This window comes from Leopardus geoffroyi, chromosome A3 (assembly GCF_018350155.1).
Source record: "Leopardus geoffroyi isolate Oge1 chromosome A3, O.geoffroyi_Oge1_pat1.0, whole genome shotgun sequence".
In the NCBI taxonomy this organism is placed as follows: Eukaryota; Metazoa; Chordata; class Mammalia; order Carnivora; family Felidae; genus Leopardus; species Leopardus geoffroyi.
This window is the reverse complement of record NC_059336.1, coordinates 106035441-106179619: the sequence shown is the minus strand read 5'-3', so window position 1 is coordinate 106179619 and position 144179 is coordinate 106035441. Positions and strand designations below refer to the sequence as shown.

At 45.3% G+C, this 144179-nt stretch overlaps 1 long non-coding RNA gene and 1 other non-coding gene across 2 annotated transcripts; one reads left to right on the top strand and one right to left on the bottom strand.

Moving 5' to 3' along the window:
- Nucleotides 1-24284: 24284 nt before the first annotated feature.
- LOC123581825 lies at nucleotides 24285-24391 on the top strand. Its single transcript, XR_006704037.1, has one exon. It is a non-coding gene; the product is annotated as a U6 spliceosomal RNA (small nuclear RNA).
- Nucleotides 24392-33123: 8732 nt separating this feature from the next.
- On the bottom strand, nucleotides 33124-127908 carry LOC123581189. The gene is made up of 4 exons (XR_006703652.1): nucleotides 127593-127908; nucleotides 123535-123574; nucleotides 120622-120737; nucleotides 33124-33714 (listed from the first exon to the last, which is right to left on the bottom strand). It is a non-coding gene; the product is annotated as an uncharacterized LOC123581189 (long non-coding RNA).
- Between the last annotated feature and the right edge of the window lie 16271 nt (nucleotides 127909-144179).

The window sequence follows — 144179 nt, the reverse complement described above, 5'->3', positions numbered from 1 at the left end:
TGAGCTTGTTATAGTAATTCAACCAGAACTGTTCAGATCCTCTTGGGGTTACTGAAAATCACCTGTCTTTTTCCTGGTACTAATTATTTTATAAGTAAATATAAACAATGACTACAGTAGAGACATTTGACACAACACAAAAGATCTCAACTTTTTCCTCTGCAGCCCTGAAATATGTAACTAAAAGCAAGTACCTTCCGCAGGATCATAAATGAGGAGCAGAGCTGGAGCCAGAGGGCACTAGAGTCCGGCGATCATTCAGTGAGGAAGAGGGTCCCACATTCAGAACAAGAAAGGAATGTGGGTGATTCAGGGTGGAAGAAGAGAGCACTGGACAGAGAGTATTGTTCTAGAAAGGCACAACAGGATAGTGATTCTGCACAAACCCCTTTGGAGCTCCATTTACCTGGCTTCAAGTCCTGGCTCTGCCTGCCACTCACGCATTTCATAATCAACTTGCTTAATCTTCCTGAGCTTTTGTTTCCTCGACTGCAAAATAATGATACTTGTGAAGGGATAAGGATTAAAAGAGAGGTTTATAAAGTGTTTCGCTCAGCTCTTAACATGAAATAATGTTGGAAAAATTCTAGGTGCTCCTTTTGTTGTTTTATTGTCATCACTATTTTCCCATTTCACTGTTTCACTCAGATCCAGTCTTGATGACAATGTGCCCAGAAATGTAACTCAGTGGGGGCACCCTCCACTGCCCCCATCCTGGAGCAGCGACAGAGCGACCAGAGCACCTCAATGACATAAAGGTTCTGCCTCGGCTTGTCCCGACTCGTCCTTCTCTCTGGACATCTCACCTCAGGGCTCTGACATGGCAGCTTCCCGGGGACAGCCACACCTTCTGGGCATCTGGTCGAGCATGGTCAAAAGGCCCTTCCAAAACATCTCCTGCCATCATGTTGTGATAGAGTGGAGAGAGCATAAGATCTAGAATCAGGAATATTTGAATACCACTTGCTGAGTTTGGCAAATTAGTTTTCCAAATTCATCTTAAACTGGGTTTACTGCCATCCACCCCTCAGATTCGTTGCAAATGTAAAGTAATCATCACAATGCCCGGCACAAGGTAGGTGATTCAGCAAATGCTCACTACCACTATTATTTCATTTGTGAGAGTTGGTTTAATTCTCCCTCAGGTTCTGAGAAATACTGAAGATTAGAACTGGAATTGAGTTCAAAGTCCATTTCTCCAACCACATCCTCTTACTTGGAAGCTGAATATTTCAATCTACCTAAATCTCAAAGGCTCTAAGCCTTTATCTTTCTGTTGGCAGAAAGTCTTATCTTTTACGTGTTACCATTCTCTGCTTTCCTTGTAGCCCTGGGGATGCTTATATGTATTCATGACTTGGATTTATGGTCATGGCCACTGCCATGGTTCCCATCCCATGATGGTGTCATGGAGGTAAAAGTTGGCCCTGCCCATAAGAACAAGCCCTTCTTTCAAAATGAGAAGGGCACTGTTCCTTCTACATCATCAGCAGCAATGGGAGGAAGGATCCTCAGCAAGTTTATTGATACAGCACCTTAAATTCTCAAACAAAACCTTTGTCCTAGGATAACTATATGAGTTCAAGATTCTGCCACTACATTGCACCCAGACACTTATGCCTTTTTTTTTAATTCATTTAATGTTTATTTATTTATTTTGAGAGAGGGATTGCGAGCAGGGGAGGGGAAGAGAGAAAGAATCCCAAGCAGGTTCTGCACTATCAGCACAGAGACTGACGTGGGGCTCGAACTCACAAACCATTAGATCATTACCTGAGCTGAAACCAAGAGTTAGGCACTTAGCCAACTGAGCCACCCGGGTGCCCCATATGTCTTATTTTTAAATCAGGTTCTCCCTGCCCAACTCCTTCTTCCTTCTGTTGAGTTCTCTCTCCGTGGCTTCTATCACTCCCCTAGAATAGGACTTTAGTCAGAGACATTACACATGCACCAACCCATCAGATATGTCTATAAATGTTTGAAACCCAATGGTGGACAGTGATGAAGTCCTTTTCTCCTGGGCAAATAAGTGATTGTAAACAGTTACTTGGGTTTAGCGAGTAACTCTATTCACCAAGAGTCCCCGCTTAGTCCCACCAAGACCCACTCTGTTGTACCAGGTGAGGAAAACTCAAGGTTAAAGTAATTGGGCCAGGATACACAAGCAGCTGGTGGCAGGGTGGGAAGCAGAACCCCAGCTCAGGACTCATTCTCCCATACTGCATGCCCCCCACCCCCCCACTGCACAAGCTCCCTCTTCTACGCTGATGCCTTTGATGTAGCCAGATGGTTGACATAGTTTTTTTGTTTTTTGCCAAAAGTATGATTTGCGTTCCAAAACATCTCAAATTAAGCAGCTCATGACTGCTTCTTAAGATAAAGAGAACTGAGTTCTAACAAGGCCTTGTGGAAAGCTACTTGACAGGACCATGTTGCTTCTGTTTCCTATCTCTGGATGCCAGATGCCTGCTTTCTCCTGTCCACCCACAGGGGATTTGTGACTGGGTTTGAATTCTCCACCACTGTTTCCTGGAAAAGGCCCCAGAGCGACTGGTGTGTCTGCAAGAAAGGAGAAACATTTTGCCAACCCAGCATTGGCATGCCCTAAGGCACTTTAGAGTCCCAAACTCGGCTTTGGGTGCTAAAAAAATATTTTGGCAATTGCTGAGTTTCAGAAGCAAATGAGAACTAAGACTTGAGGGTCTGTCTTCTTAGCAAAAAAAAAAAAAAGAAAGAAAGAAAAAAGGCAGCCCAGGCTCCATGATGACTGTGCTAACCACAGCACCACCTTTCAAATAAAAACTTAAAACTGAGCCATCTAGGTATGTATTGGTAGCTAGGTATTTGATACAGTTTAGGGAAATCAGCTTTTGATTAATATTTAGCTAGAATTTTTATCTTCCACGTGTTAAAGCCTTTTGCAGGAATCTTCCATTCACACAGTGTAACTTAAGATAAACCAGTGGAGGGGCGCCTGGGTGGCTCGGTCGGTTAAGCGTCCAACTTCAGCTCAGGTCATGATCTCGTGGTCCGTGAGTTCGAGCCCCGCGTCGGGCTCTGTGCTGACGGCTCAGAGCCTGGAGCCTGTTTCAGATTCTGTGTCTCCCTCTCTCTCTGCCCCTCCCCTGTTCACGCTCTGTCTCTCTCTGTCTCAAAAATAAATAAACGTTAAAAAAAAATTAAAAAAAAAAAAAAAAAAGATAAACCGGTGGAAAGAAACACAAATAGAGACAAGCACCAATTTACCTAATCACCACTTAGGGGTGCTCACTGTGAGCTGACAGTGCAGATTCACTATTCAGGAGAACACCTCACAGAGTACACCCTGGGCACCCATTCGCCCTCAGTTATTAGCCTTTTCCACTAACCTGTGATTCCTTGACAGTCAGGACTCCTTGCTCCCAACCGTTCTCATAGCCCCCTCTCATACCTAAAAATACTGATCCATATACAAAATGGGAGAACACGTGTATTCATCTGCTCAGACTGCCATAACCAAAGCACAACAGTCTGAGTAACAAAATGTAATTTCTCACAGGTCTGCAGGCCAGAAGTCCAAGATGGAGGGGGTGGCAAGTTGGGTTTCTTCTGAGGCCTCTCCTTCTTGGCTTGCAGGCGGCTGGCCTCTTGCTGTGTCCTCACATGGTCATGCCTCTGTGCACATGCCGTGTGTGTCCTAATCTCCTCTTTTTTGAGGCCACCAGTCTGATTGAATTAGGGCCAACATGAATGGCCTCATTTTAACTCAGTCACCTCTTTAAAGGCCCTATCTCTAAATATAGCCACATTCTGAGGCACTGGAGGTTAGGGCCTCAACAGAAGAATTTTAGGGGGACACAATTTAGCCCATAAAAGCCTGTCTTTATGGAAAGTTTCCAAATTATGTGAAACAATAAAGAAATCCATTCTTAAGAGCCCTGTGGTTGTTTGGGGCTGTGTAGAAAGACAGAGCCAGATCTAACATGTGGTTTAATTTTAGGGACTGCATGCTTCTTGTTCCATCCAAATACTTTGCATGCTTTCAAATTCTCTTATTAGAGCTTCATATTTTTTTATTTATATCAAATGAGGTTTTCTTCTGTTAAAATGCAAGCAGCCCTAGATTGAGCCTCGTTTGTCACTGAGACTTCAATACAGCCATGGCTTCCTTCCTGAGAGCAGTTTCTGATGAAGGACAGATGACTGGGTACCTCTAGGGTGAGGGAGGAGGTGAAGGGTGGGTCATGGAGCAGGGCAAAAGAAAAAGAAACAAGAAGCTGGGGGCATGAGAATTCAGACCTCACTGGCTTCACCATTTAGCCCGAACAGCGACAGAGATTGAACATTCCTGCTCCAGTCCACGGTGCTACATCTGTTGCTAGGAAGCAGCCACTCAGGCAAAGACCATATTCTCTAGCTAGCTTCCCTTTGTCTCTAGTTGTGGCCACACGATAGCCTCTTGGACAGTGGATTGTAGGCCATGATGTACTCCAGTTCAAGTCTAGCCTATAAAAATCTTCTACACACTTTTTGTCTTCTCTCTTTTCTATCTACCATCTACCATCTGGAGCAAAGGATTCTGAAGCCCTTAGAAATGGGAGAGCCACAAAATGGAAGAAGCCTGGGTCTCTGAATCACTACACGGAAGGCCTCCCACTAAACACCTAATCACTGAGATTAGCCACTGGGTGGCTCAATCAGTTAAGCGTCCAACTTCAGCTCAGGTTATGATCTCACAGTTTGTGAATTCGAACCCCATGTCAGGTTCTGTGCTGACAGTTCAGAGCCTGGAGCCTGCTTCAGATTGTGTCTGCCCCTCTCCCACTCACGCTCTGTCTCTGTCTCTCTGTCTCTCTCTCTCTCTAAGATAAATAAACATTAAAAAACAAGCACCCACTCTCAAATGTTATTATATGAATAATTCCTATTGGTTCAACCACAGAAATTTCAGAGATTGTCCCTTTTAGCAATGAGTAATTTCATAATTAATAAGCTAACACAGTCAATGTGTGGATAAGTTTGGCAGGAAATTAATAATCCCTTCAAAACTGGATGGTTTATGCTAGTTTATGCCAAGAGGAAATACAGATAAGAAGAAGGGTATCATTTTAATTTTAATGTAAAATGACTTTTATTCAAATATTACTATTCAGTTCAGGTTGACCTGTAGCAATAATAATCACAGAAAGCTGCAGTTTGTAAGTATCATCGCATTTGAAAATAACTGGTAGAGTGAGAAGTACACAATGAAATGACGAAACATTAGAAAGGTGAAAAGAAATTTTGGACTGGAAGTCAAGTGTCCTGAATTCTAGTTCCACCTCAACACTATCAGCTATGACCATGAGCCTTCATCCTTCTAGTCACTACCAGCTCTACATGCAAGACTGGAGATGTTCACTTAGGGAAGATGGTGCCCCCTAGGAGAAAAAAAGCACACCTAAGGAGAACTGGTCACACTGCTTTATGCAAAGAAGGTGCTCAATAAATACGTATTTAATAAATTAATGTTTCAAAAGGGACTCCCTACCTTATAAAGCAATTCAAACTAAAACCAAGATGGCAGAGGGTGAACACAGGTGGAACTTTCACCCCAACCCCCTCCTACACTGGAAGAAATGTCTCTATGTGTTCAGGTATATAAAGGATTCAGCTCCCTTTCTGAATCATGAGAAAAGGGCAGAAGTATGAATAAATCTGGGGATGATGTACAATCAAAAGTATAATCATCTGTTTAAGTCCTGCATTTAAGTTTCAAAAGTAAAAGAAGAAGATGAAGACAAAGACAAAGAAGAAGAAGAAGAAAAACCATCTATCTTGCAACACTGAAATAAAACCCAAGTCTATATAATTGAAATAATAATGTAATACAGTCTTTTGTTTAGTCACAAGCAGAAAGCTTTGCCTAGGTAGCTATATTAAGGGCCTAGACCAGTTCTTGGAACACCTAAGTGCTGAATGACAGCATTAATAAGTGAGCATTTGTGGAGTGTAAAGCACTGTGGTAGGCATAGCGAGTGAAGCCTCTCCAGAGGCTGGAAGGCTAGTAAAAGAGATCCACATGCCATCAATCCACTCAAACCCAAGGCAGAACGAAATACATGGTGAACAGAGGTATAAAATCATGCTACGGGGAAAAAGGAAGTTAATCCCAATGGGGAGGAAGAAGAGGTAAGGTATTAATTAATATGTGGAATTTAGGCTGAGCCCAAAGTGGAAGAATGGCTGAGGGAACAGCAGGTTGAAACAGAAGAGCCTGGCTGGCCTGGGAAGGCTGGGCACACACATGGCACTTGAGGAGATGGCCTTGGAAAAGAGGGGTAGAGCCACATATCGGGGTCTGATTGTGACTAGGGAGCAAAATCTTCACCTCAAAATTTGACCCTCATGAAAAGAAGTGGATTTCCTTTCTTTGTCTTCTTCCAAATTTTATAAAGCATTTACTTCCTTTAAACAGTATGAAACAGCATATTAATAAATCATTTCAATCTAAGACGAATGTCGTGCCCAAATCATTTAATGCAATAGAAGTTAAAATAACGTGAAGAAAATATGTTATATAATAAAACATAGAAATACCTTAGTTCTATCTTTTTGAATCATATTAACTTTTGGATAACAAAACCCCATTTTGTTTCAGTTCTTACCACTAGAAGGGACCTTCTTAAGGTCTGTGTTAGCCATTCAGCTGCCTCCCCTGGTAACTGCTTCAGAAAAGGAACTGAATTCAGTCTTTATTTATATGGCTGAGTCTAAAGAGAGGATCTGCTAAGAGCTCCTCATAGGTCAACACAATTCAGTTGGTAATCCATGGTTACTCAAATCATTTTAAGGGGTATAGAAATAGGAAGATATGAGCAGACAGAAGTCGTAGCTTCAACAGAAGTTCAGAAAAATGCCAAAGCCTTTATTCTGTTCATTCAACAAATATTAATGAATTAATCATTATAAGTTGTTTAATTAACAAACATTTACTTTGTACAAGCACTGTTTTAAGTCCCAGAAATTCATAAATAAACAAGATCATCAAGATCTTTACTCACATGGAGATTATGTTCTGGGAGGAAAAGAGGTCATACACAAGATGTGGTGGAGGAGGAACATTCTGAAACCTTCACTGAGGCTTCCATTTCCACAGCCAACCTCATTCCGCCCTCACATTCCCTATACCCTTTAAGAAGCAAGGGTCCCTTTCCATTGGCACAACTCTTGGTGCCTTTGAGTGCATACACAGATTTTTTTTTTTTTTAATTCATAGAAGAAACAACAGTATTGCAAATTGAGATGTTTGGAGAGGAAATGTTTTGCTTTATTTTTGCCTTGTTTTGTTAAATTTCAAAAACAAAAACAAAAAAAAAAAACTTGGCTTTGAATAAGTTTTGTCAAGAAGACAAAGCCCGGAAGAGGACACAGAGTTTATCCATAAACACAGCTTGCAAAAGAGAATAGATGAGATGACAGTTTCCTCACCACATAAAGAGGAGATCAAAGATCTTTCTGAGTTGAAGGAAAGAGCTTCAAAACTGGGAGATAAAAGCAAGAGAGAAAATTATTGGTGGTGGTTCCTTAAATAGAGTCCCTTCCTCCTGGCCCACCTCAGGAAAGAAACTCGAGTTGGGTGAAGATACAGCCCCCAAATAGGTTCAGGAATCTGACAGCAGAGAATTTCTTACAACCTCACATTATGTCCCACATGGCAGGGAGTGTTCCCAGCAGAGCAGAATGGAGGCTGGCATGTTCCAGCAGAAGGAAAACCCAGCATAGCTGTCCTACAACACCCTACCGAGTATCCATCAGCACAGAATGGTAGAGGAGAGTGTCAAAAAGCTTCCCCTAATCCCGATTAGGGCATAGAGTTGTCTGAGACAATACCGGTGGAACAGGTGAGGCAACTTGCCTTAGACAAAAAGGATGCTGGATGACTGGCAAAGACCCAAATAGAAGGGAGGACAGCATGAGGTGACCGACGGCAGCAGAGGCAAAAGTCTTCAACCACCCAAAAGAGATCAGAGTGGACAAGGAGTCGAAATAGGTCAGACCCTCCTTCTCTAGCCCTTATTCCTGTAATCTCCTATCCCACTCTGACATGTATAAGAGACCAACTTTATTGTGCCAAGCCAATGAAATCTGAGGCTGTTTGTGACAGTGGTTTAGCTTACTGTGATTATTATTAAAAACAAGGAAATTTCCATTTCTTTTTTTTTAATGTTTATTTATTTGAGAGAGGCAGAAAGAGACAGAGAGACAGAGCGTGAGTTGGGGAGGGGCAGAGAGAGAGGGAGTCACAGAATGAAAGCAGGCTCCAGGCTCTGAGCTGTCAGCCCAAAGACCAGCATGGGGCTCGAACTCATGAACCGCAAGATCATGACCTGCATCGAAGTCAGACACTTCACCAACTGAGCCACTCAGGCACCCCTCCATTTCTTTTTTTTTAATGTTTATTTATTTTTGAAAGAGAGAGAGAATGTGCAAGTGGGGGAGGGGGTACAAAGGGGGAAGAGGATCCAAACAGGGCTCTGCACTGGCAGCAATGAGCCCAATGTGGGGCTTAAACTCACAAACCATGAGATCATGACCTGAGCCAAAGTTGGACGCTCAACCGACTAAGCCACGCAGGTGCCCCAAAACTTCCAGTTCTTTTGTTTGTTTGAATATGTGACATATAAAATTTGTACCCAGTAAGTGATAAATACAAAGAAAACAAAGCAAGGTGACACAGGAAATAGAGACTAACAGAGAAATAAATGAATGATTTCTCTGTCAGGAATAAATTATCTCTATGAAAATAATCTTTGAGCTGAAACCTAAATATTGAGAAGAAGCTGGCCACATGAAGTTCTTCAATATGAAAGTTCCAGGCAGAAGGGAAAGTGCAAAAGCTCTGGGGATAAACTCAGTGTGTTTATGGAACTCAAGGAAGGCCAATGTGTTGAGAACACAGAAAGCAAGAGAGCAGGAGGTGAGTCAGAGAAATGAGCATGACCATATCATTTAGGGTTTAAAAGTCATAAAAAGATAATCTGGGGATGCCTGGCTGGCTCATTCAGAAGAACATGGGACTACTGACGTCAAAGTCATGACTTTGAGCCCCATACTGAGTATAGAGATCACATACATATATACATAGAAAGTAGACTGAATTTTACACTAAATTCCACAAGAAACCATTGGTAAGGGTTAAGAAGGGAGATTATATTTATTTTGGCTTATAATTATAATTATAATTATTATAATTATTTTGGCTGCTATTTGGAGAAAGGATTAGAGCAGGACAAAAATGGAAGCTGAGAGAAGACTTAAGAGACCATTAAAATAGTCCAGATGAGAGCATTTGATTGTTTAACCAAAAGTGATGGTTGTAGAAATGGAAAGAAGTGAATATATTGGAGATATATTTCAGAGATGGAAATGATTAGCTGGATGTGACACCCAATGAAAAGAATAGAATATTCCCAAGCTTTTATATTAAGAAACTGGGAAAAGGTGATGCCATTGAGGAGAGACTGGGAGAAGAACAGTTTGGGGAGAGGGGACAGTAGAGAACAGAGCTCTGTTTGGGGTCCGTTACAAAGAAGATGCCTATTAGACATTCAAGTCAGGGAGGCAGTTTGACATCAGGTAGGCAGTTTGATTTATGAGCCTGCAGCACAAGGACAAGTCAAGACTGGAGTCTTACATTCAGGAGTCATCTGCATATAGATGGTATTAACATTACAGGACTAAATGAAATCCACGAGGGAGAGAGTGTAGCTAGAGAAGAGAACCCTGGAAAGAGTCTGGAGGTCAAGCAAAAATGGAGCAAGTCAAGAGACTGACAGGGAACATCCAGTGAAATTGGAGGTGGGAAGTCAAATAGGAGAAGCTGGCATCACAGAAGCCAAGAAAAGAAACTACCTGGGTCATCTATACTCTGAAGTTAGCACAGATAGTTCAAAAGGTTTGCCAAGTTGCTTAGCACCTTGAGTCAATAATTTCTATCTCACCATTCCTCACAGAAAGAAAAATGTCAGGGTCATGGATACAAACTGCCTCCCAAATGCATGCCCTTAGCCTCTTGGGGAGGATGAACATATTAATAGCTCTGATCCCTCCTCTCTACCACTGGCGTAGCTCCTCTTGTTTGTACTGACTCAAGAAAGTCTTCTCCATAGTCAAAAACAACACCTTTCAAGACAGATAATTCAAATCCACTAGGCCTGTGAGAATGACTTTCTTTTTACATATATTATGTATATGAGAATGTCAAGCTACAGATTATCATCAGACAGACTACATATAATGATTATAGGATGGTTTGCTTACTATTAATTGGTTTGCCTTTGGGACTGTATTTTAAATAAAATATTGTTAATAGCCATCACTTTGTCTATAGGAATAGTTTGACCTGCTGCAAATATTAGCTAACCCAACACTCCATAACCACTGACTTCTCTTTGGTTAGACTATCAAAGATAACATTTAAAGATGAAATGATATATGAAAGAAAATGCCTTAATCACCCTAATAAGCTCATTTCCCACATTAATGGTGACTTATGATAAGACGGTTTCCAGATTAGCCAACATGAGATATATCCAATTCTGTACCAACTTTAAGGAACCTACATCACAACACTTGAGATTTCTTCAAGTTACAGCTTAAGATGTCAGAGTATTCAACTCTGCTTGTTTGCTTGTTTTTATTGATGTTGTCCTAGTTGAAGTGATGCTGATAGTTATTAGGTACTTAAATACCAAGGAGAAATTTAAATAAAACTCTCTAGTCTCCCACACAAATCTTAAAAGGTCTATCAACATATGTAAATTGTACAGAAAAGTATACAAATTAATTGATCCAGAAAATTTCCATCCTCAAATAGAGAAAAAGCTAACCTCCCCATCCACCAAAATATAAGTATATAATCTACCTCACAACTTTGCACACAAGTTCAAGAGGGTCTCAAATCCTCTGAAGACTACCTGTTCCCCCACTGCCCCAGAGTTTCCAAATATTCTGGACTTATTTTCTCTTACAGCGTATACCTTCTCCTTTGTCATCAGAAACCAGAAATTTGAGTTTCCCAAAGTGTGGTCTTAACAGATGTTGGGGTTTGTTGTTGTTTTTTTTTTTTTATTCTCTAGGGAAATGGGCAAGACCCTTTGACGGTTTCCCACAGTTAAGAGGCTAGAGATGCTGGGAGCTATCCTGTGTCCTGAAAATCTTGGTACCAGGAGCTGTCCAAGGTACCTAATGTCTTAGATGAGAACTTCTCAAAAGTATGGTCTACAGACTACCTGTATCAAAAATCAACTGGGTATGAGTATTAAAACACAGATTCCTAGCCCATCCCAGAACCACCAAGTCAGAATCTTTATAGGTAAGCATCACAAATCTACATTTTGACAAGTTTCTCAGGAGTTCTTACGTCTGTAACAAATGTCTCCCAAACACTAGTACCACTTTGTTAGGACTGGAGACTGTTTATTTTGATCTGACTTCACTGACCACTATAAATACACCTTTAATATTATCTGTATTAGCAGTTACGATGAGTTATTTTATTCCTGAAAAGTACATTAACCAAATTTCTTCCAGATAGTTTCTGTCACAATTTGTTGCCAGAGACCAAAATTCAACCCCATCAAGAAATCTCAAGAAAGGCAAAGCCTTTTGAAAATCAACTTCGTTGGCATTTTAGCAAGTCTTTCCTGCCCATACAATATAGTAATAAAAATAATTCTTAATTACAACCAATATTCACTGATCAGTCACTTGATGCCATCTGTCAAATCTATGATAATGATAATGCAGGGGAACCTGGGTGATTCAGTCAGTTGAGCGTCTGACTTTGGCTCAGGTCATGATCTTGTAGTTCATGAGTCTGAGCCTCACGTCAAGCTCTGTGCTGACAGCTCAGAGCCTGGAGCCTGCTTCAGATTCTGTGTCTCCTTCTCTCTCTGCCCCTCCACTGCTTGCTCTCTCTCTCTCTCTCTCTCTCAAATAAATATTAAATAAATAAATAAATAAATAAATAAATAAATAAATAAATAATGATAATACAGACAGTCCCCAACTTACGATAGGTCAACTTACAATTTTTTGACTTTACAATGGTGCAAGAGCAATCTGCATCTGGTAGAAACCTCACTTCAAATTCTGAATTTTTATCTTTTCTTTGCCTAGTGATAGGCTGTATGGTTCTCAAAGATGCTGGGCAACGTCAGCAAGCTTCAGCTTCCAGTCACCCATACAATCATGAGGCAAACAACCGATACACTTACAACTATTGTGTTTTTCACTTTTAGTAGAGTATTCAATAAATTAAATAAGATACTCAATACTTTATTATACAATGGCTTTGTGTTAGATGATTTTGTCCAACTTCAGGCAACTGTATGTGTTCTGAACACATATGAGGTAGGGCAGGCTAAATTATGACTTTAAGTAGGTCAGATAAATTAAATATGTGCTTGACCTATGATATTTTCAACTTATGACGGTTTTATCAGCATGTCTTCCCATCATAAGTCAAGGAAGATCTGTAGTTATCAAAACAACAAAAATATTGTGTTCACTACATGCCTAGCACTACTGAAAGTTCCTCACATGATTGTCTCATTTAAATCTTATAATATGTGTACCTATGATCCCAAAGAAAGCAGGAAAAATTGTACCCTGTGTTACCCATGTAAAGTGTCCGTACCCACTTACATGCCTTGTCATATAAATGTATGAAAATAAAGCTAATGCTTTGCTACTATTTTTTAAAATATATGCAAGTGGGGGAGAATAGAAATGCCCTTTATTGCTTGCTGTTACTGTTCTGGTCACTTTAACATGTTTTTCTTCATTACAAAAATTACAACTATTTAAGAAAAAGGTTTTATTATCCCTGTTTTAACAGGTTTATTGTGGCACTGACATACAATTATCTGCACGTATTTAAAGTGTGCAACTTAATAGGTTTTGATATATGAATACACTTGTGAAACCATCACTCCCAAAAGTTTCCTTGTGTCCTCCCTTCTAACCTTCTCCAGTTGCTTATTCCCAAATAACCACTGGTCTGCTTACTGATGCTATAGACTAGTGTGTATTTTCTAGAATTTTATATAAATGAAATCATGCAGTATGTACTCTTTTTTTTCTGCCATATTACATTCAGCATGATTATTTTAAAATTCATCCACATTGTTGCATTTATCAGTAATTCATTCTTTTTTACTGCTGATAAGTATTCCATTTATTGCCATTTTATAGATAAGAAAACAAAATAAGCAACTTGTCTAAGACCATGGTAAAGGACTAGATTCAAATGTAAGTCTGTCCAACATGAAAGCCCCAGATTTTCTCACTAAAAATTCTGTCTCTATTTCTTTTTTTCTTTTTAGAGAGATAGAGAACAAGCAAGGTAGTAGAGGGTCAGAGGGAGAGAGAGAGAATCTTAAGAGAGAGAATCGACACGGGGTTCAATCCCAAACCCTGGGATCATGAACTGAGCCAAAATCAAGAGTAGGACACTCAACCAAATGAGTCACCCAGGTGCCTCATGTGTCTATTTTTTTTTAATGAGAAACAGCTCTATATACATCTTGAGAATGGAACACATATAACCCCAAGAGTGGGCAGAATATAGTAATCATGCAAAAAAAAATAGCTGTTGAATGACTGGAGAGGATGTCAACTACCCTCCCCATCCCCACTATACTGCTTAATCAGTACCACCTCAACCCTTGGGCTTTCCATTACTAAGTCAGTCACCCTGAGAAGAATGCCAAAATCCTGGGGCTGCCAAGGTACATGGAGATCACTGTGCACAGGGCCTAAGCTGTAGCTAGAATCCCATCTCATAGGCCAAAAAGGAAGGAAGAATGTGGGGCAAATGATCGGAGGTGAGCAGATTTATATCAGGGTAGGGAAGAATCCAAGGAATTATAAAGACCTCATTAAACTAGGTCACTTGTGTGACTTCCCCTAATGGATAGACCAGGGACAGAAGAGGAAATAACAAGTATAAAGTGGAAAAGAAAGGAAATGTGGACTACCCTCACCAAACTCCCAACTGCTTATTTGGTGATCTCAAGCACCCACAACTCTTGGAGTATAAAAACTTAAAAGACTGCATTTGCTCCCTCCCCAGTGCTCAACATATTTTAAGGGAGGAACTAAAAACAATAATAGTAACAATAACTAGTATTTATAGAGTGCCCTTTATGAGCCAGACACCATATAAGAGAATCTTATTCCATTTCCATTTTACTAACAAGGAAACTAATTCTCAGAAAATACAAGTGACTGGTCCAAAGTCATATATCCAGAATTCCAATCTGAGTTTTAGTCCAGACTCTTCCCATGCCTCACAAGGATTCCCAGCTGCCTGGCACCCAACCACCCCCACATGCTTCACCATGACTGGTCCCACCCCAGACTCACTTCAGAGTATATGTATACTTAGGTCCTTCACTTTCAAATCCCAGACACCTTATCTTACCCTATCACAACATATCATTCTGTGTGCCCTGTCCTCGCAATACTGAAACACTACACTCAAATATAAAAGATACTCTGATAGGGGCACCTGGGTGGCTCAATCAGTTAAGGGTCCAACTTCGACTCAGGTCATGATCTCACAGTTCATGAGTTCCAGATCTGCATCGAGCCCTGCATCAGGCTCTACGCTGACATCCTCTGCTTAGGATTCTCTCTCCCTCTCTCTCTGCCCCTCCCCTGCACGCACACGCACTCTTCCTCTCTCTTTCTCAAAATAAGTAAATTTTCCAAAAAAAAAAAAAAAAAGGTACTCTGATAAACTGTGCATCAAAATGTTAATGATTATGTTATGCTCTTCTCAGGCACCCACTGGGGCTTAAGAAGACAGTCCATAAAAGAATAATGGAAATGGCGGGCAGGACCGTGATACAGAGATTTTCCAAGACTGGTCTTCACACAAGTGAATGGTCATTGATTTACAGACTGTAATTCCAGGCAAAGTAAACTACTATTCCTCTTTTGGAGGCGCCCACTTGGGCTGAAGTGGCCTTTTGCCTGGAGGAAGAAGAATGGAAATAGTAATCGTACCAGTTAACAGTGATAGGAGCCACCATTTACCGATTGCTATGTATTGGGTATGTTTTACCAATAGTATTTCAATTAATCCCCAATTCCACGAAGTAGGTGCTATTGTTAGTCTCACATACAGGCGAGGAAACAGGAAGAGGCTAAGAAACCTGGGAATCAATGGCTGGTCATGCATTCTTAACCAGTTTACAGATCTCCACCAGTTATCATTTATTATGCACCTGTCATGTGCCTGACACTGTGAGAACCTTAAGCATATTAATTAATTGAAACTTCATAGGGACCCTCTGAGGTAGACATTATTATCCCCATTGTACAGATAGGGCTCAGCCAGGAAATAAAGGAGACGGAGTTAATGGAAAAGCTGGAATCGACCAAGGGCCGTCAAAAGGCTTTCGGTCCCGGAAGCCAAGTACACCAAGCGCCGACTGCGCGGGACAACAGCGCCAGGCGTTAGTCACTCCTGCAAACCACCAGGGGGCGCCGCCCGCCCAAGGCTGGAGAAACAGCGGGGAGCCGGGCTCCCTCCCCGGGCGGCGCGAGCTCCCCTCTAGCCCGCCCCATCCACAGCAGCCAATCAAAAACTTCGCTGACGGCGCCGCGCTCCCCGCGGGAACAGCCGTAGAGGATGACTAGATAATTCTCTTATTGGATACTTGGTTTTTTACAAAAAAGATGTAAAGTGATGCACCTATGACGGAAAGTCCCCACAAGAGTCTGTAGCGGGAAGACAGGGCTTATTTTTTACCTGAAAAATTCTCTGGGTGAGGCGTCTCCGCCCGGCCCTCCTACGGCGGTGAAGGCGGCAACCAATCCCGATAGTCCCTTTACGCGTCTATCGCTTCCACCAATCCTCGCTCAGCCTTCAGGGGCGGTCCCTTACCATCTCAGCCTATCAGGAGCGCAGTTTGCCCCTTGCTGGTCACGCACGGCGAGACTGGGCTCCTCCCGGCGGGAGCCGAGCGCGGGCCCCGCCCCTCGAGGATGTAAGGGTTGTGGAGGTGCGGGGTCTGCAGAGGGCTTGCACCTCAGACAGCGGCCGCCACCTCTCTTTGGCTGGCGCTGCGGTTGGCATGGGGCTTTGTTGTGACCCGCAAGCTCAGGTTGGGGCCGCACTCCTTCATCCCAGGCCTTGCACGTGCAATGCCCCCTGACTTAATCGCGCGCACCGCCGCTTCACAGGACCCCACACAAAATGTCAACCAGCCCCTTCCCTTGCAGGTCTTCTCTGAGCACCTTGGAAACTTTGTAAATATGACACTGCAGCAGTTACTGCATTATTTTATTTATTACTCTGTTACATGCTTAACTGAGGGCGGAGACCACATCTTAAATATCTTTGCATTGGGCATGCGACTTTGACATTGCATGTAAACTCCGCACAGCACTTTTCTCAACTGCAAAGAGGGGATAATGGCTAACCCCTGCGCAAAAGGTGTGCATTAAATCAATGCTTGTAAAGCAGTCAGAAGAGTGTCTTGGACACAGCAAGCTCTCCAAAATATGTTAACCCACTGTTATTCCTGTGCCTGGCAGAAGTGTACAGTGTTTAGAATCGGTTTCACATACTCATTTTCAGATGAAAGGCTTTATTCATACGTAAGACTATGAATGTGTCCAGGGTGCTGCAACGTGTTCCTGCAATTGAGAGCAGCACTCTGGGTTCAAGTTCTAACTGCAGCTTGCCAGCTGAATGACCATAGCAATTACCTTGAAAGTGCTTTAGTTCCTCAACTGTGAAATGGAGATGATGATGATAATACCTACTTCACAGGGTTGTGGCATATGCAAGTAATGCATGAGAAGTGCTTAGAACAGTGTCTGTCCTACAATCAGCTCTCCATTTTTTCCTTCCTTTCTTATCCCAGTTTCACCTTGAGAGCAAGGACAAGAATGTAATGGCACAGGATAGTTTCATAGCCTCTACCTTACACTTGTCTTCCACTTTTAACTTTTGCAAAGCATATTCATATATTCTCTCATTTAAGATTCACAGCATGGGGCGCCTGGGTGGCTCAGTTGGTTGCACGTCTGACTGTATCTCAGGTCGAATCTCGCGGTCTGTGAGTTCAAGCCCCACGTCAGGCTCCATGCCCGTAGCTCGGAGCCTGTTTCGGATTCTGTGCCTGCCGCTCTGTGTGACTCTCTCCCGTCCGTTGCCTGTGCCAAAGAAATAAATAAAGGCTAAAAAAAAAATTTTTTTTTTTAATTAAAAAAAAAAAAAAAAAGATTCACAGCAACCAAGTGAGGCTCAGAGAAGCTACTGTTTTGCTGGAATCCTAAAACATCTTTTTGGTACAGTTTCATACATGTGCATTTGGAAGACAGTTGGTATTTTTATTTTTATTGTATTCTATTTTTATTTTTTTATTTTTTTATTTTTATTTTTATTTTTTATTTTTATTTTATTGTATTTTTAAATTTGTTCTACAAGCTGCTTCCTTCACTTAACAATACATCTCAGAGAGCTTTTTATGCCTATTCCCTATTACTTTTTAATTACGGCACAGTCTTTCATACCTGAACTTATTTAACCATTCCCCTATTGTTATACATTCAAATGTTTAAAGCCAAATTCTGTTGAGTCTCCCTCAGGGCCCACAGCTTTGATTACTCAGACTCTGAGCAGTCTCAGGCCTATCAAGTCACCGGGAAATGAAGTCCCGATGGTCAAGAGTTTCCACTTGGCTCCAAGTTTCTCCAAACCACAAGCCCAAGGCTCCAGCAAGCTGTGGAGGGTCCCCTACCGCTGTGAGCAAAGGGCTGGGAGAATGTCCACATAGGGCTGGAAGGGGCTGCTGATGACTTTACCCTTCAGTGCTATTGGAGTCAGAGGGCCTCTCTCAGACAGCATCTCCCCAAAACTGGGAGTTTCTCAGCACCTCTGTCCTTGTATCTACCCCATCCAGGTCCCTCACACACTCTGCCCCCTAAGAACTTATTTAACTGTAACCTCTCCCCTCCACAAATAGGCACACTTCCCTGTTGTCAAATGCACCCCTATTTCATTAAAACACCCAAGAAACCCTAGCAGAGTTCCCAGCCCATCCCTCTCAGTCTCAGCTAGGAGATACAAGGAGTGCAAGGAGGTCATGGGCACCCATCATGACATAGAGGACCCTCAGACATCCGATTCCAAAATGTAGCTCTGCAACCAGAAAGTTGCTTACCTCTCCTGAGCCTCAGTTTCTCCATTTTCCAAATGAAAATGGAGGAACTGGAGTGAGAATCCAGGAGACATAAATGGAGGAAGGGGGAACACATTATGGGCACAGCTATCAGAGAATGAGGAGAGGAAGCAGGGAACCAGGAGAAAGCCCTGAATTCTCCTCCTTGGGATGGATGGAGCTGCTCCTGGAGCAAGGCTCAGCATGAGACCTCCCTATATCTGCTGGGAAAAGCAGAGAAACAAGGTTGTGTCTCAGGACATCATCTCGACGCTTTTGCTTGAGGCTGTCACCACATCTCAGCCCTTACAAAGTGCTCTTTCCCCAGTCCCTTGAAGATGCTGTACATCCCCAGAATCGGTCTCACATAGGACACGGGTTATTATCTGCTTACCCCCACTATCCAGCCCTCTTTCTTCCTTGGTAACAGAACCCTGATTTTCAGCTGGGATCATTGCCTTTCAGGATGGGACTACATTTCCCAGACTCCTTTGCGGCCAGTTTTCTGGCCAAAAAACAGTTCTGTACCAGGCTTCCCAGGGAGGCATGGTGAAAGCAGCCCCAGCCTTTTTCCTTCCTGTCTCCCTCTTCCTTCTCTTCCCTTATCCCCTTCTTCAGCCCTGCTTTCTGGAAATGAGGTGACCTTCACTGAGGATGGCAGTTACAAGCTAGGACAATGCGACGGAAATATAAAAGGAGCCTGAATCTTGGTAACCATTGTCCATGAACTGCCTAACTGCAGACTTCTTTGCTGTGAAAAAATAAAACTCTTATTTTATTCACATGTGTAAGTCACTGCTATTTTCGGTTTCCTGTTATATGTAACCTGGCCTAATCCTTAACTAACCAGTCTCTTCTCCCCAAGGTTTAGAAATCAGTGGAAGGAAAGCTGCTTAAATTCCACTGTTTTCTTTTTCTTTTAAGAACCAAGCTGGGGCGCCTGGGTGGCGCAGTCGGTTAAGCGTCCGACTTCAGCCAGGTCACGATCTCGCGGTCCGTGAGTTCGAGCCCCGCGTCGGGCTCTGGGCTGATGACTCGGAGCCTGGAGCCTGTTTCCGATTCTGTGTCTCCCTCTCTCTCTGCCCCTCCCCCGTTCATGCTCTGTCTCTCTCTGTCCCAAAAATAAATAAAATGTTGAAAAAAAAAAAAAAAAAGAACCAAGCAGAGGATGGGGCACCTGGGTGGCTTAGTCAGTTGAGCGTCTGACTTTGGCTCAGGTCATGATCTCACAGTTTCTCAGTTGGAGCCCCATATCGGGCTCTGTGCTGATAGCTCAGAGCCTGAAGCCTGCTTCGGATTATGTGTCTCCCTCTCTCCGCTTGCTCGCTCTCTCCCTCTCTCTCTCAAAAAATAAAAGCACATTAAAAATTTAAAAAGAAAAAGAACCAATCAGAGGAATTAAAGTCTATCATCGGCTCAACTACCTTCACTTTAGAATGATACATTTGTAAATTACCAGAACATTCTTCGGACTGGATCAGGTTGACCAGCACAAAATTAACCTTGGACTCATGAGACGTTTCGGGCCAAAACATACAATGTACTCTCTAACTAAGCCACACGTTGGCATGACCTTGACCTTCAGAAAACATAATGCTCTGGGGAGGAAGTCCCTCAGCACACAGGCAAACTCCTATATGTTTTTGTTGGTGGTTGGGTTCAGTTGAGGCTTCAAACTGACCTCTAAGTAACAGTTTCTTTGGAGCAGAATCCAGCTACATTAAAGGTCTCTAAGAAATGTTCAGGCATTCACAGTTGACTTCTGGTCCAAAACCTTCTAAATTTCCAACCCCTGCTTCTCCTTAGGAGAGGATTCAGCTGGCCCCTCTCTTAGCAAAACTTTTGCCATCCTGCCCGCCACAGGACATCATGAGAGGGAATACTTGTCCGTGAACAGTGGTTTTCAAGTGCAAAAGTACCTCAGAATCATCTGGAGAGCTCGTAAAAATACAATTCACTGGGCTCCAGCCCCAGAGTTTCTGATTCAGAAGATCTGGAGTGAGGCCCAAATAAATTGCAGTTTTAATAAATTCTCAAGTGGTGCTGATGCTGCTGGTCCAGAGACCACATTTTGCCAATCACTGTCCTAGAGGAAGATAAAGAAAGGACTTCAGGCTACTGTTCTCAGACCTCTGGGGAATTTCCCCCACCGTGTTCCAAGGTAGCTAGACCCTGTGATGGCCTTTGCGTAGCTGCCCTGAGAACTGTCCTTGAAGGACCTCTGTCTGCTTCCCCAGCCCCAGGGCTCCCATAAGGCCCCTCAGAGACAGCTCCCTCTCACTAGGCCAGCAAGCCAGGCACCTTAGCAGGTTTTTCATTCCTCTGGGGTCTCCCTTACAACATTGAGGATTGGGTCTAGAGAGGAAGAAAGGGTAGGGTTAGATAACTTCTTTTTCTTTAATGTCCAGTATATTAAAGCATGTATGTGTTGTTCTTACAACAAAATAATAAAAGAAAAGTGTTAAGAAATACAGACTATCTTGGAAATGTTTATGAATCACTAACATTTATTGAGCAGTTACTATGTTCCAGGCACTGTAGTAATTGCTCATTTAATTACTGTCACCATATCACCATATGTCAGCCTAAAACAGGCTTAGAGAGGTGAAATAACTTTCCAGTGTGACACAGAGAGCGAGTGACAGAGCAGGGACTCCATCCCAGGACTGCCCAGTTCCAAAGCTGGATCCTTTAATGCTTAGGCAATGCTGTGGTTTGAAAATGCTAATTTTCTAATACCACTAGACACACATTCTCAGCGAGGTTGATATGGCCCTGAAGAGGAAAATTAATTCTCGGGGTAGGGGGATAAATAATCTTTACTCTTTTTGTGAATAAATCACCGATATATGTATAGTACATAAGAGGTAGATCTGTATTAAATTTTACAAGGGGAGAGGAATTAGGAAAATATAGCTAAAAAGTCTCTTTATAGGGACATAACAAAAACAAGATTGAGAAACAATATGCTAGGATATTTTGGCAAAGAGCCTGTTTGCTGAAAAAGTGGTGCCGTCTTACACAACTTCCAAGGTTTTCTCATGAAGCAGAGGAGAAACAAAACATTTGACGTTTATTGTTTAAAGCTTTTAGTTGTTAAGCCATATGGTCCTCCTAAGAACCTGCCGATGAAGTCACCAAGGACGATATTTAATATCCATATCTAATAGATGAAGAACTTGAACTTTAGAGATAATTACCATCCACCTAGATTTAATGCCAAACAAAACTGTTCTTCAAGAATAAAGTGATATAAAGATATAAAGTGGATATAAAGTGATATAAAGATATAAAGTGATATAAAGAACCAATAGACAAAGCAAAGCAGAGCTTCCTATACACAGATCCTCAGTGAGAAAACTAATGTCTGAATTGCAAGAAGGAATGAAGAAAGCAAGCAAGATTGTTAACATGCAAACGATCTATACAAACACTGATGTATAAAATAATAGTCATCATGTCTAATTTGGGGGCTTCCAGACATAAGACAGAACTAAAATCTTGGACAACAATGACACATAAGTCAGTAGGGGATAGTTAGAGTTAAAGCATGCTTACATCTGAGTTGGTTTGGGAGAAGAGCAAAGATTCTGACTTGTCAATTTAAGTTAAATATGCATGTTAAATGTCCAAGTTAACATATAAAATAATAGACATCAAGCCTATAACTGCCCAATGAAAAGAATGAAAAGTGGAAAGAGCAAATCTCATGCTGTCTCACCACCACCATGATGAATCATTTAAAAAACATCAAATTGAGTCTTTAAATTTACTTAAAATCAACACCTTTGAATATAGTTTTTTTAATGTTGCTTAAAATCAATTGCATGAATAAAGTTTTTCGTACTAAAAATAAGTCTTTTTTTCTTTATGACTTAACAAATGTTTAGAACTTAAACATTGTTTCTGAAAGGGTGGTCCGTACAAGTTTGGCTTCCCAAGATGCTAAGTACCAAGGAAAAGGATCCACGACCTAGTGGTTTGAGAAACACTGCACACCACAGTCTCGCCTGGAGACTCACAAAGCTCTAAGGCCCTAAGACGTATACGTAGTAAAGGAACTTCCTTGACTTGGTCAACCCCAGTCTTTTCCAAACATTTTCCCACTCTGAAATATAGTAACACTCCATGGAACTCACTCTGCACAACTTTAGATTAAGCCTTCTTATTTAAGCTTGGTGGCTCAGATTGAAAAGACACCAAAACTCGAAATGTGGACTTGGGACACCTGGGTGGCTCAGTTGGTTAAGCACCTGACTCTTGATTTCAACTCAGGTCTTGATCTCATGTTTCATGGGTTCGATCCCCGCATCAGACTCTGTGCTGACAGTGCAGAGCCTACTTGGGATTCTCTCTTTCCCTCTCCCACTAATGCTCTCTCTCTTTCTCTCTCTCTCTCTCTCTCTCTCTCTCTCTCTCAAGAATAAATAAATAAATAAATGTGGACTCAATTCTTCTGAGGAGTTGACAAAACCATTTTAAAAGTCTGGAACCGTGACCTCAAACAATTTGAAACACAGCAATATCAGCCACTCGCACAACCTCACAACTCCACTCCTTGTTGCCCACGCATGATGAACACATGTCCCGACACAGACATGCTCATAGAGTTTCTCCCTATAGTCTCCTACCACACAGATGCCTGCCCACACTCAGCCCAGCCCCAAAATGACCACTGTTGGTTTTCTCACCTCACGTGTTCTCATTCGCACATTGCTTCCTCACCATCTTCTTCCCCTTCAGTTTGGTTTTGGAGGTCTGAAAAGGGATGCAACTAAGAAAGATTTCTGAGGAGACAGTCTCCTGGCTCCGTGTGGGAGACCCCATGAATAAAAGTGTCCCAGGACAAGTCCCTCCCAAACTTGCAGGATTTAATTTCAACCTTCCTCTGCTTTCATCCCCTCGGCAGCTCCTCTCTAGCCATTCCACTCAGCACTTCCTGAGCCAGCCTCTCTCCTCTCACGGTCCAGGAGAACACGGTTCCCTCCGTGGCTGTTCCTGCAAGTCTTCCTGCTTTGATTGACTCTCCACACCTCCTGATCACCTTTTTTAAACTGCCTTGCACTGACTCCTAGTCACCAGCTCAAAAGATCACACGGATCCGACTCCTCTTTCCATTTTCCATCTATGCTGACCTTCGCATCTCTAAAGCCCACTTACACTTCCATTGTCTTCGCCACTGAAGTAGAGAGTGAAGTTCATATATGCCTTAAATGCACTGTGGGGGATGTCTGGGGGCCCGATAGAAAGAGAGAGAACACAAATGTTGGGAATCGTCACTAGCTGATCTGTTGCAATATGAAGAGGGAATGTTGAATATCTTCAAATTCTTGTTTTCTTTTTTTAAAATTAATTTATTTATTTTGAGAGAAAGAGAGAGAGAGAGAGAGAGAGAGAGAGAGAGAGAGAAAGAACCCCAGGCAGGCTCTGCACCAATGCAGGGCTCAAACTCACGAATCATAAGTCTGACGCTTAACCAACTGAACCACCAAGGCGCTCCTCAAATTCTTATTTTCAAAGTCAGTCTGATCTTTCCAGAAATGTCACTCCCAGCCATGGGAAGAAAGTTCAGGGGCACAGGTCACATTAGCTCCTTTCCCATCACCTCAGTGGATAGATTGTGCCTGTTGCACCTCCCCTCCCCGGGAAGACTTCCTTCTAGGCTCCTTAGCACCAGCACCATGCCCATAATCAGAACTGCCACCATCCAAACCCCAGCAGAAGGTCCAACTTAGCCCCTGAGTCTGTGGCCCAAGGCAAAGAGGCTGGAGTGAGTCATCTCCCAGGATCCTGTGGGAGGTGGGAGGTGATTTGGTTGAGGAGGTTCTTTGGGGGACTCAGTAGCACTGCTCTGAGTCTGTTGGTTTGGAAGAGAGGCTTTACAACATATGGATGGAGAGTGCAAATTCACAAAGGAGAGAGACTGGAGGGCTGTGCTCCCATGGGCTTCAACCCCGGCCACCCCCCAACTGACTCCATGAGAAACTTGTAAATAATTTAAATGTGCTGAGTGCACCCCAGACCAATGAAATTGAAACTCCAGATGTGAAGCCCAAGAATCTGTATTGAGAAAAAAGCTCTGTGCTCGCTTCAGCAGCACATATACTAAAATTGGAACGATACAGAGAAGATTAGCATGGCCCCTACGCAAGGATGACACGCAAATTCGTGAAGCGTTCCATATTTTTACAGACTCTTAAAAACTGAGAACAAACTGAGGGTTGATGGGGGGTGGGAGGGAGGGGAGGGTGGGTGATGGGTATTGAGGAGGGCACCTTTTGGGATGAGCACTGGGTGTTGTATGAAAACCAATTTGACAATAAATTTCATATATTAAAAAAAAAGAGAGAAAAAAGCTCTTCAGGTGACTCAGATGCACAGGACCATTAAAAGGCAGTGATATAATCTGACATCAGTAGCATCCTGATGTGATACAACAAGAAGCATACGATGTCACCGATGAAGGATTCCCGCCACAAATGTCGAACCTGAATCCAGACGTGAGTAAACAATCTGATAAATCCAGTTGTGGGACATTCTATAACACAACAGCCCCAGACTCTTGAAAAAATCCACTATGAAAAAAAATTGAAGGCAATGAAGGTGGGCTATTCTACACTAAAAACACTATAAAGACATAACAACCAATACAAACCTTGATTAGCACTCAAATTTAAAACACACACACACACACACACACACACACACAAGACATTTTGGGGACAATTGGAGAAACTTGAAACTTGGAATATAGAATATAAGTTAGGTGTAGTATGAAATTGTTAAATTTTTTTATTGTGATGAGAATGTCACGACTGTGTAAGAGATTCCTCACTTCTACAAAATGCCTGCTAAATATTTGAGAGTAAAGTGCTATGATTTCTGCAGCTTTCTTTCAAATGGCTCAGCACACAAAAAACATTGGAGCAGGATTTGAAGAAAGTGTGGCAAAACGGTAACAACTGGCAAATCTAGTGACGAATACATGGGTATTCATTCATTCTATCATTCTTTCAAACTTTCCACAGTTAACATATTTAAAAGAAAACAAAAGATTTTTAATGTTGATATTGATTATCTATGAGATTACAGTTGGTTTTGAGTTTCTTGTCCCCACCTTCCACTCTTAGCTTTTCCAAAATTTTGGCAATTAAATATAAGGTCCTTGTAATTGGGCAAGGACTAGCAGATGTTCGTCCGTGGGATGAAAAATAAATTACACAGTGGCAGAAAGGCTGAATGTATCCCCTCCCGGCCTACAAGGAGCTCAATAACGTAGGAGCTCCTGGATCCCAAAACAGCACCTACCAGATGTCTCTTCTTCCAGCAGAAAAATGCCATAGCCGTGAGATGTTTGGAGGGCGGCAGCTGGACCCTCCAGGACCCTTTCAGCTGCAGGTGGCATGGCAGTGTGGCCACAAGACTCCCAGCCACCTGACAAGCGGCAAGCTCCTCTTCAAGGGTAGAAGTTCGTCTCCTCCTTGCCCCAAATGTGCTGAGGCTCCAGCCCCAAAAGCGGCTGCGCAATTTCAGATATCAGGGGCAGGAGTGAGTTGTTTTGGTAGATGTCCCCAGCCAAAACACCTCATCTTTTCCAGGAAAATTTGTTGCAATGTGGCGATGACACCCACCAGGGGGCAGCAGACTCTCATGAAAAGCAACTTTCCTTCAAGGGAAGGAATGGACTGAACCCTCAGAGCCCCTTGTGGGTCTCAGACATCCTGCAGAGGATTTAGGTGGTTGAGGAAACATGGGTCAGAGTATAATAATTCTTTTTTTTTTCAGAGTATAATAATTCTTCATATCTGTTAGGGCTTCATGAATGTCGAACTTTCCCATACATCACTTTCTCGGAACCATACAGCAGTCCAGAGGCAACGGAGCTTTAACATCTCTATGTAACAGATGAGAAAACAAAGCTCAGAAAGTTAAGTTTAGATGACCAGTCCAAGATCAGAGAGCTGGTAATTTATCAGATCGGGGACTTGGGGGCGGACCACCCGACTCCACCTTCAATGCTGTTTCTCTCACGTCTACCTACAATCATCACTGTGGTGATTTCTCGATTGCTCACCACACATGCATTTCCTCCCTTAATCTCCACAACAAACAAGGCATGCTGTCTAACTGGAACAAGGAAAGTGAGATGGAGGAAATGAAGGGACTCACGCAATTAACAAAGAGGGAGGCTAGGATTTGAACTTGGGTTTGGCTGACGCACTAACACCTACCGCTTCCCTCCGGCCACTTACAGTCCACAACCATTTGTTGAGCAGCAGCGTGGTAAGTGCAATTCTATGCTAGTCACTGGTGATGCAAGGTCCTGGCCCTCAAGCAGCATCCCATCTAGGAAAACCTAAGATGAAGGTGCCAATACTGGGTTCCACAGGAAACCCACCAAAGTGAGTGCTACTACGCCCATTTTACAGTTGAGGCATCAGGGCCTGGAGAGAGTAATGAGTTTGCCTGAGGCTACAAGAGTAGGCAACGGATCAGGGATTTGCGCTCTGACCATTTGCTACACCTGCAACTTTCTTATACCTCTCAGCACCGAGTTTTCTGAGCCAAAATATCAGAAGTAGGAAATGTCCCAAAACATGTAGGAAATTCAGTTGCATCCCTTCTGATCTCTGTGGCTCAGGCAGCAGCCCAGATTCCCGCCAGGCAAGGCCCTTCTCACCCACAGAGCCCCTTCCCCTTCCCATCACCAAATCAGGCTTTTCTCCTTCCAAGATGGACATGGACGAGAAAAATAAAGGCAGACTTTTTGCATAGGGAGGATCCTTGATGAACAGCTGCTGTGGGGAATCAAATGGGCTTCTCCATGACTCTCTCCTGTCAGCACGCCTACCATCAAGAGGCACAGAGGAAGGGCAGCACCTGGCATCAGATTATGGGGCCAAGGGCATACAGGTGTTTTCTTACGTGTGCCTGGGAGTTCCCTTACCCAAGTAGGGCCCTCTCTCTAGGTATCCCTTTTGTTCTTCCAGCAGATTCCAGTCATCAGTCTGCTGGGAAACTCCCCCATCCTCATGGCTGCCATTTCCTACTGAGTATACCTGGAGAGTCTCTATGTATGTCCCCTCAAGGCTCTCACTAGAATATGTCCCCTGGCGTCCTGCCCCCTAAAGCAAGCTCATATGCCTGCTACAAGAACAAAGGTGTAGTGTTTGAAAAGAATCTTGGATTTGAAAATCTGAGTTTAAAGATACGGATATAAAACTGAGTTTTAGCGCTCGCTAATGGAGGACGAGGACAAATCCCATGACTTCTCTAGGCTGGGCATCATTTTTCTGTCCTTACCATAGGAATGATGGCTTTAGGGGTACAGTGGCGTTAAACAAATTAATGTATAATAGAAGGCACTTTGCAAACTGTTAGTTGTCGCACAAACATTAGCTTGGCTTACTGCTTAATATAAAGAGGGAAAGAGAAAGATTTAAAGTGTAAATAAAGTACAAATATTCGGGAAATCACCAAGGATGCACTCCTGACATCAAAAGAAATAATAATGCAGCTAAATTGAGCCTGTACCCTCACATTCTTCCTCTCTCTTCCATTGAAGTTGACTTATCATTCCCCCTGTGTCCCTTCCCACCCTAAGTATTTGCAAACAATGCAACTGATACATAGTAATTCATGGGTTAAAGTGAACTTAAGGATAATTAGGAAATATCTTGAATGGAGTGAAAATAAAAAGCTAGCTTCTCAGAATTTGCAGGTTGCAGCTAAGGTAATGCTTAGAGGGAAATTTAAAGCATTTAAAACATATTAGAAAAGGGGTGCCTGAGTGGCTCAGTCAGTCAAGCAACCGACCTCGGCTCAGGTCATGATCTCATAGTTTGTGAGTTCGAGTACTGCATCTGCTCTGTGCTGACAGCTCAGAGCCTGGAGCCTGCTTCGGATTCTGTTTCCCTCTCTCTCTGCCCATCCCCAGCTCACACTCTGTCTCTCTCTTTCAAAATAAACATTAAAAAAAAAAAAAAAAAAAAAAAGGCTGCTCTTTAAAAAAGAAAGAAAAAAAGAAAATAGGAGTCTCAAATCAATTATCTAAGCTTCCACCTTACGAAACTAGTAAATAAAGAGAATATTGAAACCCAAAGCAAGAAGGAAGTAGCAAAAATAAGAACAGAATCTAAAGAGACTGAAAATAGACAAATAGAAAAAAAAATTGATAAACAAAAGCTGATTCTTTGAGAACATCAACAAAATCGAAAAATGGCTAGCCACACTGATCAAGATAGATGAAAAGGACCATTGTCAAAAATGAAAGAGGAAATGTCATTGCAGCACTACAACATTAAAAGGATCATAAGGAAATACTCTGAATAATTTTATGCCCATAAATTCAACAACTTAGATGAAATGGACCAATTCCTTGAAAAACATAAACTACTTACACTTAATAAAAAAATAATGGATGGCCTGAATAATCCTATTTCTAGTAAAGAAATTGAATTTTTAGTTTAAAAGCTTCTATCAAAGCACTCTCTGGGATCAAATAGTTTGACTGATTGATGACACCAAACATTTAAGGAAAAAAATAATGCCAATTCTACACAAGCTCTTTAAGAGAAAATAAGAAAATGGAACAATTGCCAACTCATCTTGTGGGTCTCCAATACCCAAATCACACAAAGATGGTAAGTACAAAAAAGAAAGCTACAGATCAATATTTCTTATAAATGTATACATAAAAATTCTCCAAAAATTTTAGAAGGGGAATAATACATCATGACCAAGAGAGGTTTATCCCAGGAGTGTGGGGCTGGTTCAACATTCAAAAATCTATCCACATAGTTCACCACATCAACAGATTAAAGAAGAAAAATATCATCAGAAAAGTCATTGGACAAAACTCAACATTCATTCTGATAAAACCTCTCAGCAGAGTAGGAATAGAATGGGACTTTCATTTTTTTTTTTTTAATTTTTTGTAATGTTTATTTATTTTGAGAGAGAGAGAGAGAGAGACAGAGCGTGAGTGGGGAGGGACAGAGAGAGAGAGGGAGACACAGAAGCTGAAGCAGGCTTTAAGCTCTGCACTGTCAGCACAGAGCCTGATCTGGGGTTGGAACTTATGGACCGTGAGATCATGACCCAAGCCGAAGTCGGTTGCTCAACTGACTGAGCCACCCAGGTGCCCCAGAATGGAATTTTCTTTCTTTTTTTTTTTTTTTAACATTTATTTATTATTGAGAGACAGAGCATGAGCATGGGAGGGGCAGAGAGAAGGGGAAACACAGAATCCGAAGCAGGCTCCAGGCTCTGAGCTGTCAGCACAGAGCCCAATGCGGGGCTCCAACTCACAAACCATGAGACCATGACCTGAACCGAAGTCAGATGCCAAACCGACTGAGCTACCCAGGCACCCCAGAATGGAACTTTCTTAACCGGCTAAAGGGCATTCACAAAAAATCCTACACCTAGTGTCATACTTAATCATACTGAAGGTGAATGCTGTCTCCTTAAGATCAGGAGAGTATGACGGGGATGACCACTCTCAACACTCCTATTCAGTGCTCTATCAGAAGTCCTTGTTTCTACAATAGGGCAAGTAAAAGAAATAAAAGGCATACAGATTAGAAAGATGAAAATACAAGTCCTTCTATTCACAGATGACACGATCATCTACATAGAAAATTCCACACAATCTACTAAAATACTCCTAGAGCTGGTAAATGAGTTTAGCTAGGTCCCAGGTTACACAATCAATATGCTTCCATATATCAGCAATGAACACTTAAACATTAAAATTTTTTAAAATACCATTTCCGATAACAGAATACGTGGGTACAAGTCTAACAAAATGTGTGCCATCCCCATATCCTGAAAACAATAAAAGACAAGGGGTATCAAGTAAGACCCGGTATACATGAAGACACAAGAGGTATACAGTGTTCACGAGTTGGAAGACAACATTCTTAAGATGTTAATTCTTCTCACGTTGATCTACGGAGTCAACACAATCCCACGCAAAGGATCTATGTCCAGGATACGTTAAAAAAAACAAACTCTTAAAACTCAGCAATAAAAAACCAAACAACCCAATTAAAAATTGGGCCAGGCCTTGAACAGACATTTCGCTAAAAATACGTGGGTGTCAAGTAATCACACAAAAAGATCCTCAACAAGTAAATGCAAATTAAAACCACAATGACATGCTACTAGAGACTTACCAGAATTAAAATTGAAAAAAGAAAAAAACACATTGCTGGTGGGAATGCAAAATAGTACAGCCACTTTGGAAAGCAATTTGGTAGTTTCTGAAATACATGTTTTTCATATAAAGCAACAATCCTCTTCTTAGTATTCAACCAAGAGGAATGAAAAACTATGTCTACAGAGGCTAACTCTTAACAATCCAAACTGAGAACAACCCTGATGTTCTGTAGCGAGTGGATCAGCAAACTGTGGCACATCGTATGATCAAATACACCTTGGTAATACAAAGAAATGAATAATTAGTACACACTACAGCATGATGAATCCCCAGCGCACTGTGTTAAATGAAAGAAGTCAGACATGAAAGGACACGTACTGTACGAGCCCATTTGTATGACATTCTGGAAAAGGCAAAACTATAGTGACTTGCAACAGATCAGTAGTTGTGGGGGGGGTGGGGAGAGGGGGGAGGAGTTTAGCAGAAGGGTTATCTACAGATGGGCAAAGGAAGGAAAGGGGAGGCAGTGATGGGGCACGCTCTGTATTTTTATTGTGGTGGGGATTGCATGACTCTATGCATTTAACAAAACTCTTAAAACCGCACACTAAAATAATTAATTTTACTCTGTACAATTATAAAATAATTTTTAATTACATTAGCAACCTAGTGTTTAACAGACAAATTTTTTGTCATTCTTTTTTCTGCTTGAACTTGTATTTCCATTACTTCTCCCACAGGATTTTGCCCCTAATGGAATATTTTTATAGTTGAAAGTCTTACTCATCACCATTTCATACTTCTCACACCAAATATGCAACTTAAATTTAATTCTTTAAAAAAATTTCTTGGGGTGCCTGGGTGGCTCAGTCAGTTAAGCATCCAGCTTCGACTCAGGTCATGATATCACGGTTCATGAGTTCAAGCCCCACATCAGTCTCTCTGATGTCAGCACAAGAGCCCGCTTCAGATCTTCTGTCCCTCTCTCTTTGGCCCTCCCCTGCTGGTTCTCTTTCTCTCTCTCTCTCTCTCTCTCTCTCTAAAAAATAAATCAATAAACTTAAAAAAAAATTCTTGTGACCCTAAGTAAGGCTAAATGGTAAAAATATTTCTCAAGTGAACTGTCACTGTATTATTATTTAGTACACAATTGATCAAAACATTAAACATAAAAACATTTACGTAAACATAAACACATTCACATAAAAAGTAAAATGTCATTAGAAATGCATTTCTTTTTTTTTAAGTTTATTTCAGCAATCTCTATGCCCAAAGTGGGGCTCGAACTCACAACCCTGAGATCAAGAGTCACATGCTCTTTTGACTGAGCCAGCCAGGCCCTTGCCCCCAAATAAAAAGAAATGCATGTCTTAAGAACTAGTCTTAATTTTCCAATTAATTCATGTGCCCATTGCCAGAAAGATAGAATTTTGGAACAATTCTGTTCTGTTTTTCATTGTAATAGTAGTAAGCATTAAGAAACTTGTCTGTAGGAGGGGTGGCTAGAAGTAGGAATTTTGTTATTAGGAATGTTACTTCTTCCAACTACTCCTGAGTTACATGCCAAGGATCACAGTGGTATTCTTCCAAAGCATTTTTTTAAGTTTATTTATTTATTTTTGATAGAGAGACAGAGATAGCAAATGGGGGAGGGCCAGAGAGAGAGAATTCCAAGCTGGCTCTGCACTGTCAGCACAGAGCCTGATGCGGGGCTCAATCTCACAAACCGTGAGATCACGACCTGAGCCAAAACCAAGAGTCAGAGACTCAGCCGACTGAGCCACCCAGGCACCCCATCTTCCAAAGCATTTTTAATGAGCAATAGGTGACAGACAACTCAAACGTTTTCTTCAAAGTAGTTGAAAGTAACGAATTAGAAAGCTGCCATCTTGCAATAGCATTTGTTTGTTTTTTTCTGAAAAGTATAGCAAAAATGCTTTTCCAAGACTTGTCAAGTGACTAACAAGTATACCTTTTACTCAGTCACTTAGAACCACCTGTTTAAACCAATATACTAAAAAAGGTTTAGGAAAAATGGAACTCGTGATAATCTGAATATATTTTTACCCATGCAATAGTTTCTGATAAAAGAATTTAATATCATTGTGTTTCTTTTATGTTTATGCTAAAACTTTGGACCCTAGATGAGCTCATTCTATTTATGGGAAATAACAACCAAATCAATATTAAAGTGATATAAACCTGTATAATTAATTATCCCTGGCTTTAAAAGTTATAAAATAACAGGGCGCCTGGCTGGCTCAGTTGGAAGAGCATGTGACTCCTGACCTCAGGGTTGTGATTTCAAGCCCCACGTTGGGTATAGATATTACTTTAATAAATATGTAAAAACTTGTTTAAAATTTTTAAAAATGAAAGTTGGAGAACAAGATGATTAATCAATGTACTGTTTCTGTTTCCTTAATTTGTTTTTTTTTAAACTTTTTTTTAATGTTTATTTATTTTTGAGACAGAGAGACAGAGCATGAACGGGGGAGGTCAGAGAGAGAGGGAGACACAGAATCCGAAGCAGGCTCCAGGCTCCAAGCTGTCAGCACAGAGCCCGACGCGGGGCTCGAACTCACGGACGTGAGATCATGCCCTGAGCCGAAATCGGCCGCTTAACCGACTGAGCCACCCAGGTGCCCCTCTGTTTCCTTAATTTGTAATAGCAGAAAGTAATGAGTAGCAAAAATTGCAAGTTTTTTTACGAAGCAAGAAGTATGATCAAAATAATAATATTCTTTCAGTGTGTGCATGCGTTCTCAAACTCTGGTGTTCAGGTTTTGGGAAAAAATAAATAAAATTCCACATTTAAAAAGCAGAAATAACTTATTAAACATTGTAATCAAACTTTTCCTATCTATTCAGTGACAGAGAAAGATATATACTACTAAAGAAAACAAACTAATCAGTTCATCATATAACTTTGTATTTTTATTAGTAGGTAACAGAAAATATTAAATATTTAATAAGATGAAGTAAGATAAGCAATAGATTTAATCAATCCATGATTTGATTTGATTTGATAATATGCATTTAAGTCTTTTATTGACCCAGAGCAATTGAAAATAAATCACACATGTTTTATCCATATATTTGTTAAATGTATCTTGAATAACTTGGTAATCTCAAAAAAGATGAAAAGAATCAGCATCACTAATTGGTTCCACTAGTTAAATGTGCATTTTTTGTAGCTAATGAGGCACCCTAGAATGAGTGTGAGAATAGTTGAAAGGAACTGCTTATGTTAAACCTTCGAAAATAGCCATTTTAGAATTCAGGATTTCTTTCATGCTCTCTTTGCTTCTTTCTTCTGGAATTTTCCTCCAAGAGGGATTCATTAGTCTGGGGACAGAAGAAGCAAGATCGATGATTAAAGTAATGTTGCCTTCACTCCAACTTCCTCACTGTGCAATATATTAGGATTCAAAACATCACCAAATGGGCCAAAAATACCCTTGTCTAACACTGTGTTTTACCTTTAAGAGAAATGTGTTTAAGATACAAAACCAGAAGGCAGGTTTATGGTTCTTTGATTAATCATTAAAGGAGCTCCCTGGAACTGATGTTTCAAAGAATCCCTTTATTTGGTGCCTCTGAGGTTACATCACAGGGAGATTTGAAAGAGCAAGGAGTCACCATTTGCCTGTGGAAAGCATGGAAGGTGATTGTGGGAGAGGAGAAACAGCTTGAAGCTACTGGGAGAATGGTTCAATCACCTGCTTTTTAGCAGGGAAGCCAGGAAAAATACATATGGAAGTTAAGGATCTGGAACTGGATTCCTTTCCCATTCCATTGGAGCTCTTGGAAAGCGCTCCTAAAACCCCAATTTGAACATGCTTTAAGATATTGCTCAGAAAATGCATCCAGGCTCTGTTAAAAAGTGGTTCCAGAACAAAAAGCAGTCAGCCGGTCATCCTCTCAAAGCCTCCATTCCTGTTTCTCCCACTTGGCTGTGCCCAGAGGTCTGTTCCTGCTCTCAATACACCTGGGGTTCCCATCCTGCCCAATTCAAGAAGTTTGTAGGGATACAAACTCCTGGTCATCAACTGCAACAGCCCGGTGATGACCCCATGTCTTTCAAGACTCAGTTAAGACCCTTGTCATCTATCCTTCCTTCGTATATGGAAGTGTATCCTTCCTGTACTCCATATACACTTTTACTATAATATTTGTAACACTGTATTGATTTTGTTTACATATCTGTTCCCCTTATTCCTTTATCCTTATTCCCTAAACTTAGTTCCTAAAATATTATAGAAACAAAATAAATACCCGTCGAATGAATGAACCTGAGGCTCATTTGCTGGTTCTCCATTAATGACAGTCTCTTGTTCCAGCCCTGTCCAACCTGAGTATGACTCAGGCCTGACATAATGTAACCAAAATGTGGCCATAGTATATAACCTGGCTGCAAAGCTCATTCAACCTGTCAGGATGTTGTTTGCTAGCTAAGCTACTGATAACTCTTCTCAGCCCGGACTGCACATTAGAATCACCTGGAGAGCTTTTTTAAGAAATGTTGATGCTTATAAATAAACATTAAAAAAAATATTTTTTAAGGGGCGCCTGAGTGGCTCAGTCGCTTAAGCATCTGACTTCAGCTCAGGTCATGATCTCGTGGTTCATGAATTTGAGCCCCACATTGGGCTCTGTGCTGACAGCTCAAAGCCTGGAGCCTGCTTCATGGATTCTGTGTGTGTCTCTCTCTCTCCCCCTCCCCTGCTCTCTCTTTCTCTCTCTCAAAAATAAATAAATATTTTTTAAAATTTTAAATGCTGATGCCTAGGTCTCAACCAAGACCGCTAAATCAGAAGCTCTTGACAGTGGGGCCTGGGCATAGGCATTTTTAATGCTTCCCAGATTATTTTCATAGGCAACCAAGTTTGAGAACTGCTAACCTAGCAGACAGGAGTGCTGGGTTGACACTACCTTCAGATGTGAAGAATTCTCAGTTTAACCCCAAATTCATTTCCTAATCTTCCCTCCAGGTGTGGGCTCCCAAGCCTTTTCCTCCAAGCCACGTGCCCATTCATCTGGAAGTCAGCCCAGCATTCAAGCCCACCCAAGATACCATATGTCTAAATATTTAAAAGTTATAAATCAAGCTAAAAACTAATAAATATAGCATGTCCTATCCTCCTTTCTTGACAAATAAGACATTTGTAGCATCAAAATTGAAAAATGTGCTCAAAGCTCTGGTTTTTAATGACTAAAAGTTGGCAAAACATCACAGACAACTGATGGTACATGTCTGGCTGCATATCTTGATGAACTGATCACATTCAGGTGGATAATACAGTAAAGACACCTCATAATTATTTATCATAAATTTAATCCATAAAAATCTATATTTCTTGTCCTTCATTTCAACAAATAGTTAATTATGTAACTATAATCAAAATTGTTCACGGTGATGCCAAATTTGGCTATTTCAATTTAGGGAAACATCCTGTTAAGGTAGTAACCATCGAAATCACCAGTGAAATTCTTTTTTTTTTTTTTAATTTTTTTTTAATGTTTATTTTTGAGACAGAGAGAGACAGAGCATGAATGGGGGAGGGGCAGAGAGAGAGGGAGACACAATCGGAAGCAGGCTCCAGGCTCTGAGCCATCAGCCCAGAGCCTGACGTGGGGCTCGAACTCACGAACCGTGAGATCGTGACCTGAGCTGAAGTCGGACGCTCAACCGACTGAGCCACCCAGGCGCCCCCCCGGTGAAATTCTTAAGGCAATACTTGGCTTGGAAACAAACCATGGATTTTACATACCAAGCTGAAAATTGTAATGAGGTCACATATAGTAAATTAGTGTTGTCATATATGGTAAATTAGCTGGAAACACAAAATATTTTAATTATATAACTTGCTATCACTTATATAGTGACTTTTAGTTTCCCTTAAAACAATATCTGGATCTATGCACTATTTCATAAATTCATCGTCTTGAAAATTTTTCTGGAATGGTTTATTATAAAGAAAACTGAGAAAAGAGAAATATTTTGATATCTTTGTTCAAATTTGCCTCTAAACAAGATGATACATTAGTATAGAGTGGCCAGAAAACAGTCTATAGAAACCAGGTTTCAGATTATACATATGCAAATCTTCATAGTGATGCAAACATTTTTGTTCCATTATTCAAATTTCCTTGTATTTTACTGGAATTATACTTTTGCTGGATATTTATCACACAGTTTTTTTTTCTATTTCACCATAAAAATTTTCTCTAAATTTTTAAATACGTTTTTAGAATCCCTTTCAGGGGTGCCTGGGTGGCGCAGTCGGTTAAGCGTCCGACTTCAGCCAGGTCACGATCTCGCGGTCCGGGAGTTCGAGCCCCGCGTCGGGCTCTGGGCTGATGGCTCAGAGCCTGGAGCCTGTTTCCGATTCTGTGTCTCCCTCTCTCTCTGCCCCTCCCCCGTTCATGCTCTGTCTCTCTCTGTCCCAAAAATAAATAAACGTTGAAAAAAAAAAAAAATAGAATCCCTTTCAAAGTGAAATAACCACTGAAAAGAGTTCAGGGACTTGGTCATTTTGTTTCCGTTTTTGTAAACCTTTGCTAACATCATTTATAGTAAGCAACAAAGATCAAGATTTGCTCTTTATGGGGCGCCTGGGTGGCTCAGTCGGTTAAGCGTCCGACTTCAGCTCAGGTCACGATCTCACAGTCCGTGAGTTCGAGCCCCGCGTCGGGCTCTGGGCTGATGGCTCAGAGCCTGGAGCCTGCTTCCAGTTCTGTGTCTCCCTCTCTCTCTGCCCCTCCCCCGTTCATGCTCTGTCTCTCTCTGTCTCAAAAATAAATAAACATTAAAAAAATTAAAAAAAAAAAGATTTGCTCTTTATTTGAGGATCTCTGGTTTTTTTCTTACCTGTATTAATATTTCATAACTTGCCAAAATTAAATCTAATTGCCTTAACAGCATTTCATTGCAATTCCCATGCTCTAGCTGAGGGTTTGTAAAATCAGATTTGGTATGTTTTTCATCAAGACGTCCCACCTTCAGGCAGTAATAATACAATATATTTAAAACAATGCATATAATCTTTGGGTTGTTCCAAAGATTATAGCATATAGCTATATGCTATATAGCATATAGCTTCACCATGACTGAAGCTATATGTGTCCTTGTTAAAATTAAAACTACTGTTCACAAAATGCACCTATATTTTCAGCTAAATTTCTGAATTGTACACCTTTTTATTTTTTTTTAATGTTTATTTTATATTTGAAAGAGAGAGAGACAGAGACAGAGACAGAGTGAGAGCAAGGGTGGGGCAGAGAGAGGGAGACACAGAATCCACAGCAGGCTCCAGGCTCTGAGCTGTCAACACAGAGCCCGACTCAGGGCTTGAACTCATGAACCGTGAGATCATAACCTGAGCTGAAGTTGGACGCTTAACCAACTGAGCCACCCAGGCACCCCTACACCTTTTGCTTCAACATCATGTTAGCATTATGATCATAGGCTTACCCTTAACAGTCTTTTAAATCAGTAGCAGAGAGAGAGAGAGAGAAAGAGAATACCAAGCAGGCTTCCAGTGCAGAGTCCGAGTTGGGGCTCAAAACTATAAACCGTGAGATAATGACCTAAGCCAAAACCAAGAATTGGACACTTAACTGACTGAGCCACCCAGGCACCCTGAAAAACTATATAAAATTTTAAATAATGGTAACATTTTAATTTGATTTTCTGAAAAAGTAATTTGATCCTATTTAGCATATTTACAAAAATAAAGCATCCTTTAGATTTAAATTACAGGAAAGCATTGCAATTCTAGCATTCAAAGTCTGCTTGAGGGGCGCCTGGGTGGCTCAGTCAGTTGAGTGTCCGACTTCGGCTCAGGTCATGATCTCACGGTTTGTGAGTTCGAGCCCCGCGTCGGGCTCTGGGCTGACAGCTCAGAGCCTGGAGCCTGCTTCGGATTCTGTGTCTCCCTCTCTCTCTGCACCTCCCCTGCTCGTGCTCTGTCTCTCTCTGTCTCTCAAAAAATAAATAAATGTTAAAAAAAAGAAAAAGTCTGCTTGCTAATGTAAAGAATGGGCCACCTGAAAACCCTACCTATTTCCAGCCTGATGCTCTCTACCCTTTGGAGAATATTCACTCTTCGGTATTGGTCAAGATAGTGTCATTGCACCAAGGATTTCCTTAGGCATTCCTACCTGATGGCACCAGCCCAAGCAACACACACAGACTGACACCGGACAAGATAACAATGTGGAAGCTCCTCAAGCCAGAAGCGGTATAGCAGAGGGGTTAATTGCTGGAAATCTGTAGCGATATAACCTGGGTTGACATTTCAGCTCTGACACTTACAAGCTGTGTGACCTGAAGTCAGGTTACTTATCCTTTCTGAAATTTCATATTCCCTTCTGTAGTATGGGAATAATAATACCTACATCACAGCATTCTCATAGGCCATATATGCAATGACATATGCAAAGTACCTGCCACACAGTAAACGCTCCATAGCTATTCTTTTCATTATGTGTTTAGCATTTGGTTACATGTTTAGGAAGAACCATATTTTACATTAATAAAAAGATAACTCCTTTCTTTAGCCTTAAGATATGATGTATATCAATAACAGGTAATTCCAAACCAAAGAATTTATTGGGGGAGCATAATAAAGCATTTGAAATTTGCACAATAAAGTCAATCATGTATACCTAGCAAATGTATTGGGCCAACTTGTCTCAGAATTAGAGCAACTGTAAAAGTCAGCATCGGAGCACCTGGGTGGCTCAGTTGATTGAGTGTCTGACTCTTGGTTTCAGTTCAGGTCATGATCCCAGGGTCTTGGGATCAAGACCTGCCTTGGGCTTGTCACTGAGCATCGAGCCTGCTTAAGATTCTCTCTCTCTCTCTCTCTCTCTCTCTCCCTCTGTCCCTCTCTCCTATGCACACACACTCTCTTGCTCTCTAAAATAATAGTAATAATAAAGTCAGCATCAAGCAGCTGTTCATGCTAGACTCAGGGTTAAAAGTACCATGCAAATAGGGGCTCCTGGGTGGCTCAATTGGTTGGGCATCTGACCGGACTTCGGCTCAGATCATGATCTTACGGTTCATGAGTTCAAGTCCCATGTTGGGCTCTGTGCTGGCAGCTCAGAGCCTGGAGCCTGCTTCGGATTCTGGGACTCCCTCTCAATCTCTGCCTCTCCCCTGCTCACACTCTGTCTCTCAAAAGATAAATATTTTTAAAAAAAACTTTTTAAGTACCATGCAAATAAAATATTACATTTGCATGTATAGGAGCCTAAGTGTGATACTGTGATTTATAATAAGAACTATATATTTGCTCTTTGTCCCAGTTCCTGGCACAGAGATCTTAAAACCCTTGGAATTTCCTAAGTGATAAGGGCAATAAAAGTGTGTTGATATTAATATAACAAACCCCTTTCAGTCACACCAGAGTTTATATTAATGAAGTGACTTTTAAAAAGCACCTAAAGGGGGCACTTGGATGGCTCAGTCGGTTGAGCATCCGACCTGACTTCGGCTCAGGTCATGATCTCATGGTTCCTGGGTTCAAGCCCTTTATTGGGCTCTGTGCTGACAGCTCAGAGCCTGGAGCCTGCTTCTGATTCTGTGTCTCCCTCTCTCTCTGCCCCTCCCCCACTCACACTCTATCTCTCTCTCAAAAATAAATACACATTAAAAAACATAAAAATAAAATAAAAAATAAATAAAAAGCACTGAAGGGAACCAACCATGTGATTGGACCTTTCAGTCCCACCTCCTAACTTCTGGGGAGGAGGAAAGGGGCTAGAGATTGAGTTCAATCACCAATGGCTAATCGTTCCATCAACCTCACCTGTGTAATGAGGCCCCCCCCCCCCATAAAAACTCAAAAGGACAGGATTTGGAGGGCTTCCGGGTTGGTGACCATGTGGTAGTTCTGGCATTCTGGCCCAGAGGGTGTAGAAGCTCTGGGCCCCCTCCCACATACCTCGCCCTGTGCATCTCTTCCAACTGGCTGTTCCCGAGTTATATCCTTCTATAATAAGCCACAGCTCTAGGAAGTAAAATGCTTCTCTGGGCTCTATGAGCCACTCCAGGGAATTCATCAAACCCAAGGAAAGGTCATTGGAATCTATATCTATAGCCAGTAGGTCAGAAGCAGAGATGACAACCTGTCACAACCTGCAACTGTTGTCAAGTGGGAGAGGGGAATAGTCCGTAGGACTGAGCCCTTAACTTGTGGGATCTCCCACTGTCTCCAGGTAGATAGGGTCAGAATTGAGTTGAATGGTAGAATACCCAACTGGCCTTGGAGAATTGGTGGTGTGGGTGAAAAAATCCACACATTGGAGTTGGGAACAGAATTATACTGGGGAAAGTGGCACCATATTTCTGATGTGGTCCACCAATGTCTGGATGCCCACTATGGACTGGCACTCAACCTAGCCCAGATGCCAGACCCTTACCCCGCCCTTGCACCTGGTTTGTCTTATGGTCCCTACCATCTGTAGCCACTGTCCACAACCCTGTTGTTGGCATGGATTACGTCAGCATCCTCCAACAGGCCATGCCCTTCTGGGACCCATCACTAAACCACTGTTTCTAGTGCCTCCCATCTGGGTGTGGTGTGGTTGGTTGTTGGTTTTTCCAGACCCACTCTGAAACCACTGAGAACATATCCTTACGGCTCTGCCATATCAAAATACCTCAAACTTGCCTCCATGAAAAGGGAGCCTTGTTCCCTCAGCAAGTCATGTGTCCCAGAGCTGAGATCTGCCTCCACAAGGCACCAAATAGATTAGTCTCATCCATTCAGTGAAACAAAAACCAGTCAAACCAGTTGTTAGGCATCATGTGGGCCAAGTACAAATAAACTAGAAAACAGATGGTGAGCAGAAGAAAGGGAATCTGCACATTTGCGTAAGCCATGGGTCCTGGTCTATGCCTATCATCTGTGAGAGGCCCCAGGGCAGGTTAAAGGTTGTGGGCAGTCTGACCAGTTTCCCCCCTCAAGGTTGTCATGGTTTTCAGCTGAAGAACTCCTTCAATGGGGCACCTGGGTGGCTCAGTTGGTTACGCATCTGATTTCGGCTCAGATCATGATCTTGAGGTTCATGAGTTCGAGCCCTGCGTCGGGCTCTGTGCTGACAGCTCAGAGACTAGAGCTGCTTCAGATTCTGTGTCTCCCTTTTGCTCTCTGCCCCTCCCCCACTCACACTCTGTCTCTCTCTCTCTCAAAAATAAATAAATAAATAAATAAACAAACAAACAAACATTTAAAGAAAAAAGAAGCCCTTCAAAATCATGACAATGCTCATAGGGTAAGAAAAGATTCTCTCTGTGTGATCACGTAAGAAACAATGGTCAAGTTCTCCATTTTTGTCTGAGATTTAACTGTAAGGATATTTTTGTTTGATATTTTATGATAAAAGGATACTAGATTAAAAAAAACAACAAAAAGCATGTTTTCTGATATGCTAATATGCAAACCCTGAGCAGCCAGGAGCATTATCTCAGACAAACTTTCCCCCCACCTTTTAACTACTGAAAAGGAGTCCTAATTCCTATGGTCTTATCATCCATCAGTGGCCTTTGACCTTTGTCTCCTTTCTCCTTCTTTCTGCTTCTGCCACTTGGTACCAGACATCGCTCCTCCAAATGATAGATGTGGTTGATAAATTTTCATGTTGTTTCTTTGAAAAATAATTATGTTTCCCTTTAGTGTGTGTGTGTGTGTGTGTGTGTGTGAAGATTTGAGTACAACTTATCAATATTTCCTACTGAATGGCCATTCCTGTGTACTGTTTTTTTAATAGTTATCTTATTCCAAGAGTAAATACTATCCCTAATCATAAACTTACCTTACACTCAATTTATTCCTCCCATTTTTATATTACAGGATTTTGAACAAGTGACTAGTAATTTTCCTCCTCAAAAAAATTGAGTATTGGGGCGCCTGGGTGGCTCAGTCGGTTAAGCGTCCAACTTCAGCTCAGGTCACGATCTCGCAGTCCGTGAGTTCGAGCCCTGCATCGGGCTCTGGGCTGATGGCTCAGAGCCTGGAGCCTGCTTCCAACTGTGTGTCTCCCTCTCTTTCTGCCCCTCCCCCATTCATGCTCTGTCTCTGTCTCAAAAATAAATAAACGTTAAAAAAAATTGAGTATTGTCTTCTAAATCTCTATATTCTAAACCTGCATCCAAATACCCGCAATGAACATTATATATATTCCCTCTCTCATTTCTGAGTGTCTCTTTCATAAAGAAAATCTTGCCAGAAATACAAAGTAATATGACCACAATGTTTAAATCTACTGATTTTAAACTAGCATGAAATTCAAGCAGACTGTGCAGATTGGGCCTCAATCTTCTCATACTTACAGTGGTCAGATTCATTACAATCTAGAGATAGTCTCTAAGGTCCTTTCCCAATCAAACTTTCATTTCTTCTTAGTCACTCTCGCCGGACAAAGGCAGCAGGAATCTGCCTACCAGTGGGAAGAACTGGAGATCAGAGAGGTCACTGAACTAAGTGAGGGAAATAGAAATGTTCCAGAAAGGAAGCTGTCTGGCCCAGGGTGATAACCTGCTAGAGAAAGGAGCTGACCTCTGTCCGTCCACTCTTCACAGCCAGAAATACCACCACATGTGTACAAACCGCACACACACACACACACACACACACACACACACACACACACTAAGTACCCACACAGAGTTGGCTGTGACCCTTCCCCCTTAGTTTCCATTCTCGAGCCTGGATTTGGAACTTGCTGAATGAATAAGAAAACAGAAATGGGCTTTGTATGGGAGTCCCACAGGATCTCACCAGATGTCTTTTTTAGGCCCAGACCGGTTTTCCGCTGTGTGTGGGGTGGGAGAGCTGGGTGGCACCTAGGGATGGAGGCCTCAAAGAGGAAGGGACTAAGGAGGACAGAAACCAAGGAGGGGGAGTCAAGGTGGGGAGGACAGCACAGGGCAGAGAGCCAGAGATTACACCCAGGACCCCAGGGGCAGGAAGATCTGCTGGGTTTTGCTCTCGACTGGAGCGCCCTTTACCTAAATTCAGAGAGCCACCCTGAACCCAAAGGGAAGTCACTGCCTGGACTGGCCGAAGCTGACCGTGGCTGTGAAGGTGAGTAAGGGCTCTGTGTGCAGGGATAGAAGGAGCTAGTTGAGCCCCAGTCCGGCAGCCACAGCCACAGACATCCCACAAATGACCGTTTCAATGAGAGCTTTTTAACACTTGGGCTCTCAAACCTTAAGAAATCCTCCACCCTGCAATTTCTAAAAGTAGATCTCATTCGGGCATTTTATAGAAGGTCAAGAAGTTCTGCCACCTACCTCAGAGACATTCAGCTTTTCTTCTCTCCTCTTCCTTTTGAAATGATATCCAAACCCCAGTGGTTTCATCGCCTGGGAGAATGCTCTGCCACACGCAACATCTGTAAGCAGTTAATTTTCCGAATGGGAGACGGTCACCACAGATGCAGACCTTTTAAAAATAAACACCAGAAAAATATGACTCTGGCAAAAATGAAAGCCCAGAATCCATGTGAGTGGGTGGGAGGTAGCCGATGCCAGGACAGGATCCAGTCTGTATAGATCAAAGCCACATCCTAGCCTGCCTGGCTGCACAAAAGCAGAAGAATTGGAAGGAGAGAACTGCAGGGCAGAGAGGGGACTTTGGGGGGGTATTCCGGCCCTTGTGCAGATCAGGAAATTAAAGCCTGAGGCAGGAGGCAAGTGCTTATCTGCGTCAGGACTGGAACCCAGGCCAGGAGCTTTCTCTCTATTATAAGCCTCATTTAAAAAGAATTTTTTTTTTGGCGTTTATTTATTATTGAGAGGCAGAGAGAGACAGAGCCTGAGCATGGGCGGGGCATAGAGAGGAGGAGACACAGAATTCGAAGGAGGCTCCAGGCTCCGAGCTATCAGCACAGAGCCCAATGCAGGGCTCGAACTCACAACCCGTGAGATCATGACCTGAGCCAAAGTCAGACGGTTCACCGACTGAGCCACCCAGGCGCCCCTATAAGCCTCATTTTTATCTGAATATTTCAGCATTTTCTTTTTTTGGGAAAATAAAAGGTCTCTAACTTTGAACAACTGCCTTTAACCCCTACTTGGGGCCCATGTGAGATGTTGGAAAACTCTCGTTCTGGACTCCTAAGAGTGGGTGCTTTTGAATCTGGTGGTACCAAGGTAAAAAAAAAAAAAAAAAAAAAAAAAAAAGCCAGGTTGTTGTGACCAGTAACTGGTCAGGAGGAATTTGGGGCAGGGCAGGCTGGAGATCCAACTGTACGCACATCCTACCCCTCATCTTCCCCAACAGGAAGATCATGCCCCTGACCAAAGTAAAAGGTGGCACAGAGTAGATTCCCAACACGGAGACTGGCACAGGCGAGGCATCAGGACATCGCAGTTGTTTACGACTGGAGTTGAATGTAGGAAGTTTGAGAGACAAATGGCGCATTGAAAGAGATGTATTTGCCCCAGCCCCAGTAACGGCCGGCACAGTGCTAACTTGTCACGCTTTATCAGTGGCTAAAGCCATATTACTAGTTTATCCATCCATCTTGTCCCTACAGGATGGTTTTTGGCAGCAATGTTTCAAAAGACAAAAGTTGAGGGGCGCCTGGGTGGCTCAGTCGGTTAAGCGGCTGACTTCGGCTCAGGTCATGATCTCGCGGTCCGTGAGTTCGAGCCCCGCCTTGGGCTCTGTGCTGACAGCTCAGAGCCTGGAGCCTGTTTCAGATTCTGTGTCTCTCTCTCTCTGACCCTCCCCCGTTCATGCTCTGTCTCTCTCTGTCTCAAAAATAAATAAACGTTAAAAAAAAAAAAAGACAAAAGTTGAGTTCAAAAGAAAAAGTGGAGGGAATAGGTAAAAGAAAAGGATAGAAGGAAAGAATCATGGGCAGTGGTGGCCCTGGGAGAAGAGTTCCCCACCAGGGGAAAAAATCAGAAGCCATTGAAGTGGGGACAGTGGAGGGGAGGCCAGACATGGTGGCCACCAGGAGGCGCTGCTGCCCCATCAAAGGCAGAGGGGTGGGTGAGAGCCGGCAGAGACTCTAGGGGAGGTTTTTCAGAACCTAAAGTGGGCTTCACTCCCTCTCCAACTCCACTCTAACCCCCAGATCCTTCCTTAAGGATTTGAGTCTCCCCTCTTGGTCCCCTGAGAGTTGTCTCAGAGGACTCGGGAGGGACCCCTCCCTGTGAGCATTTCCAGGGGAACAACAATAGCCTGGCCAGGTAGCCATGGGACTGATGGAAGAAGCACTTGAGAGTGAAGAGACCTCCCGGATTTGCACCCCAATTTTGTTCCCCATATTTGAGGCCAGGCTCCCATACGAGGGGAGATCAGGAAGGTACCCCTGCCCACAGGTGCTGACGGGCTTAGCACAGGCGGAAGACCTGGCTGGCAGCTGAGATCCTCCTTGCATGCTCTGGACCTCTGTTCTCCCAGCATATCCAGGAAGGAAGTGCTCACCTGGGCTCTGCTTGTCAAACAGCAAGTTCAGAGAAGACTGAAAGAAGCCAGAGTGTCAGGCATTCACCTACAGTAAACCCTGGCGGAGAGGCTGAAGGGACACCTTGTGGCCAGCAGTGGCTGGATTCACTACGGAGCACAGAATCAAGCCTGGGCATTGCATGGCCCTAGGGCCATTCGCAGCAACCCCTGTTCCCCTCTGTCTGAGGCCCAACACCTGTTGTCTAGAATCAGCACTTACTTGCCTCTGGGCAGACACCCTGACGAATTCTATAGCCCCCCTTGGCTTCTCCATTTTCAGTTCTGCTCCTTAAACACCAAAAACTTCCATCACTACAACCTTCCTCAAGTTACCTTTTCCAGGATTATGGCTTAGTAGATATTAGTTACAGCTCAGGCCCAACGATGTCTCTCAAGATTTTAGGGAGACCTGTGTCTTCCAAGCCTAAATTGCATCCCAGAATGCTTTCTCCCCAAACTCGGACAATCTTTCAATTTATTGGTCTGCTCTTGCTATTCTAGGGACGTGTGAAACGCAGACTTAAGGAACCGAGTGTGTTGAGACCCTGAGCTGCTCGTCCCAGCCTTGGAGGACAACTCTAGTGAGGGCACTAAGCCATGCAAGTCAAGCTCAGGTATGATTCTTGAAGGTGACAGCAGAGGGTCTGGCCCTACTGAGATAAGAGAAGACACTAGCAGAGTCCAGGCACCGGTGGGACCCTGGGCTGTCCATCCCCAGCAGGACCCTGCCCAGCAGGGTGCTGAGCCCTGGGGAGGCCCCAAGCACAAGGAAGAGGGGGCAGGGTCTAGAACACTAGACAAGAGTCTGATCATATTGTGGATTTGGGAGTCTGCTGCTGACGCCACTGGGGGATGGGGATGCCTAGGAAATTCTGGAAGCTGCGGGCTGCCCGGCTGACTCTGACACACCCAATCCTCATTTGGATTTGAGCAAAGGAGACTAAGAGCAGGAGGAAGGCACCCAGGAGCCTGCAAGTCGTGCCTAAGCCTCCGGATCCCACATCTGAAGAACACCACTTACTATCAGCTTTGAGTAGTGGTAACACCGTCGCCTCTGAGGTTTAACGGAGGCACGATTATTACTGATTGAAACCATGAGACCAAATTCCAACCCTCTCATCCCTCCAGTGGCAGGCTGAGGCTCCACATCCATTTCCTGCCTTGGTCAGAATTGGCTACAGAATGGGCCATGCCTGCCGGTGGCTCCTGCAGGGAGAGGCTGAGGAGGATAAAGGCAGAGAAAGAAAGGGATGCCAAGGGGAACAGAGCAAGGACTTGAGGAGCCCATCCAGGCCCTCCTAGAACCCGAGGCGAGGGAGGCCTAGGAGCTCACTGGCATAAGCCCACCTTGTGGCCGTGATGCTCTGGGGATACCCCAGCTACTCAGCCACTCCCCACAGGAAGACGGGCTGTCCTTGTACAGCCATTCCCCTGGCTCCTGAAGAGGGTTGGCTCTGAAGCCCACAGAAAATCAAAGACACGCAAGGTACAATTAGAGGGATCCTAGCAAATGTCGGGTTCAACCAAGGCCCTCATATTATGTAATCCAGGCTCAGAGAGGTTAAGCAACCTCACAGAGCTAGATCTAGACCGCAACTCTTGACCCCTGACTCCTAGTCAAGTGCTCCTTTTCTGACGCCAGAATCTCCCAGAAGGTCTCTCAAAGAGGTCAAGAAACAAGTAGTTCTGATCAAAGTATTAAAAACTCAGCTTCAAAATGATGACAGGTGAGCAGTCAATGCGGCCGTTTGCAAATAAACACACCATCGTACCATTGCATTCAGCGTGGTCCTGACAGCCATGCCCTATGGAAAGCCATTACTCCCACTTTTCTGTTTCCTCCTCAGTCGTCTCCTCTGGGAAATAAAGCCACATCCCTGCTTCAGAGGGATGCCATGAGGCTGGAGCAATGTCTCACCGAATCTGTACAGCTTATAATCAAGAACAAAGAAGCAGAGTAGACCCCCAAACAGCCAGTATAGACCCCACAAAGTCCAGCTTCCAAAGTGCACGTGCTCACTGAAAGTCCCCTCAGACTCATTCTGATCCTATTAACTCTTGCTTTTTAAATTGTCCTAACAGGCGTACCTTCCAGGATTTTGTTCGTTTGGGTTTGGTTTTGTCATTATTACTTTTGGGTTTTTTTCTTAATCCATGAGATATTGGAAACAGCCAACAAATTAGAAGGAAGGTGCTGAACTGCTAGCAATAAGCACGCTGAGGGTTGCAGAAGTGGTTATCTGTGAGACAGAAAGAAGGCACAGAAAGCACACAATTAGGAGTCCCAAAAGCATAAGTCATTTTAGCGTGGGACTACATAGCCACAAATATTCCAGAAGATTGAAGGTATTACTGTCTGCCTGAATCATTAAAAAAAAAAAAGAAGAGGAATTTCTTGCACCCATCTTCTGATTCTAAGAATAATGGCCCAGCCTCACCAGCTCAAGGGATTTTTACTCCTCTCAGTCCATACATCATCTCAATGTCAAGAACGAGACCCCATTCCTCAGGAGCAAGGCACCCCCACCGGTGTGAGCGTTTCCTCTTCAGACGCACTCCCACACACCCAACAGATGCACTCAGCATTTCCACTAATGACTGCGAATTAGCACAAGGATTCTTCGGAGATGGTACACAGAAACAGGACATGCAGGATATTGGAGGAGTGTCTAAAACACTTGAGAACAAACCGTTTCCAAGCTCCCAAGAGCAGTTTGGAAGCCTCTATTTATCTACAAATAACTGACATGCTCCAGATAATCTTCCTTCCCTGTTTATTAAAAGAGGCCCTAAGAGCCCCTCTAGGCCACTGTTGAATGATTGAATGAATGGATGGATGGGTGGCGAATAAATAAACCTGGTGACACAGCTGAAGTTATTTGAAAATAACAAATCCCCTTTCTTTAAATACAGCCCAATGCAGACTCCCACTGGTTCACACATTTCTCCCAAAGAATCTGCATCCATAAGACCTGAGTGCATTCATATTTTTATGTTTTAGATCATTTTTGCTGCTTATATTCTGGAATAACATCCAACAAGCAGATGAAAAGTCAAGCATCCATCCATTTAGGTTTCTAAGTATCCAGATGGCTGGCATCAGTAGATGTAAGCATTGTGTATCCATTCATTCAACAAATATTTATTAAGTGTCTGCTCCATGCCTGGCTTTCTGCTAGGCCCTGAAAACCTCAAACTGAGCAAGATTGATTATTCACCCAACTTCACAAAACCACATCATCTTGAAGCAGAGGGAAGAAAGCAACCATGCGTATAAGCTGCTCCGTGCCCGGCACTGTTTTAGGCGCCTTCATATGATACCAACTTTTGTTTTAGGACAACCCTCGAAAGTAGGTATAACCATAAACAGGTGAAGAGAGATCAGGTAACTTGTTCAAGCCACACAGCGACCAAGAGTCAGAGCATGAACTGTAGCCCGTTGCTCCGCACGGCACGGAGTGCGGGCCTGTGATGGGAGGCAGAAAGCAGAGTAGACGGACTCTGCCTCCCTTTGCTGCACCCCCCACCCCCAGGAAAGCGGCAAGCTCTTCTAAGCCTTAGTTTCCTCGTCTGTCTAATGGGACCACATTGCCTCTCTCAGAACTCAGCTGTGGGAATCAAAGGAAATAATACATGTTGGGGTCTCCTGGCTTTGGAACCAACACACGTAGGTAGTCGGCAAATGTTTATCACGTCAGTGGGTCCAGCCTCCAAACCCTCTTGCACTCTCACCTCCCACCCCAGGAGGCCCTCTATGCCGGTGTCCACTGAGAGCAAGCACCCCCAAACACTTCTGGGAGCAGGCCGCTCATGACTTCCTGAAACAGTCTGTTCTGGACTTGGAAGGCCTCCCTCACCTGGCATTCCCATGTGCCTTTTCCTGGGAAAGACAGGAGAAGCCACAGGCCTCCCCCAACAGGTGACAGTTTGGCTTTGAGATGAGGTCCGTGTACAGGAAGCCTTAGAGAAGGCTCAACATGCATCCTATTCAGGAACAGAAATGGGAGGTGATGGAGGTGAAGCAGGCTCTCTCTTCCCTCCTAGCCTCCACTCTGTCCATCCCAAGGAGATGCTGAGCTGATGCCCAGGGCAAACATCCTGGATGAGGATGGCCAGGCTTCCCCATCCCCCTCGGTCCTGATGCTCCCAGAATCTCCTCTTTGTTTTCTGCATCTCCCTCCCCTACCTGTCCTCTTTTGAGCTGTTTTCCCACATGACTCCTAAGCCAGCCAGGTTATCTCCCAGCCTTGTGAGAGACCAGCCTTGCTCTAATGTTTTGAATCTAAACCACCATGAAAAAAAATAATAATAATTAAAAAGACAATTTTGTGACCATGTTAAATCAGAGTTAGAGAGACCAAAGTACCACATAGACCACCACTCCAATTATTCCTTCTGGAAGTGTTAGGTGTTAAAGTTCAAGCTCTGGAATCTGGCCTTTTGGGTTATATTCGGGCTCAACTGCTTGTAACTGGTAAATTTGGACCAGTTAGCTAACCTCTTTAAGACGTTTTCTCATCTGTAAAATAGTCCTCCCCCTCCCTTAAAGCATTGTAGTAAAGAACAGAGATCAGTAAAGTATGGCCCATAGGCCAAATCTGGCTCACTGCCTGTTTTTGTGAAGGCCTACGAGCTAAGAATGGTTTTTACATTTTAAATGGTTGGGAAAAAATCAAAAGAAGAATATTTTGTGATACGTGAAAATTACATGAGGTTCACATTTCGGGGTCCACAAATAAAGTTTTATTGGAACATAGCCACAAACATTTGTTTACATGTTGCCTATGGTTGCTTTTCTGCTGTAACAGCAAAGTTGAATCGTTTCAAAGGAGAGGTGATAGCCCATAAGCCTAAAATATTTACTCTCTGGTTCTTACAGAAAACGTCTATCAGTCCCTAGTAAAGAGAAAATGAAGGAACCCCTGGAAATGCCTGCAATAGTAAATACCCAAAAAAATGTCAGCTATCTTTTTCTCTTATTACCTTTGAGCTCCCACTTCCCTTTGGTAATACATTCCCAAGTGATTCCAAAGGTTTTCTACATTATTTTTTTAAATCGCTGCATAATATACATTCCCCTATGGAACATATATGGTGGTATCCAGCATTGTCAACACAGAAGACATTGTCCTGACCTCACACAGAGACAATGGGAGAGAGGTCCCACCCATCCTCCCAAATGTCATCCTCTGGACTTACTCTTATTGGAACACACAGCGAAAGGGCTTGGAATAGAAGCAAAATAACAACAAAGTCTCCGTATTTCCATATATCAGAGAACATTGAATGGAGAAAGTGCATTAGAAATTCTCTGATCCAATTGCCCCTGTTTTGTAAATAAGAATCTGAACCCAAATGAAATTCAGGGACTTAGCCTAGCGCAATCAATTTTCTTTGACCACCCCCACGCCAATCTCGGTGCTTTTCCTGCGTATGCTGTTCTCTGCCCTTGTTCCTGATGTGTGTGCTTCCTTTCCCTTTGACTTTATTTATTCGCGGCTCAGACGACACGTCCTGACTGTCATGTGATGCAACCTTGAAAAACAGTTCATGTGTAAGTCCTAGTTTATTGGATGTTAATAATCTTAAAAGCAAATCAAATCCATTTTTAAATCTTTTTATTTTTTTAATTGAAATATAATTGCTATATGACATTATATAGTTTCAGGTGTACAACATAATGATTTGAAATTTGTATGTATTGCGAAATGACCATCGCAATAAGTCGGGTTAACACCCATCACTCTATGTAGTTACAATTTTTTTTTTATTGTGAGAACTTTGAGGATTTACTTTCTTAGCAAATTTCAAACATGCGATACAGTATTATTAACAGTATTATAACTGCTGTTATAGCAGTTAACAGTATTAGTCACCATGCTGTACATTACATCGCAGGATTTATTTATTTTATAACAGGAAGTCTGTACCTTTTGAACCTCATCACCCATTTTGTCCACCCCAGAATCCCCCGCAAATCCGTTTTTAAAACAAAGGCTCTTCTACCCAGCCCAGGCTTGACATTCGTTCCCAAGCTAATATAACTCCTTAATGACCCTAATCAAGATTTGTCCATGTTTAGCCAACCTCATCACAGGGTCTTGGCATCAGCTGCCCATCCAGTTTCCAGAACAGGTGAGAAAAATGAGAAGGCACTTCCCGGAGCGGCAGATTTGGCCCTCACAGGCTGCCATTCACACAGCAGGACAGAAAAGGCATTCACTTTCCTCCTCCATGTCATGATACCAACCGAAATTACCTTTAAATGAGGAAGAAAGTCATTATTTAATCAATAGGATTGCGTCAATTGAGGAAAATTTGTCTCCAGTGTAAACAAGCGGAACGTCTTTGCGCTCTGTGAAAACAAGGTTAAATTACTTGCAGATCCGGCGACGAAAGACACGTAGGAAGTGAACCTGAAGCCGGACACATTCAGGGTCTGGGAACCGAAAATAATAGGAATTGTTCTGATTTTTCCAATGGAATCGAGCAAGAGACAGGGCCCGACTCTTTGCAGAACCAAGGATTCCTATGCTTTACCCTTTCTTATGAGAAGGGCGAGAAGAGGAAAAATAATGACAAAGAGAGATGAGGACAAACAAAGGTTAAATGAACGGTGGGCAGCTGATCCCTCCGGAGCTGGCCAATGTCACCGACCGGTGTTGGGAAAAGAGTGGCATTAAAATGAAGCATGATCATGGGGCGCCTGGGTGGCGCAGTTGGTTGGGCGTCCGACTTCAGCCAGGTCACGATCTCGCGGTCCGTGAGTTCGAGCCCCGCGTCAGGCTCTGGGCTGATGGCTCAGAGCCTGGAGCCTGCTTCCGATTCTGTGTCTCCCTCTCTCTCTGCCCCTCCCCCGTTCATGCTCTGTCTCTGTCTGTCCCAAAAATAAATAAACGTTGAAAAAAAAATTTTTTTTTAAATAAATAAATAAAATAAAATGAAGCATGATCACACCCGACCAGTGCTTCCTGTTCACAGCCTTTCCTTTGCTCCATCAATATCATTCAGCAGATCATATTGAGAATAAATTATTATAATGGTGGCTAATGTATATTGAGTGTCCATGCCAAGTACGCTGATCCCTCGATGTGCACTGTGTTATTCAATATTCACAATAGCCTTAGAAAGTAGCTATCGTGATCATGCCCATTTCACAGATGAGCAAAGTCACTGAGTGAAAGTCACTGACATTCTTCCTTCAGAACACAGTGAACCCTAACCAAATATATGTCAGCTCTGGGGGGCGCCTGGGTGGCGCAGTCGGTTAAGCGTCCGACTTCAGCCAGGTCACGATCTCGCGGTCCGTGAGTTCGAGCCCCGTGTCAGGCTCTGGGCTGATGGCTCAGAGCCTGGAGCCTGTTTCTGATTCTGTGTCTCCCTCTCTCTCTGCCCCTCCCCCGTTCATGCTCTGTCTCTCTCTCTGTCCCAAAAATAAATAAAACGTTGAAAAAAAAAAAAATGTCAGCTCTGGGCTTTTCGAAGGCCAGACTCCATCACTTTTGTGATAAATTCTGGCTCGTGTTTATTCCCCATGTCTCCTCCCATCCTCCTACCCACCCCTCACTCAGCTCCAATTCTGAAGTGTCCCAATATGTGGTTCATAACTGACCTTCCCTCCATAACTATATCCCTTACACGTCCATCAGGAAAATACAGTCACCGCACACCTAGGCCCTGGGTCACCCTAACAGGGATCTGACATGGCTGAGGCCAAGGGGCCCTCTTGGCCTCCTCTGGTGAGACTGTGGCATGCTGGCCTGGCTGCGTGACATGGTATCCTAGCCAAGAGAGCAAGAGGCTGGCCTGCTGAGAAGGGGTTCACATTAGGAACCATTTATTAAAAAAAAAAAAAAAAAAGTGAAATGAAACATATTTGACCTGGGAAGAAATAGAAGACCTCTCAAGTTGCCAAAGTGACGAATTAGACAGGGAGGCAGAGCAAATGTGAACTCCTGGGGAGTCCGTCAGAGGAGCCCAGATGGAATAGACCAGGCCGACGTGGTGGGAGGAACGGAGGCAGGATGATTTATCCAGGTTGGATTGGGAGACCCGTCAGAGCACTCTCCACAGAGCTAGACACAGTCCACCCTTTGTATCCTATTTCTCTAACTTGTCAATTTTATAGCCACATTACCTTCCGAGTGGGCAGGAAAGCAGATATTGGTGCCATCACAGGCCTGGCTGTGGTTTGCACAGCATAATGACAGATGCCAAAAACAAAGGGGAGGGGAGAGGGCACTTGAGAGACCACAAAAGAGCCTTTATAATTATGCCTCTTCCTCCTTCGGGAGCCTGCCTCTCTCTCGCTCTCTCTCTCCCTCTCCCTCCCCGCGGAGGTGCCAGGCTGGCTGCAGCGGTGCTGTCCTCCCGGATGCGGATGCGTGCTGGGCAGCTGCCTAGCACGCGTCTATTAATAACCGTGCATGGACTTGAAGGCAGCTATTCCGTCCCGCCTCTCTTCTCCAGGCTAAAGAGCGGCAATCCCTTTAACCTTTCTTCATGGGCCCGATTTTCCATCCCTTTAATCATCCCTGTCACTTTCTGCTGGATGGCCTCCACTCTCACCACATCCCTCCCCCGGGGTGGAGACTCCGAGCCAGCTGGGATAATGGGCCTCCCGCCTCAAGAGCTGTTCCTTTCCCACCGCACTGCAGCCCCCCAGGCTGAGTTACTGCCCTTCAGGACACAACTGGAGCGCGGCCCGCCCCGTGTGGATGTTCCCCTCGGCCAGAAAGTCACTAACATCCAACCGTCTGCTCGGAGGGGATTCCCACTGTTCACTGCCCCACCCCGCCGCCTATCCTGTGGACCCTGAGAACAGCCCCCCAGCCAGATTCCCTGTGGCCACTTGCACCCCCACCCCACCCCGCCAAAACAGTAAAAAAACAGCGTTAGAAACAACTTTTAAAATCAAATGTCATTTTTATCACGTCCCTCCTCTACCCAAGAGCCCTTAGTAGCTAGCTCACTGTTGCTTTCTGATTCAGTGAATGGAAACATTTGCCAGATTCTGGGTCCAGATTCCTCTCCCCACCCCCACCACCCCCCCTGCCTATATCCAGATCCTCATTCAAAAAGATTTCCCTAGTTAATTTTCTCATTCTGGCTACACCTTTACCAGCCACCCCCATCCCCACAATGTCTTGTTAGATACTGTTTTGGGTGGGCTAAATTATATGTATATATATACAAATTTACATACATGCATATTCACATGCATACATACTTACATACACACACATATATGTATATAGAATATATGTAATTTTATTTATTATTATTATCTATAATATATATGGATTAGGCTTCTTTGACAGGAAACAAACTCTTACAGGTTTAAGGAACAGAAAGGGCTAGATTGGTAATTAAAGGCATAGTTCACAGAATTAAAGATGGGGTTGAACCACAGGCCTAGGAAAGGGCAGAACAGGGCAGCTCTGAGGTCTTTCTAGAAGACCGTCATCAGGTAATCAGCTCCAACTCTCTTCCATCCTTACTTAACTTTGCTTAACATTCAGAGTTTCAGGACCTAGAATCTACAAATCTACAAAAGATTGTGAGGGGGTGGGGAATCCTGTGATTGGCCACACACCCCCTCCCCCCTCCCCAAACACACAGGGTGGGGGAGAGTTGCCAGGTTTAGCAAGTAGAAATGTAAAATGCCCAGCTCAGGGCTCCTGGGTGGCTTGGCTGGTTAAGCTTCTGGACTTCGGCTCAGATCCTGATCTCATGGGTCTGTGAGTTCGAGCCCTGCATGGGCTCTGGGCTGACAGCTCAGAGCCTGGAGCCTGCTTCGGATTCTGTGTCTCCCTCTCTCTCTGCTCCTCCCCTGCTCGCGCTCTCTCTCTCTCTCTCTCTCTCAAAAAAATGAAATAAACATTAAAAAAATTAAAATGCCCAGCTTGATTTGAATTCCAGATAAACAAGGCCTAATTGTTATAAATCTATGCCAAGCAGTACTTCCTGAGTTTGTCTTCCCATTCTTGCCCTCCCCCAGTCCTACTCCACAGCCCCTAGGTGGGCATTCCCTCAGACCAGGGCCTGCATCCCCTCTAACTGCCACAATACCTGGCGGTACCTCACACCTAACAAATTTCTTTCGTCCATCCTCAAGGTGACTGTGGCTGTTAGTTCTTTCTCTTTAATTTTAATAACCCAGCTTACCTCACCTCAAAACTATATATTAACTGACACAGATAAAAAGGCTAATGTGCCCTTGGCAATCATTATTATTTATTTCCTCTTTACCTTTCTTGAGGAAAACCCAACTTCCTTTGCCTTCTCTCTTTTGCCGAATACTTTGAAAATAGCCCTGGCGACATTGAGCATCTGTATAACTTTTTACAGCTTAACGTGCATTTACACATTCATCATTTTATTCAGCGTCATAAATTAGCATAATTAGTGACTTAAGTGGTCAGTTGGCACGGGTAATACGGTCTCCCATTTCATGGATGAGAAATTAAAACTTTGAAAGGGAGATTATAAAAACTAGTGTGGATACAAAGTTGTTTGTTCCAAAGCTTAGAACAATGTGGATGTGTTCTTTCCTCTACATCGGGGGTTAGCAAACTTTGTCTGTAAAGGAGACACAGTAAATATGTCAAGCTTTGTACACCATATGAACTCTGTCACAACTACTCAAGTCTGCCACTGTAACACGAATGCAGCCATAGTTAATACGTAAATGAATGGATGTATGTTCCAATAAACTGTATTCACAGAAAAGGTCACCGGCCATATGTAGCCCACAAGCTGTATTTGCTAACTATCCTCTCCTCTGCACAGCACAGTAAGTAAGCACTCTTTAATCTTTATGAATCTATCAAAGTTTGCCTCCCGTTGGGATGCCATGATTTTGATCTGTTCAATATTAGATCATTCTACTACTTTTCTCTCTCCTTACTTCTTATGTGTCAGTATCTTTTGGACAATAATTGACTTGACTTCCCACAACCCCCTGATCTCTCTCCTCCACCGTGGCAAAGTTTTCTCTTGCACTATGAACATGCCCCGTTAAGCTCATCCTTCCTCCCCTGGATCCTTCTTTACCTGCGTGTGAGATCAGTTCTGACAGGCCTTGTGAGGAGGCACCTTTCTGAGACAGAGCTTCCCCCGAGGCCCCCAGGACCAACCAGGATAAATCTGCCACCCTGCTTCCCCTCACTCTGGGTTTCGTGGGCCTCATCCTTAGGGCCTTTTCCAAGTTTGTCCCCAGAAAACTCATGTACTGGAAAGGTAAGTGCACTGTCAGGTTTGCCTACAGCCCTCTTCAGCTCTGGTCCATGGAAGACAGAGACTATTCAGTCCATCTTCTGCCAGCAGAGTGGGAAGACTGGCTTAAATGCTCCTTCCAGGGAGAGCAGGAACTCCCTACAACACACTAGCTAGTTTGGTTTATACTCTTCACTGTTGATAGATCTGGGACAGTGAGGGGTGGGAACTGTGTGTAAACAGCATTCTCCTGGGCTTAGGTGACTGGGGTTGCAAATCCTCAGGCATGGTGATTGACCACCTGGACCAGATTCTACATTGTAGGAACCAGTGGGAAGTGACTGGTACCTCACTAAGGTCGTCCAGGTCTTTAAGTGGGTTTCTAGATGCATGTGTGTATACATACAGGGCATAAAGTCAAAAAAGATTCTAGAGATCATGTTACTCAAACCCCTCATTTACGAATAAGGAAGCTAAAATCCCTGAGAAATCACCTCAGTCTATCATGATGGCAAGAGATAAGGATCCACATCGTCTTTACAAATCATAGCCATAAAGATGGTGATGAACTCGATCAATGAAACTAAAATTTATAACCATAAAGCTTTCCTTGAAGGTCAGTACATTTTATTTTAAATGTGAAGCAGAGAACATGCTCAGCCAAGCACACCCAAAAAAACTATGATGACAGCAACTTTTTCAGAAGTAATTGAGATTTGGCCTCTCAAAGCTTCCGTGCATTCCGAAGGTGGGGTTCCCTGGGAACACCAACAATCCCGTCTAACTTTCTTCATAAAATCTCCAAAAGGGTCAAGAGAGGCCACAAAGAGTAGAGTACAAGTAACGCTTGGGATCTGAATGCCCTGATTCCACCATTTAGAAGCTGTGTAACCTTGAGCAGATAACTTATTTTTCTAAACCTGGTTTCTCATCTGTAAAAGAAGGGTAATATTAGTACTTATCTTGAAGAGGTGACGTAATAATCAAATGAGATAATGTATACAGAGTGTCTGATATAGGCTGACTTAATAGTAACCATTCAACATTCACTATTGTTCTAAGATTGACACTTTTAGGCTTTTTGCTTAAAGCCCAACTCTAATTTTGAGTTGACCACTCTGTCTACTTTTTACACCGTGAAACAGGGATAGTAATTTAGCAGGAGAGTGGGATAATTACAAGTTAGTTATGACCTGGGGAAACAGATCTGGCTCCTTGCCCAGACTATAATCTGGCCTGAATGACCTCCAGGCTAAGAGACGAGGTACTGTTCTGAGCTGAGTCCCCTCGGAGGGCGTGGCCTCCAAGCCAGGACTCAGGACCCCTGGAAGAAGTAACGCAGAAGTTCAGAGAATTAGGGACATGTGAAAAAGGCTAATGCACAGTTTTCTTGGCGGATTATCTTTCTGGCATTACGATTTTTGAGTTAAATTTTGTCCGCCTTTGAAAGTCCTGCAAGGTGAGGGCAAGGGAATTCCTTGGAATTCCAGGGAATTCCTATAACAAAAAGACAAAGGAGTCAAGATAGCTCCTTGATAAGGGTCATACCTCAGGGATACCTCAGGAGACCAGACTGTAGTATTTGCAGCTTCTCCAAACCATTAAAAAGAAATAAAGAAAGACAAAGAAAAAAAAAAAAAAAAAACAGACTGCCTACAGCTTCATCTTCTGGTGATGGAAGAAATGTGCTAGACAAAACAACTCTTTCTCCTTTTCCCTGGGTTACTTGGTAGCAGCAGAAAACACTTGACCAAAAGTTCCAGGAGGGCTTGATATCGGCTTTGAAAAGTACAAATTCCCACAACAATCAGGGACTAAAGTAGCAATATTTTAGCCTTTCACAGGAATCTGGTTATTATTACCATTAATGCCAAGTATCTTGTTTCTATTCTTTTTGATTTAAGGTAATTTTCTTTGTAAAAGGCCCGCTTTGTTAAGCTCTCCACGATTATGTTAGCTTTGGGAGAAAAAGAACTAGGCATGGGAGGAAAGTATCGTGTTGTACCGAAACTTTAGAGGACCTGGTTGTGAAGAGCCCCTCTGTTTTTGCTCTGAAACTGATGCGGTTCTCCAGTCTTCGTTTTCTAATTCAGGGCACTAATTTAAGCATCGTCCACTCTGATGGTGGTGTCTTTACTTGGACATGACAGTTTCCAAGGAAGGTCTCCAGAAGACTGCACCTACCTGGTCAGGCCTGGCGATGATGCCAGATGAGACCCAAGTCAATGTTCACATCTAGAAAGAGACCCCATGACTCAAGGTCCATCTTGTAGACAATGAAGAAGGACAGATATTAAAAAGTGAAATATTGGGGCCCCTGGGTGGCTCAGTCAGTTAAGCGTCTGACTCTTGATTTCAGCTCAGGTCATGAGCTCACGGTTCGTGAGTCCGAGCCCCATGTCTGCACTCTTAGTGCAGAGCCTGCTTCGGGTTCTCTCTCTCCCTCTCTCTCTGTGCTCCGCCCCCCCCCAACCAAACATTTGCATGCTTGCTCTCTCTCTCTCTCAAAATAAATAAATAAAGTTGTTGGGGTTTTTTTTGTTTGTTTTTTTTTTTTTTAAGTGAAATATCTAGCTCAGTGGTTTTCAACTGGGGGCAATTTTGCCCCCCCAGGGGACATTCAACAATGTATGAAGACATTTATGGTTATCAAAACTTTGGGGGATGGGTGGGTCCTACTGGCATCTAGTGGGTAGAAGCCAGAGACGCTGCTAAACATCTTACGAAACACAGGATGGGACCGCTGGTAAAGACTTCTCCAGCCCCAAATGTCAATAGTGCTGAGGCTGAGGAATGCTAAGACAGAGACACAGAGAGCCCTGCATGGGCTGGGCCCTGCCCACCTCCCTCTCCATATTTTGCCCCATTCCCACCCACTCCCTTAACTCCAGCCACACAAACAAACTTCCAGTTCTTGACTGCACTGTGTTCCCTCAGCACATTCTGATCCCTCTGCCTGCCAGGACCTACCCTCTCATCCCCCAGATTTCACTCAATAGATACCTTCTTGGGAAGCCCTGCGAGCAAGACTAAGTCAAGTTCCCCATTCCTTGCTCTCTCCTCTTTATTCTTTTTTTTTTTTCCAAGGGTTTTCAAAGCATCTTCATGGCTTTTTCAGAACTCTCCAAGCTCCCTGCCTCTTGGCTGCTAAGCTCATAGGTTACCACACCAACTGCAGCAGAATAGCTAGTGTTGGAGTCCCCACTAGGGCATATTCTGGTTGTGGGACCTTGGACAAATCATCTGACTTCTCTGTGTCAGTTTTCTCACCTCCAACATGAAGGTAATAACTGTAGCTAGCCTCTAGGGAAGCCGTGAGGATTCAATGAGAGATTAGAACAGTCAGGCCCATCGTGAGTATCACATAGAAGTTCACTATAATTATTATTTCAGGAATTAAAACTGCTCTTCTGAGATGTTGAGCTCCAAGATAAGAAAGATACACAGTATTTTCTCTTCCCAGCAGCATGGCCCTCATGCTGTCTTTTCTCTACCAGAGAAATCAAAGCTCAAATCATTTAAGGCAGGGAAGTCAAAATCAATGCCTCATGTTTACAGATAAAGAAATGGAGACCCAGAGAGGTTAAGGGACTTGGAAAAATCACATGGCAGGTTCCTTTCTACCTGATATCTCTCTCTCTCTCTCTCTCTCTCTCTGTCTCCCCACCCTCAGTCTTTCCCTCCCTACCTCCCACAACCATCTCTCCTCTCCAGCCCCCTTTTGAGGTGATAACTGGTACAATTCCTGATCTACACTAAATGAATATCCCATAGCAACTATCTCCGTCTGAATACAGGTCCCTGCTCCCCAGCCTTTCTACAAAAGACCTGGGGGTTATAAAAATCCAAGCTTATCAGAACAAAGCACACCAAACAGAACACAGTAAGGTTTCCAACTAGAGATTTAAGGTGCTTATACAACAACCTAAAAGAGAAAATCTAGACCTGACAAAAAAAAAAAAAAAAAGTAGACCAAAGGCAAATAATAACCTAAATAAATTAAGAAAACACTGAGGCAGTCTCCAGAAGTTTTTTTGCCATTACGTCACTGATCCTGAGACAGGGCTGTGGAATGTCTCCCCAGGCTTTCACGGGCAGGGCCACATCTCATCTGTTTTAACTCCCTCAAAGCCTATTTGACTCTTTGACACCCTCCCAGCCTCTGGTGACTGTTCTTATTCTTTTTCCAGTCCCTGCAGCTTTCTGTAAGCTCGCTTTTTGCCAACACCGGGGTGTTTTAGCCCAAATTGATGCTGAGGTCTTAGATCTCATGGAGAGGAGTGTGGTGTCCACACTGTGGAATGACAATGGCCTCTGACCTCTTGGTCTGGCCACACCTGAGGAACCCAGCTCTGTCAGGGGTCCTACTCTTTCAGAAAGACATGAACAAACTGGAACAGCATGAAAGAAAAGCAATTAAGATAAAGACACTTCATCATGTGAGGGACAAGAGGGCAGAGAAGACTTAGGAACGGGCATAAGAGCTTAGGCAAACTGAAGGGCATTTCAGAATGAGCTAATGTGAACTTCTGATTCCTCTACCAATCCATAAAAATACTAGTAAAATATAGCAAAAAAATTTTATAAATATAGCTAAGCTCATAAATATAAAGTAAAATCTCTAGGTACCAGGAAAGGCAAAAAGACAAATAGAGGAAGGGAAGGGAAGGGAAGGAAAGGGGAGGGAAGGGAAGGAGGGGGGAGGGCAGGAGGGGGGAGGGGAGGGGGGAAGCAAGAGAGAGGAGAGGAGGGGAGGGGAGGGGAGGAGAGAGGGGGGGAAAGGAGGGCAAGGAGGAACTTACAGTCAGAGTGGCAAGCGTCAGCTGATGCCTCAGTGGTCCAGGAAGATATTGGCCCAAATATAGGCCCCATATGGCTAGAGGTTGAGGTTTTAGCGTACACAAAAGAACAAAATCTTCTAGGTTTTGAGAATCTAGAAGAATGAAGTAGAGCCCCAGGAGGATAGTTGCTTCCTTGAAGCATTACTGCCAGGCCCAGAGAAACCCCAGTGATGTGTGCCTCTTTCCAGAGTTGCAAGTAGAGAAACAAAATTACCCCCAAGAAACAAATCTTCAAATCAGCACCAAACACAAGCGTGTTCTCTAAATTGATACTCTTTACTGGTAGATTAGTCAAGGTTCTCCAGAGAAACAAAAATAATAGGATGTGTATATCCAGAGAGATTGGTTTATTTTAAGGAATTCGCTCAGGGAACTGTAAGGATGCGCAAATCTGAAATTTGCAGGGCAGGCCAACAGGCTAGAGGCCCAGGGAAATGTTTACAGAGCAGCTTGAGGCTAAGGCAGTCTGGAAGCAGAATTTCTTCTTCCTCAGAGGACTTCAGTTTTTGTTTGTTTGTTTGTTTGTTTGTTTGTTTTTTCTCTTAAGGCCTTCAACTGATTGGGTGAGGCCCACTCACATTATGGAGAGTAATCTGCTTAACTCAAAGTCTACTTTATTTTAATGTTAATCTCACTTAAAAATCACCGCAACATTTAGACTGCTATTTGAGGAAAAACTGGGTACTATGGCCTAGCCAAGTTGGCACGTAAAATTTGGTATGTGAATTGCAAACCAAAAAGTTTATAAAAGAAATTGGTCCTGGACTGCTCCCTGGAGTAGAACAATGGAAAACTCTGCAGAGACTCCTCCTTATTCCAAAGGGAAAACAACAGCTAAAGATGTACTCACAACCAAAAATTATAAACCACCATAAGGAAGACTGGATTATCACCTCAAGAATTTAAAAGAAAAGAACAGGGGTGTTTGGGTGGCTCAGTCAGTTAAGCATCCGACTTCAGCTCAGGTCATGATCTCATAGCTTGAGCCCTGTGTTGAGCTCTGTGCTGACAGCTCAGCCTGGAGCCTGCTTCAAATTCTGTGTCTTCCTCTCTCTGCCCCTCCCCCACTCGTTCCCTCCCTCTCTCTCTCTCTCTCAAATAAAAAAAATTAAAAAATTTTTAAAAATAAAATAACAATTGGAAAGAAACCATAACATGTTTAAAATGTTAAATAAAAGAATGACTAGAAACCATAAGGAACATTAAACACTGTTTTTAAAAAAAGGAACTAGAAACAAGAACTTCTAGAAATAAAAGGTAAGGAAGGATTGAGTAAACCACGTATTAGACAAAAGGGAAGAGAGGCTCAATCAAGAAAGAGATCTTAGAAAATTATCCATATCGCCTCATTAACATAACAAAAGACCGTTTCCCTGCTCTCATTACTTAGGAAAGTCCATAGGTTTTAGGAGCTCTGTGCCAAAAATGGGGACAAAAACCAAATATATACTTCTTATTATAAATCCCATATCACAGCAGCCAAATGCAATCCTAAATTACACACATGTTAAAAGTTTAAGGATAACCACTAAAAGAAAAGAATCTGAATGTATATAATTTTTAAAACAGCAAAAGAGGAAAAGGGAAAGTAAGAAAACTCAGTCAATATAATCGAAGGCAGAAAAGAAGTGTTAAAAACAGGACAACAGGCCCAAAATGGAGATGCTTATGCCAAGCCCCACATCACCAAACCAAGACTCAATTACAGTTTCAGCTCTCCCAGAAACAGAATCTTAAACTGCTCAATGAGGAATCATCTGATCAGCACTAATTAAGTAATCTGCCTGATAGATCCCTGCCATCCACTAAAAGAAAGTAACTTGGCAATAAGTAACCAACCCACTTTCTTGCCTAGTATAACTTCCTTATCCCCATTCCCTCTGACTACAGTTCCTCAGAGCTTCTTTGTATGTGCTAGGTTGGATGCTGCCTGGCTTGTATAGGTTTTGCTCAAATAAATTCATAAAATTGTTAATATGCTTCAGCTTATCTTTTAACTTAAATAGACAAAGAAACTAATTGATTATATATCAATATATAATACCAGTAATAAGTGGATTCCAATAATGAACATAAGTGACAAGGATTCAAACCACTGATTAAGATATAGAAATGCTAAGATTAAATATGAAATTCAGCTTTTTGCTTTTTCTGGTAGACACACAGCTTTTTGCTTTTTCTGTGTTTCTTCTAGAACACAGAAAGATTGAAAGCAATGAGATTGGGAGAAAAAATCCACCTAGGAATCATTCTCCAAAAGAATGAGTGATGAAGCAATATTAAAGTCAGAAAACATAAAGGAGATGATTACAAAATAAGAAAGGAAAGTTCTGGGGTGGTTGGGTGGCTTAGTCGGTTAAACATTGGACTTCAGGTCAGGTCATGATCTTGCAATTCGTGAGTTGGAGCCCCACGTCAGGCTCTCTGCTGTTGGCACAGATCCCTTGCCTCCCTCTTTCTCTGTCCCTCCCCCTATTGTTCTCTCTCTTTCTTTCCCTCTCTCTCTTAAAATAAATAAATAAACTTAAAAAAAAAAAAAAGGAAAAATTCTCCAGGAAAATACAACAGTTTTAAACTTGGATATACCCAATCACATAGCCTAAAAATGGAAGGAAGGAAGGAATGAAGGAACCAACGAAGGAAGGGAGGGAAAGAGGAAAGAAGGGAGGGAGGGAGGGAAGAAGGAAGGAGGGGAGAAAGAAAGAAAGAGTTGCCAAATCCACCGTCATGGTGAGACATTTTATCCAAAAACAGGCTGAGACAAATGAGTGAAAGTTACAGAAAGGAAGGACATTGACTCAACCTACACAGGAGTTTTTTTTTTTTTTATTTTCAGAGATGTTCAAAATTGAAATGGGCTGCCTTGGGAGGGAGAGCTCCAAAAACATGGAGGTTTGGCAGAATCTGCATGACAGTGAATGAAGCTATTGGTGGAATTTGCCAGCGTCAGTTGCTTCATGAGGGTAGAAACCGGGTCTGTTTTGTTCACTGCTATATACCCAATGACTACAGCAAATCTTGGCAGAGAACAGGCACCAGTAGAGGTCTACTAAACGAATGAATGATCTAGATAAGACAATGGATCAAATAACCTCTAGAGTGGTTTCCAATGCTAAGATTCAGTGATTCTTACATACCCATTTCTCTGTTCTTTGCCCCAACTGCACTCTGAGGCCCAGGGTCACCCCAACCCAGAAGACTTGAGGCTGGCACTGAGAGGCAAGGGCGGGTGAGGAATGGACAGAAGAGTAACACAGAAGCCCAGAGAATGGAAGCCAGCTCTGCAAAGAGCTTCCAAGAGTCTTCCTGCCACAGAAATTCCACTTGGCCACAGTAATTGCCCTGGCCCTGGGCCTGGAGGAAGGCGGCGGCTGGCCTGCCCAGGGCAGGGCCTTCCAGTCAGCACATCTTGTCTGTGCTGCTGACAAGGGTGAAAAAGCAAGACAGTGAGTACGTCACTGGGTCGGTCAGTTCCATAAAGCAAACCTCTCCCGCACACTACGTTCTGGGACACACAGAAGGAAGGGGATGAGGTCCCCAGGTGTGATGATATTCAGAGGTGGGGACTTTGAGGGTGATCAGGTCATGAGGGTGGAAACCTCACGAATGGGTTAGTGCCCTTGTAAAAGAGATCTCAGAGGGCCCCCTTGCCCCTTCCACAGAAGACAGCCGCCTATGAGACAGGAAATGGGCCCTCACCGGGCACCAAACCCTCCAGCACCTTGATCTTGGACTCCCAGCTCTGAAACTGTGAGAAATACCTATCTGTTGTTTCTAAGCCCCCCTGTTCATGGTACTTCGCGATAGCAGCCAGAATAGAGTAAGACAGAGCCACTCGAATGAATGCTACGTGGAGTCCCTCTCTTCAGGAAGAATATCAAATCTAATGGAGGACACATGGCCTCAGCCCCAGTCAGAGCCTGCTGTATCTCTTGCCCCACCACTCATGCAAGACCAGAAAATGGCAGGCCCAGGGACGGGCCCATTTCTGTGATGAATGGAGACTGTGAGTGCGTGGTGCCTACAGACTCTCATGGGACGTTCCCACAGCCCTGCCTGCAGGGCGCCCCCTTCCCTCCTTCTTCCCCACCATGATGTCTGACCCGCTGGAATAAATCCCGAGCCCTGGACCCATTCCTAACACAGGAGTATCGGCCCCTTTGTCACGTCCTGCTTGCCCTCTCTCTGTTTTCTTGTTCTTTTTCCCACCCTGTCTGCCCTTCTCCCACCCCCGTTTCCCAAACTTGCTCCTGAGAGACCAGACCCAGCAGCCCACTGGTGATCTTGTTTTACATGAGACATTTCCAAAAAAGACCAAAAAATCCTTTCCAGGAAAATGCCATTTTTAAAATTCAGCTCCAGACACCGCGGCAACATTAGGAAAACAAAGGACTTGGCAGAAAGGTTTTCTGAATCGGGACTTTCTCTCTAAAATACCTTTTCCAAATTGCCTCCAGTGGGAACAACTCTGAGGGTCAGCTCTGGAGCACCCAATCAATTTCAGATAGACTGTGGCTCCTGGTTTTTATACCATCCCAGCCTTTCCTGACCTGGGATCCCCCTGGAACCTTCTCCCAGGCTCAAGCAGGGAGTCCCTCTCCCAAAGGGTCGCCAAAGGAAGTAGCTATCTCTGCAGGGTCAGGCAATACTGATGCTGCTCCCTGCCGGGGACACTCCTCAGCCCCTGTCATGCCCCCATCACCAGGCTGGAGGGGCCAGGCTGGGGGTCTGAGAGACAAACTGTGCTTAGTAGGAGCTGTCTTCTCTTATCATCCAAGTGAGGGGGACATACGATTTCCCCTGGGGCACACATGGCGGTCTGTATGTTTCTTTTGCATGAATCCGGTATAATCATGTTGATGTCATATATATAATAGGAATGGCCATTATTTATTAAGCACTTACTATCGTGTCCGTCACGAACCCATTTGTTTGTATTTAGTCACCTCATTTTATCCTTGTAACAACTATTATGTGTTGAATTATATCCCCACTCAAAAACGTCCTATGTTGAAGCCCTAACCCCCCCAGTGCATCAGAATGTGACTACATTTGGAGAGAGGGCCTTTAAAGAAGTAATTAAGTTAAAATGAGGTCTTTGGGGTGGGCCCTAACCCAATACAACTGGTGTCCTTGTAAGAAGAGGAAATGTAGACACAGACGGGCATGCTCACAGAGGAAAGACCATGTGAGGACACAGAGAGAAGGCAGCCATCTGCAGAGGAAAGAGGTCTTAGAAGAAACCAACCCAACTAACACCCTCTGATCTTGGACTCCTAGCTTCCAGAACTGTAAGAAAATTAGTTTCTGGGTTTTTTTAAAGCCACCCATAAAATTAATATGTTTGGGGAGGCTGAGTGGCTGAATTGGCTGAGCATCGACTCTTGATTTCAGCTCAGGTCATGATCTCACGGTTCATGGGAACAGTGTCTGGCTCCACACTGTTAGCTTAGGGCCTGCTTGGGATTCTCTCTCCCTCTCTCTCTCTCTCTCTCTCTCTCTGCCCCTCCCCTCTCTCTTGTGCATGCTCTCTCTCTCTCTCTCTCTCTCAAAATAAATAAATAAACATTTTAAAAAAATGAATATGTTTTTTATCACCATGTTACAGGGGGCAAAACAGTCTCAAGATGTTATGAAACTTACCCAGCAAGCAAATAACAGAACTAAATTTTGAGGGTCAACTGTCTGATTCCAGAATACAAACTCTTTTTAAAAATACTTATTTACTTATTTTGAGAAAGGGGGTGGTCAGAGAGAGAGGCAGAGAATCCCAAACAGGCTGTGCTGACAGGGCTCGATCGAGATCATGACCCGCGCTGAAATTGAGAGTTGGATACTTAACCGACTGAGCCACCCAGACACCCCCAGAATGCTCTTAAGCACTATGTCCAACTGCCCCCTTTCCATGTTCCACTGTGTACGTGCATGTCCCATTTGCCTCTTGCCGTGTAACAAATAAGCTCACAATGTGATGGCTTAAAACGGTGACATTTCTTTTTTCTCATTTACCAGTAATTTGGGCAGCCCTTGGTGGGGACAGCTCATCCTTGCTTTGCTTGGTGTCGGCTGAAATGGCTCCAAGGCTAGACCAAATCATCTGAAGTCTAGCTCACTCACTTATCTGGTGACTAATACTGGCTGAGAGCTGGGACCTTAGCTGGGGCTGTTGGTCCAAACACGTCATGTGGCTTCTCCACAGGACCTGACCTTCTTCTTAACATAGCAGCTGCTTCCAAGAGGGAGCATCCCAACAGACAGAGCCAGACAGAGGCTGTATCACCTTTTGTAACCCAGGCTTGGAAGACACACAGCATCACTTTTACCACATTCTCTTCCTTAGAAGTCAGTCACTAAGAATTCAGGGGCACCTGGTGTGGCTCAATCAGTTAAGCATTTAACTCTTGGTTTCCACTCAGGTCATGATCTCACAGTTCCTGGGTTTGAGTCCCAAGTCGGACTCTGTGCTGACAGTGGAAGCCTGCATGGAATTCTCTCCCTCTCTCTCTCTGCCCTTCCCCACCCAAAGTAAATAAATAAACATTAAAAAAAATTTTGTTAACGTTTATTTATTATTGAGAGACAGAGAGACACAGAGTGTGAGCAGGGGAGGGGGCAGAGAGAGGGAGAGACACAGAATCCAAAGCAGGATCCAGGCTCTGGCTGTCAGCACAGAGCCCGACGTGGGGCTCGAACTCACGGACCATGAGATCATGACCTGAGCCAAAGTCGGACGCTTAACTGACTAAGCCACACAGGCGCCCCAATAAATAAACATTTTTTAAAAAGATTTAAGAAAAGAGGAATTCAGTGTTAGTTTCTGATGGGAGGAATGACAAAGAATTTGCAGACATGTTTTAAAACCACTACAATGAATGTACCATTGACATGGTTGTCAATATTTTATGTCAGGTGTTTATTTGCCAATAACACCGTATCATTGAAAGAGCACTGCACTGGGAGTCCAAAGCCCTGAGCAAGAACCATGCAGCTATAAGGGACCGGGATTCTAAAACCCACGTATGAAAAGGTTCAGCCACTCTCCTCTGTATGGGACTGAGGCCACTTAACTCCACTGCAGTCTCTAAAACACAGGTCTCCATCAGAAGGAATTTTAGGATGTTCTTCTGATGCTTCAGTTATGATAACCCGAGTCTTGCCTTGTCCCTGTGCCTGAGTCACTGTCTTAGAAACATAGCCATCCGTGTATGGAGCGCTTCCTCGGTGCAGGGCACTACCACTGTTGCCTTATGTTGGTTATTTCATTGAGTTATCATGTCAACCCTAAGAAGGGGGTCATGTTATTATCTCCATTTTACAGATGAAGCGACTGAATCTCAAGGGATGTGAGTAATTTGCCTGGAAGTTAGTAAAGGGCAGAGCCAGAACTATATAGGCTGTGCCCTGGCCAGCCCCGATTCCTCCAGGACCTGGTGCCCTGGCCATGGACACCTGCCCAGCACTCAGGGTCTGCTCCCTGTTGGCAGGCTCCCGCACAGCTCAGTTGCCTCCCAGGACATCTGACATTCTGGACTGCGCATCTCCCTGCTCCACTCACCTGTTGGAACCTTGCCGTGCTTCCTGTTGGATTTTGTCCCTGTCCCTATTATGAGCTGCGCACCAGACTCTTACCTGGGGATGGCCACCACACTGTGTTCACCCTCCTGACCTATAATTGACCCAGCCCTTCATGTCTGCCTCAGCCCATCTTGGTAACTGGATGGCACCCTGGCATAGCTAGACAGCAAGACCAAGCAGGACAGCATCGTGAGTGAAAAAAAGCGGAGGCCCCCGAGTCAGACCAATCTAGATCCAAATCCTGCCTCCGCCATGTATTACTCATGTGCAAAAATAATGAGGCCCACGTTGCCTCATTGAGAAGATTCTCGATGAGTTAATACATGTACAGGGCTTGGCACCGTGCCCAGTACATAGTAAATGCTTAATAAATATTAGCTATCTTCACTGTTGTTATTATCAATAATATTTGTAAAAGATCCACTAGAGAGCCCAGCATATGGTCGGCATTCAAAAATGATAGCTGTTAATCTCATTGTGTAAGTCCTGGAAAAGCTGCAGGAATTCAGAGAAGGGCCAGATAACAAGGTAGTGAAGACAGAAAACAGGCTGCCCCAGCAACTGTGCAGATCTGTAGATCTCTGCCTAATCCTGGAGCTTGGCTCTGACTGGCCTTGATTAAGTGGAAACGCCTCCCTACAGAACTGCCATCTTCGTCTGCCTCAATTAGGAGATGACAAGGGCTTCCTGAGTTTGCGAGCGCCTGGGAAAAAGAATTTCGAGAAAGAAAACCAGCAACACCCTCTGTCTTTGCTCCTGCCCAGCATCCCCTGCTGTGGCAATGGAAGCCACTGGCCACCAGATCCTGATGTGCTTATGTGGTTGTCCTACTGGTCTACGGCTTCACGGGCTTCCTCCGACGCTGTTAAGTTCCCAGAGAGCTGGTGAACACAGTCAGAACCTATGTAATTGGTTCCCAGCCTCAAGCCCACTCCAGGTTGAGCTGTTAATAAGAATGGAAAGCAGGTGGACAGAAAGTAACTATCAGGTTTGTAACGGATGAGCCATCACACACACACACACACACACACACACACACACACACACACACCTTTCAGCATTAGGGAGCTGCAGTACTGTGATCATCTTCTCCCATCGTATTTTTCCTGCTGCTACTTTTCCAGAATCCTCACAGCCAGATCCACCAATGCTCACAGCTCCTGAGTCAGTCTGACCAAGTTTGGGGGCGGGGGGCTGTGGGCGGAGTGTATCGAGGTTGAGCAGACCTGATGGCTTAGAATAATGTCACCAGCTCAGTTATAACTACTTGGCTCCTGTGTTCCTCCTGATTTTCCTTCAAGCCAAATGATCAATGAGGTGACAGCTATTTCCCCCAGACCACTCTCATTTCCCTCTTCCAATCAGACAAGGATCTGGTGCCCTCTCAAATGACCTCTAAGAGCTGACATTCCTGCTCATGTTGCCTGTGAGTCTGAGCTCTTCCTTCCCTGCTCCAGGCTTAGCCCAGTCTGGTACAACTAGACTTCTTCTGCCTTGATTCATAGCCCCTAATTTTGACAGAATCCGGTTCTCCTCCGTATTAGTCAGCTATCGTTGCGAAAATACTATGTAATAAACAACCCCCCACATTTTAGTGTCTTATAAAAACAGTTATTTTTTTTTCACCCATAGTGTGTGGACTGGGTGGGATGCTTCTGATACTTCATAGGTCAGGTATAGTTCAGTCCCATATGTCATTCATTCTGGGACCAGCAGATACCTGGGGCAGGCTCTTTTCACCATGGATGGAAGAAGCATGAGGAAAGGCTAATGAAAATTGTCTACGACTCTTAAGGCCTCAACCCAGAACTAGCCATTGTTAAGTCTACCCCTTCCATTTACCAAACCAAGTCAACTGGCCAAGCCCCAAATCAAAGGGATGGGAATATATGTGCCACCTATTCTAGTAGCGTGTATGCAAAGTCATTCGGCACAGGGCCTGGGTGTGTAATTCTATTATAGTAGGAGAATGAAGACCTGGGAATGCTAATCCGATCTCCAACATCTCTTAAACATTTGTGTCACCTGCATCTCTTGCTGTGGTGTACTCACCTGATTATTCCTCCTGGATTCTTAGAGAAGCCTACCAGCCTACTTAGCTCCTCAATCCCGACTATCTCTTGGCTTCAGAGGGGCTCGAACCAAGAGTTTGGAAGTTAGAAAGCTACTGGCGAACTGGGGCAAGACAGCTTCTCCCCTCGTTCACACTCCTTTCCTATATGCTTTCTCTTCGTTCTCTCTGCACATGTGCTTCATTTTTCTCTCTGGGCACAAACTGTCTCTGCTGCCCCACTGATGTGGGGGAACAGAGTCTGCGCCAGCCCTGGGGCTACAGAGGCTCCCATCTTGAGCATCATTACCCAGCTGAAAAGTATTCCAGTGTCCCACTTCCAAAATCCCAGAGAAAGACCCCCATCAATCACGACTGAGGTCATGTAACACAAACATAGTTGCCCAGTCTTCTGGATGGAAGAAAAGAGTGGTGTGGACTGTCACACACACACACACACACACACACATACACACACACACACACACACACACACACACACACAACCCCAAGACTCCAAACTGGAGTCCTCTGGTCTGACTCTGGTGAGAATATGTGTTTAGTTTGGCCACAGGGTTTTTAAATGTTTTGAATGACTTGACAAAATGTAGAAATTGAGAGTGCACATGTGAATTCAGATTTTTTTTTTTCTTAAAAAAGTAAAGGATCTCAACTGACAGGGAGTGTGAGGATGCCCCGTGGGGGCTGATAGGGTTCCGTTTCTTAATCTCGCTGCAGGATATACCACCCCCATGTTCCATTAGTGAAAAGTTCATCCAGCTATACATTTAAAACACATCCACTTTTTCATGTGTGTGTTACATCTTTTCAAATTCTTAAAAATTTAGAAGATTTGGCAACACTGGAGCCACATTCCAGCAAAAGATGAGTCTGCTGGAACTGAGCAGTTTTCCATATTGTCCTACTTCTTGCCTCTCCCTATTCTCTTCCTATCACTGAGACTGAGGGGCAGTGGTATTTTATCATCTTGAACTGTTTTTCTCACCATAGAGTTAAGAAGAAAGTAACCTCATTTTTCTTGTATCCATAACTCTCAAAAGCAGGGAAACAAAAGAGACCAGAGAGGGCTGTGTGTCTGCAGAAAGATGGAAAACAGCTTTGTTCGTTTGTTCGCAGAAGTTAAAAATATTCTTCCAAGTTTGAACTACAAATAAAACATGCTGTTATCAAAAGAATCCAATCAAAGAGGCCGTAACTACTATATGGAAACGTAATGATCTAAAAACAAAGGACTGATGTTTCCACACGTTTTATTTTTCAATGCAAATAAAATAAGTGATCCAACTGTGAAATGAAATTATGGAGTAAAATAGGTGAGAATATAGCTTAAGCACCAAAAAGCTATCAGTGGTAGGTTTGTAAAACGGTATCTACCGAGGACAAAGGAAACTCATGCCTCGAACAAAAAAACAAGTATTTGCAAATGGAAGACTAAACAGAAATGCTGTTGCTCAGCAAGATGACGACATGGCTGAGAACTTACAGGACAGGTTGTGTGAAAAAGTTCAATCATCTGTGGCATTTCCTAGAGAGGCTTATGAGAGCCCAGTTAAAATAATACCACCCAGTCAGCTATATTTATTTATGGTTCCAAAGAGACTTCGGTGTGATTGGAGAACTTCTGGGCATGGTGTCCATCACAGGCACAACTTCAGGAAATGGCTTAGCTTTGTTTGTTGAGAAGTCTCAAAAAATTTAAAGCAGACAGGTCAAAATTAGTAAGACTGGCTGTGAAACAGAGCTCCTGAAATGGTCAGCATTAGCAGGGACCTTGCTATCAAACTTAAATCCAAAGTGACAAATTTTGCACGGAGTACCTAAATGAGTCACCAGGAACTGTCTTGTGCTAATAAACAATAAACAAAACGGAACATACGGGCTTCCGTACATGGATTTATACCCATGACCGACAGCATAGAATTCAATGCTTTGTGTGATGCATTAGATACATTCATCGGTTCTGATAAATTAAGGGTAATCAGTGTATAATGTTGGCGTCTTTTATTTGCAGATGGGAATAAGTTGTAAAATTGTCCATGTCAACCAACAAAAAATACTTACCCCGCCTCACCAGCAAAGATTGAATGAAAGAAAATATTATAATAGGCCATCTAACCCATTTGAGTACAGCTCTGCAAGAATCTTCACAATAATGCAAATGGGTTATCGAATTTGTTCATTCTTAGTGAAATTATATCTTCAGGAAACTCATTTGGCAAAGAGTAATCTGGCCTACTTTCCTATGCTGAAATCAATTTTCAGAAATGAAAGCAATCACTTAAATTGCTCTCCCAAATTTGTTGGGTTGAACACAGGATTCCCAAAAAGATTCTAATTTTATGAAAATAAACTTTCGTTATTCAACTCACTTTTTTTTAAGTATATTTATTTTTTAGTAATCTCTACACCCAACATGGGGCTCAAACTCATGACCCCAAGATCAAGAGTCACATGCTCCACCGACTGAGCTAGCCAGGCGCCCCTCAACTCACCTTTCTTAATTAAAATTGTGGCAAATGGAACTTTTGAACCACAATTGAGTCCTCAAAACTAAATTTTGCCACATTAGAATGCCAAAATTCGACAAATATCGCAGGAGTAGTTACCCTAAATATAAAAACCATCGTACAAAGATTCTACCCATGTTCAGCCATGAACAGCTGGTTTTCATTACGAAACTAAATAAAACTATTGCTCTCAGTTAAAGGATTCAAGGCTGAATTCTATACAGCACATCACAACACAAAATGCAAGACCCAACACTGACATGTTGGGGCAAAAGAAAAAGTGTCACATTTCTGATTATAAAGCAAAGAAGTAATGAGTTATGAAATAACAATAATAATAATTAAATATTTCCATTTTTTACATGGTATATTTTTCAGTTTTGAACTTAACACATAATCTCCAATATCATACATGTTTGTATTATGTGCTTATGCAACAGTCAAGTAAAAATGCAACAGTCAAGTAAAGTTAGATTACATTCCTAGCAGTTGATTTTTTCTACACCCATCCCACTTTACTCACTTTTGTTGCATTTCTGGATTCTGTAGAAATCTAAGGTTGCAACCTCTAGTCTACACTATACACTTTTTTCTATGCTTTCACCACTGAGCAAGAGAGCATGTATTATTTTATTTCAATACATGCTCACTTGCTCAATGGTGAAAATGTAGGAAGCCTAAAATAGAGAAACAAGCCCACTTATCATCTTGAGAGTGCTTACAAAACCCAAACCCAAACCATGCATTTATGGGAAATATGTATTTTTAATTACAAATAGAATCATACCGCACATAACATTTCATCAATCTTCCATATGTTAAGTGTTCTGCAAGCAAGATTTTAATGGCTGCATGTTGTTCTGTATTACGTTTGTAATATAACTATCTTAACATATTTGCTATTGTTGCATATTTAAATTATTTCCCATTTAAAAAGCATTGGTCTTGATACCAGTTCTGGTTCCATCTTTTTCTTCAACATAGCCATGTTTCAACTCATCATGTCTTAAACCCACTACTTAAGTTTCCATTTGTAGTTGCCAGTAAAGGCTAGAATTGCATCAGATTCGAATTTTGTAATCCTCTGAGGAGGCTAAAAGTATAGCTCAGACTATGATCTCTTCTTGAGCCCAACAACCTCTGGTTCCATGGATCCTGAGCTGCAGTTTTCTGCTTGCTATCATTATCATTATCATTATTATTATTTGCTCAGAGGGCAACAGTTTTGTGTGATGAGATTTGCTTATATAGACTCCCTTGAAGAGAGCCAGAGCTAGCCCAGAAAGATTCAATCCAAGCTTTTCAAGGCAGGGATGCCTAAATATGGTGAGAGACAGCACCTCTCTGAGGTTAGGACCAGCAGCCGGCTGCCGGCCAGCCAACCCAGATACCATTGCTATTTTTACCTTAGGCTTGTGTCACCTGACTGCCCTTGCCCCTGGCCCCACTTTCACCGCTACTTGTATTCACCACAAATGTCCCAAAATCTCACACCTCTTAGTCCTAGAAGAGATACAGGAGTAAATAGGGTGCCTCCAATCTAATCGGGGAGGCAGTCCTGTCAATAAGGAAGTCCTGCTTCATTATGAAATCATCATCACATCCTCGGGAATCCCTAGTTTGACAAGGTGACTTCATCATCAGGAAGCCTCTGATTTGATGAGAGAAATCCAGTTTGCTGCTATGATCAAAGGTTCCCCAGGGTGCCTGGCTGGCTCACTTGGTGGGGCATATGACTCCTGATCTCAGAGTCATGAGTTTGAGCCCCATTTGGGTGTAGAGCTTACTTAAAAAAAAATTTCCCCAAACATGTCCTGATGGCATTGTGTGGACAGTGAAAACAAGCAAGAACTTGCAAAGTTGGGGAAAAGCCCTTCAGATCACCTGCTTGGGCTGGAGCTCCAGGACTGTGGAGTAGAGACCAGCAAAGAAGTGCACCTTATTGCAGCTGGACAAAGGACATCATGAGCTGACCAGGGAAACAGTCTATTGAGTAATTATCTTTAACAGAAATGATGAAGGGGCACCTGGGTGGCTCAGCCAGTTGAGTGTCCGTCCAACTCTTGCTTTCAGCTCAGATCATGATCCCAAGGTCATGGGATCAACTCTCCATCCTCAGCACAGAGCCTGCTTGAGATTCATTCTCTATCTATCTCTCTATCTCTCTCTCTCTCTCTCTCTCCACCCCCCCCCGTCTCTCCCTCTGCCCCTCTCCCCTGCTTACATTCTCTCTCTCTCTAAAAAACAAAAAAATATTTTTTAAGTGTTAAAAGAAATGATGAAGATACAAATTGAACAGTCTAAGAGTAAGTTTTTAAGTAAGAGTCAAGATTTTCTGGCAAAAGATCAAAGATGAGCACATGCATTCACTTTCTCTCCTCTGTGAGACCCCATGAAAAATAATTTTTTGAAGATACAAACTCTTAATAAAGAAAAAAAAATGGGAGGAATCCTTCAACAGAGGAAGAATCTCAGCCCATTTCTGGAAATGTTAATGCCAATAGAAAAGAATTAGCTGATGAAGCAAAGTAGATGCCAGAGTAGGAGTCCTGATCGCCCAGAACCTTTCTGGCCACAACCTAGGAAGGGCCAAGACTTGGAGACATCAGACAAGGCGGGTGATAAAAGTGAAAAGTGAGAGATTAACTCACAATCTGTATACAGAATGGTGACTGACACTTTAACCCCTTCCCCCACCTCACCCGGCCCAATGAGCTGCCACCAAGGCCAGAGAGAGGAGAAAGGGACGGGTGTGTGTGTGCATGTGTGTGTGTGCGTGCGTGTGTGTGTGTGTGTGTGTGTGTGTGCGGAGGGTTGGGGGTTGAGGACAGAGGAGAGAACAGTTGAGGAGAGCCCTTCTCTAGGGAAATTTCAGTGTCTAGGACAGGAGTAGTAAGGGCTGTTGCTGGTACCTCAGAGTAAAGAAAGCCCCACCATCCTAGCACCTCAGAAACCCACAGCACGATGGCCAGTGCCCACCCCAGCCCCCATTCTCACTCTAACCAAAGCCTTCCCATGGCGCCAGGCATACTGCTTAATCCCTCATTCTCATAAATGAATGACAACCAGGATCCACAGATAACTGAGGAAAGCCTGCAATATGAAAGAGTTATAGAGAGCTACATCCCCATCCATCATAACCAGAAGTCAAAAGATAATGTCTGAAGTGGATAAATCAAGGAAGAATGGGATAAGCATAATATTTAGATACACTTTGGAACTAAAAACAGAAACAGATAAAAGCAGAGTTCTGTCAGTAGCAGGACAGGAGGCAGGGCAGTAGGGTAGGAAGGGTAGGCATCTGTTGTTTTTTATCATCAGCTCTTTGAAAATAGTTGGTTTGATTTTTTTTTAACTTCCAAAATATTTGTAAGAAAAGGTCACATTGTGAAGCTATTGCCATAAAAGGAATCATTAAAATAATCCATTGCTGTGTAACATAACTTTTTGTTCCTGAAGCTTTAGTTTTTGTTCCCGAATTTATTTTAAGCAACCAATGCAAATGGAGATTCTCTAGCAGTTACTTCATGCATGTCCATATCAGGTCGTAAGTACTTTATATTTCAGGGAATTGTTATAGAAAAGGAACCAGATTCTATTACCCCTAAGTAATTTCACGGAAGGTTTTTCTTTTTGTTTGTTGGTTTGTTTGCCAATTAAATCGAGGAAAAAGAAGAAATTAAGACCTAATGGATCAAGTCAGAGTCCTCCACCACCCCTAATATTTTTTTCTTCCAAGATTTTATTTCTTTTTAATTTTGTTAGTTTTTTTTACACTTACATCCAAATTAGTTAGCATATAGTGCAACAATGATTTCAGTAGATTCCTTAGTGCCCCTTACCCATTTAGCCCATCTCCCCTCCCACAACCCCTCCTGTAACCCTCAGTTTGTTCTCCATATTTATGAGTCTCTTCTGCTTTGTCCCCCTCCCTGTTTTTATATTATTTTTGTTTCCCTTCCCTTATGTTCATCTGTTTTGTCCTCTTAAAGTCCTCATAGGAGTGAAGGCATATGATTTTTGTCTTTCTCTAATTTCACTTAGCATAATACCCTCCAGTTCCATCCACGTAGTTGCAAATGGCAAGATTTCATTCTTTTTGATTGCCAAGTAACACTCCATTGTGTATATATACCACATCCTCTTTATCCATTCATCCATTGATGGACATTTGGGCTCTTTCCATACATTAGCTATTGTTGATAGTACTGCTATAAACATGGGGGTGCATGTGTCCCTTCGAAACAGCACATCTGTATCCTGTGGATAAATGCCTAGTAGTGCAATTGCTGGGTCGTAGGGTAGCTCTATCTTTAACTTTCTGAGGAACCTCCACGCTGTTTTCCAGAATGGCTACACCATTTTTCATTCCCACCAACAGTGTAAGAAGGTTCCCCTTTCCCGGCATCCTCGCCAACATGTATTGTTTCCTGAGTTGTTAATTTTTGCCATTCTGACAGGTGTGAGGTGGTATTTCATTGTGGTTTTGATTTGTATTTCCCTGATGATGAATGACGTTGAGCATTTTTCGTGTGTGTTAGCCGTTTGTATGTCTTTTTTGGAAAAAATGTCTGTTCATGTCTTCTGCCCATTTCTTAAGTGGATTGTTCATTTTGGGGGTGCTGAGTTTGATAAGTTCTTTATAGAATTTGGATACTAACCCTTTATCGGATATGTCATTTGCAAATATCTTCTCCCATTCCGTATGTTGCCTTTTAGTTTTGTTGATTGTTTTCTTCACTGTGCAGAAGCTTTTCATCTTGATGAAGTCCCAACAGTTCATGGTTGCTTTTGTTTCCCTTGCCTCTGAAAACATGTCTAATAAGAAGTCGCTACAGCCAAGGCCAAAGAGGTTTTCACCTCTAGGATTTTGATGGTTCCATCCCCAATATTTCTTGAGTACATACTATGTGCCAGGAAATGTTCTAGATGATGGCTGTGCCATAGTGACTGGACAGACAAGGTACTAGGTACTATCCTAGAACTTTCTAGTAGGAGACAGGAGACAAACTATAAAGAAACAAATAAATGAAGGCATCATTAGATAGTGTCAAGAACCATGCAGAGAATTCAAATCGTTTGATGATAGAAAGAAGTTCAGTAGCTACCTCAGTGTAGATCATCAGGATGATATGATCTCTATTTGAGGGATGACATTTATACTGAAATCTAAATTAAGCCTTGTAAAGACTGGGGGTGGGGAGGGTGGGAGAGAGGGGAACAACACCCCAAGTAGAAAAGCTCTAAGTAGGAAAGGGATAGAGCTCACATGGCCTATATATATATATGTTCTAAGAACAGAGAGAAGGGGCGCCTGGGTGGCGCAGTCGGTTAAGCGTCCGACTTCAGCCAGGTCACGATCTCGCGGTCCGTGAGTTCGAGCCCCGCGTCGGGCTCTGGGCTGATGGCTCAGAGCCTGGAGCCTGTTTCCGATTCTGTGTCTCCCTCTCTCTCTGCCCCTCCCCTGTTCATGCTCTGTCTCTCTCTGTCCCAAAAATAAATAAACGTTGGGAAAAAAAACAAAACAAAAACAAAACAAAAAAAAAAAAACAGAGAGAAGGCCATTCTGGCTGAACTTAGTAGGTAAGAGGATGAGACAAAATTAACAGGATGGTTGGTGTAGGAAATGCAGGGACCAGATCATATTGGGTTTGTAAGTCATAGCAAGGAATTTGGATGTTATTATAATCATAACATTGGATAAGGAGAGCCTCAAGCAAAAGAGAGAGACTTGATCTGATCTAGGTTTTCAAACCACTTTCTTACCCAATCTCCCAGTCTACCCACAGAATAGTGAGAAAGAATACTTCGTTATTTTTAAGTCGGTACACTTTGGGAGTGCTTTGTTAGACAGCAAAGGCTACCTGATACAAAAATAACCAATTTACCTCTCACAAGGAAAAGATTCTCAAATCACATACTTCAGCCTCAGGGCTGTCTCCTTCTTATTGATGACTTCTGAAAAGTATTCACCTTTGTCTGACTAACTTCTACTGATTCTCCTTTTGGACACTCACTTATCCTGGGGGAAGAAAAATGAATGGCCCTGGCCAAGATAAGAGCTCGTCCTGTCCGAGGTGTGTACAAAGGGATCTGAGCATGTAACAACGGAATTCAAGTTAAACATGTAGTCACGAAGTCAGAGTAGCTGCATTGCAAAAACAGGGTAACTCGATAGACCCCAGGGAAGAAATCGCCCTGAGCAGCACTGCTCTAAACTCTGCCCTACCCAAGAACTCTTCACCCAGCCAAGAGATCTGCAACCTAGTGGAGAGTCCACGGGCTCAGTAAGAAAGAGTTTACGGCTTCCTTCCTCAAAAGGCTCCAAGATAAACAGAATAAACACCAGTTGGTCTCAGCTGGTCGCACGTTGGCCTGCCTGGAGGAGGGGGATGCCAGAGATAGCTTCTTGAGGTGGCTTCCAGCCCTGCATTTCTAGGAAATAGACAATTATGAACAACATGGATTTTATTATCGTGACATCTCTAAGGTCTCTGCATAAAGCCTACATTTAAAAATATAAACATGTAAGTGAAAAAAAATGTCAGGGGAATAAATATTTGTCTTAAAAGAGACCATCTGTTTCAAATTTTTATTTAAAAAAAAACGCAACATGTGTTTTATTTTAAATTTGTATGTGTGTTGTTATCCTTGGGTTAAGTATTAGGTAAATAGACAGAAGCATTGAGAATCCATTTTCCAGCAAATTTTGGTTAGAAATCCTTGCACACGTGATGCAGGAGATAATTTGGGGGCTAATTGGAGCTTGTGGGTAGCCAAGCCCTCTCAGCCCTCTCCCCCACTCGGCCCCCGTGTGATGGGGATGACGGTTTCTCTGGCACTGCTGTTTGTTTTGGACAAGATGACATTTTACACCTCAGACAACACAACACGTTGCAGGCTGCTCCCAGGACAGCCTGCTTCCAAATGTGGGTGCGGCCAGCAAGGCAGAACCACAGAGCTCACTTTTGTTTGGACCTCAGATGCAGCCTCAGAGCTCATGTTGGATGCGAATCCTTTTCAGTGGCTGTAACCAGACTGGCTGGTGTGAGGGCAGGGTGTCAAGAAAAAAGCTGGTCTTGATGGGCAAATGCAGGGAAAGCATGAGAGACGCCATTTCAGACATGGGGTGCACCACGGAATCGTGAAGGGGTCTGGTACACTTGGGGAAGTGGCACCAATTTGGGGAGGCTGCAGGGTAGGGACTTCCTGGAGACGAAGCTGGAGTGGTGGCTGGTAACAGGGAAAATTTTTCACTTTTTGTCCATGCTCCATCCCTCCTTGTTAGGAACTGCCCTTTCCCCCATTCATTCCAGGTCATTCTGGTGGGGCTGTTGAGCTCTCCACTCGGAACACGCCATCTCTGCCCTGAACACAGCCATTGGCCGAAGAGTGCTCACAAGACCCGGTTAGGGCCAAACAGAGACCTTTTCAGTGGGGACTGATAGAGGTCCGTGAGAAAGAGCTTTGTCTTTCCTTCTAAGATGATGCACTGAGAGGAAGCAAAGCATCTTTCTCCTTTGCATCGTGCGGAGAGTTCCTGCCCCTGAATTAAGACCAGCGTAGTGAAAAGCAAAGAGGAGAGAGAGAAAGATGATAGACATTTTTCAGCTCCTGGATCCAAGCAAACCTAACCAGGGTGTTTCCACTTTTACTAAAACTGGTCAGACTTGGGTCTCTGTCTCCTGCAACTGTGAAATGATTGGCTGATGCAGTTGGAATCAGTTGGAATTAAACTTGCAGCAGGAAGCAGACAACCTTCCGTGATACAGGCAAGAGTCCAGTGGTTTCCCACAGTGGAGAGAGCTAGCTGCCCACCAAAGCATATGCTCCCACTCCCTCATGTAGGGTTGTCACTGGGAACTGGATGCCCATCTAAGGTTGCATTTCCCAGCTCCTGTTCCCGCCTTGCAGAGAGGCGCTGGGGGACGATGGCACCACAACATAGCAGGAGGAGTGTCCCTGACATAACACACTGAGAACAGCCACCGCCAAAAAGGAGCACCTGCTCTGCACAGCTAATGTCAGCGAGAAATAAGTTTCTTCTGAGTTTGAACCATTAAGTCACTCGGGATCTTGTTGTTACAGCAGCTCGGGTTCCCCTAATTAATACATCCCCTTCAATATTCTGGAAGTTGCTTGCAGTCCCAAAGTCTGCACCTTACTGCTTTACTCTCCAGTGCCAGAATTACTCCGATCAGTGACTGCTGCTGGTAAAATCCGTCACCACGACATCTGTTAATGTCATGCCTTCACGGAGCGCCTACTATGTGCCAGGCCATGTACTAGCTGTTTAGGGTTACAAAGGTGAATTAGATAATGTCATGTTTTATTGACTCTAAGTCACCATCAGTTGTAAGACGTATCATTATTTTGCATACCACTAAAAAAATTACGGACCACAGAGAAAATGTATTGCCGACAAAACTATCACAACACCAAAAGCTATTCTGATTTCAGGTATGTAAACATGGGGCTGTGTGTCTTAAAACTGATGAAATGCAGTATTTCTCACCTTGGGGAAGCTGAAGATGTTGTGGGGGAGACAGATAAGCAAATAAACATGTACCATGGAATACAAGTGCATTAACAGGTATGTAGACCATTGAGATGGAATCCAGAGAAGCAGTTGACATGGCCATAGAAATGGAGAGACCTTCACAAAGATGACATTTGAGCAGAATCTTGAAAGAAGGGAAGCAAATGCCGGGAGAGATTCTCCTGTAGACCAGCAGGGCGAGCGGGTCTTCTGGATGCCTTCTCCAAGCCTTCAGAGAGGCTTTCGTGGTTCTCCAGGGGCTACAATGGTTTCGCGGAATCTCAAAATACTATAACAGTAAATTCCAATCTGACAGCTTTATTTTCTGGATAAATGGAGGCTAATCCTGTAGGTGCCAAGGCGTAATTTTAACTGGATATTTTTTAGGGGAAATCTTTCCAAAATGTACCACAGCAAACCCTTGGCATTGGCAAGGGGTACCTCAGGGGGTCTTGGTGAATCTCCAAATTCACAAATACAACGAAGCCTGGACAGATTCCTGGCTTGCTCGAGAATCACATTTACATGAAAAGCCACAGGTATCCTGTGTACCACACAACACCCCTCCATTTGCACTGACCCTACAGTCTTCCTCTTGCTTGATGAGCAATTATATGTAACCAGTACATTGACCACGCATGACTTATGATGCAATCAAAGCACAATTTTATTTTCGTCTCCCGTTATCCCTTTAAACCTGATTCCATGTGGGTAGTCTTCCTCTGCCACTGAATAAAAACTCCTGTAGGTCCAGGACTTTTTGGTTCAGTCTTGGGTGGTTGACACAGAAAGTCACTTGAAATGACAGACACAGTCCTAATGCAGTAACTTGAACGCCCATTTCAGTGTACTAATTAAACTTGATTTAAAAACGTGCCTTTCTCCCTCCCCCCAGCTCCACTTGGCTTTAGGCTGGAAGCTGTCGTGGGAAGGGGGGAGTGGTTCATGTCTCTCTCTGCTTTGTGTGTCTTTTACACACAGACACACGCGCACGCGCACACACAGAGTAGGGAGGGAGTCAGAGTACTGCGACAGCTCTCTCCAGAGAAGTGTGTTATCTGATCCATTCTCCCTCTTCACTGCTTCAACCATTTTATGTTCTCAAGATGCAAGAGTTAGTGTCAACAGTTTAGTTTTCCTTTGTACGTTCTGCAGGTGAGGAGCTAACAATGTGATTTCACTTCCACTGTTCCTTGATGTCTCTGTCAAAGTTTTATTATTCACACCCTATGGGATAGATATATTGTTGTCATGGACTGAATGTTTGTGTTTCTCCTCCAAAATTCATAGCGTGAAGCCCTAACCTCCAACACACTGGTGTTTGGAGACGGGGCTTTGAGAGGTCATTCAGGTTAGATGAAGTCATGGGGGACCCATTTTCATGAGATTATAAGAAGAGGAAGATCTCTCCCTCCCTCTCTCCCTCTCTCTCTCTCCCCCCTCCTCCCCTTCCCTCCCCTGCAACGCCACTCTGCTATGAAGGACACAGCCAGAAAGTGGCTGTCTGCAAGCCTGGAAGAGACTTCTCACCAGAACCCAACCATGCCGGCTCCCTGATCTCAGGTTCCAGCCTCCAGAGCTGTGAGAAAATAAATTTCTGTTGTTGAAGCCACCCAGTCTCTAGTATTCTGTTATGGCTGCCCAAGCTGACTGATGCAATTGCTAACCAGAGGTCCCACGGCATTCGTTTTACAGACAGCTTTCTCTAGATTCTGCATCAGTAACATAGTAGGCATGCAAAAATATTTACAAATGAATGGGTGAATGAATGTGTAGAAGAAGGACAGAATCGCTCACTTCGGATGTCGGAGCCACTGTGGAATGTCATATTCCATTCTTTGTGTGTGTGCTGTTCTTTGTTTTTTCAAATATATAAGTAGTGCATGAACATACACCTGGGTGTGTGTGTGTGTGTGTGTATGTGTGTGTTAAACAACATACAAGTAGAGGAGAATGTAGACATTCCCCTTCGGCAACCTCCTCCCCAGCCCATCGCACCTCCCCAGTAACACAGCACATGCACACAATTAGCGTGACCCGTTCCTTACAGACCTGCAAGCATGGAGACCTGAATTACGTGGTCTCACACCACGCATGTGGTGCTCCAACTTGCATTTTCTCATGTATCCAGCAGACCTCCCTATGCCAGCACATTCCTCATCCTTTTAAGTGCTGCATCGTGTTCCATCGCAGAGATTTACATACCTATGAAAGGTTATTTCAGGTGTCTAAATCTTTCCTCATGTGAGGTTGCAAACTATATCCTTCAACATGCCTCTCTGGGCGCACGTGCAAGTCCTTCCCTGGCTCACATGGAAGTTTGAATCGTCTCTGCCACGTTGCTGTCCTAGGGGCAAGGTGGACACTCCTGCTCCACCAAAAACTTCCCCCGCTCCCCCCCACCTGGAATATTTTAAGCCTTCCCAAGTTTTTATCTATCTGATATTAGAAAAACATCTCGTTAACTTTTTACTGTAAATTGCCTATTCCTATTCTGTGTCTATTTTTCCATGGGGCTGTTTGCCTTTAATGTTTATTTATTTTTGAGAGACAGAGAGAGACAGCATGCGAGCAGGAGAGGGGCAGAGAGAGAGGCAGACACAGAATCTAAAGCCGACTCCAGGCTCTGAGTGGTCAGCACAGAGCCCTACATGGGGCTCGAACTCACCAACTGCGAGATCATGACCTGAGCCGAAGTCAGAAGCTTAACTGACTGAGTCACCCAGGCACCAGGCTGTTTGTCTTTTAATTGTCCTGTTATAGAAACTCCATTTTGTGGTTACTAACCCTTTGTCTGTTATATATGTTATAAACATGCTTTCCTAGGCTGTCATTTATCCTTTAATTTTGTTTATAGTGTTTTATTTTTTTAGACAAAATCTTTTATTTTTATATAGTCAAATATAACAAATGTCTCCTTTCTGGCTTCCATTGCTATTTCCAAGATAAATAAAATATTCACCTATATTTTCTTCAGGTATTTTGAAGGTGGTGGTTGTTATTGTTGGTGGTGGTGGTTTTATTTTGTTTAGCTTATCACATCCAGAATGAATTTTTATATATGAAGGGGAAAGGGAGCTAATTTTTTTCCAACTTTTCAATGGTCCCAATCTCATTCACTCACTAATTTGTCCATTCTACCATTATTGGCAATGTCACACGTATACTAAATGTCATCGTGGCAATGTCATCGTGTACTAAATCACTACCCAGGTGTATGTATGTGTGTGTGCATGAGTAGTATCACATCTTAACTTTTCCAAAATATCTGCTTTCTTAAGCTTCTTCAATTATTTCACTAGCATTAGGAGTTGGCTTTGGGGGAGAAGCTATTTCTCATGTATACATAAGCACAGAAGATTCTTTTCTCTCTATGATGGAAAACAGGATGCAAATGGTTGAGACCATTAGTAAGAGGCCCCTTCCCTTACTCCAGGTTTGTACTGTCAGCAAATGAAATGCGTATTTCAGGAAACACCAAATTCTTACACATTAGGAGGCACACAAGCTTCAGGAGCACTCTTCCATCCCAGACCACTGTCATACCCCGTCCCTAGAGCAGATTAGATTATGTGAAACTGCTGTTGATCTGGAGTCGACCTTGGCCTAGGCTGCTACTCAAGGACTTGACCTGTTCATGCCAATCTAGATAGAACACCTCTGAACAATGGGAACAGCCATCCGTGTCAGTGGGATTCTACTTCTGGATGTAAAAAGGGTGCAGACAAGTCTTAGAGGGATGTATTCTGGAATCATCTCTTTCTCACTTGTTTCACAGTGATCTTCTGGATGTCTGAGATGCCAATCCCAACCTCCCCCGCACCCACACAGAGCTATAAGAGGCATTCTTGTAACCTAGATCACGTTTCGTTGCCTCAAATTAGAGGTGACCTGAAAATTAATTTCCCATGCTAGGCAATTATTTCCAGAAGGCCCTCAGACCAACTGTCCTAAAACTAAAATATGTTATCTCTGAGAAGCATTCCACATCTTAACCAATTCATAAATAACAACCGAGTATAAGTTACTTCATTTAGTTACCTTGGCACTAACGTAGCATTTGTCTTGGATGGGGTCCTGACAGTAGCATTGCCCAAAGCCAGGCATTCTCTGGTGCTTTGCCAACATTTTATTTGGCTGTGGCAAGAGTCTGGTTATACCAGTCTTAAACATTCTTACCCATGGACACTATACCAGCCATAGCTTTGGGGGCCCAGTTTGCTCATCCATTTACGCACCGGAATGGGCTGAAGGCAACTTCAAATCAGAGTCCTCGTCTTGCTGGTGGACAGCGATAGGAGGGCTCAGTTTTCCAAAGGGATGCCAGCCTCCCCCCCCCATATTCAACTGTCAGTTAAGACATGTGGATGGGCTCAGAGGACAACAAAGAGGGCTGCCCTTTATGTCCAGCTGGGAAGTACAGTTTGAACGCCCCGCCACTGAATATTTATTTACAAAGCCCTGCTGAGAAAAAACACTATACGGAGAGGATCGCTTGAAGGATAGGCGATTCATCCACTCTTCCAGATTTTCTAACACCAATCCCTGGATCCCTCCGGAGCAACTGAAACACGGATACCTGGAGTCCATCACATTGGCCCCAGCAGAATTGCTTTGCTGAACTGTTCTTGGTGTGATGCCATCAGCATTTTTTAATGTAATTACAAGAAACAGTCCCATGAAAAGCACCATTATATCTGGGGTAACATGGCTGCTGAAGACATCGTTCATTACATCACACGGTGTTTTCATTCTTAAGGATCCTTAGGGGCAATTCTGTCTGGATTTAGTACTAAAAATAGTGTTTCTCTTTCTCCCAAGCAATTGGTTCACTTATATGTGGCATGATTTTCTAGAGGGTGCTGTGAGGGCCACTAGGGCAAGAGGCAATTAACTGGCATTCCATGAGAAGGGGTCTCCATAGTTAAAAAAAAAAAAAAGTACAAATCTCCAGGCCAAAACTAGTTGTTTTGTTTTTACCGCAGAATGTCTGTGAGTCCCTAATATGCTAATGGGCATTATATAATGTTACAAAGCATAACATTTACTTGGTGACTGGAGATGATCATAATAACAGGCCACGGTCTTTGGGTCAGGCTCTGACCATAGAAGCCGAGGTGGATATTTGTATGCCAAAATTACCTTCCCTTCCCCACTCTGACACTTCTGACACACTGCCCAGCCTGGTTAGAGGTTTTGAAGGGTGACATGATGACTCTTGGGTCTCCTCTCCTGCTCTCTCTCCCTCCACCCGTCCCCACGCCTGACTTCAGGCACCCACACTCAGGAGAAACGTCTGGATCTTCAGACGCTCCATGGCTGACCTGGGGGGCTGCTGTTCCTTGCATACTCACAGACTGGCTTGGCTCTCATCTCAAAGGATGTCTGTTTCTGCTCCCAGTCTCCACTGCTCTGGTTTCTCAGGGTCTCTCCATTTCTTTCTTTTCTCTTGTGTCCCCTGGTGATTTCTGGCAGATTTTGCAAGACTTTGAGGGGAAATGCTGACATTTTTTTTTTAAATGATTATTTATTTATTTTGAGAGAGGAAAAAAAAGAAAGAGCGGGGAAGGGGCAGAGAGAATCCCAAGCAGGCTCCGTGCTGTAAGCTCAGAGCCTGACACGGGGCTCAGTTCCACAAACCGTGAGATCATGACCTGAGCCGAAATTAAGGGTCCGGTGCTTAACCGACTGAGCCACCCAGGTGCCCCCGGATGCTGACATTTTATAGACATCACTAGGTAGTTAAGATTCTACTTTCCTTCTGTGCAAGAAATAGACTCATCAGAGGGCATAGTTTCCTCTAGGAATATTTATCTTTTTCAAAAATTTGTGGGCATGGCTGCTGGAGCTCCAAGACTGCCACTTTGCAAAGAGGTTTATCTGTTCCCATCTCCACTACTACCTACTACCCACCCTGCTTCTGGATTTGAGGCTAAACGAATGCCCTAAGATTCTAGAAAACTACATTCTGATTTTGGCATACTATTGCTTACCATTTCCCTTTTCCTCAGCAATAGAAGCCTCAATTTTTAGCTAGTATCTGGCCACCTAGAATAAATAATTCATTTCCCAGCCACCTTTGCAACTAGAAGTGAACAGCTAGCAAAATGTAAATGGCACTGACATTTGTAACTTTTAGGAAGCATCCTTAAAGTCTTGCCTTTCTTATTCTATCTCTTCTTTTTGGTAGCTGGACTGTGAATGTGATGGGGGGAGCTCTTGCAGCCATTTTAAACCTTGCGGTGACACGCCAAGGAAAACAAAGCAGCAAAATGCAAAGATCTTGGGTCCCTGATAATTTTGGACCCTCCATGCAGCCCTATACTCCCTAACTCTGGACCCTTCAATGTGAGTGACAAACAAGTATTCACCTAGTTTAAGCCTCAGTTATTTCTGTGTCTTACAGCCATACTTTGTCCTAATTAAAACACTAGGTACATGAGTTTGACTGGAACAGGAAAGAGCCTAGGATTCATAGTCTAAGGGTGAAAAGACTCTCAGGAGGAACTTCCCAGTTTGCAAAAAAAAACAAAAAAAAGAGAGAGAGAGAGCGCGCGCACATGTGAATAGAGAGTGAGAGGTAAAGCCACTAGGTCCACAGAGGTAACTAACCAGCGTCATGCTGGGGCCTCTGTTATTTCAAACACAGTTTCTGAATCAGCACCATCAGTATCTCCCAGGAATTTATTAGAAATGCAGAATCTCAGGCCCACCCCAGACCTACTAAATCAGAATCTTCCTTTTGGAGAAGCTCTTCAGGTGATTCCTATGCACGCTGGAGCATGAGATGCACTGCCTTAGCGGGGCTTGGTCATCACCTGGAGACAAAATTACCAGAAATAACCAAAGGCAACCAAATGAAGTTAAACTGGTCTAGAAAAGAGAATTCTGTAACGCAAAAACAACACCAGAGGGATATCTCCAAGCCCTAGAGAATATACACAATCTGCAGAAGATAATTCCTGCTGGGGATGAGTCAAAAGTTTCCAAACACGAGGAGACGCAAATATCAAAAGTGAGAAAAACTGGAGTGCCTGGGTGGCTTGGTCAGTTAAGTGTCAGACTCTTGACTTCGGCCCAAGTCATGACCTCACACTTTGTGGGATGGAGCCCCTTTTCAGGCTCCCTGATGACAGCACGGAGCCTGCCTGGGACTCTCTCTCTCCCTCTCTCTCTGCCCTGCCCCGAATTGCATGTGCTCCCACTCTTTCTGCCTCTCTCTCTCTCTCTCTCTCCCTCAAAATGAATACATAAACTTAAAAAAAAAAAAGCAAGAAAAAACAATCCAAAGGAATTCCCGAATACAGAGCACTCTGAAAAGGAGTTTAAAATAAGTTTGTCTAAAACATGCTAAAGCTAGAAGAACATACCCTACGGAGCAAGCACAGAGCAGTATGAGAAAAGAATAGTTGACTTGAAAAAGAACTAAAATGAAGTTCTTATTACGAAAACCATAATCATTCAAATTTAAAAACCAACAATTTCTGTGGGCTGGTTAAAACCGTCCATTGGTTCAGCTATGGAAAAAAAAAAAAAAAACTGGGGACTTGAAATGCAGATCCAAGAAAATCATCCAGAATACCATGCAAACATAATAAGGACATTTTTTAAATATGAAAAGGAAAAAAAATAGATGAAAAAAGAAATTGAGGAACCTGGAGAATGTCTTTTAATATTCCGTATGGATCTGTTGACTGGTGCTACAGAAAAAGACAACACAGAAGAGAGAGGGAATATTTAAAGAGATGATAGCTAAGGATCTTCCAGATCTGAAGAAGGATGCTTAGCCTTGGGTTGCAAAAGCACACAGGATAAGTAAAAACAAATACACGCTTGGACACATGTTTGCGAAACCACAGAACATTCAAGGGAAAAGATAATATTTGTAAGGATACTACAGAGTGGAGTGATATTATCTTCAAAGAAATGTCTATCAGATTGATATCATTCTTCCTATTGGCAACAATAGCTGCCAGAGATGAGGGAAAATATTTTAAAAGTGCCAAGGGGCAAAAAAAAAAAAAGTCCATCTGCCGTTCTGTATTCAGCTGACACATCTGAGATGAGGGACAAAGGAAAGACACTTTCAGAAAAAGATGAAGAGTTGGGGCGCCTGTGTGGCTCAGTTGGTTAGGCGACCGACTTCAGCTCAGGTCATGATCTCACAGCTCGTGAGTTCGAGCCCCACATCAGGCTCTGTGCTGACAGCTCAGAACCTGGAGCCTGCTTCGGATTCTGTGTCTCCCTCTCTCTCTGCCCCTAACCCACTTGCATTCTGTCTCTGTCTCTCTCAAAAATAAATAAACATTAAAAAAAAAATTTTTAAAGAAAAAGATGGAGAGTTAACCAAACACAGATCTTCACAGAATAACTATTAAAGGAAGACTTCAGAAAAATGAAAAGTGAGATGAGATCGTGAGAAGCAACTGTGTGCAAAAGAAATTATAAACACATTGGTAAATCTAAATAGGTACAGATTCTAAAAATGATAGTAATGACAAATGGTGGGTTAAAACATGGTAAAACAAAATACTAGAGAGAAATTAGAGCATTCTAAGTTCTATGTCTTATTTAGGAAGAGAATAGGGATATCAATTAACTTAAAATTTGTTCCAAAAGTATGAAGTAAGCAGGGGTGTTAAGAACGTTAGAGAAACAACGAAAATAATAGAAACACAGCGTGTCATTCCCGCAGTGGAATCAATGCACAGTCTTGGTGTGGATACATACTCACAAAGTGAGTGTAAAAATCATGGATTGAAGGGATGCACATCAATTTCATGATAGAAATTGTCTTCAGACAAGATTAGAAAGCAGGTCAATAAAGATTTTAGCATAATCAGTACCTTTCCTTCTTGGTTGAAAAATGAAATATAAGCAAGTATCCAAAACAAAATGTTAAGATTCATTTAAACTTAGCAGGGAGAGGGGTACCTGGGTGGCTCAGTTGGTTAAGCGTCTAACTTCAGCTCAGGTCATGATCTCACGGTTCATGGGTGTGAGCCCCACAGTGGACGCTGTGCTGATAGCTCAGAGCCTGGAGCCTGCTTCAAATTCTCTCTCTCTCTCTCTCTCTCTCTCTCTCAAAAATAAACATAAAAATTTTTTTAAATAAACTTAGTGAGATGCTGTTGTGTCATTTTCCTGTACCTCTCTATAATTTAAATTTATCTTTTCAATTAAAAAAATGTTTAAACTGGGGTGCCTGGGTGGCTCAGTCGGTTAAATGTCTGACTTCAGCTCAGGTCATGATCTCACGGTTCATGAGTTCGAGCCCCACATCGGGCTCTGTGCTGACAGCTCAGAGCCTGGAGCCTGCTTCAGATTCTGTGTCTCCCTCTCTCTCTCTCTCTGCCCCACCCCTGCTCACACTCTGTCTCTCTCTCTCAAAAAATAAACATTTAAACAAAATTTTTTTTTAATGTTTAAACTAAGAAGATACAAATCCAAAAGGGTTTCTTGTGTTTGCTTAAAAGATGCCAGAGGAGGGGCGCCTGGGTGGCGCAGTCGGTTAAGCGTCCGACTTCAGCCAGGTCACGATCTCGCGGTCCGTGAGTTCGAGCCCCGCGTCGGGCTCTGGGCTGATGGCTCAGAGCCTGGAGCCTGTTTCCGATTCTGTGTCTCCCTCTCACTCTGCCCCTCCCCCTTTCATGCTCTGTCTCTCTCTGTCCCAAAAATAAATAAACGTTGAAAAAAAAAAAAAATTAAAAAAAAAAAAAAAAAAAGATGCCAGAGGAGGGACCAGAGAGCCCACCACTGTGCTAGAAGGATGATGCCCACTGGGAAGCATCCAGACGTCGCAGGGTGGGGAGAGGCTTGAAGGCCAGGGCTGTTGTGGGGTTCCTAGGCCCTGTCCCCACCATGTCTTGGTCTTTGCTTTTATACACAGCTTTCTACAACAGCTTGTGCTCACCCTGCAGGAAACCATCCAGCCCAAGATGGCTTACCTCAGGCACCTGCAGATCGTATTCAGGGACCCCGTGAGACGCAGCAAACTCATTAGGGGGGAAGGATGTTTTTTGTGCCAGTAGAAGACAGTGTCAGGGAAAGCAGCCTACACTGTTTCAATTATCCCGTTTCGTTAGAGCCTCGCAAACAGCTTTTTAAGATGAGTATTATTGTCTTCACAGAATCACTATTCTGCCTATGGCCTCTCTCCTCCATGAACTACAGAGCTGGATCTGCAAATCACAGTAATAATAAATAATAACAACCACAAAGTAGTATCACATCCTCTCACTAAGGCCCCCAACGCTGCTGTTAAACCTGGCCCACATTCCCTCTGCCCCCCAATACCCCCGGCCTCTACTTTTGACTCTGAGAGACTTTCTGCCACCCGCACCCATCTGGCTCGCTGGCCTGGTCTTCACAATTGGACAGCGTACCTCTGCCCTGGCTGGGCCGCTGGCCCTTCGCCAGCTGGATTCAACTACAGCCACCGAGTTGCCAGTGTCATCTTGCCATTTGCCCAGGCCAAGAGTAGAGCCGGAGAGGATAAAAGGAGGAGGCCCCAGGTTTATCTCTTCAGTGTGAAAGCAAGTATCCATGGGACAGAGACCGGGTCTAACACCTGTGGCATGCATGTATGATCTGTGCACAGTGCTGGCTGCTTCTCAAATATTTGCTCATCCAATCTCCCCAACAAGCCCACAAAGTACTATTAGCCCCATTTCAGACGTGGGAAGTGTGATTCATAGAGGGTAAGGGACTTCCCAGAATTTATGAGTTGTTTTTCTGGCGGAAGGAGATGGAGAGACATAGACTCCAGGATCCTGAACACATGACTCCTAGCCTTCCATACGTACCCTTGGGAAATCCTACAAGGGTTACAGATGCCCCAGGATGATGATGATGGTGGTGGTGGTGGTGGTGATGAAGATAACGATGATGATGACAGGAGTAACAACAACATAACAGAAATACTTATTGTGTACTGAAACACATATCATGCATTATATATACATTATATCATGTTAATACCTATAACAGATCTGTAATGCAGGAAACATATTCCTGCAACAGATCATAAGTTATAACACCTATAACTTATCAGATAAGTACCATAATGGTCCCCACTTCACAGGCAAGAAAACCGGAAGCTGATAAGGATTAAGATATTCGCCCACATTGAAGCTTATAAAATTTCAACCCAGGTTATCTGACTCTAAAAATCAAACGTATGACCACTGGATTAGTTAGCGTTGGGTCCTATGTGACAGACAACTCCAATATAACTATGACTTAAACCAGACAGTTTCTTTCTGAGTTAAAAGAATGGCAGGGGCGCCTGGGTGGCTCAGTGGGTCGAGCGTCTAACTTCAGCCCAGGTCATAGTCTCCCAGTCTGTGAGTTCGAGCCCCACGTTGGGCTCTGGGCTGACAGCTGGCTGGAGGCTGCTTCGGATTCTGTGTCGCCTTCTCTCTCTGCTCCTCCCCCACTCGCCCACACTTTGTCTCTCTCGCTCTCTCTCAAAAGTAAATAAACATTTAAAAAAATTAATAAAAAAAAAAAGAACAGAGAATGATAGAAGCTGATGATCCAAGGCTATTTGGCACTTCCTAAATCCTCTGGATCTAGCTTATCACTCTGCCATGCTATAGTATGTCTCTCATGTCCTCATATTATAAGTGTGGCTGCTAGCATTCCAGCCATCACATCTGCATTAGCAAGATAGAGGGAAAAAAGCAAAGGTCAAATATCACCTTTGCAAGTCTTTTAAGGATGTTTCCTATAAACCAACCATACTAGGCTTAGGAAAACTTTACACTGGCTGAGCCCCTAGCCCAACATTTATTTTGGTGAGCTGGGCTGGACCAAGTATAAGCCTAGCACAGACAGGATTAATGCCTAGATTAGGACAAAAAAGTCCAGCGGCCTCCCTGTGTCCTTTCCACAAGGTTTATCTTGCCACAGCTGCTACAGACAAAACGGAGAGAAAAACACACCAGTAAATACCCTTGTTTGTATCCTGCCCTTGGGGGAAGAATAAAGAACAGTGTTTAAAAGTGTCTTTGAGCAAAGGTCGTAGCCTTTTGGATGTGAACAAAGATTGACTGATTTCAAATTCCATGTTCTTTCCACTCTACCACACCACTTATTTTTTTAAACCAACTATCCCCCAGTACTCATTCAAATAAATAAGTTATTCAAGTCATAAACCCATAAGGTTAAGTGGCACAGATGCTTCTAAAGCTAGGGAATTCCTCCAAGGGTCTCTGCCAGCCAAGCCAGGAGCCACCCTGGTACTACAGGGAGAGTTAAGTGCTCTAAGTCACTCGATGACGGAGGGCAATCTACAGGATGTGATAGACAGGGATGATTTCATGATGCATTGTTCTAGGGTCTCACGGGGGTGATGAGAAGAAGGAGACTGCTCACAGGGGTCTTTCAAGTTCATGAATGTCTGCATTTTCCTGTCAACTGTGTTCATCCTGGTAAAGGCACACCTACCCATGGGATGGTGGCAGTTTCTTTTCACTCTTTAAGGGGCTTGCTTCCTCCTACCCCAGGACCCGGCAAAGACACTGAAACACTGAAACAGGATATTTCCACCTCACTGCTTGACCCCGTTTGTCCCCCAAGGACATTGGAACTCACTCTCAGTAAAGATGCCTTTCAGATTGTGTCTCTCTTCTCCCTCTGTCTGTCCCTCTACATTCACTGTATTACCATAGACACCACAGGAAATCCCATATGGCAGGAACAGTAACTGATTCTTCCGTAGTGAGGAAAAAAAGAAACTGATTGGTGAACCAATTCTTCCTGTAATACGTACACAAAACTGACTTGATCCAGGTAGGAATCATTTCGATAAAATGAAAATGGAACAAATTAGAAACGCTTTAATGGTGTCATGTATAGCACAATGATTGCAGAATGAGAAAACATACCAGTTCCTTCAGAGCAAGCAAAACGTGTCCTAGCGTTTAGCTCTACAATACATTTCTCACATGGAAGTGTCATGTTCACCCCCAGGGCTTCTTAGACCATTTGAAGTCACCGATTCTCAGTGAATCTGATTACATCTGTGAGCCCACTCCCCAGAAGAAAAGCACAGACAACAATGCAATCACATTTTTCATTCAATTTCTGGAAAGTCACAGGCTCCAGAAGCTCCCCCATGAATTCCAGTTCGGGAACCCCAGTCTAAGGGAAGGGCATGACTGGGACACTTGCCTCAAACCCTTTCCAGGTGAGAAGAGGACAGAGAAGGGGGAGGGAGGAAGGATTTCCTACAGCTAACATGGAGCCATGTTGGAAGATCCCCACGATGTGGCCGGGTGGAAATACAGCACCGTCTGCCTTTACACCTTACCAAACATTAAGAATTTGAAATTTATAAATTCTTTCAACGGTTTCTTTTTGTACTTCTCTCCCTTCCTCTACCTTTTTTTTTTAATTTTTTTAATGTTTATTTATTTTTGAAAGACAGAGAGAGACAGAGTACAGCAGGGGTGGGGCGGAGAGAGAGGGGGAGCACAGAATCAGAAGCAGGCTCCAGGCTCTGAGCCACTAGCACAGAGCCCGACGCGGGGCTCGAACTCACGACCGCAAGATCATGGCCTGAGCCGAAGTTGGACGCTCAACCGACCGAGCCACCCAGGCGCCCCTTCCTCTACCTTTTTAAATTAAAGGCCCATTTTAATATAGTTAACTAAAACCCGGAGGGGGGGGGTGGTGACAAAGGAAATTTTGCTTTGATTTAGCTCATAGCATGGGCATTCCTATAGGCTTCGAGCTGGGGAATGAGATGAGACCAGATATAAGAGGCTGGGGGCAGGGCAACATACCTAGAACCAAAGCACCCTACTCCCTTCTCTTCCTGAGTTCCTGAACCCCTCATGCCGAGGAATGAGGAAGGGCTTTGAAAGCAGACAGACACGTCACTTATGGCTTACATGGCTTGGGCAAGGCATTGTATCCAAGCCACATAGTCAGTGCCTGGCACGCTGTAGATCCCACATAAGCAAGGGTTCTTCGAGAGAACTTAGATTTTAGAGGTGCGTCTTACTCCACTTGGGCTGCTACAACAAAAACACCACAGGCTATGTGGTTTAAAAACAAGCATGCATTTCTCATAATTCTGAAGGCTAGGGGTGCCTGGGTGACTCAGTTGGTTAAGCGTCCCACTCTTGGTTTCGGCTCAGGTCATGATGTCACAGTTTGTGGGTTTGAGCCCCGCGTCGGTCTCCGCACTGACGGTGCAGAGCTTGCTTGGGATTTTTTTCTCTCCCCCCCCCCGTCCCTCCCCTGCTTGCATGTGCACACGCACACATACCCTCGCTCTCTCTCTCTCTCTCTCTTAAAATAAATAAATAAACTTAAAAAGAAAAACAATTCTGAAGACTAGAATTCCAATATGAGGGCTTCAGTAGATCTGGTGTCTGGTGAGAGCCCACTTTCTGGTTCCTAGATGGCTGTCTTCTTGACCTAATCACCTCCCAGAGGCCCCACCTCTTAATACCATCACAAGAGGGTTAGATCTCAATAAATGCTTTTGGGGAGGGGTGTACAAATATTCAGCCCATAGCAGGGGATAATGAGCAGTAAGGCCTCCGAGTCCTGGGCAGTAAGAAGGCAGAATGCCCATCTGCGGGGCCCTCTAGGATGCGCTCTGAGATTCGTTCAGGATGCTGGGGCCCGAGTAGAAATCTTGACTTGCTCACAAAGACCCAGAACCCAGCAGTACAGCCCAGAACCATTCTCTGGGGAAAGACTAGAGACTGGCATGGAGGCCACGCTCTTGTGGAAATGAATGAAAGGAAAGATTTTTAAATAGCAGTGAAAGATGAAGCAAAGAACACCAAAGATGGTGCCCAGAGCTTGGGGTGGAGGGGCGCGCATGGGTGCTGCTATTGGCATTTACCAAAGAACAACCTCTGAGTCCCATTTCTACTGTCAAGAGGCAAACCAGCTCCTGCCTGGGGTGCCGGCTGCACCTTTCCCGCTGGCCCATGCCTTGGCTGACCATCCAGGAGCAGCGTTGGCTAGGTCTATATACCCAGCAATGATAACAGCTGCCACCCCAGGTGAAAAGAGACCAGCCCAGGCTTTTCCCCAGATGAGATTGTTTCCAGAAAGGAAATCTGCCAAGAGACAAGAGCTACCAACGGTGGGGAGGAGGCAATGACATATTGGGCCCATGTGGGAAAAGTTGATTTCTGGTGCTGCCCACACCTAAAGATAGAAATCAAATGCACCAGGAAGGGGCATCTTCCTTCACAGCCCCCACCCCCAGGCGTTTATTTGGAGAGAGCATATCTGTGTCTTCTGGAGCCCAGAGGCGCTGTACTAGTCTGCGCCCATCTCCCTGTGAGGACCCATTCAGAGACGAGCCTAGCCCCAGGCCCACCCTATCTCCTCTGGGCACCCTTCTCCCCGCACATCAAATCAGCGTCAGTGTCCCATCTCAAATGAAACGAAAGGGCACGCAAGCAAGGATTCCCAGAGCCTCTCCACGCTGACTCCCAGCCCTCATCTCAGGCTGGCCCTCTCCTTGGCAGAGCTCAAGGCAGACTTATTTCCCCCAAGGTTGTCACAGACCAATTTTCTAAACTGCATGAAAACAGAAAAACAAACAGAAAACCAAACCCACCAAAGCTTGAGTCTCGAGAACAGCTTGGCAGGCAGGAGCAACGTGCTAACAATTTCATGCCGTTTTAAGAGTTTCTAACTAAGCAACATGCACCAACAACCAGATGTGTGCCCTGATACCAGAAGGGGACACAGGCTTCTAGAGACAGACAACGATTCCTAAAGCAGGAAGACACTCATCAGGACACGTAGCTTCCGAGCGTGCTGGGCCTGGGGTGGCTGGTGGGGAGGCTCTCTCAGGCAGTCTGCCCTGTGAACTCGTTCACACAACCGTTCGCTCCGTTCTGCCCAAGAATGTTGATTGGCATCTTCGTTGTGCCAGTCGCCAGGCCGGGTACCTGGGATACTGAGTGATAATCTCATAGCCCGTGCAGAGCAAAGGCAAGGAAACAGATGTAATTACAGCATCATACGCTATGTCTGAAATGGAAGAAAGAAGCCCAGACAGAGGGGTCTGACTCCCTCTGTGTGGGAATCAGGGCATTTCTCACAGAAGACTTGATTCTTGACTCAACGTGCTTTCAACGTCATCTGTGGAGCCCTTATACAATGAGGATGCAGGAGGGGAAAAGTCAAATATCATTTCTGTTTTCATGGTACTTACCCTCGAATGGGGAAAGCAGCGGTCCTCCGAGAAGTGAAGGAAGCACGTTGACTGTGCCCACAGCAGATGACTTTCGGGCATTCACTTGGCCCCTATGACACACAGGGTATCAGAGCCAGCACGGCACGAACATACACCGGCAAACGAGTTACACTGCCCTGGAAGGAGGCCGGCCCTGCCTCTGTGGATCGTGACTGGGCCTTAGTTTCCCAGCGGAATGACATCATCTCTGAGTCTCTGTCACCAGAGCCCAACCCTGAGATGCCCACAGGGCCCACATTGGCCAGGGCCCAGGGCTCCGAGCTGCCCCACAGGACCTCCCCCTGGAGTGTGGTGAGGGCTGACCCAGGACAGACAGACGTCCATCATGCTACTCCCGATTTCTACCTCATTAGCTTAGCTTACCACCTGCCTACTTGCGGGACACAATGATTGATATTTTTGTCACCGAAATTATGGTGAAATAGCAGTTGTATTGCATTTGGGGTTTAAGCTGGTTCATTGGAGAAATGTAAACATGTAAGTTATGAAATGATGTTGTAATAATGTTCCATGACATTTCTTCTTCATTAAAAAACAAAGCAAACAAACAAAAAAAAACGTCCTTTTTCTCAAAAAGTAGCTGCCGGACCTATCCTCCCCTGGCCTGAGAGGTCAGTCCAGGTCAGAAGTCCTCCTGCGCCTCAGGGAGTCCCTGCTCACTGGCAAAGTCCATTAGCTCAGGCTTAATGCGGTCCTAAAGCCAGTGGCCCTCTTTATTAGGGCTGGGCGTCACCTGGTAACTTGTTTATGGCACTAGCCCTTGGGTGGGGGAGGGGAGGGTGGGCGCGAAGGTCACAAGTAGGTGGGAAGTGCACACCTCAGGCCAGAGCCTCCCCTTGGTCATTACCCCACCCCCACCCCCAATGACCCCTGGGGGAGGGGGTGACCCAGCCCTCCTTGAGCTAACACGCGACAAGCCAGCACAAAAGAACTGCAAACAGGCCCCTAATTAATGGGTTTGCTTAGAGCTGTTCCCCTGTTTAGGGACTTCATCCCAATAATTGCAGGCTCCATAATCATTAATCAGTCACTACTACTTTTCTGGGTGCCGACCACAAGCCCAGCGCTGTTCCCACAACTGTGAGGAGAGAGGAGGAGAGAACAGAAATGCGGGCCTGTGCCTGGTGTTTCGTGTGCACGAGCTCGCAGGAACCTCACGGTGATCCTGAGACAGAGGCATCCTTATCCCTCTTTTCAGATGGGGAAACTGAGTCGCAAAGCCATTAACGAGCTCAAGGTTATCGGCTTGCAAGCAAGAGAGTGAAAAGTTGAACCTGGGTCAGGCTGACTCCAAACCCTGGGCTCTGGGAGGTAACAGATTAACTGTTCAAAACTGCTCCAAGGCTGAAGAGCTCCTGGTTGGCTTGTGCCAGGCACACTCATTGGAGCCAAAAGGAAAGGGGGCCGCAGGGCTGAGGTCCCAGGAGAAGACTTTCCAAAGGAGCGGCCTGAAGGATGTTTAATAAATTGCACTCGGGCACTTTCTCCAACCACTAAGTCCAGGGTTGGAAAGGACTGTGGAATCTGTGCCTCAGTCGAGGCCGGTAAACGATTAGCCAAATGCCCAAGGAGGACGTGTAGACATACACACACATGCGCACACATGCGCACCCACCTCAGCAGCTCCAAACAGCACCTACAAAGGGCACAAGAAAAGAGGACCTCAGTGGGCAGCAAGATATTGGCACCGGGCACTCGTGGGGATTAGGGTGAGGGCCAAGCCGAGAGGAGCCAGTGAGTCCTGTGACCACCCTGGACCTGGAAGGTTGGCAGCTCCCAAACGTCTCAATTTAGACCTTGTCCCAGAACGTGAGAAGTGCCGGGGGCAGAGGAGAGGGGCCAGGAGATGAAGAAGAACAGGGCCTAACCAGGAGCTGGGCCCTTTCTCCTTTATCAGTCGTCCCAGCCATGCCCCCACCTCCGAACTCTCCCTACCTGACCCTGGAAACACACACTAGCTAGGGGTTCGGGCCTCCCAGCTCCACGGGAAGAAGTGCACATCACAATCCCATACACATTCACCCATGCATCCCCTCGCGCCCACCCCCAGGGCCCTGGCACTTTCCACGTTGATGTCTCCACCAGGCAGAGTCGGAGCTTCCAGGCCATGCCTGGGTCTGTCACAGATGAACAAATGAGAGGCCAGCTGGGATCTGACCAGCTCATCCCCTCAATGTGGTATACTGCCAGCCCCAGAGGAACCCCCTGGGACAAACTCTTCCTCCCTACAGCTGAGATAAGAAGGCGAGCCTGGTCCCAGTGGTCATCCAAGCCCATCATCCAGGGCTCCTGGAACCCGACACACCGCCCCACAGTCCAGAACACATAGGACTTTGCCAACAGTCTGTGTTCCTGAGTTAGATTCAGAGTGATCTGCTGGCCCAGAGGAGCAGGCCACTTCTTCCTCTAGTGGCCAGGTGCTCAGTCTCCAAGGAAAGTGCACTCTGGTCCTGGAAAACAGGCTTGGAGTTAGTGACCAGACACTGGCCAAGATTTGATAAGCCCAACCCCAAATAGTCAGGAAGGCCCGGCCCAGCTCCACCTATCAGTTAGTACAGTTCATCCAGAAACCTCCTTCTTGCTCAGATGCCCAGCACTCAGCCAAATCTGAACTAGGACCAATCCTCTGTGAGTAGAAGTCCCTGCATGCGTGAGCTGAGGAGACCCGTCCTATTCCGAGGCAGCTCCTTCCTCCTTCCCTCCCTTCCCTTGGCTTCTCTCCCAATCTTCCACAGAGCCTCTGGCTGTTCTGTCCTCAACCAAGTGGCCAGGAAGGCAAAAAAAAAAAAAAAAAAAAAAAGCATTTATCATTTTAATCTGCCACTAGCTACTGAGGTTTCTCTGGAGAGCCTTCCCCATGCCACGTCTACGGTGCCAGTGGGAGAAGATGTTGGAAAGCCCAGCCCTTCACACTGCAGCCCATCAGGAAGGAGACAAGACCAGCCCAGAATTCCCATGCCTTGAATCCCAGAAGAAACACAAAGCCAAGTCTGTGACCTTCATTTATACTGCGGTTATTTATTATTCTAGGAAGAAGGTGGCGTCAAGGAGGGAGACGGAGAGGATTTCCAACAGTAGCTATCCTACGTGAGCATTCCTAGGGGGCCTGTCAGCTTGCCAGCCTCAACAATGCAGGGTCTGAGTAGCGTGTGAGCCTCACGAAGGGGCACCCACCTTCTGGAGCGCCCAGGCCTGCGGGAGCCCTCCCGGGCTTTTCTCTCTCAAGTTAACAAATTGAGAGACTCTGCTTCAGGGAAGAGACCAGCACCAGTTTAGGTCTGCGGTGGAACAGGCTACCGGAATGAGCGGAGGGTGCCCTTCCCCATCATCCTGCGTCTTGCTGCCCTTCCCCAGCTAACTAACCACTTCTGTCCCTCCATACATCCCTTCCTCTCCTCTCTCTCTCTAGCCCGTCCCCCTCCCCCACTCTCTCCCCCATCTCTCTCCCCCCTCCCCCTCCAGCCCTCTCTCTCATCCTGCACTTCTCTCGCCTGTGTGTGTCTCTTGCTGGCAACTGGCTCTTTCCCAGTCTCTGTTCCTCTTTCAGCCTCAGCCAAGCCCCCACATGCTCCGAAGCCAGCGGAGATGAGTTGTTTCAGAGCTGAATGGAACAGAAAACTGTACTTTGGACTCTAAATGTGTTTCAGTGGAGCAGCCTCTGCTGAAAGCCAGCCACAGCGGGCTCAGACGTGGCAGAGCAGCTTCAGTGACGAGCGACGGCTGGATTGTGAAGCGTGCTGTTTGTCCTTTTCAACCCCTCTCGCCCTGCGTAGGTCTGAGTCACCTTCACTCCACACTTCACCTCCAGCCCCAAACGCCTTTCGACCCGCTTTCTCTTCGGCGTTTGTAGCCTAACTCAGGCAAGTGACTGGGAGAAGAGGATATACCTCTGAGAAACTCCCAGGAACCACCTCAACACTGAAAACTGCAGAGACGCAGTACAAAGAAGTGAAGTTCAAGGACACTGTCCACAGATCCAGGTCGTCCGCACACATGCCCGCCAGTGCTAGCTTCGGGGCATTGAACTGGCCCTGTAAAACCCAGGAGGGTGGACCTAGGGACAGGGTTCAAACAAACACACATGGACATCACCTCAGATGGCAAGAACCCCTCACCAGGGCAGATTTTCCAACACTGGATCGTCTATCAAGTCAGATAAAATACATGATACCCAATTAAAACTGAATTTCAGATAAACAACAAATAATGTTCTAGTACAAATATTGTCAATATTGCATGGGACATATTTATATTCAAAAATAATTCATTGTTTAGGGCACCTGCGTGGCTCAGTCGGTTGAGTGTTTGACTTCAGCTCAGGTCATGATCTCAAGCCCTGCATCAGGCTCTCTGCTGTCAGTGCAGAGCCCGCTTCAGATCTTCTGTCCACCACCTTTGCCCTTCCCGTTTGTGTGCTCTCTCTCTCTCAAAAATAAACACATCTTTAAAAAAATAAATAAATATGGGGTGCCTGGATGGCTCAGTCAGTTAAGTGTCTGACTTCAGCTCAGGGCATGATCTCGCAGTTGGTGGGTTCGAGCCCCACGTCAGGCTCTGGGCTGGCAGCTCGGAGCCTGGAGCCTGCTTTGGATTCTGTATCTTCCTCTCTCTCTCTGCCCCCTCCCCTGCTCACGATCTCTCTCTCTCTCAAAAATAAATAAACATTAAAAAAATAATAAATAAGTAAATAAACAAACAAATAAATCATTGTTTATCTGAAGTTCAAATTTAACTGGCCATCCTGTTCTTACTTGCTAAATCCAGCAACCCTACTAGAAAACGACCTGAGTGGGGCGCCTGGGTGGCGCAGTCAGTTAAGCGTCCGACTTCAGCCAGGTCACGATCTCGCGGTCCGTGAGTTCGAGCCCCAGGTCAGGCTCTGGGCTGATGGCTCAGAGCCTGGAGCCTGTTTCCGATTCTGTGTCTCCCTCTCTCTCTGCCCCTCCCCCGTTCATGCTCTGTCTCTCTCTGTCCCAAAAATAAATAAACGTTGAAAAAAAAAAATTTTTTTTAAAAAGAAAACGACCTGACTCCACAGTCATGTTGGAAATGGAGACAAGAAATCACAATCAGCTCACCTCTTCCTTGTCCCCAAGGGTATTTCTTCATTCTTCAGCTGGGCCCGGGTTGTGTCTAGTTCTCCATGTTGACCTCACTTGCCCCCAACCCACTTCAGTTGCTCCTAGCTCCGGTGGCCCAGAGGTAGACCAATGCTTTTGTCCCTTAATTTGGCTGAATTGAGGTTGAATTTTTCAAAATATACTTTATTAGAAAACTAAAGGAGCCCCATACAAATATTTGAATTCATAAAATCAGTATAGTAGTTGTCGCACGGAAGATCAAATATCAATGCCCTGAGATCAGATAAGTCTAGATGTGGTCTGGCCGTTCTTTTCCTTCAACTGCTCTTGGATCCACTGACTGGTCGCAAGGTTTTCTACCTGGCAGACCCTTCAGTGAAGCTGGCAGAACATTCTGGAACAGAGGCTCTTATTGGCCGCATATTAGAATCACCTAGGAAGCTTTTTGCAGCCTCTCCCGGACCAATTAAATCAGAATTTCTGAAAAGCGGGCTCAAGTATCTGGATATTTAAAAGCTCCCCAGGTGATTCTAATATGTAGCCAGCGCTGGGAACCCATGCACGTCGGAATCACCTGAGAACCAATAAAAAACTACTGATGCCTGCATCCCACCCTCTGATGGCCTTCTGATTTAATTGGTACAAGGGGCAGCCTGGGCACGGGGATTTTTTAAAGCTCCCGGGGTGATTGTAATGTGCAGCCAAGTTCGAGAACTACAGCTCCTCACACTTTAATAGACTTCAGATCTCCCTGGGACCTTGCTAACATGCAGATGCTGACTCAGCAGGCCTGGGGTGGGACCTGAGATTCTGCATGTCTAACAAGTCCCGGGTGACACCAATGCTGCTGGTCCCCAGGCCATACTTGGATTAGCAAAGTCCTAGATAGATGGCCCTCAAGCCTGGTTGTACACTGAAGTTATCTGGGGCACCTTGACAACCACCTCGGCCTGGGTCCCACCGCCGGGGATTCTGATGTAATTGGTATGAGACGGGACCTGGACCCCGGGATTGTAAAAGCCTCCCAGGTGATTCTGATGTGCAGCCAAGGCTGAGGACCTTGGATGTGGACCAACATCTAGACGTCATTTTACAAGTGGCCCTGTGACCCCAAGAGGGAAATACCACTCTCCACAAGCTGTTCTGACTCACCTCTGTTCCCTGTCCCAGCTGGCAGAAGATACTTTCTTCCCTTGCCTCGAAGGCCATGCCCTCTAGTAAAAATTCCCTTTCTCCCACTTCAGCCCAAATAAAGCGTCCGATTCCCAGCTCAGTTGCAAAAGAGAAATGATTGACACGGTACCTTGAAACCAATGGCTGGTCAGGGCCCGCCAACCCGCCTTGTTTTATCACCCATTGTGGCATTTGCTCTGGGGGTCTTGCACAAAGATGCCTCTGCCGGAGGAACCAGGGGCCTCGGAAGAGTGCGCTTCGGCCTTACGGTAACACGAAAAGGAGAGGAGGAACTCTGCTTTGACCGGATGCAATCAATCAAAGGTGCTGAGCAGTTTTCATTACTTGGTAGTTCCCAAGCCGGGTTACCGCACAGCCTCTCCCCTGTCCTGCCTCATCCTTTAGAGTGAGCTGTGGTGACTTGTGGGAATAAGAGTGGCCCACAGATAACCAAAGCACAACGTGGAATTGAGAAAATTGTTACTCTCTTTTTGGCGTGACTTCCATGAAATTTTTCATGAATCATTTTTGTTTTCCTAGGGGGGATGACCATAAATATCATCTGCAATGCATCTTCATCAAGACCTTTCATCCTCTGACAGGGTCTATGTCCTTGACTGGGATTGGATGTTGCCGAGAGGGACTCAAGTCCACGTCTCGGGCATACGGCGTTTGTGTAAAATAGGAACTCTGATGTGTAGAATTTGCAGGTCGCTGAAGTGTCACACTCTACTGAAATGGGTCTGGAACCAATAAGGTACACATCAAACTCAATTGTGTTTAATTTTCATTGCTACCTAGAGGAAAGCCTCGCATAGCCCTACACGAATGAAATTAAACATGAAAGCCTGTCTGAAGTGTAGAAGCAATGCTTAAAATGACCTGTAAATAGGGTAAAACATGGCAGCCCGGCCCATCACAACATTATCGTTCATTTTTCTTTCCATAGTGGAGGTGACGGCCGCCATAAGAAAATCAGAAGAGACATGAGCACATTGCAGATCTAAAGGAGAACAAAGTGTTTTCAGTTACACACCAGCAGGACTTCCCTCTTTGCACACCCCTGGAGTCTCTTCCAAGTGGAAAATCACACTCTGTCCTTCAACTGAGAGCAAAGAAGGAAGGCAAGTGAAACAAGGCCCTCCTGAACTTGGCCAGCTCCCGGCCCCATGCCGCCCCAGCTGAGTTTCTTGGCCAGTGAGATAATGGAAGTTTCAGCTCTCCCAGCTGACATGGGTGGGGGGCAGACACCCACACTGGGCACTTCCAGCTGACATTGACCTTTCAGTCATGGAAACATTCCCCAGACCGACACTAATCGGGGGCACATCTGGCGTTTGGACTGAGTCCAGGTGGGGGTTGTGTTAGTTGAGTCAGCATGATAACCCGCTGGGGAGGCAGGGGAGGGGAGAGTGTAACCCTGCTGAGAGCAATCAACATCTTTGGCTGTGTGTGTGAGACGTGGTCAGGCCTCAGCCGGTGAGTCATAGAATGGAGACCACCTCATCCCTGCCCACCAGCTCTCCCCACCCCGACCAATAGAGGAGAAAACTGGGGAGACCCCAGGAGCCGAAACAACTTCCCCAGGCTTCCACCACCACCAGTCAGGGGCAATCTAAAATCCCAGGATCCCAACTGCTGCTATCATAACTTCCCATATTTCTACACTCTCTCAAAGTGTAGTATAGCACACACTATCTCAAGATAATATGCAGGCTAAGGTACTGAAAAGAATCCAGCTGGGTTTTGTTTTGTTTTTTCTGCAAACTTCCTGTGACTTGCAAATGTCCAGGACAATTTTCCAAGGCAGTGACAAATTCCATTGGTCTCCATCCTCTGTGCCCTGCCTTCCACCCCACTTCTTCCATTGTAGCTTCTTCTTTGGATTTAGAAGGAGGGGCTGCCCTTCCTGGCTGGTTTCTGGAATTTTATCAGAAACGAACAACATACCTTATCTCTCATCCCCAGGACAAGGGGCTGCAATGGGGGACAAGACCTCATGGTATTGAAGGTCCAGCCCTACAGGTCCTACAACACTACAGGTCCTTCAGCCCTACAGGTCCTTCGGCCCTACAGGTCCTACAGCCCTACAGGTCCTACAGCCCTACAGGAATGACCAAAGATTTGGGCCAGATCTCAGCGTCTGCCCTACAAAGCCTGACACCTGTTGCAGCCATGAACAGCACTGCTAAAGAGGTAATTAAGCAAACCAAAGCCAGGATAAAAGGGATTATGTCCCCACCCACCCACACAGAAGTCTGTCTCCAGCTGTCAGAAGGGAGTTTTTTCCATGGCCCCTGGAGTACACTCTCCACTCATGGACACCATGTTTCAAGTCTACACCAATGATCCTTTCCTGTCTAAACCTCCAGGCACAGATAATTATGGAAATTAGGAATCTCACCCACCTGCTCAAATCACAAAGAGATTAACAGGACTTTTCCAGTATAAAAACTGCAGAGATCAGTTTATCCTTCTCCCCTTGTTTGTTATAAATGCCTAAAGACAGGGAAACAACTCAGGTAAAAACAAGACCCATATCAACCACCAGCTTCCCAAAGTAAATTTCAGCTCATCCCGTAGCTAATCAGCTTACAGAACTCTCCAGCACTGTTCTTTTCCTTCTACATCCAGCCTCCATACAAGAGCAGCTATCACCCACCATCCAGTCAGTTTTATCCTCTTCTGGAATAACCAGAAAGTAAATTTTTCTTCACTCCAATTGAAATCATACCTCCCCCAACCTGAAGATCACCTCCCCACTCCCAGACCCTTTACTTCTATTTTCCTAACTGAGAAATAGGCTTTGTACACAGGTCATTGAGATAGTAAAATGACCCTCCTCCCCCTCTATGGGACAGCTTATTAATTCCCCTGTCCTCAGGAGGAATCTGTAAGACTACATGAGCAATCCAGGTCTCTGAGAAGGAGCTCACAACACCACCACTCTACCTAAGCCAGTGGGGGACCCTGCTGATGCCAGCCCTTTTCTCCCCGCCAATGATTTGGTACAAAGCCATTTCATGTCCGATGCCAAACCAGTAATTCACAACACTCATCAAAATCTGCCTCCATCAACTGACTCAGCATTCCTGCTTTCCAAGCATAGCCAACATCCCTAACACCCTGACATCCTAGCCTTCAGCTTCACTATTTACATCACATGAGAGCTTTGGGCTTAGAAAGCCCAATTCCCTTTGGATAAAGTATGCAGATGATTCATCCTCTCATCCTGAGCCTTGATATCAATGCCAAAAAGCTTGTGAGATGGGGCTCAGAGAGGACAGAGTGTGGGCGGGGGTGGGGGGAATCCTGTTGCTATGGAAGTCAGTGTGCCAGTTTCCAAAGGAGAGACACTAGCTGTTTTGGGGGTCCTGTTTTGCCAGGCTGTCCTGTAGAAATTGAAGAAGCTTCTGGCCTGAAGTGGCAGTGAGTTACCATGGAGCCCCAGACCACACTGACACTTGCCTGTCCCCTCCATCTCACCTCCTCTCACACTGAGAGATCCAACCACCAAAGACATCCCATCTGGCCTCCTCAGCACTTTCTTCAGCAGCTTTCCAGCCAAGTGAAAGGTCCACTCTATGTCTGTAGACAAAAGGGGTATTGACTCAATTCTGTGTTTCAGGGAATGAGTTAAATTCCATTAATGGGGGGAGGGGGGTGAGAGGGATGACAAATAACAACTTGTCTGAACTTGTTACATTTCTCCTCAGTGCCTCAGTAAGGTTCTCAATGGCAATAAGGTCATCAATGATAGAGAGGGAGACCTCCCAGCCGGACTGTCACTCAGCCCCAAGAGGACACTCCACGGTGAGAAGCTCACAGGACCTAGAGATTGATTCACATGCTAAGAGGAGCATGGAGTAGGGTTGCAGGGAGAGGGGGGTCAAGGTCTCAGAGACAGAATGTCCAGGAGGGAGATTGATGTAAGGGTCATCAGATGCCCAACACACAAGGGAGGTGGGCAGAAAGAAGACAGTCCCCATCAGGTAAGATAAATAACAGGCATGATAAGCTCTGAAAATGGAGGCTTCAACTGCTGGAAGGTCCCGGGGGCCAAGATAGCAAAACTAAAAAAAAGACTTTAAGAGCTTATTATGTACCAGGCACTCCATGTTATATATACTATTGCATTTATTACTTTGCATTATCTTCATATCAGCCCTATGAGAATCAAACCATCATATGCCATTTTACAGAGGTCAAAACTGGGACTGTGAAAAGATAGCTAAGGTCACAGAGCTAGTAAATGACGGGATTAAGATTCAAATCAAGGCCCAATGGACCAGAGTGCACACTCTTGACCACTACACTAGAGCAACAGTCCTAGAAATGGCAACCATGTCTATTAACCAATTAGAAACTAGAGTGTGAGTGGTGCTGGAAGGACTTTTAAGATCCCAGAAGACAGATGTTGGCTTCATTCTGACCAGGACATTAGCCATCCCCTCCACGCAGCACCATTTTCAGATAAGGCATAGTATGACACTTCTCGTAAGTATTTATATCCTATGGCCACATAGCCCAGTGTATAACCACTGTCTTGCCAACAAAAATACAATAGAACATGGTAGGCTGAGCTGAGGCTGTTAAACAGAAGCCCTTAATGTCCCATCTGTCAAGCAGAATACCAATCCTTGATTTCTCCACCTTCAGGAGGTCTCTGGGGAGATAGTAGGCCCTTGAGACAGGTAGGGATACAAATCCAGAAGGGCATGAAGAGGTTCCACCCACCTCATTCTTTCTCAGGAATTTCCTCCATCTCTCCATATTCTTCCCTCCCCCAATTACCCACCAGAATGAGGCTAAAGACTTCAGGAGTCAGCCTCCTGACTGGATCAGGGCAGGGGTCAGATTTTCTTTTTCAGTTGATCGTTTTCTGCTTACTCTTGGCTTGGTCTAGTCAAGCTGAATCCATCACTCTCAGTGGGTGGTGGTTGGGGAGAAGTACAGCCTTAGAAGTATATCTAGGACATTTAAAACCTTGATACGAAAAGAAAGGCGTGAGAAGCTAAACCAAAGAAGGAGACACAATTGCACAAAGTTAGGGGATCTAAAGAGCCCCCTAGGTACCAGAAGGACCGACACGGTAAGAATTTTAAGAGGTGATAAAGGTAACTTGCTGTCAAAGGAGGCAGATATGGCTAAAGAAACAAGTGAAATTAATTCCTTTCTCAAGCCATCATAAAGGTGAATGGCTACCAGATGGTCAGACAAAAATACCTGTCCACAAGCTGCTGGAGAAAAAAAAAAAAAAAAATACGTGCAAGAAGAAATCAGATCCTCCACTGAGCAGGTGAGCAGGAAATTAAAATATCTGTACACTGACCACAATGTAAGACCACACACAGTCACAAAAAGGCTGTTAGGAAGACAGTGTGAGTGTGGGATAGCATCTATCCTCTGTCTGCCAGCTCACACCCAGAGAGACAGTCACAACCCTCACAGTTCTAGAGGAAAAGTCTCCAGAGAAAACCCAGCCATTCCAAGAGGGATGATGATGGAACAGCGGAGGCCTGGGCCACTGAAGGCCAGGTAGCCCACTTCACAGACCACATCACTAGACGTGGTAACGTCTTTTCCTGAGCACTTACTATGTACCCGGCACTAAGTGTCCCAGCAAGCTTCTGAAATGGCTCTCATTGATTCTGGCCTCTTGCGTAAGTCCTTCCACTTAAGTGTGGACTGGACCTGAAGGCTTGCTTCTAACAGAACACAGCAAAAGGGACAGGATGTCACTTACATCAAAAAAGGACCTCCCTGAATTGGCTGTCAGTGACTTAATCCCCATCGCTCCTTCAATCATCCTCTCTGTGCCCTTGTTGCTACATTCCCGCTAGCAGATACACACACACACACACACACACACACACACACACACACACACACACACACCCCAAAGGCTCCAGAAGTTGGAGGGAGCTCAGCCTCCTCTTGCCATTGTTCAGCTTCTTCCCAATCAATCTCCAGCCAACCACAAATTAGCATTACACAGGCATTTACAGTGCAGGGCCCCCAGGGATAGATGGAAGCTGCTAATCCTTAAGAAGGTGCACTGGTACAATAGCAGGAGGCCCAAAGCCTCACCCCCACTCATGGGGTGCTCCTTTGCAGCACTTCCAGCTCTTTTGTGAGCTGTCCAAGTCAACCACAGATGGGGCTTTGAACAAACAGGAGACAGTTGGAGCCCAGGGAGCACATTCCTGAGACCGATCCCAGCAGAAGACTACCTTGGAATGGATTCTCGCCCACAGCTTCCAGGTTGGTCCTTGTGGGTGCACTCTTCCACTTTCCATGTTTACTGGTTAATATTAATGAATGGCTCCAGCTGGGACCAACGCAGAGCATGAAATGTCCTGGGGCCAGCAGTAGTTAGACATGCCCTGCCTTCTGGGCAACTTGGATTAACAAAACCCAGGGGTTTTGTTTTCTTTTCTTTTGCTTAAGGGATTGATTTGGACTTATGAAGTATGATTGAGCTTCCTGATCCCCAAAGAAGGCAGCCCTGGCTGGGTTCCCAGGATCGTTTTTATCCCCAAGTGCTGCCTTTTTTCAGGCCCTGGGGAACCCCAGCAAATGCAGCCCTTCTTCCAGCAGTCCCAAAGGCTGCCTCTTGCAGCCGCCTCTGACGGCTCCTTGCCCTTATTCCACAGCTGGGTCTGGATAAGCGGAGCTTGCAAGAAGGAAGCCTCTTATCACAAACATTTCCTGCCTATTTGCTCCTGACCCTGCATACCACAGTCCTTCCCCCGTCTGGCTGGGCCACCAATGGTGGCCACAGCAATGTATTCACAAAGGACCTGCAGCACAGGGTCCCCAGACCTGTCTCTAGTCCAGATTCTTCTCTATCCATCCACACCTGTCTCCCTTCTCTGGGGAGCTCATAGGTTCTTATAGGCCACCCAAAACGGCTCAGTCACTGAAGAAACGAAAGGAAGTCAGGTGGAACCAGAAAGAAAGAACGAAAAAAGACAAAGGCAGATAAGGATTTTTAGCTCAAATAGAAAATGTGACTCACAGCTGGAGTTCTGCCCACCTCTTCTAGGACTGCTGTCTGTCTCCGACAAGGAGAGAAACAGAGACAGAGGCAGGCACCTGTGAGGGTCTGTGTGCCTATCTGTGCCGTCCTCATCCCTACATTGACCGTACTTGTGTGTGGCTGCGGAGTTAAGGCCATATGGACTATTGCAGGTTTATATGCCAAAGGATTAGGAGCTGAGGGCCAGTGGGTCTAGGACCAGCCCAGCCCAGCTGTGCTCAGCAGAGCACTGAATTCCTAGGTCCCTATCCCCTCCAAACACCTGGGGCACCCTAGTCCCACCCCTCCCTGTGGCCTTCTCCCTGCCTCCTGCCCCCAGCTTGCTGTGTGGTCCGAGCCCTCTGCCATGAAAGAAGGGGAGGGAGGGAGGGAGGGAGGGATGGGCTAGCATGTTTACAGTCAAGCATAACAACCTTTATTTTAAATAAATAAAAGTTTTAGGCAGTTTTTACTTCCCTTTTCTTCCAAAATATTTTCTCCCTCCTCCTCTTCCTCCTCCTCCTCCTCCTCCTCCTCATCATGCCTGAGCCTTTATCTGTGAGGCCACCCAGGGAGGGGCTGTGGGAGTGGGAACGAACAGACCCTGGTGCTTAAAGTCTTCCCAGGTCATGTGACACCCCCCTCTCAAATGCCCACGGAGCCCCTGGGGTTCTTGTGAATTCAAGGATGTCCTGGCCTGAGAAATAGAGACTAAACAGGAAGCCTGGGCCCCATCATCAGCATGAGTCCATCTGTTCTCCTGAGTCATAAGGTTGCCTACCCCTTCCCCCATTCTATGGAATTGCCATCCATCTGTCTTCCACTTTGGCCTGTCATCTCTCTGTCTCCCCCATTGGACCCTCATCCATCTGTCCTTCCCACAGGACAACCATCTCTCAAGTGTCTCCTTTGGGCTGCCATAAATCTGCATCCCCCATGAGATGTTCCATCTGTCCATCACCCTATTGGCCTGTCATTCCATCCGATACCCTTGATCATCCTTTTCGTCCATCTGTCTCCCCTCATTGGATATATTTTTGCCCATCTGTCTCCCTGAATGGGGCCAGCAATGGTGGGTCTCTAAGATATGAGAACAGTGGGCATTCTACTCTGATTTTGATTCCAGCAACAATAACAGTAGCAACCATTAATCAAGTGTCTACTATGTGCCATATTCTCTATGCGTATTATCTCCTTTAACCCTCCAACAGCCCTATGAGTATGTGTTTGTTTCCCCATTTTACCAGTAAGGAAACTGAGGCTTGAAAGAGTTAAATGCCTTACCCAAGGTCACACAGATCCTAGTGGCAAACACAGAGTCCAGAAACAGCTCTGCCCATACTGAGTGGGAATGAAGACATGGTCTCTTTAATCCTCCACCCCCAGGATGTAAGAGTTCCCCTCTCCTGGCCTCTCTGCGCATTTAATTTACACTTTGCTGCTGGATGTTTTCAGACTGATGAAGTTTCCTCCCTGCCCTGGCTTTGCACAAAAAAAAGTGAAGGGGGAAAAGAAGCCAGATGTGAGAGTGATTCGAAGGTCTTTGGGGGTGGGGGTGGGGGGTGCAGAGTGATGTTAAATAAACATCCAATGATATTCTTTCTGCAAAATGATCCATTTTTCATGGCACCCAGGAGTTCGTCCAGGGGTCTCTGGGTCACTAGGGAAAAGTGTTTCGTGTGTTTTGGCTCCATATTCTTCCATTGGCCACAAAGAGCTAATTCTTCCAATTAATGAAATCAGCGCTGCTGATGGAGATGTACTGACAAATTATTTTCAAGACAAATATATTCACACGGATGGTGGGGCTGATAGGCCTGAAGGATTTGGAGGATACAGAGTGAGGTTCCCCCCACCAGCCAGAGACACTGAGGTCATTCACGATGTACGGGATATTGGCCACCACCTCAAGGGACACCTTTTTCCACCCGGAGCCATGGAGGCTGGACTGGATTGTCTGTGTTGAGGGGCTGCCTATCAATAGGCTTCTGTATGGCCCTGGCAGGTTCCCGCACCCCTCCCCTCTTCCCCAGTGCCCCAGCCAAGTCCCCTTCAGGGCCCAGGCTGAAGGGCCTATTCAGCATTTAGGATTCCCTGATGGGAAGTGAAAAGGAGACAGACAGATGCTTCCTTGGAGCTAAGGAAAAGCTGGAGGCCTAGAGACAGGAAGGGCAGGCTGAAGCCACAAAGGAGGAGCTCAGTGAGAAGAAAGGAGGAGGCTAGAGGTCCTGTGGGATGAGAAAGAAGGAAGGAAAGGAAGGAGAGGAGGCTGGGGGAAGGGAGACAGAGGGTGGGAGGGCCAGATAGGGAGGGGAGGAGGCCGGAAGAAGGCCCCCAGGCAGAGGGAGAGATCCCCGATGGGAGACCCAGCAGTGGCCAGAAAGCAGTGTGGGATTTTTTAAAGCCACAGACTTAATTTCCTGATGTTTTTTTTCAGGCCGATATTAGCAGCATTTTTCATTCCCTGAGCAGATCTGCTGATTGTGGAAAAGCGATCCAGAGTGTGCTGGGTGACGGGGCCCAGCCTTTACCTGGATGGGCCCACAGAATGGCCCAAGACCAAGCTAATATTTCATCTCCTTCTTGAACCCACAGAGAATAGGAAAGATTTTGCTTCGGGCCGGTCCTGGAGGAGGGAGGGGAACAGTTTCTAAGCAGTTCTGGCAAATCAGTGACAATCAGAAGCCAGGGTGAAATTATCTCCATTAAACTAACTAGGGTGATTTCTCTTTTCCTGCCTGAACCCTGACTGAAATGGGGTGGTGAGTTTTGAGGGTTACAAGTTAGGGGCTAAAGGAGCCAAAGCCCAGAGGACTCTGCAGAACCATGGAACATCTTCCTAAAGCCTCATTTCCCCGCTCAGAATCCATCTGTGCAGTCGTGGGTTTGCCAAACAAGTCCACACCCCTAAGCCAGGAAAGCAAGGCCCTCAAGAGGCCAGATGTTCAGTGTGGTCCAAGCCCAGCCACCTTGGCATCCCAGGGGGGGCCAGCATCACAGGCTGCTAAAGCAGAAGCTGCATTTAACCAGACCCACAGGTTGCCCATGGGCTCGTGATGGTGTGAGAAACTCTGCTCCCTGACGACTTCCAACCCTCTCCAGCTAATATGCTGCCACTATGGAGAATGGCTTCCCCAACAAACTGGAATTGTAAAATTCTCCAAACATACCTTTGGCTTTTCCAGCTCTGAATGCTGGTTCATGTTACCTCTTTCATCTTAAAGATGCTTTCCTTTATGCCCACTTAAGGAAATCCTGCCCACATTTTAAGACCCAACTCAAATGCTACCCGTACTCCAGGGAGCCCTTCCCTGCCTTTGCCTGAGGTTAGAACTTCACTGTAGCTTGTTTGGATCACCTATGGAGTGCTTTTCACTTTCTGTCTTGCATTTTGGTTACTTGTGTACTTATCAAGGGGCAGTTCTGTATGGTAGTTTTCAGGACCTTCTAAGTTTAAATCTTTGTCCCACTGCTTCCTAACTTTGACACTCAGCAAGTGGGTGATTTCTTTGGACCTCAGTTTCCTCTGTAAAACGAGGGTAATAATTATATTCAATCATAGAGTTGTCATAAGGATTTAAAAAATATATTTAGGACTTTGCCAAACAATGTGACATATAGTATGTGCTCAACAAATGATTGTCACCTGAATGTAATGATCCAAAGAACAGTGTTCTTAATCACACAGGAAATAAGAGATACTATCCATAAAACTCATGGCTTGTCCAACATGGTATGGTCTTCCCAAGACTGAATAATTTGTGTCCCTTATCCTAGAACCATAATTTGTTCTTCAAAACAATCAGTAACTGTTTCGTTGTTTTTCTAATAATCATTGGTTAAAAGTCCTGCTTCCTTGGGGTGCCTTGGTGGCTCAGTCGGTTAAGCGTCTGACTGGCTCAGGTCACGATCTCACCATTCATGAGTCTGAGTCTCGCGGTAGGCTGTGTGCTGACAGCTCAGAGCCTGGAGCCTGCTTCAGACTCTGTGTCTCCTTCTCTCTCTCTGCCCCTCCCTCACTCTCTCTCTCTCTCTCTCTCTCTCGCTCTCAAAAATAAATAAAAACATTAAAAAAAATATTTTTAAAAAAGTCCTGCTTCCTCAGTTTGGTTCCACATTGTCCCCTTATTGAGTCCTTTCTGCCCCATCCCTGTTTCCTCTCTGAAATCTCAATATTTTCTTTATTTTTTTCAAACTTGTCAACTGGTCATAAGTATTTATTTTATTTTCAACTTCTTTGCATCAACTGTCTCATTAACATTCTTTTGACTCCCCCCAAAAAATGTTTCTTAACTCTTATTTTGTGTTTTTATCTCCAAGGGAATACTTTGGCTGGATTTTCTACCAGGAATGACACAATTCTTTCCACAGATATGCAGAGGGAGAATTTGAAAACCAACAGAGTCACATCGCCTTGATCCTACACCCAAAGAATTCCTCAGATACACAAGTCCCCAGCTCTTGAACTGGCCATATTTCCCAATGCTATCTCTACCAAAAATGTTCTTTCTCGTTAAATACTAATGGAAAGTGAAATAAATACTGTAAAGGAAGCTCACTCAAGATGGGGGGACATTCCAGAGTCCAGTTGCTTTGGATTACAATGGGCCTTGATAAATAATATCAGATTCAAGTATGTTATTTTTTTTTTATCTCAATCAATAAGCATTTTTAATTTCCTTTCAAAGTCCTATATGGTGACCTGATTTGGTTTAAGATACAATTCAGATATCATCTCTCTTCCATGGTATGTCCCATCTACAATTTTCATGTCCTGATCTATTATTATTATTATTATTATTATTATTATTATTATTACCAAAAGGCAAAATATTGATCAGTGCAACCAATCTCTTTCCATTCCAATAGAAACACATTTTCCCTCTTCTTGCCGTACTCTCCTTAACCAAAAGAAAGAAAGAACCAATTAAAGCCACTCGTCTGAGAGTTCAAGGAACTGGGGAGAAATGGGACCTCTGACAAGTTGGAATGTGATCTACATGGGAAATCTCTGAGAGGACACCTGCTCATTCACAGGTCATTGTCTCTGAGCTCCTGAAGGTGCAGCCCCATGGGAATGGCTTCTTGTTGGGAAAATGGGCAAATAAGCATAGCACCGGCAGGGACAGAGGGCTCCGTCTGTGGGAAAGAGACAATCAGTGAACTTTCAAGCCCAGGCAGTAGGGGCAAGGCTTACAATTTCAGCTGGATGTCTGGAAACTCAATATTGCCCAGAGTATCGATTACCTGGTAGAGTTAGATCCTCTCCTGCTCCAGAGGGCAGGAGTAGCCAGGCAGATCTCTGACATGAAACTCTCTGTGCACCTTTTAATTAACTCTAATAAATGTGCATCAGAGTCTTCTAGAAAGGGAGATTGTTCAGCCTGGTAGAGGGACACAGGAGTCATCAAGATAGGAATTTGAGTATGACAAATGTATCAAGAGGTTGCTATGTGTGACTCGGTCTGGGGAATTAAACAGCAGTAGGTTCACTCTTTAAATCAGCGGGGTTGGGACCATTGCTCCACACCAAATTCCTGCTTGGAGTGTCTTTTCCAAAGGGAATCATAAGAGTATCACCTGTCCTGCCTGCTCTTTAAGTACCAAATGTCTTTGGTACTCAAACAGCAAAAAATGGAAGGAACTATCAGTTATTATTAATTCTCTACAGGTTGGTAATTCCAGATACGCGACTGAGTTACAGAATTCTACTTAACATCCGGGTGTAACTTCCAATCACTCTGAACTTGCCACTAGACTCACCCTCTCCAAGGCTTTATTCAGGCATTCTCCATCAACATTTAGTATGTCCCTACCAATATGCTTGACACAGGCACTTGGGATACAAATAGCCAAGACAGAGTCACTATCCTCAAGGGGTTAACTTTCTAGTAGAGAATACAGAGTGTGAGTAATAGCAGCTACTATTTATCGAGCCCTTCTAATATGGCTTTTAAAAATATTGTTTATTTTTTGACAAGTAAAAATTGAATATATTTATTTTTTAATTTTTTTTTTGCATTTATTTATTTTTTGAGAGACATAGAGACGCACAGCACAAGTTGGGGAGGGGCAGAGAGAGAAGGAGACACAGACTCCAAAGCAGGCTCCAAGCTCCGAACTGTCAGCACAGAGCCCGACACGGGGCTTGAACTCACAAACTGTGAGATCATGACCTGAGCTGAAGTCGGAGCCCAACTGACTGAGCCACCCAGGAGCCCCCAAAATTGAATATATTTAAAGTATACTGGGGCGCCTGGGTGGCGCAGTCGGTTAAGCGTCCGACTTCAGCCAGGTCACGATCTCGCGGTCCGTGAGTTCGAGCTCAGAGCCTGGAGCCTGTTTCAGATTCTGTGTCTCCCTCTCTCTCTGCCCCTCCCCCGTTCATGCTCTGTCTCTCTCTGTCCCAAAAATAAATAAAAACGTTGAAAAAAAAATTTTAAAGTATACAATGTGGGGACACCTGAGTGGCTCAGTCGGCTAAGCATCTGACTTAGTCTGGAGGTCATAATCTCATGGTACGTGAGTTCGAGCCCCACATTGGGCTCTGCCCTGACAGTGCAGATCCTGCTTGGGATTCTCTCTCTCCCGCTCTCTCTGCCCCTCCCCTGCTTGCTTGCACGCTCCCTCCCTCTCAAAATAAACTTTCTTGGGGTGCCTGGGTGGCTTATTCGGTTAAGCATCCGACTTCGGCTCAGGTCATGATCTCACGGTTGGTGAGTTTGAGCCCCATGTCCTGCTCTATGCTGACAGCTTGGAGCCTGGAGCCTGCTTCCGATTCTGTGTCTCCCTCTCTCTCTGCCCCTCCCCCACTCATGCTCTGTCTCTCTGTCTCCCTCAAAAATAAATAAACACTAAAAAAAAATGGTTTTAATCTTTAAAAAAAAATAAACTTTAAAAAGTTAATTAAACAGTGTGATGTTTTGGCATATGTATACATTGTGAAGTGATTACCACAAACTAGTTAATATATCCATCACCTCCCATAGTTACCATAGTTACCATTTTTTGTACATAGTGAGAACACTTAGATTTACTCTTAGCAAATTTCAAGTATATAATGCATTATTATTAACTATAAGTCACCGTGCTCTACATTAGGTTTCCGGAACTTATTCATCTTGTACCTGAAAGTTGTACCCATTGATCAATATCCCCTCTTTTCCCCTACCCCCCACCTCCAGCCTCTGTTAACCAGCATTCTACTTTCTGTTACTATGCAGTTGACTTTTTCCTTTTTTAGGTTCTATGTATAAGTGAGATCATGCAATATTTGTCTATGCCTGGCTTATTTCACTTAGCATGGTGTCCACAGGCTCATCCATGTTGTTGCAAATAGCAAGATTTTCCTTTTTTTTTTTTTTTTAGCTTAAGGCTGAATACTATTCTATTGTATATACCACATTTTCTTTATCCATTCATCTGTCAGTGGGCACTTGGTTTGTTTCTACCTTATGATACGATATGCTTTTTTTTTTAATGTTTCTTTATTTATTTTTGAGGGGGGCGTGCAGAGAGAGAGAGGGAGATAGAGAATCCCAAGCAGGCTCTGTGCTATCAGCACAGAGCTTGATGCAGGGATCGAACTCGTGAGCTGTGAGATCATGACCGGAGCCTAAACCAAGAGTCGGACAACAGACTGAGCCACCCAGGTGCCCCAGGATAGGATACACTTTTGATAAACATAGGGCTAATAGCCTCCAAGATGTTCCCCGATGATCCTCACCTCTTGGTGTTCATGTACTTATGTAGTCCCCTTCAACATTGCTTAGGGCTGATACATGTAACCAATAGAATTTGTGGGGAAAATGGTGTGTGACTTCTGAAGCTAGGCCATAAATGATATTGCAGCTTCCACCTCGCTCTCTCTTGAATCAGTCTCCTTAAGGATCCCCAGCTGCCATGTAGCGAAGACACTCAGGAAGCCCTATGGTGAGGTCCACATGGGGAAGAACTGAGGCCTCCCACCAATAACCAGTGAGGAACTGAGACCTTTTGCCAACAGCTGTGTGATTCAGCCATCCAAGAAGCAGAGCCCCCAGTTTCAGACAAGCCTTCAGATTACCGTAACCTCATGAAAAAACCTCCAGCCAGAACCACTCAGCTAAACCATTCATAAATTCCTGACCCACAGAAACCTTGAGCGACAATGTTGACTGTTGGTTTAAGCCACTAAATTTGGCATCGTTTGTTATGCAGCAACAGATACCTAATCCAGTCCTTTGTGTTCACGATCTACTGATGCTAGGAGGATGCCAGTCCTACTGAGTATTTACTCTTGTCTCAACATTACAGATGAGGAAACTGGGACCTTGAGAGGTGAAAATAAGAAGCCACGTCAGAACTGAAGTATGACTCCACTGGACTTCAGAGTCTGCGTTCTTAACTGTGCACAATACATCTAGACAGAGGACAAACGGTCACAGTGGGAAAGGTAGTGAGTTCTACCTAGAAAGTCTGGAATTAGAGGTGAAGAGGTGGCAGGCAAGGCTAGTTAGAAGATGTAAGACTTACAGCGGAAATGAAGGACGAGTAGATGTTCACCAGGCGGCGTCAGAAGAGGAATTCCAGAAGGTATGGAGCCATGGAGGCTCAAACAGCCTGGGGTGTTCAGAACCTTCCTGGAGTTTCTAGATCCAGAAAAACAAAGGCCTTTGTGACTAGTTTTCCAGGGGGAAATCTTGGTTCTAGCCCAAGATCTATTCTTGCTGTCCGGGACCCCTCAAATCACAGGAACTGCTACTCTAGTCACTGCTTGTGATCAACTCAAATTCCCTTTAGACGCCACCCCCCCCCCCTCATTTCTTCCCTGGGTCAGTTCTCTTTTACAGGCTCTGCTCCCTGGCGTATCTGAAGCACATACCAGTTCTTCCTGACAATCAACTCTTGCTCCTTATGAAACTGTATTTATGCTGCTTACAGATGCATTCACAGCATATCTCCTGTCCTACTGCAAAATATCACACAAACCTGACTTCCTTCATTAGCAGGGACGCTAGAACGGCAAATCGGGCTAATTTGGGGGCCCAAGTACATTGGATTTCAGAAAGGCACGCATCTTTTCTCATGGCAGTCTTCTGGATGCATTGGTGGATTACAAATTAGAGAAGCACAATATGGGATATTAGTAGCTGGTTTAATAGCCACGCCCAAAGGTTACTGACTACGGGTTGATGTCCAGTTCTAGAGGACAATCTATCCTGGCGTGACCAAGGGTTCTGCCCTCAGCCCTCTCTCAGGCAACATCTTTCAATATCTTCAGTGAAGATGTAGAAATCAGGCTCGTGCAATTTTTTTAACGGCTGAAATGGGGACAATTAGTAAATAGTTAAGATGGCAACAAGGAAAAGCTGTACCCCTCTCCAAAGGCTAGCAGAGGTCAAATCTGCCAAGATGAATTTTACCCAAAATGAGAGCTCCTCTACTTAAATTCCAAAAGTCACTCCATAAATATACAATGGCGATTTCTGAGTCGGTGGTAACTGCAAACGGGAAAACCACTGAAGGGTTTTAGCCAAATGGTGAGTTAAATAGGAGTAAAGACAGCCTGCACTAATCTGGCTTTAAGTTGGGGGGGGAAGGGAGAGGCAGCTTGACTGGGAAGGTTTACTGCTGAGATTCTGCAGCCCCCCGCCACCCCAGCGCTGTATTTAGTAACTCACACTCTACTCCATTAAATGTGTTTGGGTTCCCAGCCTCCACCCACTGTGCTCCCCCTGGACTGAGTGGGGGAGCCCGTAGAAGGTAGTAAGAATGCTGAGAGCTTGGAGTCTGGGAAGAGCTTGGAAAGCTCTCCGGAGCCTCTCCCTGCACGGCCCTATCCCTGCTGATAAGGATGAGAGCTGAGCTGGCTGACAAGTGATTGGAAACAGGAGCTCCCAAACCCCTTAACCCTTCCCTAGCCTGCCCCAGTGTCTGGAGTCTCTAAATGCTGGGGCCCATCTCCCTGTGGCTTCCTGCTCTCAGTATTAGGGCTCTGACTTCCCCTCCCACACCCCCAAACCTTTCCATCTTCCTTTCCCTTTGTCCTGACTGCTCACTGAAAGAGACTGGAAAGAGACCACCACCACCAAACGCTAAGACGTGGCCCCTCCACCTTCCGGCCGCCCTGACAAGTTAGCTAGGGAGTCTCCCTCTGGTCCAGACCCAGCCCACCCCCGCCCGACCCAGCACTCTTAGCCACCACATATCTGCCAGCCTAGGGTTGCTGTTTAGGAGCAGGAGTCTACCAGGTGGTTGTTCAGGGGTTCTAGGAGCAGAAATCCCAGGCCCAGGTCCAGCAGTCTGATCCCAGACCCATTCTCTGCCACCCTGGCTGGCTGTGGAGCCCTATTGGGATGCTTGCGGGTCACCCCAGAACCAGACCTGACTTTGCTGAGTCATCCCAAGGGCCCTCCACCCACCTAGGTACTGCGAGGTGCATGCACAGGCCTCACACTGGGACAGATGACACGTGATGAGAGATCTGTCCCTGGCAGTGGCCAGCAGGGCTGAAGCTGAGAGGGAAGGCATCCAATTTACCCTGGGGAGGGGCATTAAGGAGAAGCCAGGTTTACCGGCCATAGTAATTAAGTGTAAAAGAGCTTCCTTCTGTAGAATGGAATTCAGATAAACTGCCATTATCATGCAAAGCAGCTTTGCACCTAAAAGTCCTTACCCAAACAGGCAGTTTAATTAAATCCCTAATCTCCCCTGGCCTCTTCTGACCCTTTCCCTACCCACATCCCCCCCACCCTCCCAATAACTTGGCATTTTCAAGATTCCATTTAAAACACTTAACCTGTAAGCAAGCAAAACATACCTAAAAATAGTGGGTCCGAGTGTGGGGTCCTCTTTGAGGCTCTTTGTGTCTTAAGGTGTTAGTTCCCTGAGGCTCAGATGGTCCTGATTGGGGTACTGGGTGCCCATGGCCAGGGTGAGCATGACGGTGATGATACTGGCAAGGACGGTGGTCACAGTGAAGTGACGGGAGTGGGCACGGCCTTGAATAGGAGGGTGTGCATCACACGGTCCTACGAGCCCCTGCTCACCCCCAGGAGGCTGGTTGCCCATTTAGGATCCAGTCTCTGCCATGAAAATCTCACCACCCATAGCAGGTGTGCGTAACAGACCTATAGACTTGAATATAAGGACCCTGGTGTTAAGCCAGAAGAGGCAGGAATGGACACATCGGCTTGACCATGGGTGTCCCCATTTGTGATGCTACAGTGGCCTCTGCTGTGAACCACGGGGGAGGGAGGGGGGGATGCCAAGCCTGTCCATGAGAACCAAATCCTCTGGGGAAAGCCTGAAGCCATAGTTTAGAGTTCAGGCTCTAGGTGGAAGGAGAGATCAGGATAAAGGAAGAATGAAATGGGGTGGGTGGGGGGTAAAGGGTAGGAGAAAGGGTTGGCCCAAGAGCATTGATAGACGACAACCCAATAGTACCTTCTAACATCTGCAGAATGCTTTAGAAGTTTGTGCCTTCCTGTGGGGAGAAAAAGAAAGGAAGTCACGGATCAAACCCAGGCACAGGTGGCATGTTACCTCTTCGATTTCAACCTAGAAGGTAAACCTTACTCTCCCCCACGCCCCTTACCCCCACCCCCAGAGGAGAAAACAAATACCCGGTGGTAAAATGACTGGTTTAATGTCACACAGCTCATGACTGGCAGCACCAGGATTCAAACGCCGGCCTGCCATACTGAAGAGTTGACCCTCTTCTGCCAAACCACATGTCAGCTGCAGGGATTATAATGTTGGAGAGGGGATTAACCACCCAAGAACACTGGGGTCTCCCCTCCCTCCTGCGGCAACAACGTTTCCTTCCTGAAACAATCCATTTCCCCTGAGCAAGAGCCTGAAGGCCTCAGCAGAGATGAGGGAATCAACTCTCAGCCCTGAGGATGTAGCACCAGGGAGCCGGGTTTGCCGGGGGCTTCTTGGGACTCAAACTTGGGGAAGAGGAGCCCCCAGAGGAGAGTTTTCTTCACAGGAAAGAAGCGTCAGAGGCTGTGGTGGGGGAAGGGGCATCTGTAAGTCATATAACAAACACCAGACCTCTCCATTTATACCTCATTCCTTTGGTGGGGGTGAGCAGAGGAGTCGTCTCTATTTGGGAAACAGTGAAACTCAAATCACCCTGAACCCTGCACTTTTTCTGTTAATTGCATAGACTTCATTGTGCCTGGAGAACGCATGGACCTTCTTTCGAGGAAGTTATATTTCTGGAAATAAGACTCTCCGGATTCATGAAACATCCTGTTTCTCGGGGGATTTTCCTACTTCTTCGTATCGTGGGTTTCCTTCGCAAAGAGCGGGAGCCCTTTGAGGGCGGTTCCAATAAATCTTATGAATAAATGAGTGAAGCTGGGGGAGGGGCCCAGCACAATAGCCAGCCTCCAGGGAGGGCCCAAGCCCAGGCGGGTTCTGCCCAGCCTTCTGGTACTGGCCACCTTGCCTCAAAGCCAGGTGTCTCTAAAGGTCACCCACTTGAAGGAACAGGTGCTGCTGTTTTGACATCTGCAAGACAGCTCAGGACACAGGAAGCGTCCTTGGCTCCAGGGCTGATGTGGGTGGGTTAAGAAAGTGGGATTTGGACAAGATCTGTTACAGCGTCCTTTGTCTCTCTTGTAGCAAACACAACAGAGAAGAATTTTAAAAGGCTGTCTTGGTCTGCAGAACCCCTCTGGAAGCAGATGGCTTGTCAACAGGTTCCAGGGCAGGCCCCGGAGGCCTGGGAGCCTTATTGGAATGCAATTACCCTAAGTGCTGGCTGTTAGGGTGAGAAGGCAGGAATGCAATTATGGAAGGAGCGTGTAGGGGGCTTTCATTGATTAACCTGTCCTGCCTGCCTCCATTCCCCACCGGGGTGATTTCAGGGCCCTGAGGGTTGCCCTATGCCCTGGGGGTTTTGAGGAAAAAAAAGTCACTGCAGGAAGCCAATGCCAAAAGCAGGGTTCCTGAGCTTCAGGAGGGCCCGTGGACGCCTGAAATTGCCTGGGAAATATACTTGTGCAAAATGCAAAATGACTGTTTTCGAGGACGACTTTCTCCACTCCTCACGCGCTTAGAGGGCTCTGCAGCCCTTAAAGGGTTAAGAACCAGGGGGCCAGGGGAGTGAAAGATCAGCAGGATTGTTGGAAGGGGCCTCCAGGAAACAACTCTTCAGTTTTCAATTCCCAGTGGCCGTGATCCATCTGGGTGCAATTCTGGCTCCCCGCTTACCAGCAAGTTCTTGAGCCTTTCTCTAGGCCTCAGTTTCCTCTGTAAAATGAGAGTAAACATACTTACATCCTGAGGTTGATGAGAGAATTAAATGACATAATACAAAGCTTTTCGCCTGAGATCTAACCCTTAGTAAGCTTTCAATAAATGGGAGTCAGTTTTATTATGACTATCTATTAAAGTTCAGAAAATAAAGTGGGGCATACACCTGTACCCTTTTGAGTGGTCTTTTGACCCCAAACGCACAGTCCAGATTCCATGGGAATCCCTGGGCAAGTCCCTTCTCCAAAATTGAGTGGGCCTGTAAGACCCAGGGTCTCCACGCACCGCTTCCTTGAATAGGGCCCTTCTGCCCTCAGGGCAGCAGGAACTTGCCACACGGGGAGACAAAACCTTCTGGAAGTGGGGGCACATCCAGTGTCCTTGAAGCCAGTGCAGGGGAGGAGATTTCTGGGCCTGAGCTGAAGTTATTGGCCTGCCTCATTGAGAGAAATTTCTGGAAACCTCAGTCACTGAACTCTTTCTGCCTGTTGAGCTGATACAGTCACAGGCTCAGTTGAAATGGACTTCTCTAGCCTCACAGACCCTAGAATGAGACTAATCCAAGGCCCGGCATCTGCAGAATGCTAGTCTGGTGTGGGACTAGGAAAGGAAAAAAACAAATCTGTCCTCTTCCCCCCGTATTAAGCCTTTTCATTTGCTGTATTTCTGGTGCTTTGACGTGGCCTTGCTGGCACTGGAAAGACCTCCCCTGCCAGGGTTAACCGTTCCCAGAGACAGTAAAAAACGCACCTTCCAGCACACTGCTCATACACAAACCAACCAATCCCGAGCCCACAGCCCCAACTACCTCCTTTCTTGAGCTCTCACACTCCAAACCAATATCCCCCCGCCCTAATCTCCCAGGGCCAGGGACTGGGTAGGGCCCCTATGCCCAAGAACCTGCTGACATTATTCAAAGGAGCCATTCCTAAGTCTGCATACCCTGCCTGCCTGTTCCCTCCTGTGGAAACCACAACGATGGCTCTTGACCACATTTCCCCTTACTCCCTCTGCCTCCTGACCAACCTCGTGGTCTGCCTCGTGCTTCCCTGCGTGGCCCCTGCCATGGCAGGTCCCCTTCCCTTCGGATCCGCGTGTATAACAAACTGTCTTTTCAATGGCAATCATCTGCTGATCTGTCGGCCTCACCATACCTGAAATAATAAAACCTACATTTCAAAATAACTTCTTCCCCCTCCACCTTCCCCTTGTCTGAGATCCTCAGAGCTCTCCTCGCTCAGAACCTACAGGCTGCCCACCCCTGCAGCCACAGGCCTCTACTCCTTCGCCAAAGCTACTTCCGCCTCTGGGGTCAAAAGCAGTGGGGTCCCGACTCCAGTGGGGAATCCTAGGGTTGAGGGCCACGGGAGGATCTGTACTCTGTGGTTCCCAGGAGACAACACAGCAAAAGAGCAGAGTGGTGGAGCTGGCCATACACTCGGGTCTGTTCATCAATCATTCATTTACTCATTCATCATCCACCCCCCCTCCCCCATCCATCATTCATCTGCTTATTTATTCATTCGGTTTGTTTGTACTTCTTCCTTGCTTTGGTTCCCGCAGATGTGGGTCCTCTCCTGCTTTGATCTGTCCCCTGTTCCTGTGGCAGCTGCACAGTAGAGGCCTTCTGATGTCACTTTGTCAGTTACCTGGCTGAGAGGGTGTCTCCGTCTCCGAGGAGCCTGAGACAACCAAAGGGACAAGGTAGGGCTGCCTCCTGCCTAAAAGTCCCCTTTCTTGTGGGCTTTTTGACCCAAGGATCAGTGGGAGGGCTGGGGAGAGGCTGTAGAGGGGTCTCCTGGGGCCGGGGAGGTATGATGCCCCTGAACATGCCTCACAGCTGCTTGAAAACCACTTCTTCGGGGAGGCAGGAGTTTCCACAGACTCTAAACCTCCAGGGCTGGCAGTGAAGCCTGGGCTCGGCACTTCGGGGGCGTCTGGAGAACCTGAGGCTAGAGTTTTAGAGGCCTAAGCTGTTAGCTTCCTGACAGGTCTCCCAGGTTCTATCCACCTCACCCACCTCAGGCCAGAAAATCTTTTGTCAGCCAGCAGTCAGAGATCGTTTTATGTAAGTCAGACCATATACCACTTCTGCTCAAATCCCTGCCGTGATTACCCATTCATTCAGAGAAGAAGCCAAGGGCCTGGAGGATCTTGTCCCCCTCACTGCCCTGAGTCTTTCTCTTTTCAGGCCCTGTTGGCCTTGCCCTTCCTCAACTCACCATCCACACTCCTACCTGTATCCCAAGGGTGTATCCATGGATGCCTAATACCTAGCAGGAGCTCAGTAAAACATTCCTTGAATGAATGAATGAATGAATGGGCTCTGGGAAGTTCTGAGGATGAAGCTTGAGAAGCTACAGGCTGTAGAATTTGGGGCTTCCTGGGGTAGAACTGAGGGGGTGCACGGCGGCCTCTAGAAGCTGTGCTGGGAGCCAGGAGCCAGGAGCCAGGAGCCAGGCAAAGTCACCAGCTGCCAGGCTTCTTGGGGAGGGAAGGTAGGCAGCAGTGTTGGTGGGGATCGCGCTAACTCCAGATGCCAGCTCCGTGCCGCTCTGGGGCTGGCCAGCGCTCTGGATGTCATTAGCTGATTTGTTCTGCTCTGCAGAATGTACTTTTCATATTTAGGCAGAAAAAACAGCTTTCGGTCCTCGTGCCCTTTCTTCTGTGAGCTGTAGCACATGGCCTGCTCATTATGAATTAATCCTCTAAAGAGCATGTTCATTATTCTAATTTAATTGTGCTTCGTTTCAGAAAATAACTAAACCCAGCGCGGAATAAACTCCAACGCTGATCAGTTTTCAAGAAGTTAACCTACGACAAAATACTGCTAGAGGGGCAGCAGCAATTTGGAATCATTAAAGGGAACCCATGTAAATAATAAAAACAAAACTAAAATGCAGAATTAAATTAAGGAATAGGAAATTAAATTTGTGAATCTGATCTGAAATTGAGGCCCTCTATGCACAGGCTTACCCTGCCTTGGCTCTTTGCTCAGGAGTGCTGGGGCGGGAAGGTTCTGCAGAGGTTCCCATTCCCGGGAAGTAGCTGGCAGGAGGAAGCTTCCAGGCCTCCCCTCCCAGGCAGCCGGCAACAACGTATGGCCCTGGGAAGGGGGATGTGGGCTGGAGGGAAAGAAAGGGGCTTCCCTCCCACAGGGTCTCCTCTGAGGAACATGAAAGCTGCATGGTCGTTGTTGTCACTGCTACCTCCGGAGGACTCTTGCCGAGCCCTGGTGACTGACAGGCAAAGGAGAGGGGATCGCTGCAGCCAAGGGTCTGAGCTGCCGTCTTCCTGGAGGATGCACAGGAAGCGAGGCAGATGGGCACAGGGCAGCTGTAGAGCTGCTGGGCGCAGTCAGCCCCAGGCAGAACAGACCCTCCTGCCCTGCTCACCCCTTGTCCCTGACACCGTCCCGACGGTGACCCAGCTCAGGACACAGACTGACCGGCTTGCTCAGGACCTCTCTACCAACACCATGGCAGCCCCATTCCAGATGCAGAAGACCCGGATTCCAGCATCAAGGTGGGCAGGCCTCCATCAGGCAACAAGAGGAAGGCTGGCTGGCTTTGAGGTGCCTGAGAGTTAGGGGCACTGGGGTCAAGGTTAGACCATGGCTCAGACCTCATTCTGTAATTTTGCAGGATGTATAAACCCTGTGCCTGGGGCACCTTCTCTCTGATATACGCCCACCCTCCCCGGGCTCTCCACTTGCCTTTCCTCCCCCATCAAGGGAAAAGAGCTCTGCCTGCACCATTCTTTCTCTTACCCAGTACTGAGGCTTGGGCTGACTCTCTCGCCTTCCCAGCCTCATCCCCACACATGTGATAACAGTAATAATACCTGCCTCGGGGCGCCTGGGTGGCTCAGTCGGTTGAACGTCCGACTTCGGCTCGGGTCATGATCTCGCAGTTCATGGGTTCAAGCCTCGCATCGGGTTCTGTGCTGACAGCTCAGAGCCTGGAGCCTGCTCCGGATTCTGTGTCCCCCTCTCCCTCTGCCCCATCCCTGCTCAGGCTCTGCCTGTTTCTCTCTCTCTCTCTCTCTCTCTCTCTCTCTCTCTCAAATGTTAAAAAGAAAATAATAATACCTGCCTCTGTTACGAGGAGTAAATGAAATAAAGCACCTGGCAAGGGGCAGCCGGTCGGGCACCGCTGTGATTTCACTTTTCTGCTTCATCAGCTCGTGCTCTCGCACATTCTCTACGTACAGATACACACCCCTACACATACAGGCTCCATTCTCAATGAAGGCCTTAGGCTGTGTTTCCGGAGCACCACAATTAGTTGCAAAAGAAAAATCCAGTCGATTGACAGCTTGCCTCGATTCATAAAGGCAAACACTGAAATGCATGTCCATATCCCAATATCTGAGTAAAGCTTTCCATTTTTATCTTCGCTTTGGGTTCTACCTGGACAAATGAACTACCTTATACCCTTGTTAGAAGCAAAGAGGGAGCGTGAGCAAGCAAAAGCAAAACAAACAGAACAAAGAAACAAAAAAAGTTACCTTTTTCTCTTTCAATTTCTCTTTTAATCCTGAAGTCCCAATTAAGGAAATGATGCAAATAATTTAGGCCACAGTGTTGTTGATGGGTCCGTTAATTAGTGATTGCGCCTAAAAATATCAACCATGGAGATAACAAAGACAAAGAGTGCTAAGAGAGTTCTCTGGAACTGCCTGGCCACTTCCCCTGATCTCACCTGACTGACTGCCCCAGGGAGTTTGTACTGTGACATACAGCCAATCTCAGCTCTCCCAGAGTAAATCCTGAAGCCCCTATTAAAGAAAAGTTATTCATGACACTAGTTAAAGACAGTAAAGTCCAGTTCATTCAGAGAGGGCTGCTACAATGGGGTTTTGTAGTCGGGGAGAGAGATGGTGTTCAACTCTGAATACAGCAAGGAAACACAGCCAAGGAGCAGGGTAGGGGGTCAGTGGATGGAAAATGACAAAGAGGAAGCCTCAGGGGTCAGGGGAATTCTGGCTAAACCAACCTGACAGGATTCTTGCTGAGGGCAGGCCTGGGTGATCAGACATCACCCTGGGGGCTGGTGGAGGCTGAGGCACCAGGTCAGATTATCCCGAGTGATCAGATATCAAGAGTGGGGGATTCTGAAGGAACTGACTTAGCAGGATTCTTGCTAAACTTGGAGAGGCGAACACAGAAGCCCCAAAAGTCAAGGCCTGGTCAAGAAGAGTTCCAAAGGAGGCTGAGTAGCATTTGGTCAAGGAGAGAATCTTTTGCCACCCTAGAGCAGTTACATGGCCCCAGTTCAAGACTGGCTGAAGATCCACTGTTAGTGTCAATGACAAGGTAAGGACGAGGGGCAGGAAGTTCACAGCGGTGGCCTCCACCTAGATCCAGGGGTAAATGTTTTAAAATGACTCCTTGATGGGGCGCCTGGGTGGCTCAGTCGGTTAAGCGGCCGACTTTGGCTCAGGTCATGATCTCACGGTCCGTGGGTTCGAGCCCCGCGTCGGGCTCTGTGTTGACAGCTCAGAGCCTGGAGCCTGTTTCAGATTCTGTGTCTCCCTCTCTCTGCCCCTCCCCCGTTCATGCTCTGTCTCTCTCTCTGTCTCAAAAATAAGTAAACATTAAAAAAAAAATTAAAAATAAAAAAATAAAATAAAATGACTCCTTTTATTTTTATTAAAAATAAAAAAATAAAATAAAATGATCTTTTAGAGTTAGTTTAAGAAAAAGCCACCCAAATCTCTTAGGCACACAAAATGCATCATATGAGAAAGCTTTCAAAGGGGCCTCGTCCCACAGCACCCCACTGACGGGGTTAATTTCTAGAAGGCTGGAGTTAGCTTGGTCAGTTTTAAATGGTTTCCGTGTTTTTGATCCTGGATGAAAATCTCTGTATCCAGAGAATGGACTTGTCTGCACAGGAGGGCATCTGTGTGGGGACAGCATCACCATTTGACCACAAGAGCTCAAATCGTGTGTATTTAGCAGAAGAGCTTCCAAAGTGGTTACACCTTACAGTGCAAGAATGCTTTCTCTCAACCAACCAACTCTTCCATATAGAGTCTATATTGTTCAGGTGTGCAGGACCCACACACACATAAAATCACCCGTTGATCCCTTTCCCCACTGAAAAAAAATTAATACCACTGCAATAATAGTATTATTATTAGCAATAATAGTCAACAGTCATTGAGAAATTACTCATTGTCAAACATTTGTTCTAAGGGCTTTTGTAAGAATTAGCTCATTTATTACTCACAACAACCATGTGAGATAGGTATCATTATCTCCATTCTACAGGTGAGGAAACTGAGGTGCAGAGAAAGGGAGCAGTTTGCTTGCAATAACAACAAAGCATAGCAGCGCTGGGGTTTGAATCCAGACGGTGTGTCAGACCTGAGAGCCTCTTAACCATGATATGGCACTTCCTGTTGGTCATCAGCTCCCCTGTCTTTGCAAATCTATCCAGTGACCCTAAATCTAGGGAATGAGAGTTCACCAGGCCTTCGGTGACTGACATCTGGAAATCAGGCCCATGTTTTCAAAATGCCTTCACACCTCTTTCTCCCCAGGTCCTTAGGGCTGGGTCTTCATGACCATCCTTGCCTTTTGGCAACTGTTGTGGCCTGGGTTCTGTGGGATACGTGCTTTAGAGACAAGACCACTTTATAGACAAGACCAGGATTTATTTCGTTTCGTGAGTCGGCTTCCCCAGGCCTGTGAGGGCATCACAGGCATGGCATCTGAGAGAACGTTCCTGGAGGAAACAGCCTTGTCAGTGTGCAGGTACCGGTTTAAATTCCAGACCCTGGTTTTTAAGACACACATCTGCAGTGGGCATATGCATGGTGATAGATGAAAACAGAAATGGTTTTTCCGTTGTATCTGTATTATTAGATTTGACCCACCATCGGAACAGCAAAGAAAGAGTGGAAAATTAAAGGTGATTTGATATTAGCCTCCTATTCATATTAGAAAAAGTAACTGCTCTTGCGGTTTCCCTCACAGAGGTGTCTTTATTCATTTGACATGCCTTTAATAACTAATTCTAGCTGTCTGTTTGCCAAGAAAGATTTCCTACGGGCAGACTTGAAAGTGACTCGGAACTCTTTGCATGCCCGGCTTCAAATGATCCCAGAACAGCAAACATTCAGCTTCCCTCCAGACTTCTGAAGTGTGGGAATAACATGAAAGAATGGACAAGAATCATTCTTCAGCCTGCGTGTGCGAGGAGCGCAGCTGTCTGGCAGAGGTTGCGGCTAGGTCTACGTGGACCAGGCATAGAGAGATTTGGAAATAATCTCATGAATCCGACCCACGGAGTCAGCCAAACCAAACGATTTATTTCAAGAAAATAAATCGACTTTAGGGCCAGCAGGATCCGGGTCAGTCGGAGACAGACTGGGGTTTCCTCCATCTGCGTAGACCTGGAGTGGGCAGAGAAAGACAAGGAAAACCACCACGACAGCGCTCAGAGGGTCACAAGCAAAAAGCCCACACTGTGCATGTGTATAAGTGGAGTGGTTATTTATTCATCTACATAAGTCAGGCTGACAATGATCCTACCTAGGAGGTGATGACTCCCATTTCACAGTTGTAAAAACTGAGCCCCTGAGATGTTAAATGACTTGCCCAGGACACACAGTTTGGGGGGCAGAGTGTTGGCTAGTCGTTTACCAAGCACTTCCCTTTTCCTCCTGGGCACACAGCTAGATGCTGTTTCCAGGCTCCCTTGCAATTAATTAGATGCAACCATATGACTTAGTTCTGACCAATAGAAAGCAGGTAGAAGTGACATAAGTCCTTTCCAGTTCTGGCCCACAAAACCTTGCGTAGAGGCAGTTGTGCCTACACACAATTGTCTCTTTTCGATTCAGGGGCTGAATGGGGAGGATGCTGAGCATCTAGAGGAGGATAGAATCTGAATATGGAAGAACGTAGAATCCTCCATTAACTGCTTTGAGCAGAGCCCCTTCCTCACACTGTTCCCACAGTGGATGTCGATATGAGCTAGAAATAATCTATTGGGTTAAACCCTGAAATTTGGCAATGGTTGGTTCCACCAGAAAGCTGAAACTGACTAATACAATTCATAAGCTGCTCTAAACCCAAAGACTCCAAAGATGGTGCTCTCACCCCCTTTCTTATCTGAAACTGCACTGAGTCTGATCAACCCTCTAGCTTTTTTTTTGAGTCTTATGCTTTGTCCTGCCCTACCAAGCCTAAGGTGGTGATTTCTTAGCTTTCTGCTTTCCTATCTATGCAGACATGTTCCTGGTTTTCAAGAATCTGATCAAAGCTACTCCTTCTATCTCTTGGTTAATCCTTCCCCATGTGGGGCTCTGGGCCTCTGATTGCCTTTGATTTCTCCTCTCCCATATGGACACATCTAATCAGTTACTAGTGTCTTTTCCACGCTCCCCCTTCCCTCCCTTTCCTCAGCCAGCACTCTGTTCTGGCCCTCATCATGTTTCACCTGGTGTAATCATAACACCCTCCACACTTGTCTCCTCCCTCCTTCCCATCATCCTAGCACCTCCAAAAGGATCTTCCTAAAACAGATCTGGTCCCGGCATCCCCCACATTAAATTTTCCCATGTGAAGTCTATCAATATCAAAAACACAAATGCCCTTCGAGGAAGCAATTCCATGTCTATGAATTTACAGACACGTGTACAAAGTGACTTACATACTAGGATATTCACTGCATCGTTGTTTGAAGTAGCAAAAGAAGTGGAAACACCAAATGTTCATCAGTTAGAGTCTTATTAAATAAACTATGGGACACAGTACGCTTCACCTAAAACTCTCCCAAGATCTATGGTTAAGTATAATCAGCAAGGTACAAGTAAGTGTATATACACGTGAATATTTGCACTTAAAAAGCATTGGGAAGATAGATTCACATACGTGTTCGCAACGACATGGAATTTCTCTGAAAGAATGCACGAGATACTAGAGTAATCGTGGTTGCTTCCGGAAAGACAACGGAGGGACTGCCAATCGGGGATGGGAGGGAGACTTACATTTCACTGAATATATGTTTGTATTGTTTGAGGATTTTACTCTACATGTGTATGACTTTAAAACATTAAAATAAAATGTGACTTTCTAGTGCTTATTTGACAAGGTGAAATCTCTTAGTATGACAGGAAAGGTTCTCCAAGTTCTGGCTCCAACAGGCTTTTCCTGCTCGCTGCTCTCTCACCCTTGTGCACCTTCTCTGAACATTCCTGTAGTCCCCCCCCCCCCCCCCCCCCACCCACGTCTGTGCCTTTGTTTAGGTCTCTCTCCCGGAAAGTCCCATCCCTGCTCGGCAGGAATTCATCTCATCTGCTATCTCCTTGTTTTCTTTATAACTCTGTAGTCTGGTGCTTTATCCTAGTTCGCTGCGTGTTAGAGGTAGGTGTCTTTCTTTCTTACGAGATGGTATGACGTCTTACACAAAGAAAGTGTTCGAAATATGCCAGTTCTTTCCACCAGATTTATACTTCTATGTCTCAGCTACAGCTTCTGAGAAAGGCTGGAAAGGGGGCAAGGGATGGCTTGCCCTTCCCCCCATGCAAGGAGCATGATCTGGAATCCACCCCATCAAGCTGGGGGCTGCACAAGGTCAGCAACACATCTCAGCCTGGGACACTTTATAAGAACACACCTCCTTCCTCTGGTTCACTCTCAAGGTCACTTCCCTCCCCATCAATGCCCAAAACCCCACAAAGTCAGTGGTGCTGCTGTGGTCAGGACTGAGTATTGGGTCTGTAGAATCAGGCCTGGTTGAGAGGGAGAGAGAGAGAAAGAGAGAGAGAGAGAGAGGCATCCATTGCCCTGGACCTGGGGTTTAAACTCAGTTGTCACAATTATTTGAAGCCTGTTAAGTTTATTTATGTTCCAGAGCAGGTCCACTAGAGAAGGACCATCATAGTCGTAAATATCAAGACTGCTGTTCTCCAGACACAGCTGGGGCCATGGGCCCCTCCCCTTCTCAGCTCTGCAGGCCCTGCCTATAGGCATAAACCATGCCCTGGGATTCACCGACACCGTGACCAATTCTGTCAGTCCAGCCAGCACAGCACATGCTTCTACACATTATGTGTGGCAGGAATGTGTTTGAGAAAGATGCTCTGTGGGAGAGATGGTGTCTTCCAATCCTAGTCAAATCAAATACGAGGTTTAGGAGACTAGCAGTCCAGGCTTTCGCCTCAAAGAACCATGGGGATCTCAGGATGGGCATTGAACCGTGGGCACATCCATCTGGAGATCTTTCTAACCCAATCTAGAAGACTTTAAGAGAACAAAGGACTGCTGGAGATACCCTCTGAGTTCCCGGCTGTGTGAGGGTTTTTTCATTTCACTCATCAGTGTGGGTTAGGAGACCATTTAGTCCTAAGGGCCAGTGTTTTCCAAAACACATCCCCCTATACACTGGTCCTGAAAGATTCTCCATGAAAAAGTAAAGGAGATTCTGTGATCAAAAAAGTTTAAAAAACACTGAATACTAAACCTTCCTCTGGTGAGATAAACAATGCATATCTGCATATTAAAGGCCCTGAGAAGTCCGGCAATAAAGAAATTTGTTTAACACAGTGTGCTGTAAATATATTTGACAAAAGAATCCTCTTTTTGGTAATACCTATGAACATCCCTTGATAGGAGTGTTACCAAAAGTACATTTTGGGAAAAACTGCTTTTAGAGATGTGTATGTCCCCTCCCCCCCCCACCCCCACCAGTCCCTCCAGTGAGTGTTTCATAAGCTTTAGCATAGTCTGGAGTGGCGAGGTGGGGGGAGTCAGGGAGGAAAAGAGGAAAACTTCTGTAACTTTCCCCTTCCTGCCTTGGAGCTGTCAAGTCTGGCCGACGCACCTGCCCAAGACACATGCTTTTTCTCTCTCTGCTGGTTCTCTCCTCTGTCCCAGTCTGGGATGCTGGGGGAAGGAAGGCAAGTGTCAATTTCAACTTCAGCCAACTGAGCCGTTCCCCTGCCTATCTGTAGTTTGGCCCTCCATCTGTGCCCACTGGCTGATTTAATTTTCACCGCTCTTGTTTCTAAAGAGTAAAATTGAAAACTTACCATCTGTTCTTTATCTTACACTTTTCTACAAGTTTACCTTTGTTAGGAAGCCACACCTGATCAAGGAGAGCACGTGGTTGTCCAAGTTGGTCCCTCGATTAGCAGTACCTGGGAACTTGCTAGAATTGCAAAGTCTTCAACCCCAACTGACTTGGACACTGAGGGTGAGGTCCAGCAATCTGCTTTTCACCAAGCCCCCCAGGTAATTCAGATGCAAGTCATTAGTCTAGGGGTCTTAGAAATCTCTTCTCTGAACAGGTCTGTTCTACCTCATGCATTTTCTGTACGTGTTTTTATTTATACCACACCCAAGTCCAAAAAGGAAAGAATAGATGACAGCCGGTACTAAAATTGTACTAGCACCGTTAAAACACATTTACAGATAAACACTCTTCTCTCCAATAAATGTGCTCACCTCTTCCAGGGCTCAGGAGGTCGTCCCTGACCCGTTCCAAAATGTCCGTCTCCTCCCCCTGTTCCTCCTCCTCCCTTTCCTCCCCTACTTTATTTTTTTTCTTTGCCCTTATTTTTTTTTTTAACTTTTTAAAACTTTATTTATTTTTGAGAGAGAGAGAGAGACAGAGTGTGAGCAGGAGAGGGACAGAGGAGGGGGGGACACAGAATCCGAGGCAGGCTCCAGGCTCTGAGCTGTCTGTCAGCACAGAGCCCCACACGGGGCTCGAACTCACGAACCGTGAAATCATGACCCGAGCCAAAGTTGGGATGCTTAAACGACTGAGCCACCCAGGCGCCCCTTTCCTTTGCCCTTATTATCATGTAATATGTTATATAATTTATAGTTGGGAGGGCAGTTAATACTTTCTCACTCCCTCTTAGAATATGAGCTCCCTGGGGGAAGGGCTTTTCATCTGTTCTGTCCCCCTGCTTTATCCCAGCACTAGAGCGGCTCCCGCCTCAATGTGTATTTGTTCAATAAATAAACCTTATAAGGATGCAGGGGAGGGCTGGTGCCGTGATTAAACAGAGTTTCACTCAGAGCTTCCGGAGTTACAAAGATCTCTTTATCTAATAAAAGGAGATCAGACCCTTCTGGAAAGGACAGAATCAGCAAAGAGACCCTCCTTTTGCCCTGAGGACTCCTCGGGTGGGTAACAGCAATTCCTGATAGCAAGTCCCTGGAGGCTCAGCCGCTGAGGGCTGGTGCTGGAGACTAGCTTCCACCCCAGTCACAGGGAAATTTCTCTTTTCTCTCTCTGGTGAGAAATGGGCAGTCCCCTGCCCACAGATGTCTGTGCTGAACTCGTCTCCTGGCAGGAGAGGCAAAAGAGCACGAATTACAGGAAAATGTGTGCTGCTGTTTCATCACTTTTGTAGGTTAAATGTGGAGGGACAAAGGGAAGGAGGGGAGAGCATGTGACCATACTGAGTTCTTTTCACTAACCGGCTGGAAGGGGGTAGCCCCCACCTCGGAAGAATGTATCCAGCACTGATAAATTTATAAAGTATTTGACCTTTAATCAATCCTAATATTTTCAATCCACAGAGCCTTCTTAAACGCCTGCAGCCCTGCCCCTGGACCCCTATTCATCACAATTACCGCTCCGACTGTCGGAGGCAGTGCATGAAACGACACACGCTGACGTCCAATATTTTATCACTAATAAAGAGAAACATCCCAAGTATTTGCACAGTTCTGATACTTTCCAGCCCGAGCCCAGGCGAAGGGGGAGCTTGGTGATTTATGCTCACCGCCCGGCATTGTTAATTGGCCTTCTCGGCTGGAGCCTCTGGGACCACTGCTTGCCTTTGCTTCACAGCCTGGGACATGGGTGTGGGGAGAGTGGGCAGGGCTCACCGAGCACACAGTAGGCTCTCGCTCGGCATCTGGGAAGTGGTGTGAAGCTCTCTATAGGGCGATTTTTTTTTTCAACGTTTATTTATTTTTGGGACAGAGAGAGACAGCATGAACGGGGGAGGGGCAGAGAGAGAGGGAGACACAGAATCGGAAACAGGCTCCAGGCTCTGAGCCATCAGCCCAGAGCCCGACGCGGGTCTCGAACTCGCGGACCGCGAAATCGTGACCTGGCTGATGTCGGACGCTTAACCGACTGCGCCACCCAGGCGCCCCATCTATAGGGCGATTTTTGAAAATCACGATTTGGCAAGTGCTTGCCTACACTGGTGGCTTTGTAAACAGATCCGATGTTTACGAGGAATCTTGTTCCAGTTGTTGCCAGGGCCGTGATCCGCCTCCAGTTCCATGTCTCGCCTTCCTGACTTCCTCCCATCCCCAGGCAGTGTCTGCCATCCAGCCCCGTCCCTCCTCAGCTGGAAGGCCCTCCCTCCCGGCCTCCCAGCTCCAAAAGAGGGAAGCTCGGTTTCCAGCCGCAGCGTTCAGACGGCCCACAGGCTGCGTCTACATGGCACCCAAACATCTGGATGAAATGTAAATAAAACAAGCAGATGTTTCTCCTTCATTCCAGCAGGTGCCTTGGCAGAACCCCTAGCCTTGAGCTATAGGGGAAGGGCTCTCTGGGTCCGGGGCCCAGATGGGGGTGGAGGGGCTGTGCACCACTGCCCTTGTCAGGGGCCTCACAGACAGGAGTGAGCAAAGAAAGCCAGACACCCCTAGAAATGGATGATAGCATCTGTGTGGACAAGATGAAAGGTTTGGGAGCTGGGGTGCAGGAGGAGGGTTCGAGGGAGAGGGGTCTGAAGGCAGATCAGTGGGGAAAAGAGCTGGTGCCACATCCCTCTTTCATTTCATTGTGACAAAGGGTTTTCTGAACCTCCACGTTCCATACCACTGCCTTCCAGGAAAAGGGACTGTCCTGAAGAAACAAGAAATGGCTTCCTTCTTACCCCCAGGGGCTAATGTGCAAGGGGAGTTGGACTCTAGGGACAGAGGGTACCCTGGGGCTGAGAAATGGCACAAAACTCCCCCTTCTCACCCCATCTTCTATGTAACAGAAGACCAAGGGACAGTCACACTAGACTAATAAGGGGGGCTGAGAGGGGCGCCTGGGTGGCTCAGTCGGTGAAGCGTCCTGACTTCAGCTCAGGTCATGATCTCACGGTTCGTGGGTTCGAGCCCCACGTCGAGTTCTGGGCTGACAGCTCAGAGCCCGGAGCCTGCTTTGGATTCTGTCTCCTTCTCTCTCTGCCCCTCCCCTGCTGGCACTCTGTCTCTTTCCTCTCTTAAAAAATAAATCACTATTAAAAAAAAATTTTTTTTTAAGTAAGGAGGTTTGGGATACTCGTGAAAGGATCATCGAGGAAGGACAGGGCTTCAGAGGACCAGAGACAAAAGGAGATTCGCTGGTTACTACTTGCCTTTCCTCCTTCCATCCTCTGTACCCTGACTCTGTGTGTCACATAACGCCCTCCCCCAGTCCTGTCTTCCATTCCCCTGGGCTTGTGTGCGACACTGAACACGCTCCCTGGTCCTGCCCCCAACTTCCCCAGACTCTGCGGGTAGCACTAAACACACTCCCATCCCTCAGGTGAAATGTAGCCGGTGCCCTCCCTTGGCACCCCCCATAGCCCTGGGGTGTCCAACCAAACACGTTCCCCAGAACCACCTGCCTTGGAAGCAGCTTTTTTACCCCCCTGTCTCCAGAGACACCTTCAGGACCCTACAGGGATCCTTTGCCCCACCCCCAGCCCGGCACAAACAAGCATTGTGCGCAGCGCCAGCACGTGTACAAATGTGTGAGTGGGCGTGTGTCAGAGGTGGCAGCCATCAGAAAGAAGCCTCCCCCATCCATCCACTGATTATTGCATTTTGCGCCCAAAACAAATATCTTCCTTTGGCCTCAGTGTTCCTATCTGTGAAACTGAGCCAGAGCTGGACCTCAGGCTATTCGGGACCCAGCAGGGGTTGAGAATTCAACCACCGGACCGTGGTCAAGACCAAGTGAGGCATAGTTTGGGGGAAGGAGATTGTGCTTTGATAAAGAAGTAACGTTTTAGTTTTGTTTTTCTTGGGGTTTGTTTTTGTTTTTGTTTTTGTTTCTTTTAATGAAACAGGAAGCGCCAAGCAGTGCCCCAAGCCTCCGGGTTTTCCAGGCAAAGACTCTCACCCCTGATAACTACAGCAACCCCTGTAAGACGCAGAGGGCTTCCTTCCCCATTTTGAGGGGAGGGAGGTAAGAATCAGACACAAAGAAAACCCGAGTACATGGGTGATCCGGCTCCCCTTTCCCCAAGTAGCCTCGCTTTTTAGCATCATGGGTTAGAAGTTTATAGGAATTCTGGATCCATGGTTTCCTATGGTCGCTTTTACAGATCTTGTTAATTTATTACCCGTGGTTACACTTTTAATGGAAATCATGAAGAAATGGCAAAGGAAACATGAGCTAATTTTTTTCCAGTGACACATTTCACTGCTATTTAAATAGCCGTTTTGCCAAACCAAACACAGTGCTTACAGCCAGCGGGGACACATGAAGGAGATCACTGTGGCCGATCCTGCCTGCGGCATCCAGAACAGGCGAGACTTTCTCTCAGCTTCCCCAAGGGCCGGAGGCCAAGGAGGGTGGACTGGGGTGGGGTGGGGGAGGCGGGTAGAGCTGGAGCCTGGGGCACAGCTGGAGCCCCAGAGCCCTGGTGACGTGCAGCTCCCACCCTCTCCCAGGCAAGGCCATTTCACTGCTGCCCGGAGCCTCCTCCCCGCACCCCCCTGAGGGGCTCTAGGGTGACTGTTCCCCCCAGCAGCATAGGAGGCCCCCCAGAGCGGGCCACAACCAGGCCACTGGCAAGGACTGCCCAACTCTCCCTGCTGGATGATAAGTTCAAGCCTCTAACTGGGAACACTATCGGGTTGTGTAAAACCAGAGACGGACTTTCTGGGGGAAGCCTGGCCAGCTTTGTTCCAGTTCTGTGGTGGCAGTGGCCGTTACCGTGACCACGCTTGCACAGGGCGCCTTTGTTGGGCAAACCCAGAGCCCCTGACTTCTCCTCAGAAACAGCCTCTGACGTTTTCTTGCTCCCTGGCTCTGGGGCTGTGATGTCACCAAGCATTTATTAACTTTTCAAGAAGCCAATTGAGAGCTGTGGCACTTGGCAAGAAAGAAGCCAGGGCCCGGGATGTTGGAGGCAGTGGAGGGGGAGGGGGAAATCTTCATAACGCTCTGGTCAGAACCTCCCCCGGATTCAAAACCGCAGTGGGATTGAGAGAAGCATAGCTCTCAGGGGCCCATGTCCAGCCCTCAGACCCCTTGGATGAGTTGTCAACCTCAGGGGCCCTGTGAGAACCCCGTGGCCAACGTGCCCATGGTGAGCTCCTCTGACGAACATCAGGGTGGATCATTCCAGAAGGGGGCACGAAACGGGGAGAGAACATCCTGGAGGGAGGAGACCTAGCCAGCAGGAGCTGGGGACTAGGCCCCACCCAGGCCACCAGCAGATCTTGAACAAGTCTGGCTGTGTTTCTATTCCCCTCAGTGAGCTGCTCTGTGGCCCCCGGGGCCCCCTGCGAGTGTCAAGGTGGGCAGAGCAGAGGGGCTGTGACAGAATTCGGGCAGCAGGCCTGCTGGCATACTGGGAGAAACCACTCTCCCTCCTCCACTTTCCAGGGAGAAAACCCACTTTAGCGAGGCTCCGGAGAGAAGTTAACTGTCGTCTTCCCTTTGCCAAAAAGTATATTAAATTCACTGACCACATTTTTCCAAACCCAAGTGCAGAGGACATTAGATGCAATGCACACTGGCTGGGCTCTGGTGCGCTGGGCACCCCACACATTTCATTTTGCATTATTAATATTTAAACCAAAGCAGCTGTTCTCGGCACACAGAGCCCAGAGCCTGCCCAAGGCTCCAATGGAGACTTCTCCCGGGGGCCAGATGCACCAGCTCAGAAGCCCTTTGTTGACCCTCAGGCCTTGGGCCACCTGGGGCAAAATTCCCCAAGCAGCCGTTCAGTAATCTGTGATGACATTTCTGGGACATTTCTGGGCAAGGGGGCTTGGTGGTTTGTTGGCAAAAGCAGATTCTCTTGATCTGGCTTAGTGGAGATTCAGCGGGGTCCGCCCTGAGATTTTTCAGAGTGGGGAAAGTATCTCTTGGAAACACCAACCTCCTGAGCCCTCTGCCTCAGGGCTAGGTGCTCCCCCATCTCTTTTCTCCTTCAAAACCACAACCCTCATACCAAGATTTTGTGCCTTGGAGCCTGGGGTCCTCCTCCTGGGCATTTGCACGTTAAAGCCTCACCTTTTCAGCCTGGGCGGGGAGACTCTTGCCTAAGTCTGGGGGCCTGCTTGGCCAACAATACGCTACAACCAAATATAGAAAACTCCTTCCCAGCCTGCCTTCACTCCTTCACCGTCAGGACCCCGTCCTCCAGCCACCTGGGGCCGCTCTGTCTCCCTGACACCAAACACTGTCCTTCCATAGACCATCTGCTCCTCCTACTTGCCTTTGAAGTCCCAGACCAAAAGTCACCTCCTCTCTGCTACCACCTCCCACCCCCAACCCCAGGATGAACTTACTTACTCCTCTCTCCTGCCATAAGGCTTTATGTCCCCACCCCCATATTTTGTCATATATCTCATTATATTGCAAACTTTTCTTAATAAAAGTTAATATTTGTTGAGCACTTTCTACATACAAGATGCTTTAACTAGAATTATATACTGTATAATTTTCACAATAACCCTCTGAGATGGGTTCTCTAATTATCCCCATTTCACAGATGGCATAACTGAGGCTTAGAGGTGGCGAGCAGCCTGCCCAAGGTATCTGTTTCCCCCAGAGACTATGAGCTCCCCAGTAAGGGGTTCTGTGACTTGTGCATCCAGGTCTTACCTAACACACAGTCCCATTTTAGGCGCTCAGTCTCTGCTTGTTGAAATGCAAATAAAATTAAATGAAGCCAGCAGTGGGGCACCTGGCTGGTTCAGTCAGTGGAGCCTGTGACTCTTGATCTCAGGGTCATGAGTTCAAGCCCCACATTGGGTGCAGAGATTACTTTTAAAAAATTTTAAGATTATGGGGCCCCTGGGTAGCTCAGTCGTTAAGCTTCTGAGTTCGGCTCAGGTCATGATCTCGCGATTTGTGGGTTCAAGCCCCGTGTCAGGCTCTGTGCTGACGGCTCAGAGCCTGGAGCCTGCTTCAGATTCAGTGCCTGCCTCTCTCTCTGCCCCTCCCTCGCTCATGCTCTGTCTCTCTCTGTCTCTCAAAAACAAACAAAACATTAAAAAAATTTTTTTTTTAATTTTAAGATTAAAAAAAAATTAAATAAATCCAACAGAAGGATTTTCCCAGGTCAGGATCTGCTGAGATATCCTAGTGTCCCCATTTTCTTGAGGGGACTGCCCACCTCTAGCTCCTAGGGAAAGAGGAGTACCAACCTGGCAGTAAACCAGACCTGGATTCAAATTCCAGTTCCTCCTGTACTTAAACTAGCTGTGTCTCTGTTTGCCTGTGTGCAAATTGGTGAAAATAATAACGCCAGCCTAGTTTAGCCGTTACAATGACCAATTCAGTCCTGCCGGAGCTAGTCTGGAGAGGCGAGGTGGCTGTAAGGACTACAGGAAGGAATGTGCAGAAGCATCTAACCCAGCTCTTGCCACATTATAGACACTGACATCTCGTACGCACACACGGCAGTGCTTGGACAGCAGTGATGCACACAGTGTGCTACACTTATACAGGGCTCCATAAGGCACTGCCAAGTGCATCTCTTCATCTAAGCCTCACATTACATTATGATCCTGTATGCAGGCATCCAGTGCCATATGACAAACCACCCCCAAACTCGGTGAGTGACTTAAAACGATAGCGTTACTTTTGTTCGCAAATTTGCAAGGTGGGCAGGGC